Here is a 144179-nt window from a genome sequence, read left to right on the forward strand (position 1 = left end):
CAACCCTAAACCCTAAACTCTAAACCCTAAATCCTAATACAAATCAAACCCTAAACCCTAAATTAAACCCTAAACCCTAACGAACCCTAAAACTCTAATACAAATCAAACCCTAAACTCTAAAACTCTAAACCCTAAACATTAAAACTAAATATATAGTTTATCATTATTTTCTAATATAATATTTTTTAATTTCAAATATAAGATTTTGTTGCATAACCATCATGTGAGACATGGGTGTGGGATTTAGGTGTTACATGAACATGCATATTGTCAATGGACCGCATGATATCGAGTACAAACTATGCTCACATGTCTTCAAATAAATGTTGCTCGTGAGATCCAATTCGACTCACTTAAAGACTATTTACGTCAAGCATTATCTATAAATGGAGATTAGAGGTCATATTTAGATACGGTAATATTGATATGACAGGATCAACTTTGTACGTTCCTATCCCACTACGAGGCGAGCATGAGTTTAGATTTATGATGACCATTGCTCTATCCCTGCCAAATACTCTAGCATTTTTATTACTCAACCTTACATTGATAATTCCTCTCCAATTAGAGAAGTAGATAATTCTCCTCAAATTGCGCATTGCAATGTAGAAGTAGATGGTGAAGAACCAATGTCAGAGTTGCCCAACGATAATCTTGATGATCAAACTATCGCCACAAATGATGAAGAAGTAAAATATGTAGGACAAACGGCAGAGTTGCCCCACGATGATCTTGATGATCAACCTATCGCCACAAATGTTGATGATATTTCAACTGATGAGGATGAAGATTGCTTAGAGCAGTCAGGTGACGTGTATCATGAATACGAAGTTCCTGAAATGTTCATTGATTTAGATATGGATGCTATGAGTTTTATGCCTGAGGTGGATTTGGTGGAGGAAACTCGTTGGTTCTGACAACTTGCATGTAGGAATGGTTTTTAAATCAAAGTCTGATGTAAAAAACGCTGTCAAAAGCTATTCTGTTCTTCGTCATCAACATTTTGATGTTGTTGAGTCCAACACCAAAACTTGGGCGGTTAAATGCAAAAGATACGGCAATGGTCGCATGTGGCGGCTACGTGCGAGCTATTTGAAAAAGCATAGGAGGTTTCAGATCACGCAATATATTGGCCCACACACTTGTGTTTATGCAAGATTGAGTCAAGATCATAAACCGTTGGACTCTAATCTTATTGCAGCAGAGGTCCATAGCGTTGTGAAATCTAACCCAGCCATCAAGGTTGCAACACTGCCTAGGAAATATTAAAGAAAAAATAATGGCTATTCCGTGGGGTATTCAAGAGTATGAGATGGAAAAAGAAAAGCCATTATAAATGTATTTGGTAATTGGGAAGAATCGTACCAAATGTTACCTGAGTGGATGAATGTACTACAGATAACTAATCCTGGTACTGTAGTTGACTGGTTGTTGATGGGGGTAGAAGATATTGGTGAAGCTGTATTTCAATGCGTTTTCTGGGCGTTCGGGCCTGTCATAGAAGGTTTCAAGCATTGCAGACCATTGCTTCAAATTGATGGAACACATTTATATGGGAAGTATAAGAGGAAATTGTTAATAGCAATGTCCGTCGATGCTAATAGTCACATTTACCCTGTTGCATATGTCATTGTATCAGAAAAAAAGTGCTAATACATGAGGATGGTTTCTATCTAACATAAGGCATAAGGTGGTAGGGAATAGGAATGATATATGCTTGATTTCTGATAGACACAAGGGCATCATATCTGCCATAAGGAACCCTGCAAGTGGATGGACAGATACACATCATAGGTTTTGTTTGCGACATCTCGCAAGTAATTTTAATGAGCGATATAAGGACAACACATTGAAAAGTTTGGTATATCGTGTGGGATTGCAGTTTCAAGTTCCAAAATTCAAAGAATGTATGGATCAGCTTGAAATAACAAATGAAGAATGCATGAGATTCTTCAGTTCATTAGATCCAAAACAATGGACACGGGCATACGATGGCGGGCACCGATATGGGTGGTGTACCACAAATATTGCTGAATGTATTAATAGTGTATTAAAAAGTGCTCGAAAGTTACCTATAACTGCATTGGTCCAGGTAACATTCTATCGAACTGTACATTATTTTGATAAACGAAGAGTTGAAATACAAGCTGCCATTGCAAATGTGGAACGCTTCACAAGGTGAATTTTTATTAATACATTTTCTATGAATGATAATGATATGATCATTTAATAAATTTTAATATAATTGTTAGGTATGCCATTGGAATATTAACTCATTGGGAAGCACGTGCCACTACACACAGTGTGCGTAGGTTTGATATGAATAGTGGAACATTTGATGTTACCACTGCAATTCATCCACGAACGTTTAGAGGTGGAGCCACACATCGCGTGAACTGTAGGGAGCGATCATGCCAATGTAATAAGTGGCAGTGCTACGAGATTCCTTGTTCCCATGCCATTGCAGCTTGTGCAAGCGTCGGCACAGATTATTTGTTGTACATAGACAAGCATTATAATCTGGAGACATATATGTCTTGATATTCACCCCTATTTGAACCTCTCCCGGATAAAAGAAGCTGGCTCACCTCTAACTTCATCAAAATTCATCATGATAAAAATTTAGCGAGAGGTATTGGCAGACCATCTACATCTCGCAAGCATAATGAGATGGATTGGAGGGAGTCAGCAATAAAAATACATTGTGGAATTTATAGGCAAGAAGGGCATAATCGACGAAATTGCCCTAGTCGAGGTCATAATCCCACTTCCTGATGTTTGATGTAACATTTTCTATGTAATTTTTATTGCCCTAGCATTTTCCATTTTAAATTTTCCATTGTGGCATTTTTCATGTAATTGTACTGGAATTATTAATGAATGTAATGTTATACTTTATTTTTTAACTTAATTCACAGTGAAAACAAATAAATTTTGTACTAAATTGATGAATATATGATTTATTAATCTACTACACTATCAGAATATGGAGGATAATAATAGCACAGGACCGTATGATTCATCTGTTTTACATCTTCAAGCTAGCCATCGATCTGAGTTGGTCTGGTAAACTGGATACACCGACCCCTTACATTGCAGACGTCGAGAGGCTACTATTAGAAGGGTGACACGTCCAGACCCTCGTATAGATCCATATCTATGACAAGTAGAATTTTATGGTGTGTCACGTTTGAATTTTGTACAGTTAGACTAACATTTGATCACAACTTTGGTGGAGCACTGACGACAAGAGACGCACACATTTCACTTGCCGCATGGAGAGTGTACCATCATATTACAGGATATCGCCATCCAATTTAGACTACTTATAGACGGGAAAGCTCTTATTGGATCGTTTCAGCACACTTGGCGGGATGTGTGTACTGAATTACTAGGAGTTACACTAGAAGAAAGAGATTTAGTTGGTGGTCATCTTAGCTTACCATGGTTGGCAAACCAGTTTGATGATTTTGCCCATCTACCAGATGATGTTGATGATGTAGCTCTACAACATTATGCTAGGGCATACATTCTTACCCTTATTGGAGGTGATAAGTTGAATAGTAGAGTCCACTTGATGTACCTACCTCTACTAGTAGATTTTGGTATAGCTGGACAGTACAATTGGGGAGCAGGTTGCCTTGCCTGGCTTTATAGACAGTTATGCAAAGCTGTAGCTATAGATGCACAAGATATATCAGGACCAGTTATATTACTACAAATTTGGGCATGGGATCGCTTCCCTTTACTAGCACCCCGCAGACTCCATATACACGAGAATAACTTAGGAGATAGACCATTGACGGTACGGTACATAATTTTATTTTTTAGTTCAAGTGATTCACACGTATGTTTCTTCAATAAAAACTAACATCCAACTTCTTGTAAATGTAGATGGAACGATAATTTTAGAATTACTGAATCCCCAACTCACGTACTTATCCAATACCGATTCATGTTGGATCAACTCATGCCGGATCAGGTATTATTAATTTTATTTATGTATGATTGTTTATTAACGTTGGATTTATTTTTTGGGCTTATCTTACAAAATTAATGCATATTATTTGGGAGCCATATAGGCTACCCTAGTATTGCCTTATTGGTCAGCATATATGGACGACTAGGAGTTTCTCATATGTTTTTATGCGGTAGTTCCCGACCTTGTTATGCATCAATTTGGGTGGGTGCAATATATTCATGTACCTTGCAACACAGATATACGTCTTCACACATGACCTACGCGGGCGTCATTAACAAAATTGGGAACGAACTTTGGCTCCCCAGAGTGGGAAAACTGCCAAAATAATACTATTAATGGTCTCTCTATAAATGAGGGTGCAGACGTTGATCATAATTATAATACTTGGTTCAATCGCATTAGTAGGAGATTTCTCACCAGGGCAGGAGCATCATATAATTATTTGGTAATTAACATCATAACTAAATTTTTATACCACCTTATTTATCAGTATTAAACTTGTTTTCATCTTTTTTTCCAAAATGTCATGCCCAATATGACTGATAGCAGTAGAATACATTTATCTAATATTACCGAAATATATCGATTGATGCAATTTGAAGGAGTGATACCATATCGTAGGAGAAGACGACAACGAAGAGGAGCTAATATCCTTGATGATGATCCAAATGACAAAGAATAGGAATTATGTTAAGTCTTAATTTATTTTTAAGAATTTTGAGGTTTGTTTTATTGTAATGAATGAAATTTCAAGACATGCTATTTCAATTTTAACTAGGTATTTATTTTTATGAATTTTGATGTTTGTATTTATGAAGTATATTTAATCGAAAATTTAAAAAGTTAGATAAGTTATGAAGTTTGAGTTTATATTTTATTATAAAAAATTTTAATTATTAAGTTAATAAAAATATGAAATACATATGTTAATATAAAAGAATAAAATATTTATTTAAAAAAGAAAATATTTTTAAAAAAAGTAGTCATTAGATTTTGAATATTTATTAATATAAAGTAATAAACTCTTGACCTAAAATACTCACAAAATAATATAAATGGATAAAACAATTAATTCAAAAGAAAAAAAAACGTAGTGATGTCCATTCAACGAACACTGGCGACATATGTATCCCTCTAAAATGAGATGCGCGTGAAGTTGTTTAATACGAATATTGTAATTATCGTGTTTAATAAAAATTCGGATGAGATATGAAGGGAAGTAAAAACAAAATTAAAAAAAAAAAAAGCTAGATGCGTCTCTCTAGTCCCAACGGACCCATTACGCCGTATGTCGTCCGGCCGTCAAGGCCCGTTATACCGTCTGAAGGTCTGTAACGGAACGCTGAATGCGTCTCTTCTCTTCATATAAAAAAGTCAAATGCGTATACTTCAAAACTCACCCGGTTTTTTCAATTTACTTTGAAAATACCTTCAGTTTTTCAAAATCCCCGGTTTTAGGGACATCCAATATTTGTATTGTTGGTTTTCACTGCTAATTTTGTAGGAACAATACTTTGATGCTGGTTGGTCAACACTTATATTTTATTGAGCACTATTAAAGTTTTGAGAGGTTTGAGAGAGAAATGGAAAAAGAGATAATTTTTCTAATTTTTTATAAATTAAAGATCGTCAATGTCAAAGTGAGCATAGTTCAACGGTAATTAACCTATATCTCTTACTAATAGGTTGTGAGTTCGATCCCCGTCCACACATGTTTATTAAAAAAAACACATCAAATTTCTAATGATAGTTAAAAGCAAGATATGGTTATTAGGTAACTCTCCATGTCAGACCACTAATTGTCCGAATGTCAACCGTCGGATCTGCATATCCCCAAATCTGGGTAATTTTGTCTGATAGGTGGGGAACATGGACGGCTATGATTTATCTTCCACTTAGCCGATATAAAATTAGCCTTGTTCATTTGGTAATTTTATTCAACCAAGCTATATTTTCAAGTCTATTACCATTTACAATATTAATTTATTTTCCTTTTTCCAAACTAATTACACTTTTATAGATATTGCTATTAGTATGAATATGACTCTGAATGCTCACATGAATAAGTGAAAACGAGAGTGATATCCGTACAACTTATAACATTTGGTAATATCCGTAACGAGAGTGATTACAAACTTACGCGCACCTCGATTAATCTCACGGGGTAGTTGCTTGACCTTATTGTTGGATTTGTAAAGAGCGCAAACAAAGTCCCACATTGGTTAGAGAAATGGGTGATCCATTGGTATGAGGCCTTTTGGCTAAAACAAAAAGCAAAGCCGTGAGGGCTATGCCAAAGCGGACGAGCAAGACATGTGCCCTATCAAGTCGGGGTAGATTGATTGGTAGTGTGGTCCGTGTAGCAAGTGTTCTATCTGGACGCTCGATAGAAGGGGGCTCCACACGGTACCCCTTTGTCCTTAGTGATGAACCAATATAATTTGCTGTGTCGTATTCTTGTTCACATATAAGACTTAATTCTTACAGATAGGTAGCCATCATGAAGTTTGAGTCAATTTCCTTAAAATTTATCCTATCATTTTAGACTAAGGAACCATCTATGATAGTTATTTAGCGCCTTGCCTATAATTTTCAACCAACGCCTACGATTTTCATACTCAAATTTTGGATTCTCCGATTATATTATAATATATATATTTTCTTTTGTAATTCGTATGATTTTAAGAGAGAGTATATACAAAAGAGAAAAACTTCACACGAATCAGATGTAACGAAAAGCTGATAATTGCAAGAAGAAAAGAACTTTGATTCTGAAGGAAAGGAGAAAAAAAAACGAACACAGAGTTGGAATATTATGGTCCGATAACGATTTTGTTTTTAATTTTATGTTTTAAAAAGTTATGCTTATTTTTCACATTTTTTTAATATATTTTTCCTTTTATTCAGAATACATCTAAATTCTTAGTCAAATTTTAGCAAAAAAACAAGTTTTGGAAAATTATTTTGTCTTTTAATTTTTTTGAATTTTGGCTTAAATTTTGTGAACATTTTTAAAAAATTGATAACAAAATAAAGGAATATATGGATGAAAGTAGTGATGGTAAATTTTTAATTAAAAGAATAAAAAATAAAAAATAAAAAATGTTATGAAACGAGATCTCAATAATCGAAATGAACCCTTTATTTTGGATTATCTGAATTTTGCATCGTCCTAGTGAAAATTTTAATTGCACACTCTTAACATATTTTCTTCTTCCAGAACTTTGGGTCACTCTCTTACGTAGAGACATTTTTCAATGGATTGATATTTGTGTAGAGAAATTAAACAAAAATGAGTGAAAAATAAAGAGAAACTTGGATTAGGTCGATGACATGGATCCCCACAAAACGGTACACATAAGATGTGGAGAACATTAAAGCTTCACCACGTAGGACAATACTATGACACAAAACACACCACATAAAACTTCAAAGGTCTCTCTCTTTGCTTCCCTCTCCCCGTCAGCTAATCTCTTTACTATTTTCTCTCTCACCCTTAAGAAATTACTCGAGGAAAAAGCTAAAATAGTGTAAAGCTAAAATAGTGTGACTGACAATTTTACACTGTTGGATATTGTCAAAGGTAAAATTGACACTGACACGTGTATTCATTTACTCAGTTCGGGATAAACAGAGGTGGAAATCCCCAACAATCGGCCTGAGGGCCCGACAGTCATAACCATCGACTGGTTGGAGCGGTTCCAACGACCTTGTCCCTCCACCTACCTATTAAAAGGATACTCCACTTCATAACGCATGTGCGCAATTCTGCTCCGAAAACGATTTACTACATCTCGTGTGTGTACTGTAACTTGAGCATTAGAGTGTTTGTTCTTTTTCATGTCCCTTTTGCCTTAAGGTTGCACCTCGGCAGCTCGTCCTTGATAGACACATGGCCAAAGGTAGCTTGGCAGAATCTTGCATCAACATATATAAGAGACAGAGATGAGTTGAAAACTGTATTCCAAATCTATATTGAACGACGGTAGATAGATTTCGAACCTATATCTAATAATACTCGTCTCTCTCCTACACGCATGGATTCCTTTGTATTTGTGGTGATGCCTTCTCAAGTATAATACAAATTGTAAATAAGACAAGGACAACTTGGCCATTAGAATCACAGAGATTGAGAATAAAATTGAAAGCATTGGCTTTGATTTATATATTGTGCATGTGGTGGGATTTTGCTATTAGTTTGATGGGAAGGGGTAAGGGAAGCCATAAGATCTCATGTGTGTAGAAACTCAACAAAAGTTGGCTTTCTGCCTCCATTTTTAATTCTTATCTTCTCACGTTTTTGTTTTATTTCTCGGGCGGACTCGTCTGATATCGACTTGCCATGTTATGTCAAAGCAGTCAATATTTTTGATTCATTGTATACGCTCCACATAATAATTTAACTATTTACGTTAAGAACAACCTAGAATCATTATACAAATCTAGAATAAACGTAGTCAAAACTTCTAATTAATATTGTTTGAGATGTATATAGACACAATCGTAATAGTTCAACAAATTACAGGAACTACCCCTTTTTTTCTTCTGATTCGAGAGGAATTATGGTCGAGTTCTTATGCTTTTCATGTCTACAAATCAAATTATTATATATATTTTCTTCTAAAACTTTTTAAACCAAAAATTTAGTTTATAGGAAAACTAACCTCTTTAGTTGTCATGATTTGACTAAGATTTTAAATATATATTATACAAACATTAAGATTTTTTTTTCTTATAAAAAATAAATAAGAACGAAGGTTTTGGATAATACACAAAGGACATATCTATAGAATTATAAACCAATAATGAGATGAGTATGGAAAATGTAGGTCAAAATCCAAAGAATATATATGAAAATGATAATCCAATTGCAATTAAAAAATTTTGTCCAAGTGTTGCCAATGGTCAAAACCATTTAAGAGGTGTCCCAAACTATTGCCACACAAACTAAAGGCCATATTGTAAAGCTAAAAGCTTTGGCCAAATAATCCAAAGGGGAATCTTGTACTATATAAGAATCACAACTTTCCAAAAAGAGTGGCTTCAATAATAATATACACCTTTCCTTAACCTAAATCAATCTATAAATGTGTAGAAAACGAGTTATTAAAAAATGGGTAATCTTGTCTCCTAATATTTGTGACGTTCTTTCCTTTTTGGTCTCCTAATTTTTTTTAAAAGTTTCAATTTCGTCATTCTTTTGTATGGAATGTTTTGCAATCAAGCGAGAAAAAAAGTTAGAGAAAAGCTAGCTAGGGAAAATTTTCGACGATAGATATAAAGCATGTGTTTAGAGATAATTAGTAAGAAAAGGATATGTATAGAGAGATAAATATAGTGAGAAAGCATGTTTATGAAGAAAGATTAATAAAAAAAAAGTGTATGAAGATAGATTAGTTAGACGGTGCTAGCTAGTAAAAGAGGTATAAAAATAAGTTAGAGAGAGAAAAGGTTTATTAGCTTTGGATAATAGTTAAAAAATGGAGATTCATCCGGTTGATACCAAATTCCGACCGGTCAGACCTATGAGGGAGTGTGCCCAAACTATGATGGAAGGAGGTGTGCGAAGAAACACACTGCACAAAAAGAGCAGACACTCCAACGCTCAAGTCAGTCTCAATATTCGAGGTATTGCTCTCGAGATGAGCTAGTCAGAATTGCATGCTTGCATAATAAGTGAATCTTTGTATTATAGTCGCTTAGGAGCAAGTCCCACTTAATCAACCACTTAGCACGATGCGTAAATCACAGAGTGAATTCAACGATAGTGATGAGTTGGGAGTTGAATAGAAGTTACGGGTGGTGATGCGGTATAGCTCGGATCAGATTAGAAGAGATGACCGAGCTATATCTTTGGTGGAACTATAAATTAATACTGAGGTATTAATTAAGATGGGTTAGCTAACTCTCTTCTTATAGGTCCACGTGTCACGTCATTTTTCATCACCAAACACATGATCTTTTCATTTGAGGACCAAACAAATATGTGTACACGTGCATATTTAATATTATGAAGTTCAGCCTTGACCAGTGACATCCTCAAACTTAATCAAGCTCATATGTCTAAGTTTATGAAGAAACAAGCACCTAGAGAATGTATGGAAAGTTTTTACTCTACATGCCTTAACTCTAAAGAAACAACCACTAAGGAAATGAACAAGAGATCTTAAACATATGAAATGGTAATGAAGCCAGAAGCAAGGATTTAATCATGATTTGTTCTTCAATCATTGTCATGAGCTTAATTAATTAAGAAATACTAATTCTCATGGACCTTTTGCTTAAGATCTTATATTTACATCTACCCGTAATTTCAAGAAACACTCCCAAATAGTCTTTAATTGGCTTCTCCAATTTCCAAAAGGGAGCGATCTTATTATTCTCTTAAGGTACTTGGGATTATAGTTATTCAATTTCATAACAAATTTTGCCTCCAAGGTGTAGCCACATTAACAAGGGCATGAGACCGACCTCGTGGTATCACCTACCACGAGGTCTTGTATTCGCTCCCACTATAAGGATAAAAAGTTAAAGAACTGTACCGATGACAGGTCATTAAAAAAAATTTCATTACATATTCACACTTCAATTCAAAACCTCAAACCACATATAATTCACTTGTGCATAGTACATTGCCAAACAAGAACTTTATGTGACATGTAAAGATTTTTGCTTAATGGGATGAGGATTTGGTGAGATAAAATGGGTCCTCTCTCTCGCACGAAGAAACATATATATAGATATGAAATGAAGTTAATTCTTGAAGCACATGATGTGAGGGACACAATGATGCAACATATATATGCTTTAGTTGACATCTTCTCCCCCTTTCCCTATCCAAGAAACCACTCCCCAAAAAAGTTATACCCTTCGCTCTATGGGCACCTCCATGATTGGACAACCCTCTCTTCCCCCATCCTATACCCCTCCAAAGAATGTTACCCACCTTAACCAACCACATAATTCTTTCCCAATCATTCTCATGGAAAGGGAAAAAAACCCTAATCCTATGTCAAATTTGATCTCGTTATGGACTCACTCGAACACGTCTCGTTTGAACCCAAGATCTCATGGTAGGGTGATACCACAATTCTCAAGGCTCTTGCCACTGCACTATCTCGAGAATTAATTTACCATTTAAAGTTTGTTTCATGGATCCCCTTCTTTATTACTTTTTTCAATAGTGATGACGTAATCTAGTATATGTTTCATGAATTCATTATTAAATATTAAAAATCTCTCTTCGGTTTGAGTCGAGATAGATTAACAAAAACAAACTTTTAACTCGATCTAAATTTTTGTTTCGCAAAGATTACTTAGTTTTTTTAGAAACCCTTCTCTGTCCGAGTTGAGAAGATCAACCTCGTATGAAAAACAATGGAGTTCTTCAATTCGATTTTGATGGTAAAGAGAGAATGGGGGTCCTATTAGGTGATATCATGTAAGGACTTAGAAACCCTAAAGCACAGAGATCATAGATCACTCAGTCCCAATTTGGTCTCTCTCAATAGGGTCCTACACCCATATGAAATTTAGCAGGGCATGTACTCTCTATGTCCTCTCTTTTTAGTCCTTTAGTTCCTCACAACTTGGCCCTTCCACCCCACTTTATTTCCTTCAACATTCCAATCAAGGATCCAATATTGTGATCCTTTTTCAAAATTTTTAGTTGAGAGTTTTAGGACAAGGGTAACATGCCACCACTTGACATATAGTACATGAGACAACACCCTCAACGTACGTGTATGTAAGTTAGAGTGAGATTGATCTTACTCCTTTCCTTTATCGGGGGCTCTCATGTCTATAAATATTATAGACATAGTTACTGATATATTAATATGAATGATATAATATAATGAATTAACTTTAAGGTTTCGTCCTCAATCTTGTGTCTGGTATATTAATATAATGAATTCTACAATCGATGTCGAATAAAGACACATAAAATTGAAAATTCAAAAATTTGTTAGATACAAATATGAAGTTTAAAAGACCTATTAGACACTTTTATATCATATGCACAAGCAGCTATAGTGAGGAGCAAACCTGGAAGGGTCCAAATTCAATATTCCAAGACTTATTTACTTTTATGATGAAATAAATTACAAATGGGAGGCTATAAATCAATTCGTCTTTATTAATTGAGTTATCTTTGTCAACATATATAATTAAACCACAAAATATTTGAAATTCTTCTTTATGGTTTTGGTAACTCTACTATAATTTAGCTAAGTCTTAATGTTTGAGGAAACATTTCCATCTAAAAATATATTTTAAATAAACGTTTATAATCATATATAATAAAAAAAATAAAGATACAAAAGCCAGGATGATTATAATGATAATCTTAATCTTTTCTATGCTAGTATAAGTATAATTAAAACGATAAAGAATATAACTTCTTTCGATAAGGTCAAAGATTCAAATCTACACCCGTGAAATGTTCAAATCTACATTCATATTTTCGAAGTAATTTTTCAAATTGATTTTCATAACTTCCAAATAGTAGTACAATGGCAACAACCTTTTTTAAAAGTTGTTGGAGAGAAAGAGAGTAACTATAATAACTACCATTAACATATTGCAAAATCAAACGTACAAGTCATAGAAATCCCAAAAGAGAAAAGAAAAAGTAGTACTAAAGTATCATAGCCAATATAGATGATAGAGAAGATAGAGAAAAAAAAAGCTTCAAGTGGACACCAAAAATGGCTTCCAATTGAGCAACTCCTTCCTCCCTCCCCCTCCTTCCTTGCACTTGCACCTCGTACCCCTCCCAAGCTTCCCTATATTCTTCTCCTCCTTCTCTTCCTCCTCTTCCTCGACGATACGATGCTCGTTCGCCAACCTTAGCCTCAACCTCCCGTTGCCCCGCTCCACCACAAAACATGGCTTCACCGATGGCAACGACTCTGCTTTCAGCACCAACCGCCCTTCTTCCCTATAAGGCTTCACCTTCACACCCATTGGCCCGTTCATTGATGTCAGTGGCGGAGGATAGCTGCTCGTTAAGAATGTGAATATATGATTAAACAAACATAATCACATAGGTATGAGGGTAGGAAGTGCACATTTTTTGATTTCTGATTAATGTTGATTGTCACTTGTTGGATCTTTTGTGTTATTTTTTAAGCTCACACCCTCGAGAGAGTGTGAAAAGGATAAATAAATAAAGAAATATGTCGTAATCCATCTATTTATGTTTCGTTTGATAATGATTTTTTTTAGTTCTCAATTTTAAAAAAATTGTGCTTGTTTTTCTCCCAATTTCTTACCTTTTAAAATACATCTAAATTCTTAACCACATTTTAAAATCAAAAATAAGATTTTGAAACTATTTTATTATCTATCTTTTTTTAAGTGATAACAAAATAAATGAATAGATAAGTAATAGCCGTGATAAGTTTAATTTCATAAAAGAAAAAGAAAAAAGAAAATAGTTATCAAACATGATTAAATTAAACTTTTGAATTCGGGGTGGCTTACCTCAGCTTGGCAAGTTTCTTTGCCGCTCTCAATTTCGAAAGCCTCGAAAACCGGGGCTGCGGCTTTTTGTCGGAAGCAGTCGGTGACACCTCTGTTACGTCCAACAGAAACAGAGACGTTCTGTCGTCGCCGCCGGTCTCGCTTCCGTCACTGCCGGTCTCGCTCCCCAAGCTCTCGGTGCACATTTCAAGGCTCCTCCGGCTGAGCGTTGTCGGAGAATACTGCTTCTTCGGAGGGTCAACATACACACCGGACAGAGCTTGGAGACAGCTCCACCCACCACCACCATTCCCGCCGCCCTCCAAGGCGGTCATGTCGGCCACCAGAGCAGCGCTGGCGGCGCTATTTTCCCCCATTTCGAGATGGGTTTCAATTTGTGCATCAAAATGAGCGGCAGAGAGCTCAGAATCTTCTCCCTCCGTCGCTGCCGCCGGCCGGGAAGAATTGGATTTTGAGGGAGTCAATTTGAGCCTTAGAACATGTGGTTCCGTCAGACATGATTGCAACCCTTGATAGATACTCGACGACATTTCGATTTGGTGTATCCAAAACAAGAGGGAAAAACAGAGCAAAAGAAAAAAAAAAACAGAGAGAGAGAGAGGAAAAAAGTGAGATTTGGGTTTGAACAATTGGGTAAAAAGATTGAAACTTTGAAGTTTATATGAGCTGAGAACAGAAAAAAAGAGATGGGATTTTGTTGAAATTGAAGATATGTGGCTTGTGAAGGAGGGGAGGGGAATAGAAGGGAGGTTGAAGATGAAGAAAGAAGTGGGTGAGTAGAGAATTTATAGGTGAAAATGTGAAGTGGGATTGTGAAGAAATGAAAGAGTTTTTTACTCTCTCTCTCTCTCCTACATGTTCAAAAAGTGAACAACAAACAACTAAACAAGGAAAAAGGTAAGAGAGAGAAAATATAGGCAACATGATGATTTTATTGCATGGTGGTAACGAGGACACTGGCAAGTTGTTGTAGGGATCTTTATTTCTCAAGTTGAGTTGGGTTGAAGTATTTTTTCTAATCAAATTTGATTGGTGGAACTCATTTGATTGACAATCTAAATGGCTTCAGTGAACATGTATTTGACAGATTTATTTTTTAAAACGATTTTCGAATTGTGGGATTAAAATGGTAGAAATTCAAGTCTCTAAAGAATAATTTGGATAATTCGGGATTACAAGAAATATTCTTGAGATCTTGTGTTCAAGTCACATAAAACGCAATTTCTACCCAACAATGACCTCAGGTGTCTCGATTTACTTTTTAGAACTACAAGAGGTTTCAAATATATTTACGAATTTTGAATTATCTTGATTTCTGACCTAACATCATTTTTGAAATGGTGACATGACATGACTATTTGATTATAAGTTTGGTTTATAAGTTTGGTTCCTAAATTTTGTATGTTGTATCTTATAAGTATACTTAATTAAATTTTTTAATTTTCGATGTGTCAAATAAGTTAATGACTTTGAATTTTGTATCTAGCACGTTCATGAACTTTTCAATAGTGTTGTTGGAGGCCAATTATGGCCTGCCACGTGTCAAATGCTTAAGGAGACTTGATGTCTAAGATAATAGAAAAATTCAACCAGGACTTTTAGATAAACACAAGTGTTGATAGCTCTGTGCATTATCGCTGAGCCGATCACCATTTTGCCTTTTGGTCAACCTAATAGAGGTATGAGCTAACTTCGAAGAACACTGGCAAGCATGAAAACAACGAAGATGTTCCCCGACAACATGTCGCGTTTCCACGAATGGCGGAGAGCTGTTAAAAGTGCGAAGGTCTGTCGGAGTTCATCTTTATATGCAAAACTATTCTCACTTTGAGCTATAGATCAGATTAAGTACTAACTTGCTCGTTGGAGTGCTAAACCTGTCTTGCAAATACTTTGGACTTCGACATTCTTATTCGAGCTTCGCAGATTTCGAACTTGATCATTTTCATGATCAAACAGGTGTGTCTAATAGGTTCATGAACTTTTAACTTTAAGTCTAATAAATTCGTGAGACTTATTAGATATTTATAAAGTTAAAAAATTCATTGGACACACAATTGAAAGTTCAAAAACTTAAAAGACGTTTTTTAATTTAGAAATTTTATGTGATATTTTGAAAAGTCCATAGACTTATTTGAAAATCTGTAAAAAAATTTAAGAATTAAAATTGTAATGTCGTCATAAATTTTCTAATTTTAACCTGACATAATAAATAGAGGATTTATATGTTGGGTTTGTAAGGGAAATGCAAACAAAGTCAGGGGAGAGATTGATTTTGAGACACAATTATCTCTATTGGTATGAGACCTTTTAGATGAATCCATAAGCAAAAGCGTGAAGGTAAACAATATCATACTATTGCACGGGGTAAAGTCCATACAGTTTACAAATAATTAAATTTCTAGGACCTATTTGATAATTTTTTTTTCTTGTTTCCACTTTTTTTAATAACTAAAAATAAAGTAGCATTTGATATGCGTGTTTATTGTTTTTAGTTTTTATTGAAAAAAACGAACAGAAACAATATGTTTGGTAACTATTTATTGTTTCTCATTTTCTAAAATTTTAAATTAAAAGATCTAAATTTTGTATATGAAATTTTATTTTTTAAAATTAAATAATCAAAATTTTAATGTTATATTAATTTTTTAAATATTTATTATACATTTTATAATTATAAGTCAATAATGATAAAAATAACGCTCTTATTTATATTTTAGAAAGAAACTGGAAACTGAAAGTTGGAACAAGAAGCGAGAAACTTGATTTTGTTGTTTTCAAAGTTTCTACACGATTTTAAGAACGTTTCTTAAAAATGAGAAATAAAAAACAAAAATCGTTAAAAAACTTTTAAATTTCTGAAAAACTAAAAACAAAACATCAAGAAACAAAAATCTTACCAAACGAGTTCAAATTGACGAAAATAAAATCCCTTTCTTGGCCTTTGTGAATTAGTTGTCTAAGTGTGTCACTAATGTACACAGCTTATTTGACCTAAAAAATGTCAATATAGAGGGCATTTGAAGGAGTCATGCATGCCCACATTTCTACTTGTTTCCTTTCCTACTAAAAACTTCAAAGTTTATTGCTCTTCCTTTAATGCCCTTCAAATGCCCTCTCTCTCAGACAACACAAAAATCAAACAACAATCACATTAGTGTTTTGCCAAAACTAAAGATCATTTATATCCTCTAAGAGGTAAGAAAGAGATAAACGCTCAACTTTTTAAGCAGTGCAAAGTCAATGCCAAAAATAGTCGAACAATGAAACATACTCACAAATCACACCTAAATTGTTCTTAAAAAGAGAGAACACGACACTACATTCACTAAGCTCCCAAATTTTCCAACATTTCAAATCCTTCCCTTTTTCATCTCTATTGTTTTGTCCAACAAATGGCCAAGTGTCTCTCTCTTATTGCATTTTGCAAATAAGGCCATATTTGAATCCAAGAGCATTTTTTTTTTTTGGGTACTATTTGGTGATTATACATATCCCAATGCTATAAAATCCAAGCAAAATGAGTAAATTTAGGGTTGTTGTGGTGCTGTCTCCTAAAAGGGGAATTCACCCTCAATTTCTCATCAAAATTTCTTCCAAAATCAATCTTTTAATATAAGTTGTTCCCTCTCCTAGATTCACTATATAACAACATCAACTAAGGAGGCTCCCTTTTCACAAACATTTGTGTGTGTTTTGTTCACAATGTGAGGAACACTATGAATTAAAATTTGTCGTGTTCGAAGAAAGAACTATAGATAAATGTTAAGAGGCTAAAAATAATTATAGGCGTGACATACAGGTGCAACTGATAAGTTATTCATCGACAAATCCCTACATGTCGTAAATACTCTCAGTAACAAAAAATGGTTTTCAGCGACAATAATTTTTTGATGTCTCTTAAAATATATGTTCTTGTACTGTTTATGCTTATTGAAGGACAATATATACTTGACAAAGTTACAGTCGTGAATACTGATTACCGATATTTTATTGGAATTGAAGAGCTAAGTTCATAAAACTCCTGAGACAATTTTTTTTTTTTTTTTGAGATACATAAAACTACTAAGACCTATAATCATACTAATTATAACCTCATTGGACATACTCTTTTCCATGTGAGACACAAGTGAACTTATAGTTTCAGAGTAACTAAAATCTAGATAATGAATTTGGACCATAGACCACTCAAGAGCCTAATGTTGGGCCTGAAAGCCCAATGAATATATGATAGTAGTGCTAGTGTTGGGCAATAAATCCAAACCTCTTATTGGGCTTATGTCTTCTCTTTCAACATTGGATTTGGGCTTCTTCTTCTTCTTCTTTTTTTTGGTTAAGTACATCAGTACCCCATTTGGAGATTTTAATTGCAAAAATGGGTTAACTATTGAAACTTTACACTTAATTTGTCTAAAACTAGCCCATTTAGGATGAAATCTATAATAAATTATCAAGTTGCCCATTGAAGTGTATATTTCTCATAAAAAGATAATGTCTTCGGAGGGCTATTTTAGAAACTTATTTACACAAATGTCTAAATTTTTTTTAATTTTACACTTTTAGATTTCTGTATGTACAATTTTATTTTAATTTCAATTTTACCCTTATTTATTGCATTTATCATTTATTATAGTTATTCGTTTTTTAAATATAAAAAGATTTAATTCCATAAAATATTATCATAATCTTTTAATTAATGTGGGTCCCATACTAAGATTGATTTCTTGATTTAAGGGACATGGTAGGTTGAAAATTATGTCGAGAACTTTGTGAGTTTTTTCCATATAAACCTCATAAAATCACTATTAGCAACTCACTCTCCAACTATAACCCTCGGATATATCTGATATAAACTAAACTCCATATAAACTTCCCAAAATCACTGTTAGAATATTAACAGGGGAATGAATCGTACTCTTGTTTTTCTTTTTAACATTTATGACAGGGTGTTTAATTTTCATCATATTAACAAAGGATTGAATCAAATTGTACTCGACTTTTCCTTTGGTTGGTTTCATTTGACTTTCATATTCATCTGATGCTAGTGTGGTAGATCTTATTCTCTCTCTCTCTGTTTTTTTTCTTATTATTATTTTGCCATTAATGCATTATTGCTGTCTCTGTTTATGGTATATTAACAGAGGAATGAAGCATATCATAGTTTTCTCTTTAATGTTCATACTTCCCTTTTTCTTTTAATGCCTCTCTTTGAGTTCCTCATTATTGTTTTTTGTAATTATCCTTTTTTTCCCTTGCTACCAAAACCTGGGGATCTTTTCTATAATTTTACTTTTGTAGTCACTGAGTTGGTTGGGCCTTGTCGATGTGGAATCCGTTTATGTTCTTTTGTTGATTAAAATTTCGTTCTTTTTTTTTTTTAAGTTCAATGAGTTCATATTTTTTTAATTGGTTAGAAGTAGTAGACTGAATTGTAAGTTTAGAATCCATCTCTCCTCCTTCGGTGCTGCAAAATCAAAGACCAAAAATATCACTCGTTTTTGCAGAGCACGGAAGCAGCACATGAAACCACAATGACAGCCTCTGAAAAACCAGAAGGTAGCAATCCATCCTTGAAGAAGGTACAATCATCATTAGCTAGTAGAAGTTCTTCCAAATGGAAAGTGAATAAGTTTTCTGTCCGTCGATCTGAATGTATTCAAAATTCAACACCTCGATGCCTCAATATACAACAGAGCGTCGTTGAAGAGATAACTCTTAGTGATGGAGAAGATGAGTTGCCCACCTCTTGACCAAGAGAATGGCTTGCCTGAGTACATGTTCGGGGACAAAAACTTGGAAGGGAAAATCGACTACATTGTGAAACTACTCGAAGCACATGGCCATTCCTTAAACTCAATAAAGGCTGAGGTACAAGTGCCTATCATTTTTTTCTGTTACATTATTAGGTTGGGTGATTTTGCTCATTAATTGGTGAAAAACAGGTTATTAAGAAATCCTCCTCGATGGAAACAGTACCGACACCTGATATGAAGTACAAGAGCATGTATATAGCATCCCAGAAGAAGGTTATGTTTAGTCATTTCCATCCTCTGATTCTTTTTTTCAACTCTTCTTCAGGCCAACTTGAGTTCATTAAGAAACCGTGTTCATTTTTGCGGTTATTTTCTTATGTGCAGATTGAAGAACTAGCTGAAGAAATCCAAGTGCTAACTCAAAAATTGGAATCCACTCGAGACCAATTTGAAGCAGTATGTATTATCAAATTCCATCTCTACTATCTTAGTTATGAAACTAGGAATGGACAACTTTTTTTATTCTTGAAAGGAACAAAAGACACCTTTTATTGATAGAATTAAAAGATTAAAAGAATATATCCCAAAAGAAAACTAGAACTTATAAAAAGAGCACCCTAGCTCATTGGAATTAGAAATGCACGTTGACTTGAGACTTTAGCCTAAAACCAAGTTGGTAAGCGTTTCCTTTAGAACAACAATCCTAGTAATCAAAAAGCCGAAGTTATATTTACTCCAAGAACACTCGAGAAGTGTTCAACTTCCAGCATAAGGACTAAAGAGTCGCTTCCAGATTGGTACTTCTCGTGTCAGATCGAAAACAAAACTTTCAGCCCTCACACCCCCTCAGGAAAAAGTGACTTAGAATACAAAATTTTGTATACAGGATGTCTATTGATCTGATCTCTATATGTGGACAAAGTATCAAAAGCAGTGGATCCTCAAGTGATTCAAAGATATTAGCTAACCAAGTTTTTTTTTTTTTTTACATTTTTCTTATAATTTTATGTGTCAATTATGTTACGATTTTAAGAAGTTTAAAATGCCATTAAACTTTAGATGGTATAATGCATGTATTTTTTAGCTCAACAAGTGTTGAGCTGGAGGATTGAACTTGAAACTTTAAAAAGGTAATAGGTAATTATCCACCGAACTATGCTCAAACTAACTGATCCGATCCTAGTAAGGAAGCTAATTAATACCAAAAATGAGTTAAATCCTATATTCAATCAAGTAATTGAGAGCAAAATACGACATTTAGGGAGAGCTTTGGAAATAATTTAATCTGTAGTACTCATCAATGTATGTCAAATACTTCTTACCGTGGCTAGCAGCATCATCCACACGTAGCTTGTGAATTTGGCTGGGCTGATTGTAAATTCATGATTCATTTGAGAAGACAGCTAAAACACCACATCAAACTGATATTGCACCAGAAAAAACTCTCAAGATTCTGCAACCTGCTGAGAAAATTCCCGAAACTCAATAGTATCAATGAGCGGGTCAGTTCGGGTCGGTTCATGTCATATATTTTGCCAACACCAACATCAAACTGACATATAGGCCAAATATTCCATAAGAAATCTAACCTAACTCAGACAGACTAAAATATACTTCAAACCAATTGAATTCAATTAGTTCAGTCAGTTTGGTCGGTCTTTCGGGTTTCATAGTAAAAAGTGCTCGAAACTTCACTCACACACATCTTGCTGGTCAGTTTTATAAGCTCACGGGTCTCTTCATCCAACTTAACATCATCTTTTTCCATTCTTTCAGCAACTATGAGTGGCATTTTACCAGCTTTTGCATAAGTGCGCAAAAGAGAATTGTAAATCTCAGTATTCACATGACCTGCATTCCTAAGAACAATCAATAACTTTTCTGCCCCTTCAATGTTACCCTCCTCCTCAAGTTTCTTACACACTTGTTTAACCAATCTCTCATCAGCATTCCATTTCTTCACACTGCCAACAGCATTCTTGAAGAAATGTAACACTTTCTCCATCTGATTCTCCTTCAAATAACCCCACGTGAGGAGCTCCCAAGTTGTGTAAGATGGAACAATTCCTTTTAGCGACATCCGATTGTAGAAACTCTCGGCTTGTTCCATTTGATTATTGTTGATATATGCCGCGAGAAGTATGTTTGGAACCCGAGTATCGCCTGTCCCAGACACCGACTCCCATTCAGTATAGAGTTTCTCGGCCTCCTCGAGCTCGTGGAGTTTCACAACAGAAGATATCATGCAAGTATACTCACTATCACTCATCTTTCGGAACGACGTCTTCATCTTTTTCCATATCCTCCAAGCTCCATCCTTATCCCCCAAATTGGTGTATAGGCTAAGAAGAGAGGAAAATGTGATTCTATTTCTTTTAGATGCCATTTTCTCCATCTCCTTCAAAGTAGATGCTGCTTTTTCAGTAAGTTGCTTTTTGGAATACAGATTAGTTAATGTGCTTAATGTTACCCAGTCTCGTTCGATTTTCATCTTCTTCATCTCGAGGAGAATGTTTTCAGCAGCTTCAACATCATTTTGCAAAGTACAAACATTCAACAAAAGATTGTATGTTACCACATCTGGTTTAGTGTTCTTCTGTAAATCTTGAATCAGAGCGGGAACCTTGTCTAGTTGCTTGTTTGAGATGTGAAGGGATAGCATGTGGTTGAAAGAAAGAGGACTTTTTAAGAAACCACATTCAGACATTTTCTCCATTAAAGCCTCAGCTTTGTCTGATAGATTGTTTTGCACATACACATGAAGAAGAGCTGTACAGGCAGATTGGCCTCTCATTTTATCAGGGAGATCCTCGAAAAACTTCTCTGCGCTATTCAGGCCACGGATTTTTGCAATCAAATCCAGGTGAACTGCATAATCACCTGGTAGCAACTTCATATCTTTCTGTGATGTCGTCCATTCACATATCTGCAGGGCGAAGTGTTCAAGATTATTCAAGACCACTTTCAGATCATATAAGTTACATGGTGCATGGTGATTCTGAGGTTATAAACAAGAAGTAAAATGGGGGCAGGTCAGAGATGTTTTCTTATAGGAAATAATGTAAAGTATTCACTAGAAAGGAGACATATATTAACTGAATTCCTTTTTAAAAAATTATGAACATGAACTCATGTCAAGACCAGCCCTTCTTTCCTTCTAGCGAGGGTGCTAGCTGTCCCATGCACCTATGTACTTATTATTTTGTTTCATATCCGCAAATGTTTAAGCATGCTTGTATGCACCTCGACTAATTTCATCAAACTTACATACTTATTACGTTGTAGTTTTCTCGAAGTAGGATCATTATGAGGTCGTGCCACAAGGTAATCCTGCGATATATTACACTCATGAAACTCCTCTAACAACAGAGAGCTCTTAAAAGATAAACTAAAGGCATGGATAAACTAAAGGCATGTTAGCCCTCCCTCTGCCAATAATTAATGTGGACCATATTAACATCCATAAAATCACTTCTAATAATTACAACCACAATATATGAGACCTACTTTCCTGTTGTCCCTCGCTCAATGAAAAATGAGTAAGTCAATTTATTTAATTCGACACTTCTTATTCCTTTTCTATACATGCTCACGTAGATGTTAATAACCAGTAAATCTCTTATATAAAAAATAATAATAATATTAACCAGTAAGTTTTTTTTCTTTTTGGTAAGAAACAATAATAATAACCGGTAAGTCAACCTGAATTCTTTCTAATATAGGGAACTTCTCAACTGAGGTAACACAATCCAAAAACTAAACCTTCTATGGAATCCAACTCAGCGCCTAACATAAAAGCTAATCTCGACTCTTGATAAGGCTCGCATTTTAGTTGACTAGAATTTTCTCCTTGGCACACTGCAATAAAGGAGAGGGAGTGGTTTCACTGCAACTAGTTGAAGTTTAATGTTAAAAGACAATAGTAACCCAGGTACCTCAAGTATCTCTATGATATTGTTCGCTTTGAGCATAGCCCTCACGGCGTTACTTTTGGTTTCACCTAAAATGTCTCATAAATTGTCCTCTCTTATATACCATGAATCACTTCCTTCTCTAACCAAGGTTGGACTTTGTTTGCATTCCCCCAGCAACATTTAACAAATTGGCATGATTCTTAAAATCAAAAATCACTATCAAATGGCTCTAATTCTTACATAATAACTCATAATAAATCCCTATTATAAATGATTAAGCTAAACTTGTCCACTTGCTCGAGATTTAAACCAAGTAAAACATAAGCTAGATTTGATGAACTATTCAAAAACATAAACTGATACTGAATTGACTCCAACTCATTCAGGTGGATATTAAACTCACTCACAGCTCAAGTAGAAGACGAGCTCCTCCAGCTCAAAAAATCAGTATAACACGCTATCTCCCACATTCATTACAATACATGAATTCAACAAAATAAGGAAAGATTGAAATCGAATACCTCGAGTGCGTGCTTGTAGCGCTTGAGCTTGCGGAGTTCCCGGACGATGCGATTGAGCTCGTATTTGCGGACAGTGTGGCCTTCTTCTTGCCATTTGCGAATGGCAATCACGGCGCTACGCTTGGGGAAAGCGAGGCTCATGAGTCTTCGCCCGAGCGTGTCTCGACCGCCGCCTCCACCGGAGCTGCCGGAGCCGCCTTCTATTGCCGTGTTCTCGACCGCCGCCATGAAGGCTTCCCCGGAAAATCGGCGGGCGGCCGTAGCCAGAGATGTCCGCAGGGAGCGGAGCATCGTGGATTCGTGGTTACCAATTTCTGAAATGACTCGCAGCGGCGAGTATAAATTAATATGTATTTTGGTTCTTTTTTTTTCAAATTAATTCTTCTTTTTTAAATTTCCAATTTAGTCCAATTTTTCAATTTAATCCCCTACGATAAACTTACACCACTGTGAATTGAAATATAAACTTAAATGTAAATTCAGAAAAAAGTAGTGAATTTTATAATTCCTCCTCCGAATTTTTTTAAAATTTGTATAAATTTGGAGTTTTATTCTCTTAAATAACTATTTTTTCTTTAAAATAAGTAAATAGATAAAAAGATCCATATAAGCATAACTCCACTCATTAATAAAAATTTTTAGAAGAAAAAATTTGTGGTTCAAATCTCCCCTCTCATTGTCGTACCAAAAAGGATAACAAAATAAATACATTTTTTATCTACTAAATTTTTGTCATTATGCTATGTAAATTTATCACAGACTAATTTTAACATTTAACCTATAATTGACTAAATTAAGAAAAAAATGTCAAACATATAACAGACTAAATTGATTTTTTTAAAACTGTAGGGATCTTCCTTGCCATGGATGCTAATTAAGTTTGAAAAAGTGATCAACAGAGCAGCACAAACACAACACACATAATGGCTGTAATTAATTTAAGTTGATTTTATTTATATCATATGAATATAAAGAAATCAAAAAGGGGAAAATAGGGGGACTAACCAGCTCTCACGTAATACCAATCAGGATCATAAGGGGCAAGCTCTTTGAATCTCGCAGTCTTCACTATATCTGTCCATGGTGGGAGTTCGACCTGCTTGGCAATGGTTTACGCAAAGAATAGCAAGTTATAACCACAATATGAACATGTCTTTAAATATAATAGACCCAAAAAAACACTCCGGAGCAAGTAGGGGTGTTCACGGGTTGAGTTGGATCGGGTTAGGAGAGTTTTTGGACCAACCCAAATTTTCGAGTTGGGTAGATCAAGAAGGTCAACCCAACCTTTAAATTTTTGGGTTGGGTCGGGTTGGATCGTCGGGTTGAGACGAGATAAATAAAGCAGTCAAACCAAAGAGGATTCAGTTGAAATCTGTAGAAATCGATGGTTCATTGTAGAGAAAACTATTCACTGTTTACTATCCCAACCGCCATCATCAGAAGAGGATGAAAATGAGAAAGAGTACACAGGATGAGGGGAGGAGAAAGGAGGGGAAACTAGAGAAGAGATCAATGGAAGAAGAAGAGGGGAGGGAAAGACCAACGAGAACGATAGGGAGATGAAAGGAATGGGATGGAGGGAGGAAAACAGAGGGGGAGATGAGAGGAGTGGGGGAGAAGAGAGAGAAAGTGGGAGGGGGGAGGAAGGGAGAGAAACGGGGGGAGGGAGGTGGCACGTTAGGTTTTGGTTAGATTTAATATATATATATATATATAATTTATATATATATTATATATATTAAAAAAATAAAAATAAAGTATTATTGGGTCGGGTCAACCCGGAAATTTTAAGGTTTAACCCTAGAACGACCCAACCCAAGGTTTATTCCAATCCAACCGGGTTGGGTGCTTCATCGTCGGGTATTTTGAACTCCTAGGAGCAAGTATAAGGACAATAAAGTAAAATATTTCACATGAGGTGAAAAAAGACCAGAAAAAAAAAAAGAAAATAGTACCACGCCCACAAATTTAATCAATCGAACAGGAAAATTAAAAACATGAACGGACAATCTAAGAAGCAGATCGATCGAAATGTCTATGCCCTAAAACCTTCAAACTATTTGTTTTATTAGGAAGGATGAAAAAAACTAAGAACAATGGAGGCCGGGAGAAGACAATAAAGAGGGCAAACAACACAGAAACAAGCACACCCCACAACAGAAGATGAAACTCAAATTTAGCGTAAACTCCATTTCCGAAACTAACATCCCAGCATACTCTTTTCAATCGACAATCGAGCTTTCTCATCCATAGTAAAATTAAAAAAAAAACTGATACCTTTCTGGATCGCTTGTTATTGTTATTGTTCATTTTTTTTTTCAAAAACCTTAATAAAAACATTGTTTTATCACTTGTTTTTTTTAGTATAATATGTGAGTGGATTTGAATTCAGTGTCTTATGATGTCTTAACCAATCGAGGCTCAGGACTTATCGCTTGTTACTGGCAAATTTTAGAGAGGAAATAATATGAACATAATAATTAATAACAAAATATAATTTTATTGAATTGGATTCCCTATCATCCTATTTGTAATAATACAATCTTAATAAGACATCTAAGTCAAATAATATCTAAACTAAATACATTCCAATTATAATACGAAACTTAAATCATATCAAATTATATTAATTACTTATATAATAAGTAATAAATATTAAAAATCCAATATAACGTATATTTTTTTAATAATCGAGTTAAAAGTGAATTAGTTATATAAACAAAAATTACTTTTTTTTTCTTTTTTGGTTAAAAAAATCCATAAATAAAAAACAATTACTTAACACATATATATTTTTATACGTTAAAATATATAAACGATAAACAATAAATAAAAATGTCACCAAACGGACCCTGAAATTTGAGGTGAGAATTTGAATTAAAAAACGTAAGAGAAAGCATCTTCATACATTACAAACTCATACCTAAACTTTAGTAATGGGGTCAAGTGCTCCAATATTAGTTAGGACATAAATGTATTATGAAGCTTGTAATACATCATCACTATAATATGAATATGGAATATTTATTTAACATGATGTGAAGCACGAACATTAATATAAACATAAATAACATGTCGTCAAGCATGACTTTTATTTGATAGTATATATTAGTTGAACTTATAAATTAAAGTTAGAATTACAACTTGTTAACTTTTATTAATAGGAGTTGAATCTTGAATAGTTTTGTTTTTTTTATTCGTTTTATTTAAAAGAATAAAAAACAATTGTTTATTATTATCATTAGTTTAGAACATTTTGTATAACCATTTATTGTTTCTGGTTTTCTAAAGATCTAAATAACAATTTTATGAGAAAAATTAAATGAAATATTTAAATTTTATGTCATGATATTTTTTTATATGTTTTATAAGTGAAGAATAGTAAAATAATGTTTTAATCCATGTTTAACCGCAAAAAAAAAAAGTTTTAACTTTGGTGTTTCTAAAATTTATACAGGATTTTAAAAAACAATAAACAATAAAAATAACCTAACAATTATATATTTCAAAAAACCTATAGACAATAAACAATGCATAAGAAAGAATAAAATAACATTAATATCTCCGATCATCTCAATAGGCATACATAATTCACTACTCATTTTAAACTTTGACACTTTTCTTATGCTAAAAAAATAATAAAGAAAAGCATTAGTCCCTCACTATCATCACCATTTACCAGAGCCACTGGTGTCAAAAATATATATACGTTTTTACCATCAACTTTTAATTTTATTACCGTCAACGTCATCTATTTTCGTTAGTTCATCGAATTAAGGTACGAGAAATTCAACTATTGATTTTGAAGAAGATATTGAGGTTGTTTGATCACGAAAACGATCAAGTTTGATCGTAAAGCTTGAATTAGGTACACTGACGTACAACAAAATAGAATTAGCCTTTCGACGCTCAAATTAGTACACATTTTAATATACACTCGATAGATAATATAGTTTCGCGTACCTTATGTGAGAGATGTGATCTCCATTTATAAAGGTGAACTCTCGACAAGACTTCTGACAGTGCTCCAATAACTCTCAACAGCTCCAGAACTGTGACACCTTGTTGGAGAACGTGTCTGTTGACTTTGCGCTTGTAGATACTCTTCAAGGTCAGATCATACTTGACAAAGGTCGGTGAGAAGGTGAAATGTGTAGTTATCGACTCGACTTCCACAAGCGAGTGGCTTATCAAAATGAAAAGATTCATTTGGTTCTTCTAATCATCATAGTGATTGATGATCTATAATGTCGACACGTGACAAGTGATAATTCACCTCCAACAAAGGTCTTATTAGATATTCTCCAATTAATTATCCTAACCTTAGACTTATAAACTTTTCGGTTCCCATTAATTAAAAATAAAAATCAAGTTTTGCCTAAAATTAAATTTGATAGATGTCAGCGTCATTGAATAAATCAATTAAATCGATTAAAACTCACAATTTCTCGCATGATTCTCCAAACAAAATCGCATCAAAAGGTAAAAATTGCTGTCATTCAAGTTTTAGTTAAAATTTACAACGTATCAAAGTTTAAATTCAATTCCACGATATTGAAAATTTAGAGTAAAAATTATCTGGCGGTAAAAATTGTTAATTTAATTTATTTTTTTTGCTTTTTAAAATTATTAGCATTAAGGAACTTAATTAGAGTGAAATTTAAAATGCCAATTATAATGCCTGCTACACACAGCTCATTTGCGAATTTTCGCGCAATAAAATTCCTCTCTCTCTCTCTCTGTTTTTCGCTGTTCCAATGACGACCGGCGTCCGCACTAGCGTTCGAATCGTGGTCGCCGGCGATCGAGGCACCGGAAAATCCAGTTTGATAGCTGCCGCCGCCACCGAATCATTCCCTGACAACGTTCCCTCCGTGCTTCCTCCGACTCATCTTCCCGCCGATTTCTACCCCGACGGCGTCCCACTCACCATCATAGATTCCTCTTCCAGGTAGGACACTGTTAGTATTCGTGTTCCTGTGATTTCTGAGTGATTCGAATGTTATATTTGATAAGGATTCGTTTGTGTTCTTCAGTTTTAGGAAGTTTTTGTGTTCATTTATTTTTCCTAAATTTTTTCATTCAATGGTTCAATGAAAAGTATTTGTGTAAATGTGATTTCTGAGTGATGCTGTCATTCGATATGGATTTGTTTATAGTTTAAGTTTTAGGAAGTGTTAGTGTTTAACGTGACTTAATTTTTTCTTTCCTTAAAATTTTCATCCAACGGTTCAATGGAAAAAGATTATTGCATCTGTGATTTCCGAGTGATTCGAATGTCGTATTTGATATGGATTATTGACGTTTTTCAGTTATAGGAAGTGCTAGTGACTAGTGTTTATCCTATTTTATTCTCCTGCACGTAGCGACTCCTCTTTTTACTGCGATTTCATTTTGTATCCATTACTTATAATCTGTCTATAATTAGCACGGATAACAAATCTAAGCTCAATGAGGAATTGAAGCGTGCGGATGCAGTGTTATTGACGTATGCATGTGATCAACCGATGACACTTAGCCGTCTGACCACATACTGGCTCAATGAACTGCGTCGGTTGGAGGTATGCGGTATAAATAGCTTATGGACTCTCCTTTAATGCTGTTTTTTCTTTGTCACCATCTAATACGTCTATCTCTTTGATTGCGGCATTGGAGTGGATAGGTGAAGGCACCGGTTATTCTGGTTGGCTGCAAGCTAGATTTGCGAGACGAACATCGGCCAATGAGCATGGAGGATATCGTTGCACCGATTATGAAACAGTTCAGGGAGATTGAAACTTGCATAGAGTGCTCTGCAGCTACGCTACTTCAGGTATTTGATATGCCTTTCTTTTGTATAGTTTACTTGTTCATTATGCTTCGACCTTTCTTCTTTTGTTTACTTGACTCATTTAGTGTTTAGTTGAGAAGTGAGCTTCAGTAACTTACACACTCTTCAGTAACTTACACACTCATCTGTAGTTTTTATTGTAGTTATTAGATTTAACCACCATGAATTCTTTTGTAGCAGTAAGTTGCACCTTAATGCTATCGCTGTGTAGTGAAGTTGATGGAATGTGTTCTTCTATTATTCCATTTATAGCTGGAACACAATTTGATATACTGGTCATGTCACATGTCCAACTTTATGGAATATAGTTCAAATATAAAAAATTCAAAGAATTTTTTTAATGAAAGAAAAGCAAAGGATCTTACCAATCACACTTCTCATGGTTTCCAGTGTTATCCTTATCTACTTTATCACGAGTTAAAACGATTGAAGAGTTTTGAGTTGAGTTATCAATAAAAGATTTGTGTCTGGTTGAGATAATGGATGGGTAGTGTACTTGCAGTCCATTTGTTTGAGTCATCAATAAGGTTGGTATCATGGTACGAATGAGAAGGTTTTGGTTGGGAAATTTAATGTTTCTCTTTGCCTTTAGAGCACTTTTCGGTTTAGAAAGCTTTCATTTGACAGTTTCTTTCAATAAGAGTGCTCTTGCATATTGAAGTTGGGCATTTTCTATGATTTTTTTCTATTTTCATCAAAGGTTTCTAGATCTTATTTTCTTCCAGGCAATAGCCTGTTGCAGCTTGGTGGGAGTGGTTTTGGTTGCTTTGGCTCGTTGGCTCGTCCAGATCTTCTTAGGCTCCTTCAACGTTTTCTTTTTAGCTCGTCACTTTATTTGGTTGTTTGGTTTTCTTTTTAATTACCATTGGGAGTTGTATCCTTCAATATTTTTCTATCGATGAAAAGTTTGTTTCTTTTTTATTTTTATTTTAAATGTCATAGTGCCACTTAACTTTCTCTGTCAATTAAAAGCCATACTGTGCATCTCAGGTTTGATCCTGGTGAATTTGAATCTTAAAACTCTAAACTAATTGTCCACAGGTGCCTGAAGTTTTTTATTATGCTCAAAGGGCAGTGCTTCATCCAACAGCACCATTGTTTGATCTAGAAAGACAGAGCTTGAAACCTCGATGTAAAAATGCTTTGAGAAGGATATTTACTCTTTGTGATCGTGACATGGATGGTGCCCTCAGTGATTCAGAGCTGAATGAATTTCAGGTCACATTCTCTTCTCTCTCTCCCTCCCCCCAGAGGAAAAAGTCCGATACTTTGCACTTTCTCCCTCTTCCTTTGAGCCTAACATCTTTCGACTATTAAACAGGTTAAGTGATTCAATGCTCCATTGCAGTCTGCTGAAATAGTGGGCGTCAAAAGAATTGTTCGAGAGAATTTACCAAGTGGAGTCAATGACCTTGCTCTTACGCTTACTAGGTTCCTATTTCTTCATGCTTTATTCATAGAAAAAGGCCGCCTTGAGACTACTTGGGCAGTGTTAAGGAAATTTGGATATGATGATGATTTAAATTTGAGTGGAGATTATCTTCCAGTTCCATCTAAGCAAAGCTCCTTATCAGGTAGTTTCCATTTTCTTCGACCCATCACCCTTTTTAAAGATGAAAATTGGTTTATTATTCTAGATGAAAGGCCAAATCTCCAGCACTTGGTGGCGGATGGATTCATTTGCATACCATTTGATTGACCATGTTCGTCTTCTTAATAAGTTCAAGCCCACTATCACTATCTTTATGCTACTATGGTTTCTTTCTAGTACCGGTTGCATGCCAAGGAAGTGTTTTTTTGGTAACTTGCTTTTGGTTTGGTCTCTCCTCCTCCATCTTTTATAATTTTATGAATCAATTTGGTTTATTCTCCCATAAAAAATAAAAAAAACTCTGATCCTTACTAAATTTCTTTTTATGTTCTCCAAAAGTCTTGTTGCGTTCCAACTGAATGCTCTGAAGAGCGGCCAATACATGAAACCACAGAGTTGGCTACATCTCAACAAAGGGATTTTTAGATGTAAATTTCTTGGGGAGTGGGGAGGTGTGGGTTGTAATACATCTTTGGGGTCCCTCTCCTTAGAATTTATAGATTTTCATTTTTTCTTTTTGACAATTTATGGTAATGTGGGGTAGTTGTATCTTGATCCTTTGGCTGTAGGCCTCCCAGTTGTGCCTTTTGGGTGGGTCTTTTAGAGGCGAACTTTTCCATTTTCCTTTTTGAGAGGTTGTTTCTCTCCTCAAGCAGCCCCATTTCTGCCTTTATGTCTCTTAATAAAGCCTCTAGTTGGAGTGCCGTATGTGAGGATTTTTGTAATTACTCTACGTTCATCACTAACATGGACTGGGGTTGCTTCTTGTTTGCCTTTTTGCTTTTATCTCTAAGTTCTGCTCAATATTTTCAACGAAGTGGTAGTTTCTTTTTAAAAAGTGTTGTTTTCAATTAAAACAAACAAATAAATGAACAACGACTAATGTTAAGTAGGTTATAATTAGAAAAACAGGATCCATCAATAGGATTGCTTTTCACGTTTGAATTTTCCAGTTGTATCTACCGTGAATAATGATTTTTTCCTCCGCTACAATCTATTCAACAGATGTTTGTGTATTAAAATACTTACTGGATGTTATTGTTAGAGCATGGAGCTGTCAAATGAAGCTTTGGATTTCTTGCGTAGTGTATTCCAATTGCTTGACACAGATAACGTGAGTATTCGCCTACCCTGAGATATTCTTGCATCATGAATTTGTTTCTACTGTAGTGGTATATGATAGTTAAGGCTGTTTAACAGTGTTAACCTACTTTATCTGAATCTCAAAATGCATTTGCTTGGGATTTCTATGATGGAGCTCTGCGTCCAATAGAGCTTGAGGAACTATTCAGTACTGCTCCAGAAAGGTAAAATTTGTTACTTTAGAAACCTTTTCTTATGTTACATATCATCCATTTCAACGTTACGCATTCTATTAATAGTCTATTAAGTAATTGACATGTCCTCCATTCAACTTCAATTTTGTGCAGACAGATTCAACATGGTCAGACTCATAGTATGCGATTGAATCATAATTTTAAATTAAAAAAAATTCGTTCTATCTTGGAATTAAACAGCTCTATATATTTTTTTTAACGTTATCACAACTATAGTCAAACTAATTAATTATTATTGATTCGACTTTGTTGCTTATGAATCTTCTGGGTATAATTCCATTTAAAAAAGTTATTTCACTAATTTGTGTAGATATTAGTAATATTTAACTGCTCATACTAATATTTTCACATTCCAATTTTTTTACGTTTGCTTTGCTTGTTTAAATCAGTCCTTGGGATGAGCCTCCTTACAAGGATTCTGCAGAGAGAACTGCTCTTGGGAATTTAACTCTCGATGGGTTTCTATCGCAGGTATGTTACTGGAAGCTATTTTTGCTACATTAACCGTTCCTATATGTTATGTGAATATGAGTTCTGTCGGTATGTAAACGCTGGTAAGAGTGTTGCAACTTTGGAAACCTGGAGGTATGTTTGTAAGTTTGATGCAAACTATAATGTTAAGGTTGGATTTTTTTTCTTTCCATTTTCTCTCTAAATTTTGAGGAATGCTTTAATATTGTCCTGGATAATATGGTATGCTATAGGTTACCAATTACCATCAAAGTTATTAGGGGAATACATATGCAAGTATGAATATATGAATCATTGAAGATTGTATTGTTTCGACGTTGCCTCTTTGGAAATTTAAGTTCCTATCCTCCCCACAATGTTCCTTACACAAGTTCCATGTCATTCTCATCGTCAATTCCATGCTTCTAAACGTTTTTCAACCGTGGCCAAACTGGTAAACATCCCCATTCAAATTTTGGATTAAATGGAACTAGGTTTAATTGAATTCAAGCTTTTCCTGTCTTTAAGTAATTGATGTGTTATATTCTACGGTCTTTTTGGGTTGTGATAATTTCGGTTAGAAATATGATAGATTATTGGTTACCATCAAAGTGATTACAGGAGAAATGATATATATAATGTAATATAATATATATTATGTGATAAATATATATATATATAGAGAGAGAGAGAGAGGGTTGTTATCATTTGGGTTAGAAATGTTGGATCATGCCATTCTTACACTGTAACCTAAAAAGTTTTATTTTTGTTTTCAAAATTGGGGTAAAATTCAAATATGTTTTTAAAGAAAGTGAGTAAAAAATTACGAGGAATAAGGCATAATTTTATTTAAAAACGTAAAGAAAAAAGAAATGATTATTAAATGGGCTTTATTATTATTACAATCGAGCCCTCTAGATTCTCCACTTTGCTCTGATAAAAAGTAATGAAATCTGAAAATTTTTCAACTCTAAGATCTGCAATACCTTTTGAATCCAGAAAACAGACTGCAAAATCTAGCAAAAGCACGCACAGCATGCACTTGCTTTTGCTTCTGTGTCTGAGTGTCCTTTTCTGACCCAATCATCCATGCTAATTAATTATCTTACACAGAGTTAAAAACAAAATGAAGATGAAAATTTGAACGAATAGCTTTATTTTTTAAAAATATTTATATAAGTTTTCTGGTGATTATTATCGTTACAACTATTGGTGATCGGTAACAAGTAAATGTGACAAGTTATTCTTGGATATGATAATGTGTTTTACGATGGGATTGTTGATTTTAATGAAGTAAGAGTTAGTTGATAGGTTTGTGTTTTTTTTAGTACAACAAATATGGAGTAAGTGTTGTTATTGGAGGAGTTATTGTCTATCATTGGACTTTGTGGCAGATGATGCAGTCGTTCAAATATACTTAACCGAGACTTATAATACAAGTGAGCGAACAAAACACAAAACTTGGCTTGCATGAGATGTGTAAAGCCCCAAATCCAAGGCATTGAAAATGGCGCAATGATTGGTGTTTTGGATTGTTGTGTTGCAAATGAAACCCACTTGCCAAATGCCATAAAAAAAGAATTCCAAATTGTTGGATTCTGCTTGTGGGGAATCTATCTTGGCCTCCACACTCAAAACACTCGCACCAAAGATCTCCTAACAATTCATCCATCTCCATCATCTCTCTCTCAGAGTAGTTCTGAAATATTTGAGACAGTAAAATGGCCATTTCTGTGTTGCTTTTTAGATGGATTTGCGCATCTAAATGCCTTCCAAACAGTTCGATTGCACGGCCCAACATGCATCTTCTTACGCATCACAGAAATAAAAGCTTTCAAGTAACAAACAAACATAGCTATGCTATACCTATAGGCCTTTTGTCAACCACAACACCAGAACCCTATTACTTCCAATCTCGATGTAGGTGCTCCACTACCGACTTTAGCTTTTTCTTTGGTGACTCTCAACGAGATTGGTCGACCTAAGAGGGAGATGCGGATGAGTATTGTCACGACAACTCAATTTGTCCGACAAACTACCGCTTTCGGAATCGAACCAATGAGCACTGCATTACAAATGCAATGCTCTAATCTCTGAGCTAAGCGGGCTCACATATAATAAAAATATTACTAAATTATTGGGATCTTAGCTATTCTTAATTTATATGAATATAGAATTTAATTTCAAATATTTAAATATTGAATATTGGAGGTCAAAGACAGAGACAAGATGTAATTTGTTCCTAATATGCTTCTCTTTCTTAACAAGATTTATAAATATACATGAGCTACTTCTATCATAGTCAATTAATTTTGAGATGAAATCTTATGAGCATTCAAGCTAGATTGGTGAGTCCAAAAGAGTCACCATTGAAGGAGACATGTAAAGATGTTGCACTGAAAATATCAAAGAACTTAACAAAGTTTATAAATACATAGGGTGTTCATCTCATTGTTAATTGGTTTTGAGATAAAACCTATGAATAGTAAGATCCCTTTGATTGGTTAAGATCCATATACATATTTTTCTTTCAAATATTGTACAAAATTAAGACATTTATAGTGAGTTTAGGATGACTTTTGAGAATAGTATTTTTTAGTGTCTTGAGATAAGTGATTCTATGAAAATTTCGAAAAGTATTTTTGAGTTAGATACATGTTCTTTTCATTTATCCAAAAGTCATGTCAAACTTACGCTACTGATCAAACATGTTCTTCTTCTTCTTCAATTAACATATTTATGTTTTGGAATAAATTGGAAAAGAAACAGGAAACAAGAAACTTAGGGCCTGTTTGGTAACGTTTCTGTTTCTTTATTTTTAATGAAGAAAAAAATATAGTATGGTTCCAACCTCTAAGAATTCAAGTATGATAAAACAATCTTTTTATTTATGTTTTGGAACAAATTGAAAATGAGAACCAAAAAAGAGAAACAACTAATTTTGGTTGTTTCCAAAATTTCTATACAATTGTGAGAATGTTCCCAAAAAAAGAGAAACAACAAACAAAGTTTTGTTAGTTGAAAAATACTTAGATTTCTTAAGAAAATTGGAAACGAGAAACAAGAAACGAGAATGTTACCAAACAAGTATTTACTTTTGTTGTTTCCACGGGAATGTGTTCATTTTATTGTTTCCAAAATCTCTATAAAATTTCGGGAAAGTTTCCAAATATTTAAGTTTCTTAATAAATTTGAAAATAAGAAACAAGAAACGAGAATGTTACCATACAAGTATTTACTTTTATTGTTTCCAAAATTTATGTACAACTTTGAGAACGAGAAACGACACATTTACCAAACAGGCTTTTATGTTCCTTGAGAAATAAGAAACAGAAATATTATTATCAAACCATCTTTAGTTGCCTCTCTAATCATTCTAATTGACACTTCCTTCCATTTTCTTATTTTCTCGTGAATAGAGTAAGATACAAAATTAGTTAGTTTGTTGTACTAAAAGAAAACTTATTTATCGGCACTTAATTTTAATATCTCGATGATAACTAAAACATAATTTAGTGGTTAAGTCAACCTAATCTATACACTATATCTTAGTGGGAGGGTTCAAATTCCTACCTCCACATTGTTGAACCAAAAAAGCATAAATTCGATCATTTGGTACACGTGCTTTTTGGTGAAGTTGTTAGCCAATCTGTGTGTGTATATATATAGATACATACATACATATCACAGACATGCATATCCGTTCTTCATCGCTTTAAGTACTTTTTATTTTAGGTAGCTATTTGCAATATAACATGGAAAGATCTTTTTATCTATATCGAATCCAAACAAAATGAGATTCTTAATTATGGGATCAAGAATTTTTTTTTCTTTTTGACATGTATCTTTTTTCTTATTGTTTCCCTTATTTCCTTCCTATAGTCTACTACCATTAAAAGTTGAAATGAAAAAAGTTTAGCGTATGTGGTTTTAGGAACATTCGATATTCGTATCATGGCTTTTCACCAATTTTGTGGGAACAATAATTCGATGCGATTGGTCAACACTTATATCTTGCTAATCACTATTAAAGTTTTGACATGTACGATGGAGAAATGCAGAAAAAGAGAAATTTTCTAGTCTTTTATAAATGGAAATGATTTTTAATGGTAGTCAGAAGCAAGATATGGAACATACTAGTTATTAGTAACCTTCCATGTCAGACCACTAATTGTTGTCCGAATGTCAGCCGTCAGATCTGCATATCCCCAAATCTTGGTAATTTTGTCTGATAGGTGGGGAACATGGACGACTACGATTTATCTTCCACTTAGCCGATATAAAATTACCCTTGTTCATTTGGTAATTTTATTCAACCAAGCTATATTTTCTAGTCTATTTCCATTTACAATATAACCTTATTTTCTTTTTCCAAACTAATTAATTATTCGTAATAGTATTGATGAGACCCTCCTTTATAGATATTGCTATTAGTATCACGTGAAAATGAGAGTTTTTTGATATCGATTATGACAGTTATCCAATCTTACAATATTTAATGTTGAGAAATATATATAAATTAATTCTTAAAGTAGGTGTTTATCATAGGGTTTGAATCCGTTATCTTTCAATTTAACCTACCCTTTAGACCAAAGAGTCACCCATAACCGTTACTTAATGTCACTCAATTCTCAATCAACGCCTACAATTTTCATACTGAAAATTTGGATTCTCTGATTATATATAATATATATTTTTTTCTTTTGTAATTCGTGTGATTTTAAAATAAAAAGAGAAAGTATCCATAAAAGAAAAAAAAACCGCACGAATAAGAAGATGTGATGAAAAGCTGATAATGGCAAGAAGACAAGAACTCGGATTCTGAAAAAAAAATAAAAACAAAGCAGAGTTTGAATATTAAGGCCCGTTTGATAACGATTTTGTTTTTAATTTTATGTTTTAAAAAATTAGGCTTATTTTACACAATTTCTTTAATATATTTTTTACCTTTATTCAGAATACATTTGAATTCTTAGCCAAATTTAAAAACTAATACAAATTTCTAGAAATTACTTCTTTTAAATTTTAAAATTTGGCTTAAACTTTATAAACATCTTTGAAAATATTGATAACAAAATAAAGGAATATATAGATGGAAGTAGTGGTAGTAAGTTTTTAATTAAAATAAAAAATAAAAAATAAAAAATAAAATACTTATCAAACAAGATCTAAGTAATTGAAACCAGCCTTTTATCTTTGATTATCTGAACCTTTGCATCATTGCAATGAAAAAATTTAATCGTACTCTTAACATATTTTCTTTTCCAGTTGATGTAGAACTCGAGTCGCTCTCTTACGTAGTGACATTTTAAAATGGATTCATATTTGTGTGAGAAAAACAAAAATGAGTGAAAAGTAGAGAGAAACTTGGATTAGGTCGATGACATGGATCCCCACAAAACGGTACACATAAGATGTGGAGAACATTAAAGCTTCACCACGTAGGACAATACTATGACACAAAACACACCACATAAAACTTCAAAGGTCTCTCTCTTTGCTTCCCTCCCCCCGTCAGCTAATCTCTTTACTATTTTCTCTCTCACTCTCAAGAAATTACTCGAGGAAAAAGCTAAAATAGTGTAAAGCTAAAATAGTGTGACTGACAATTTTACACCGTTGGATATTGTCAGAGGTAAAATTGACACTGACACGTGTACTCATTTACTCGGTTCGGGATAAACAGAGGTGGAAATCCCCAACAATCGACCTGAGGGCCCGACAGTCATAACCATCGGCTGGTTGGAGTGGTTCCAACGACCTTGTCCCTCCACCTACCTATAAAAAGAACACTCCACCTCATAATGCAGGTACGCAATTCTGCTCCGAAAATGACTTACTACAGCTTGTGTTCACTGTAACTTGAGCGTCACATTGTTTGTTCTTTTTGCATGTCCCTCTTGTCTTGAGGTCACACCTCGGTAGCTCGCCCCCGATTGACACATGGCCGATTTGTGGTAACTCGGCGAAACCCTGCATCAATAGATATAAGAGACAAAGATGAATTGAAAACTGTATTTCAAATCTATATTGAACGACTACCAATGGTAGATAGATTTCGAACCTATATCTAATAATACTCGTCTCTCTCCTACCCATGGATTCCTTTGTATTTGTGGTGTAGGCTTTTCAAGTATAATACAAATTGTAAATAAGACAAGGACAACTTGGCCATTAGAATCACAGAGATTGAGAATAAAATTGAAAGCATTGGCTTTGATTTATATATTGTGCATGTGGTGGGATTTTGCTATTAGTTTGATGGGAAGGGGTAAGGGAAGCCATGAGATCTCATGTGTGTAGAAACTCAACAAAAGTTGGCTTTCTGCCTCCATTTTTAATTCTTATCTTCTCACGTTTTTGTTTTATTTCTCGGGCGGACTCGTCTGATATCGACTTGCCATGTTATGTCAAAGCAGTCAATATTTTTGATTCATTGTATACGCTCCACATAATAATTTAACTATTTACGTTAAGAACAACCTAGAATCATTATACAAATCTAGAATAAACGTAGTCGAAACTTCTAATTAATATTGTTTGAGATGTATATAGACACAATCGTAATAGTTCAACAAATTACAGGAACTACCCCTTTTTTTCTTCTGATTCGAGAGGAATTATGGTCGAGTTCTTATGCTTTTCATGTCTACAAATCAAATTATTATATATATTTTCTTCTAAAACTTTTTAAACCAAAAATTTAGTTTATAGGAAAACTAACCTCTTTAGTTGTCATGATTTGACTAAGATTTTAAATATATATTATACAAACATTAAGATTTTTTTTTCTTATAAAAAATAAATAAGAACGAAGGTTTTGGATAATACACAAAGGACATATCTATAGAATTATAAACCAATAATGAGATGAGTATGGAAAATGTAGGTCAAAATCCAAAGAATATATATGAAAATGATAATCCAATTGCAATTAAAAAATTTTGTCCAAGTGTTGCCAATGGTCAAAACCATTTAAGAGGTGTCCCAAACTATTGCCACACAAACTAAAGGCCATATTGTAAAGCTAAAAGCTTTGGCCAAATAATCCAAAGGGGAATCTTGTACTATATAAGAATCACAACTTTCCAAAAAGAGTGGCTTCAATAATAATATACACCTTTCCTTAACCTAAATCAATCTATAAATGTGTAGAAAACGAGTTATTAAAACACAAAGTATATAGACATTTTTTAATGGGTAATTTTGTCTCTAATATTTGTGACGTTGTTTAATTTTGTTCTCCTAGTTTTTTAGAAGTTTCAATTTCATCCTTTTTTGTACGGAATGTTTTGCAATCAAGAAAAGAGAAAAGTTAGAGAAAAACTAACTAAAGAGAATTTGTGAGGAGATATAGAGATAATTAGTAAGAAAAGGTATATATATAGAGAGAGAGAAAGCATGTTTGTGAAGAAAGATTAATATAATAAAAGAGAAATGGTATATAAAGAGAGACTAGTTAGAGGGTGTGTATAAAAAGAGATCTGAGAAAAAATAAGCTAGTAAAAGAAAAGAGGTAGACAAATAAGTTAGTGAGAAAATTAGTTAGACAGACAAGGGTTTATTAGCTTTGGATAATAGTTAAAAAATGGAAATTCATCTATGAGAGAGCATGATTGATCTATGAGGGAGTATGGCCGAACTATAATGGAAGGAGGTGTGCGGGTGTGCGAAGGAAGGCACTGGGCAGAAAGAGCAGACACTTCGACGCTAAAGTCAATCTCAATATTCGAGGTATATATATTGCTCTCAAGATGAGCTAATCAGAATTGTATATACCTGCATAAGGAGTGAATCCTCATATTATAGTCGCTTAGAAGCGAGTCCTACTTAGTCAGCCACTTAGCATGATGCATAAATCACGGAGTGAATTCAACGATAGTGGCGAGTTGAGAGTTGAATAGCAGTTAAAGAGCTGTTACACGTGGTGATATGGTATAGCTCGGATCAGATCAAAAGATATGACCGAGCCATATCTTTGGCGGAGCTATAAACTAATACTGAGTATTAATTACTCTTAAGAAAATGGGTTGGTTAACCGATCTCTCTTCTTATTGGTCCACGTGCCACATCATTTTTCATCATCTAATACATCGTCTTTTCATTTGAGGACCAAACAAATACATGTGCATGTTTAATATTCTGAAGTTCAACCTGACATCCTCAAACTTAATCAAGCTCATATGTCTAAGTTTATGAAGAAACAAGCACCTAGAGAATGTATGGAAAGTTTTTACTCTACATGCCTTAACTCTAAAGAAACAACCACTAAGGAAATGCACTAGAGATCTTAAACATATAAAATGGTAATGAAGCCAGAAGCAAGGATTTAATCATGATTTATTCTTCAATCATTGTCTCTCAAAAGTGAAAGGAGAAATACTAATTCTCATCGGCTTTTTGCTCAAGATCTTATATTTACATCCACCCGTAATTTCAAGAAACGCTTCCAAATAGTCTTTAATTAGTTTCTCTCATTTCCAAAAAGAAAGACGACTTTGCAACTCCACCAAACAATGACCCCTTGCATATGTATGGGTATGGAGATAGTGTGCATATTCTCAAGTATAGGGGTATAAAGACCAAAGGGCCACCGACTCCTGGGTAAAAAAAAAAAAAAAAAAAGAGCAACCTTATTATTCTCTCAATATACCTAGAATTATAGTTATTCAATTTCATAACAAATTTTGCCTCCAAAGTGTAGTCACGTTAACAAGAGCATGAGACCGGCCTCGTGGTATCACCTGCCATGAGGTCTTGTATTCACCCCACTATAGGGATAAAAAGTTAATTAACTATATCGATGGCAGGTCATAAAAAAAAATTCATTACATATTCACACTTTAATTCAAAACCTAAACTACATATAATTCACTTGTACATAGTACATTGCCAAACAAGAACTTTATGTGACATTTAAATATTTTTGCTTAATGGGGTGAGGATTTGGTGAGATAAAATGGGTCCTTTCTCACACAAAAAAGAAACATATATATAGATATGAAATGAAGTTAATTCTTGAAGCACATGATGTGAGGGACACAATGATGCAACATATATATGCTTTAGTTGACATCTTCTTCCCCTTTCCCTATCCAAGAAACCACTCCCCAAAAAAGTTGTACCCTTCACTCTATGGGCACCTCCATGATTGGACAACCCTCTCTTCCCACATCCTATGCCCTTCCAAAAAATGTTACCCACCCTAACCAACCACATTATTCTTTCCCAATCTTTCCCATGGAAAGGGAAAAAAAAAACTCTAATCCTATGTCAATTTGATCTCATTATGAACTCACTCGAACACGTTTCGTTTGAAGTTTGTTGCATGGCCCGATCCCTTATTTTAACCCCTATAAATTTTTCCCATGGAAAGGAAAAAAAAAACTCTAATCCTATGTCAAATTTGATCTCATTATGGACTCACTCGAACACGTTTCGTTTGAAGTTTGTTGCATGGCTCGATCCCTTATTTTAACCCCTATATGTAAGTGTGGTTTATGCTCTAATGGCCTGTGTTAAGATTATGAGTTGATATTTTGAGCAAGTGGCAAATCTAAAGGGTTGCACATTCAAGGGTCGTCAACCCTTTATTAAAAAAAATCTCTTCATTTTGAGTGAATTATATTGTAGTGGATTCCTATAACTGGGGCTCATTGCCTAGGCTGACGAACATAGAGAATTAATTTACTGTTTTCTTTATTACTTTTTTCAAAAGTGATGACGTAATCTAGTATTTGTTTCATGAATTCATTGCTTCAGTTTGAGTCGAGATACATCAACAAAAACAAACTTTTAACTCGGTCTAAATTTTTGTTTCGCAAAGATTACTTAGCCTTTTTAGAAAAGTCCCTTCTCTGTTCCGAGTTGAGACGATCAACCTCGTATGGAAAACAACGGAGTTTTTCAATTCGATTTTGATGGTGAAGAGAGAATGTGGATCCTATTAGGTGATATCATGTAAGGACTTAGAAACCCTAAAGCACATAGATGATGATAGGGGAGATCAGAGATCACTCAGTCCCAATTTGGTCTCTCTCAATAGGGTCCTACACCCATATGAAATTTAGCAGGGCATGCACTCTCTATGTCCTCTCTCTTTAGTCCTTTTAGTTCCTCACAACTTGGCCCTTCCACTTCACTTTATTTCCTTCAACATTCCAATCAAGGATCCAATATTGTGAACCTTTTTCAAAATTTTTAGTTTATAGAGAGTTTTAGGACAAGGGCAACATGCCACCATTTGACATATAGTTCATGTGTTTAAGGTAATTTTCTTGGTATGAAACTGTCATCTTTGTCGTTGTCTCTCAATCAACTAACTAAGTCGACTAATTCAAAGATCCTAATTTTCATGAGACAACACCCTCAACATAAGTGTATGTAAGTTAAAGTAAGATTGATCTTAATCCTTTTCTTTATCGAGGCTCTTGTATCTATAAATATTATATAATCATAGTTACTGATTTAAATACGTTTCTAGCTAAATTACAAGTTTATTTCCTTAATTTTTAGTGTTGTGTCTAATAAGGTTCCACACTCAGTCTTGTGTCTGGTATATAAATATAATGAATTCTATAATCAATGTTGAATAAAGACACATAAAATTGAAAATTCAGATATTTGTTAGATATAAATATGAAGTTTAAAGGACCTATCGGGCACTTTTATATTCCAAGACTTATTTATTTTTATGACGAAGTAAATTACAAATGGGAGACACATTATAAATCAATTCGTCTTTATTAATTGAGTTATCTTTGTCAACATATATGGTTAAGCCACAAAATATTTCAAACTCTTTGAAAAATTTCCATCTATATAGTTTAAATAAACGCACGATTATAATCATATATAATCTAAATAAAAAAAACGAAAGTCGTAATGATTACAATGATAATCTTAATCTTTTCTATGCTAGTATAAGTATAATTCAACAGTAAATAATAATAATTTCTTGTAAGATCAGAGGTTCAAATCTCCACACCCCCTATTTTTGGAAGCAATTTTTCAAATTGATTTCATAACTTCCAAATAGTAGTACAATGGCAACAACCTTTTTTAAAAGTTGTTTGAGAGAAAGAGTAACTATAATAACTACCATTAACATATTGCAAAATCAAACGTACAAGTCATAGAAATCCCAAAAGAGAGAAGAAAAAGTAGTAATAAAATATCATAGCCAATATGATAGAGAAGATAGAGACAGAAAAGCTTCAAGTGGACACCAAAAATGGCTTCCAATTGAGCAACCCCTTCCTCCCTCCCTCTCCTTCCTTGCACTTGCACCTCCTACCCATCCCAAGCTTCCCTATATTATTCTCCTCCTTCCCTTCCTCCTCTTCCTCGACGATACAATGATCGTTCGCCAATCGTAGCCTCAACCTCCCGTCACCTCGCTCCACCAACAAACATGGCTTCACCGATGGCAACGACTCTGCTTTCAGCACCAGCCGTCCTTCTTCCCTGTAAGGCTTCACCTTCACACCCATTGGCCCACTCATTGATGACAGCAGCGGAGGATAGCTGCTCGTTAAGAATATGAATACATGATTAAACGAACATAATCACATAGATATGAGAATAGAAAGTGCACATTTCTTGATCTCTTATTAACGTTGATTGTCAATTGTTGGGTTTTTTGTGTTGTTTTATAAGCTCACACCCCTCAGGAGAGTTTGAAAAAAGTAAATAAATAAAGAAATATGTCGTAATCTATCTATTTATATTTCGTTTGATAATGATTTCTTTTTAATTTTCAATTTTAAAAAATTGTGCTTGGTTTCTCACCATTTCTATCTTTGAATTCTTAACCCCATCTTAAAAACAAAAATAAGATTTTGAAAACTATTTTGATCTAATTTTTTTAAGCCATAACAAAATAAATGAATACATAAATAAGAGTAGGTATAAGTTTAATTTTAGAAATAAAAAAATAAAAAATAAAATAGTTATCAAACGTGTTTAAATTAAAGTTATGAATTTAGCGGCGGTTTACTTCGGCCTGGCAAGTTTCTTTGTCGCTCTCAATTTCGAATGTCTCGAAAACCGAGGCTGCGGCGTTTCGTCGGAAGCCATTGGAGATACCTCTGTTTCGTCCAACAGAAGCAGAGACATTCTCTCGTCGCCGCTGGTCTCGCTGCCGTCGCTGCCGGTCTCGCTCCCCAAGCTCTCGGTGCACATTTCAAGGCTCCTCCGGCTGAGCGTCGTCGGAGAATTCTGCTTAGTCGGAGGGTCAACATACACACCGGACAGAGCTTGGAGACAGCTCCACCCACCACCACCATTTCCGCCGCCCTCCGCGGCGGTCATGTCGGCCGCCGGAGCAGAGCTGGCGGCGCTATTTTCCCCCATTTCGAGATGGGTTTCAATTTGTGCATCACAATGAGCGGCAGAGAGCTCAGAATCTTCATCCTCCGCCGCCGCCGCCGCCGGCCGGGAAGAATTGGATTTTGAGGGAGTCAATTTGAGCCTTAGAACATGTGGTTCCGTCAGACATGATTGCAACCCTTGATAGATACTCGACGACATTTCGATTTGGTGTATCCAAAACAAGAGGGAAAAACAGAGCAAAAGAAAAAAAAAACAGAGAGAGAGAGAGGAAAAAAGTGAGATTTGGGTTTGAACAATTGGGTAAAAAGATTGAAACTTTGAAGTTTATATGAGCTGAGAACAGAAAAAAAGAGATGGGATTTTGTTGAAATTGAAGATATGTGGCTTGTGGAGGATGGGAGGGGAATAGAAGGGAGGTTGAAGATGAAGAAAGAAGTGGGTGAGTAGAGAATTTATAGGTGAAAATGTGAAGTGGGATTGTGAAGAGATGAAAGAGTTAATTGGAAGTTTTTTACTCTCTCTCTCTCTCTCCTACATGTTCAAAAAAGGAACAACAAACAAGGGAAAAGGTAAGAGAGATAAAATATAGGCAACATCATGAATTTGTTGCATGGTGGTAATGAGGACATGGGCAAGTGGGCGTAGGGATCTTTATTTCTGGGATTGGGTTGGATTGAAGTTGTTTTTCTAATCAAATTTGATTTGTGTAATCCGTTTGGTTGACCATATATGTATTTTGCAGGTTTGATTTTTAAAATTGATTTTGGATGATGTGATCCGAAGAGTAGAAATTTAGTATTTTCGAGTTTTGAATTTGAGAGTCTAAAATGCATCATTATATTAAAAAACATGAAAAGTTTTGATAAATATATTATTTCATATTATAAAATCATTTCGTTTTTGTTAAAATTAAAACAGGTAAAAAATAATATATGAAAAATTATATAATATTGTAAAATAATAATTATACAAAATTTATAACAAAATTATTAATAATTTAATTATATTATTTAGTTTGAATTAAATATTTAATCGGTAACTTTTACAAATTTATTATTAAACACCCAATGAACAATTTTTTAAATTATATTCAATTTCCAAATCTACTATCTAACACATATCTGAAAATATTGAAAATAAAGAATACAACTCTATTTTTCATTGAATCTTTAGTTTTAAGTTTTTGTGTTCAAATCACCAACCAAGCACACACTCTGTTACTCGTTCAAAATATTGTATAACAAACAAGGATAAAGGTTAATAGCTTAAACATTTATTTTGTTTATTCACATATTTTCTACGTTTCTAACATTGAATAAAAATTTGTAAGTTTAATGTTTATTTATAGGGTGAAAATTATACTCCAAAGACTTAAAAAAAATTGTTGGAGAATAAATAATCATTAAATAAAATTAGAATAAATATATCCCTATACAATTTTATGGTAAATAAAAAAAGTTTCGAAATTAATAATAAAGTTCAGATTGATCCGATTCAATCTAAATTAAGTTTAGGTAAATCTTTGCGAACTTGAACTTAGTTTAGCAGATTAAGGTACCTCGCTCCGACTAGAAAGTCGTAAGTTCGAATCTCCATCTCCACATATTGTATTAAAAAATCAAATTCATAAAATTTTCAATTATTTGAATCAAAACTCAATCTAAATTAATTTATATTTCAACTAAAACTGTATAAATTGGATTGAGTTGATCAGATTTTTCGATTCATATGGTGGTAATGAGCACATAAGCAAATGGATGGATTTGAAGTTCAACTTTTCTCTTATGACGAGGTGAAAAAGTTATAACCTTTAACAAAGAGTAGCTATCTTAATCTAACTCTCTATTTAGTTTTCTAATGAGATTTAAATTAATACGTTGAATTATAAATCTAATTGCAATTACTTTTTGAGGTGTTTGGTTCACTGTTTTGTCTGTATTTGATTGATGCAAGAAATAGATTTATTAAATCTAGATTTGTTAACTTTGTGTTTGGTTTTGGTTAAGTCTTTGTTTTGTATTTTGTTAAACTAATTTTATTAAACTTGTTTTCGGTTGGTTAAGTTTTAATTTTCTTTAAAAAAATATAATTTATAAACTAAATATTTAATTAAAATAATTTTAAATTACGTTTAAATTATTTCACAAAAGTCAATTTTCTTATGAAATTATGAAATATTGTTTCAAGATATATAAAATATTTTAAATATATTTGTCCATCAAATTTTTTTTCCAATGATTAATTTCTAAAATAAATATTCAATTATCTAAGAAAATACTTTTAAAACATTTATCAATTTAAACAAGAGTATACAAATTCATTCGACATAAATTTTACCATAACAATTTATTTAATTTTTCAGTATTTACTATCTTAAGTAAATTTGATTACTTAATTATTCTAAAAAAATTATTACTTAATTATCATTGACAAAGTTTTAAAATAATCTAATTTTAAAAATAAATTACAAAAATAATGTTATTTTAAAATAACCGCAAAATAAATGTAATTTAAATAAATAAATTCAATGGTAAGTTAGGTTTTCAAATCTATTGACATCAAAACTCGCGTACTGATGCCTACAATTTTCGTGCAAACGTGGCAAGTGACTAGGCGGAAAGTCGCGTACATCACCTTTTTTTTGGGTGTCGCGTAAATTGTACACGACTTCAACCTTTTATTTATTAATATTGTGAAATTTAATTAGATGTGATTAAATTTTTTATTTTTTGTTATTATATTTTAAATTTTGATTAATATGTCATTTAAAATCTGAAAGTTTAAAATTAGATTAAAACCAATTCGATGATTAAAATGTCATTTAGCTTCTTGCTTTATCTCTATAAACTAACGTTTAATTTTAATATAAACTAAATCGATAAAAAATTATTAAATTAATAAAAACATAAAAGTCAAAGTATAAAGAGGCCGTTTCTGAATGTGAGGTATGGATAATTAGAATTTTGTTTGTTTTATAATTATTTTGTTTTAAATTATTGCATTACACAAAGATGTCCATCACTATGTAGGTAATGCATGACCTATTTTTCAAATATGGAGAAAATTAAGATTGTACAATTGAGTTCTTTTCTTAAATTCTACTTTTTTAAAATAAAATAAAATAAGAAAAAGGACAAAGTGTGGCTGCGACTTCTAAGTCCCAAATAATAATAATAATAATAATAAAGAAAAGAATAAAGGGAATGGACTGCGAGTTCCAAATTCAACATAATAAAAAATAAAATAAAAAAGAACAAAGAGCCCGTCAACAAAGACGGGGAGAAGTCGCAGACAATGGCTGCGACTTTAGTGAAATTGCAGTCAATGATCGCGATTTCGACCTTAGTCGCAGGCAATGGCTGCGATTTACGATGAAATCGTTGCCCACGCCTGCAACTTTGATCAAATCGCAGACATCCTACGATTTATCCACCCTATTTTTATAATTACTTTGAAACCTACACTATTTTTGTCATTTGTTTTTTTTAAATAATTAGTTAAAAAAATCCACATTACTATTAAATTTCACTTATTTTTATTTGACAATTACATTTTATTTTTGGAAAAAAAAAATCTAGATAAAAAAGTATCAATATATGAATTAATTATTTATTACATGTAATTTTAATTAAATTGATTTACATAATTATAATTATAATTAATTAATTTCCTTATTTATTTAATATAGTTAATTAAAAAAATAAATTAATTTTAATTAGGAGATAGAATAAAGACAAAATATACACTGTATCAGTAGCTTGGAGAGTAAGGATAAAGTAGTGCAGCAATTTGGAGAGTGGAATAATGCTTCCTTTTACAATCTGAAGTGGAATAATATTTATTTACTGTAGCAAATTTAGGTTTATAAAACTGTGAAACAAACGACCTATCCGCCGTTTTGAAAACGAGAACCAAACACCCTCTTAAAGTTTTAATTGGGTGTCCGATTTACTATATAAAACTACGAGAAGTTTCAAATATATTTATAAGCTTTGAATTATCCAAATACATAATTTGTGACATTAACATTATGTTTGAAATTATGATGTGACATGTCTATTAAATTGTAAGTTTTGTTTCTAATCTTTTTGTATGTTGTATTTGAATTTTCAAGGTTGTGTTTAATAATTTAATAAATAATTTTGAATCTTGTATGGTTCATGAATTTTTAAATTTTAACTTTAAGTCTAATATATATATATATATATTTTGATATTTGTGTAGACTAATTGTTCAACCTTACTATTTGTTGTTAAGAAAATACATAGAAAATTAATTTTTAAATAGGTGACCATGAAGTATATAATTATAAAGTTAAAAAATCTATCGAACAAGTTCAAAAACTTATTAGACACCTTTTAGAATTCAAGACTTTATATGATCTTTTAAAAATCTAGAACTTAATAGGACAAAATTGATAAAATTTAAGAACTAAAATTATAATTTAATCATAAATTTACTAATTTAACATGACATAATAAATAGAGGACTGATATATGGATAGTTGTAAATGGATAGCATGTATAGTTCTAATTAAATTTTCAAAGATTTGTTGGATAACGTTTCTATTTCTTATTTTTTTGTTTTGTTTCTTATTTTCTTTTTTTTATAACAAAAAATAGAGCTACATTTGATATAACCGTTTCTTTTTTTTTATTGAAAAAAAAACTGAAATATGTTTGGTAACTATTTATTGTTTATCATTCTCTAAAATTTTAAATTAAATAATCAAACTTTTAATGTTATATTAAAATTTTAAAATATTTATTATGCATTTTATAATTATAAGTCAAGAGTGATAAAAATAATACTTTTATTTATATTTTGGAAAGAACTAGAAACTGAAAGTTGGAACAACGGGCGGGAAACTTGAACTTCTACATGATTTTAAAAATGTTTCTTAAAAATGAAGAATAAGAAACAAAAATTGTTACAATAAATCTTTCAATTTCTAAAAAGCTAAAAACAAAAACAAGAAACAGAAATCTCATGACTCGTTTGGTAACTTTTTGTTTTTTATTTCTTGTTTCCAAATTTTATTAAGAAGTCTAACCATATGAAAATTATTTATGTTTCTTGTTTCTCATTTTTTAGAAACATTTTAAAAATTATATAGAAATTTTGGAAACGATAAGAAGAAGAATTTTGTTTCTTATTCCCATTTACAATTTGTTATTATAAATATTGTTCTATCATTCTTAAATCTATAGGATGTTGAGGCCATATGTCCTAATTAACGTGATCAAATGAACCCTTCCCAAACGAGCTCAAATGGAAGGAATTAAAACCCCGAATTAGTGGTCTAAGTGTTTCACTAATATACACAACTTATTTGACTTAAAAAAATAAAGCCAATAAAGGACATTTGAAGGAGTCCATGCATGCCCACATTTTTCTACTTGTTTTCTTTCCTACTAATTAAAATCTTCAAAGTTTCTTGCTCTTCCTTTAATGCCCTTCAAATGCTCTCTCTCTCTCTCAAACAACACAAAAATCAAACAACAAGCATACTAGGGATTGTTTCTTTTATAGGAATCTCATATTTTCCTGGGATGTTCATCCAGATGTCCGTATTTGTTTGATAGGAATGTTGGATTCTCGAACACTCTTAGGTGTCTAGGCATTCTAGGATGCTTATTAGGGAGGCATCTGAGCAATTTTAGATGCCATCCTGGGTTTCTAAGATTCTCGTGTTGAGGACATCTTCTTTTGACAATTTTTTCCTTTATCGTTTTTGTTCTATAATATTTTTTCATCAATAGTATTTATTTCTCATTTATTTTATCTTATTTTAAAAGTAAATGTATGCACTAATTCATTGGTAAATGTCTAAATATAAATTTATTTATATGTTACATTTAGATATAAACATTAGTCAATGGTATAATATCTTAAGTTGTTTTAATTCAAATGTAGGATGCAATCTTTGGTTTATTTTACTGTCCTAATAGTCACCAAACATAAACTAAATTTGACATAAAAATATAATATTAAATTAATAAAAGTAAAATTTTTTTATGAATTCAAATAATATTAAATTTAACATATAAATTATATGACGACTGCTAAGGGCATTTTTGGAACATTACATAAATTTACAATATTCTCATGAATAAATCATGTAAAACAAACGTGGTTATCAAAAATATTCCCAGATATCCTTATAAATTTTCCTACAAAACAAACGTGGTTATTTGAAATTCCGGACATCTAAAATTCCGACCATATGAGATTCCAGACATCTACATTCCCAAAAAAACAAACGACCTGTTAGTGTTTTGCCAAAACTAACATCAATTATATCAAAAAATAGTCGAACAATGGAACGTACTCGCAAGTCACACCTAAATCGTTCTTAAAAAGAGAGAACATGACACTACATTCACTGAGCTCCCAAATTTCCCAACATTTCAAATCCTTCCCTTTTTTCATCTTTATTGTTTTGTCTAACAAATGACCAAGTGTCTCATTCTTATTGCATTTTGCAAATAAGGCAATATTTGAATCTAAGAAGTTTTAACTTTTTTTTTTTTTTACTATTTAGTGATTATACACATCCCAGTGCTATAAAATCCAAGCAAAATGAATAAATTTAGGGTTGCTGTGATGCTGTCTCCTAAAAGGGGAATTCACCCTCAATTTCTCATCAAATTTTTCTTCCAAAATCAATCTTTTAATATAAGTTGTTCCCTCTCCTAGATTCACTATATAACAACATCAACTAAGAAAATACTCCCTTTCACAAACATTGGTGTGTGTTTTGTACGCAATGTGAGAAACAATATGAATTAATTGGCACTACGATAAAATTTGTCGTGTTCAAAGAAAGAATTATAGATAAATGTTAAAGAGACTAAAAATAATTATCAGTAACATGCTGCTGCTGGTAAGTTATTCAGCGACAGATGCGCGTCGCTGATAACTGTTTTCAGTGACATGTCACATTTGTCGTTAATACCTGCGACGACGTGTAATTAATGACTGCAACGACAAATCCCTACCTGTCGCTAATACTCCCAGTGATGAAAAATGGTTTTCAGCAACAATAACTTTTTAATGTCTCTGAAGATATATCTTCTTGTAGTGTTTATGCTCATTGAAGAACAATATATATTTGACAAAGTGACACTCGTGAATAATGATGACCGGTATTTTATTGGCATGGAAGAGTTAATTACTTATTATTTGACCTAAAAATGTATCACTATATTTGTTAATTTTAACTCATTATAAATGTTTCAAACTTTTATAGGACATGATGAAGCTTCTTAATTAAGAGTTACTCAACTCGAACATATAGGAAATGACGTATGAAAAATATTGTATGCTTGTTTACCCGACTCATATACGATATTAATAGTTAGACTTTAGATTCACAACATTAATTTGTACAAAGGAGTAATATTTTTTAAAAGATCGGACGATTCTCATGTTTTTATTGGAGACAACCGTGGAAGGTTTGTTCATATTAAAATAACTTTCAAAAACTTTAAATCAATCAACATGTATAATATAGAAGGAAATTTACTTTTATTTCATAGTTATCTTAATCAATAGTACATTCTTTCAAACACCAACTACAACAAAATAGCAAGAAAGCATGGAGGTTTTTTTCTTTTTTTTTTCCAACTAATGGGAGCTAAATTCACAAAACTCCTAAGACTTATAATCATACTAATTATAACCCCATTGGACATACTCTTTTCCATGTGAGACACAAGTGAACTTAGAATTTCAGAGTAACCTAAAATCTAGATAATGAATTTGGGCCATAGACCACTCAAGAGCCTAATGTTGGGCCTGGAAGCCCAATAAATATATGAGGGTAGTGCTAGTGTTGGGCAATAAATCCAGACCTCTTATTGGGCTTATGTCTTCTCTTTCAATATTGGATTTGGGCTTCTTCTTCTTCTTCTTCTGGTTAGTACATTAGTAGCCCATTTGGAGATTTTAATTGCAAAAATGGGTTAACTAATGAAACTTTACACTTTTGTCTAAACTTTTGTCTAAAATTGACCCATTTTAGTGGTGAGATAGATGGTTTCTAAAATCTATGAGAGAAAATATAGCAAAGAGATATAATATAGCAAGAAACAGATTTGACAATATGAGATAGGGTATTATTTTGATTTTGAAAATAATAACTAAATAGGAAGGATAAGATGGTCAAAATCAAATAGTTGGAAAAATCGGAATGGACATTTTTTATTAACAAAAACTATCTGGTCATCTTTCAAAACCAAGTGATAAATAGAGACACCTGTGAATTCTATTAAATAAATAGCTAAAAAATTGAAATCTCATGATTTTAGCAACCCAAAATCCGCATATTTGAAGGAAAAAAATAAAAATAAATTTTGGGCAATTCCTTTTTGAAATCCCATGATTTTAGAAATCCGAAAGCCACAAAAGCCCTCTTCTTTTCCTATACCATCAACAGCCGCCCCATATTTCGAATAGGGCTTTTTCGTTTTCTAGCTTGATTCAATGATTAGTGTATGGCCCGGAGGTTTTGTCTATCGCTGGTGGAATCGAAACTCTCGAAGTCAGATCTTCGCTCGAGGTTTTAATTTTTTCACAGTAGTACTTTAAAAATAACAGTGGTTATAAAATTTGGTGGTTTTTTCGGTTGCTTTTTGGCAATTTTTTTTCCAGTCGTTGCTTGTTGCTGGAGAAGGCAACCGAGGGAGGGGAGTGGTGTGAAGAAGAAGACAGCGAAAGGGATACCAATGATTTATATATTATATAACACGTCGGGGTATATTATTATCCTATTGTAAGTTCGATAAAAAAAATATATATAACGAAAAATGAAGGAGTATATGTGTTCGACGAGAAATTCAATAAGCAAAACTCGAATTAATGAACTTGTATTTGTATTTATGTATGTGGGTGTTACAATCTCTAATGTATAATCCTCTGATTAATTCTCTCAAATGTAAACTTTAATTCAATGGCTCGTGAGCTTGTTATTGAATGGTTGATGCCTTCAGCTTCTCGCTTGATGAAGGATCTTCGAAGTCTTCAGCTTTGAGTTTGTTTGAAGACTTTGACTTGTTGATGAAGTTCTTTGGCTTGTAGCTTGATGAAGACTTTGTACAGTCTTCGGCTTTGCGCTGGTGAAGTTCTTTGACTTTGCAGCTTGTGAAGTGTTTCGACTTTGCAGCTTGTGAAGTGTTTCGACTTTGCAGCTTGTTGAAGTTCTTCGGCTTTGTAGCTTGTGAAGTTCTTCGGCTTTGCAGAGTGTGAAGTGCTTCGGCTTTGCGCTGCTTGTTGAAGTTCTTTGGCTTGTAGCTTGATGAAGACTTTGTACAGTCTTCGGCTTTGCGCTGGTGAAGTTCTTTGACTTTGCAGCTTGTGAAGTGTTTCGACTTTGCAGCTTGTGAAGTGCTTCGACTTTGCAGCTTGTTGAAGTTCTTCGGCTTTGTAGCTTGTGAAGTTCTTCGGCTTTGCAGACTGTGAAGTGCTTCGGCTTTGCGCTGCTTGTTGAAGTTCTTCAGTCAGTTTTGATGAAGACTTTGCAGTTTGATGGAGTCTTCAAGTATTGTTGCTTGGGAGAGAATATTCAATGTTCTTGAAGTCTCGTACTCTTCAAGTCTCTAATTCTTCCAATCTTGTTGGCTTTGGATGCTTCACTTGACTCTGAAGGATGCTTTGGATGCTTCACTTGACTCCGAAGGATTGTAGACGATTATGAGTGCTCTTAATCTCCAATTCTTCTAGACCTCTTCCAATTCTTCTTCCTCTTGGCTTCTTCCCCCTTTCTTCTGGCTCTTCTGCTCTTCTTCTTTCTTCTTGCTCCCCCCGAATGAGGGTGATCCCCTCTATTTATAGAGTTTTGGTGGGTCTTATATGGGCCATGGGCTTAATGGGCCATAGGCTTGGGCCCAGTCTCTTTATGGATTTGATCCAATTAGTTGATTTCATCGGACGGCTATAAAAGAGACACATGGCATAGTTTGATTCACCAATTTTAAATTAATTTAGGGCACATGTAAATTTGTGATTTGTCCTTAAATTGTGACGTGGCATTTAGTAATTGGCCGAAATTTCTGTTTCAACAATATGTTTATTATTCTATATATTAGAAGATTAAAGTGAAAAATATATTATATAAGAGCCATTGTTATATAATCTAATATATATATTGTATAACATTTTGGATAAATATATGTTTATCAAAATAATGAGGGGAAGAATATAATTAAAATATGGAAAAAATATTTTGGAGGAGTATATATTTATCATACTATTAAAAAAAAGCCGTTGGAAAAAGAAAATAGGCTAGAAAAAATTCATCCGAAAAAGAAATGTAACGGCGGTTTCTGGCCAGAAGAAAAATAGAGAATGAGAGAATTTTTCCACCCAAATATGGTAAGATTTGAATCACATCAAATATAATTATTCAAATACAAAATAGATCACATTAAATTAATTTGTATTAATTAAGAGCAATTTGAAAACAAAATATTACAATTCAAATATGAAAATATTTGTAAATATTTAAAATAATATTCATTTATGAAATATTGACTATAATTTGACTTATTATAGACAAAAACAAAAAAAATCTTCTTTTTGTGGATTCAAATATCCAATTTTTTGATTGAAGATATATGTCACTAATAGAATTATTTTGTGTATGGATCGTACAATGATATGTGTTTATTTTTAGATGATGAGATGAAATTTCTCAAACAAACTACGCTTTAATCTTTGAGTTTTCGAATCTATTTGTTTTAAAAAAAATTAAAATGTATTATTTCTTTTTTGCTTTCTTCTTTTTTGACAATAAAAAAACATTATTTTAGTATTACGAAATAGCTTCATTTAGTCCACGTAATTACTTTATTCTAAAAGCTCCAATAGCATAATGTTTTTATAATCGATATTGACATAACAATTTATTTTTATTTTAGCAAGTTACCAACTTGGAAATTTTGTTTTATTAATATTTTCTCTTTGTGCATAAATTACGACTTTACATGTCAATGTGTTTTGTGTTTTATATATGGTAGTTTGTCAAAATTGGTTACCTTTTCAAATTCGTCACAAAAAAGTAATTTACAAATATGATAATTTTTCTCCACTATATTATTAATATACTATTTTTAATTTTTGATAAAGTATATCACTGATATACTATTTATGTATTGAAGTAAATTATTGATAATTTTTTTTAGTATAATATATAGAGGAGGGAGATCGAACTCACAACCTCCTAGTTTTAGATATATGTCCATTATCGACGAACAATGTTCGCTTTGGCTATCATTAATAAGTCTATCACCGATATACCAATACAAAAGTATATCACCAATACATCATTTTTATATCATTGATAAAACATGTCTCTATATATATGCCTAATATGAACTCTTACATTTTTGCCTTTCTTACAAATATTTTATCATGGGATAAAAATGACCAAATATACCATTATCACCAAAATCTAACAATGTTAGATTTTGTAAAAATGTTAAAAATGTTAGCCACCACTCAAACCAAAAGTTTAAGCCAATGAATTAAGTAAATTTAAGTAATATATAGATATCTCAACATGTTTTAACTTTTTATATATAATCTTTTCATTGCGAAAATTTATACCTAACAAATTAGAAAGAATATTTTAAAATCTAAATTATATATAGTTAAATTTTTTATATAAGTTTTTAACCTAAATGCTCCACCCATATTCTTTGTAAAGCCGCTTGTAGCTGCACATAAGAATTAAAAATAAATATATAATTCAAAATCAATTGTACTATTAATTCGAGCATAACTCACTGTCTATTATCATCTCAAATGTGGATGATTCCTATTCCATTTCACAATCCAATTGTTAAACTCATTCTTTCTCAGCTAAAGTAATAATAATAATTATTATTGTTCAACTCATTAAAACCAAAAAAAAAAAACAAGAAAACAAAAGTGTATTAATTTGTCTTATTAAAAAAATCTGTATTAATTTGAGTGCAAAAATTTAGTACAAAAATTGATTTGGAAAGCGATTTCCTCGCCAGCTTGTAATGTACTACGACACAGACAGATCAAAGGAAAAAACCGTTTGTTTAGGCCTCAATGACGGCGACCGATACCGCCGCCTCTTTGGACCAAATTGACGGCGGCGATTCATCGACGGCCGCCGTTTCCGCCCATTTTCAAATCAGCGGCCCTCCCTTCTCCGGCCGTGACACTTCCCAAAATTAAGTATCATTTGTCACAAAAGCAGAAGCAGAAGCAGAAGCAGCTAATACTATTCAATTTCCTCACATTCTCCAACCAAATACTGTAAATGCTGAACGCCGTAGAAGCCACGTAGCTCCTCGGTAATCGATTCCTCTTTCCCTTTTTTGTTTCGATCCTCGGAAAGCGCGTGAAACCGAACCCTGATGATTTATTAAGCGTCTGAAGTCGGGATTCTCATTTCTCTCGAGACCCATTTTGAATTGAATTTCGTTTCGCCTTTTAATCTTTTGGAATTGGGAATTTTTGGATGGCTTATTGAGGAAGTAAGCGTTTTCTGGTGGGTTTTTTTTCTTTCTTTCTAGAGTTGTGTTCATGGGTCTCTCTAGTTCTTGTGGAATTTGATTGAGATTTTCTTTTTTGCCTTCTTGCATGAACTAGATCAGTGGCTTCAATCTGGTTGTTTCGATATAATCTCTGTTTTGTTGCTTGTTTTTTGTGGTTCTGCAGTTGTTGTTACTTGTCATGTGTTTGGAATTTTGGATTTCTACCTGCTTGCTTATAGAATGCTTTGCCCAAATTCAAAAATGGTAGAAACCAAATCAGCCTATCAGCACTTTTGAGATCTTATTGATTGAAATTGTACTTGCATTTTTTTTTCTTTTAGTTGACTTCATTCAACTTAGAAATTCATCTGATGCTGGTGTGATGGATCTTATAAATCTAGCTGATCTACAGTCTCTGTTTTACTTTGATGGTGATGGATCTTATTGTGCTGAAATGAAATATTAATACTGATTTTAGTGCAACTGCATGATGGTTTTAGAATTCCGAAATCTCTCTATCTCTTCTCTCTCACTTTACTTTTTTTTTTCTTTTTTTTTTCTTTTCCAATGTCTTTGTTCTTGGAATATTAACAGGGGAATAAATCATATTCTTGTTTTTCTTTTCAACATTTATGACAGGAGGTTTAATTTTCACCATATTAACAAAAGATTGTATCAAATTGTACTCGACTTTTCTTTTAGTTGGTTTCATTTGACTTTCATATTCATCTGATGCTAGTGTGGTAGATCTTATTCTCTCTCTCTCTGTTTTTTATTATTATTATTTTTGCCATTAATGCATTATTGCTGTCTTTATTTATGGTATATTAACAGAGGAATGAACCATAAATAACAGAGGAATGAACCATATCATAGTTTTTCTCTTTAATATTTATGACAGGGTGTTTAAGTTTCATCATTTTAACAGAGGAATGAATCATATTATACTTGCCTTTTCTTTTATTTGGTTTCATTTTACTTTGATGATAATAGATTTTAGGTTAAATTACAAGTTTAGTCTCTAAACTTTTAAAGTTGCTTCAAATAAGTTCATGAACTTGATAAAGTGTCTAATATACCATAAACTTTCAATTTTGTGTTTATAGGTTCTTGAAGTTTAAAAAATATTGAATAGGTTAGGAATCTAGTAGACTCAAAATTAAAAATTCAGGGATCTATTTAATACTTTTAAAGTTCAAGGATCTATTAGACACAATCTTGAAAGTTGAGAGGCTAAACTTAGGAGTAGATTATATTGTGATTAAATGAAACATGACTATTGCTATTAGTGCATGATGGTGTTAGAATTCCAAACTCTCTATCTCTCTACTTTTTTTTCTTCCCTTTAATGCATCCATTTCTGTCTTTGTTCTTCATATATTAACAGAGGAATGAATCATGTTATAGTTTTTCCGTTCTATATTCATGACAGGGTGTTTCCCATCCTAGCCTGGAGACTGTTGATTATGATCATTTGTAGTCATCAAAGGATCAATCGAGTTGTTTATCAATATGGGTCATGAACTCTTTTCGATATCTCGAATCGGTACAAAAAGAGTGCTATGGATGATGGGGCTGATGTTTGCTATGATTTTGGCTCTTCAATACTTTGAACTTCCATATGGGTTTTCCCTATCTTCTTTGCTTTCTGCTGGTAAGGTTTCGGTCATCGAAGAGGGCGATTCTCATTCCCCTGCCCACAATCCACTATCGAAGACCGAGCTTGTTGCTGATCCCCCACTTTCAGATAGTATAAACTCGACTTCATCTCATGATAGTTATGGGATGGCAAATTACACTGAGGTTTTTGAAGAACAGAGAGATGATGAATTTATACCAGAAGAAGATCACACCCTGAAAGAGGCATTAGAATTAGACTTGGATGCCAATGCTACTAAGTCTTCCTCAACTGAGGATTCGATAGAGCCCGTTGAGAACTCGACCGTTGATGATGAATCTATTAACAATGATTTGCAAAGAAATAATCAAAGCTTTGATCGAAAAGATGACTCTTTACGTAATGATTCGATAGGAATAAATGGGACAAAAAGCTCTATTTCAACATTAGGATATAGCAATCACTCGGGTGACAACTTTGCAGCCCCGCCAGCAGTTCCACCCATAAGTTCATCTTCTATGATGTTTGGGAATACAAGTAATATTTCTCAGAATTCATCAAGCCACGACGTGTCTGTTGGATCCAATGCTCCCGCTCCCAATAGTTCTGAAAAATTGAATGCATATGTGAAGGAGAAAGTTGAAGTAAATACGTCCAATAAGAGTGAGAAAACTGAGCAATTGCACAGTGAGCGAGATATAGTGAAAAACAAGTCGGTCTCTGAGGAGAAGAAAGTGCCTAGACTCCCCTTTTCCGGAGTATATACACTCTCTGAGATGGACAGTTTGTTGCTTGAAAGTCGCGCATCCTACAGTCCGATTGTAAGCTCCAAAATTTCGTGTCTTTCTCATAATGGATGGTCTCTCTAAACTAATAATAACTGGAAAACTATGCATTCTCTGTGTGCCTACCAAATTATTTGTAGGTACCAAGTTGGTCTTCAGCTGTAGACCAAGAGCTGCAACAAGCAAAATTAAAGATCGAGAACGCACCTGTGATAGATAACGACCCGAGTCTCCATGCTCCTTTGTTTCGAAATGTTTCCATTTTCAAAAGGTGTGATTATTATATTTCTACCATTGTCTTGATTTCCCGGATAGCTTGATCTCATTTTTGTTAATTCATGTAGCATCCTATTATGCAGGAGCTATGAACTTATGGAGAGTATTCTCAAAGTGTACATCTACAGAGAAGGAGAAAGACCGATCTTTCACCAGGGTCCGCTCCAGAGTATCTATGCTTCTGAGGGGTGGTTCATGAAGATACTAGAATCAAACAAGAGATTCGTCACTAAGGACCCGAAAAAAGCTCACCTCTTTTACTTGCCTTTCAGCTCTCGACAGTTGGAAGAGGTCTTATACGTGCGCGACTCACACAGTCATAAGAACCTCATACAACACCTCAAGAACTACTTGGACTTTATTGCTGCAAGACATCCTTACTGGAACAGAACTGGAGGAGCCGATCATTTTCTCGCTGCTTGTCACGATTGGGTATGTCTTTCTCACTTCACTGCCTGAACTAATAAAAGGGCATTCAGTATCTTTTTTGGAACTCAAATGACATTCCATGGTATGCATTTTAGAACCAATTTCTAGTTCCTTTTCACAATTTGCATATGCTAGGAGAAGAGATGGCTGCTATGAAATGATTTGTAAAATGGGGTCCGAGCCTCTTGATCACCATATGAACTGTCTAATTAACCTTGCATTAGAATACCATTATCTCGAGTTGCTAATTATATAAGCGATGACTGCAGGCGCCTGCAGAAACGAGGAAATATATGGCAAGGTGCATAAGAGCTCTATGCAACTCGGACGTCAGAGAAGGTTTTGTTTTTGGTAGGGATGTATCCCTTCCCGAAACATTTGTACGCTTTGCTCGGAATCCTCTAAGAGACATTGGTGGCAATCCTCCATCCAAGAGGCCAATCCTTGCTTTCTTTGCAGGCAGCATGCACGGCTACCTACGTTCGATGCTCCTGGAGTATTGGGAGCGCAAAGACCCTGACATGAAAATCTCCAGTAAGTTGCCAAAGTCCAAAGGATCAAAGAACTACCTCTGGCACATGAAGAACAGCAAATACTGCATCTGTGCAAAAGGCTATGAAGTCAACAGCCCCCGAGTCGTGGAATCCATCTTGTACGAATGCGTTCCTGTGATCATATCGGACAACTTTGTGCCTCCACTGTTTGAGGTTTTAAAGTGGGAGTCGTTTGCGGTTTTCGTAGCAGAGAAAGACATTCCAGACCTGAAGAACATTCTCCTTTCCATACCCGAGAAGCGGTATAGAGAGATGCAGATGAGGGTGAAGAAGTTGCAGCCACATTTCCTATGGCATGCAAGGCCTCAAAAGTATGATTTGTTTCATATGATTCTACACTCCATTTGGTACAATAGACTTTACCAAATAAGACCAAAATAGATTGAAAAACATAACAGATTTGTTCATACTTGTCTTGTTGGAATAAGGTGGGAAACTTAGGTCTCTAAATTCATTTGTTTTTTTTTTCTTTTGGTTATAGTCAGCAAAAGTTCTCTGTAATTATATTTTTGTCTCTGTTTTCTCTTTGTATTGATTATTAATTTATAGGAGTTTTTTAGTTTGGACATGTCTTATTCTTGTATTCTTTATGTATTTGTTTAGATCTAAATCTTTTTTGTTTCTCTAGACTTTTGTGCTAATCCAAAATTATGTTAGTCGTTATCATTAATTTTTTAAAAATTAATTATATGACAAAAAATTAGAATAGGGGTGTTTTTTTATTTTTTATTTTTCATTTGGCCAATGAATATATGTCTACATGTACAAGTATTAAAGTCGAGAAAAAAATTTTGCTTAAAAAAAAAAGATCCAGAAAAAATTCACTTGTTTGAATGGTACACAAATTATAAGAAAAGTAAACTTGGTTTGGTTCGTGATTTTAAAATAGAAATATGAAAAACAAGAGAGATTCGATTACTTGAGATTGTGTTTCAAATTTAGAAATTTGATTTCAATTTAAGAAATTCTTTGAGATGCGTTTATCAACTAAATATTTAGTTTATTGTAAAATATTATTAATAAATTTATTAACATATATATGTAATAAATTTTGAATCATTATTATTTTATAATATTATATAATTTATAACATGAAATAGTAAATTTATCAAAAATTTGTATATTATTAAATATAATTATACATTTTAAAGTTTTTCAATTTAAAATCTAAAAATATTGAAAAAAAAAATGTTGTTTCCATAATTTTCACTATTTAGAGTACAGAATCCAAAAATAGTTTTTAAAAAGACTAAATTCGTTTGATTCAGTGAATCTAAAAATAAGAAATAAAAATTGAAATTTATACCAAAACTTAACTCCCAAATATTTAATATTCATGTCAAAGGAAACATAGCTCAGCGTTGACATATATCTCAGGTTGTGAATTCGATCCTCCACCCCCACATCTAAAAAAATATATTTAATATTCATACCCATTCAATAATGTCCAAACTCAATTAAAATAAATATCAGGTTATGAATTCCTTAAAAAAAAATCTATGAGGTCAGGAGTTCAAATCTTCCTATTGGAATTGTTACATTAAAAACAAACTTGCATTACAAACAAACTTAGTAAAAAAATCTAAAAGAACAATTAAAACCTAACTAAATAACTAGGAATAGAAGATGGACTTTCCCTCAAAATATATGCAAATAAACAAATTTTTCGAAAATTGAAAATGAAAAAAAAAACAAAATCTTTTAAGAGAGTCGATACCTAATCTACTACATATTTTCAATGGATAGTGCATCAAATAAATGACTTATTAAAAAATAAAAAATAAAAAACTTAACCACAAGTAATGTTTTTTTAATGTAAAAATGAAGGATTAAGACAAAATATTTAAAAATTTTATGAGTCTAGATTTAGTCCTATTAATTTCAATAAGAGAAAAAAAGTGTCATAAAGCTCTTAAATAGGATAAATTATATGAGGGACATCTAGAAATAAAAATACCCATTTTTATTTCTAGCTAATTATAAACAATTAATTTTTTTCTAATTACAATAATAAACTATATAATTGATTGTAAATATTTTTATTATAACAATTTATTTAATATTAATAAATAATGAATAATTAAAATAAAATTATATCAACTAAAATACTTTTTAAATTAGAACAACCCTCATTTAATATAAAATATTTTTAAATTAATTATTTTAATATTTAACGATAATGGTTCTATTATAAAAAATCCATTGATAATAACAAAGTAAAATTAAAAAAATAAATATAAAATTGTAATATTTTATAATAAAGTCACCTCAACTAATAAAAATGGTATAAATTTTTATGAGAAGAAAAATGATTAGCAGTATAAATAAAAAAGAAATTGTAAAAATATAAAACAATTAACTAAAAAAGTTATCGGTCAAGGTAATTATAATAAATATGCGGGGCTCACAAAATAAGTAATTTGATGAGAGTGTAGAGAGGAATGAGATTGCTTATTTTTAGAGAATGAGATTACAGAGTCTGAGGTCGGTCCATAATTTCATTTGTACAATTTGGTAAACATCCCGGGAATGAAAAAATTGATTTACATTCAAATTTTCTTGAATAAACATGGCCTAAATTGGAAATTTAAAAAAATATAGACTAAATTTAAACCAGCATTAGAGATTCATATATCTAGCCAAATAATTATTAGTGATGGTGTCGAATCCAACAAATAATAATTCTTACTTCAAAAATAAATTTAGAGTGTGGTAATAGCAAGTAGGGTCGAATCCACATATATTTATAATTTATTTATTTATCAAAATAGAAAAATAAAATTATACTAAATAGTATAAAATAAAATAAAAAAGTGATTTTTTATCGGTCTCATGTATAAGTTTGTATTTTATGTTATTTTTTAAAATTTAAAATATATAAATACATATTCTTTTTGTGCCATTTTTATTAATTCCTTCAATAGAAAAGTGGGGAGAAATGATTGAAAAATAAGATTAAATAAGAAATACCACTTGACTTTAGATTATAACAATAGCAAGCAAGGTCGAGTCCACAAAAATTATTAATTGATTTATTTATCAAAATAGAGGATTGGGAGTTTTGAGAAATTATTGAAAAATAAGAGTAAATCATAAATAAGAGATAAAAGAGATAATGTATAAAGTAAAAATAGTGATTCATGGAATCTGATCACAGAATATTAAATTATAACTAAATTTAAATACTTAAACATTTTTATTGATAAAATATAAAATATAAGTATATTTTGCATCTCATCAAATTTTTTAATACAATGTTTAGAACAATTTTCTTGCACGTTGAGGTGAATCTTATCAATTAGATAGCATACAAATTTGTTACATTGAATATATATATATATATATATTTTATCTTGAATAGAACCTAAAACTCGATATTTCACGTAATAACTAATTTTTTTTTTCAAATTGTATTTTGAAAATATTTTTAAAAGTTAGGATAGTTTTTATCGTATTATAGAAATTGTCCATCCACATACTAAAACCATGTCTTCAACACAAAACTTTCAATCTTCGTACCAAACTAAAATTATGTATTCAACACAATTTTTCAATCCACGCACCAAAATCATGTCTTCAACTTTAACACTAGATTTTGTCGTTGAACTAAAAAAAATAGAGATTTTAAAGTTTGTTCTTTTTTAAAAAATATCATCATATCTCTTCTAAAATCATGAAATTACATTTTAAACTCTTAAACACTATATTCTCGAAACTATATTAAATTTAAAATAATACAATATTAAATTTAAAAAGAAAAAGAAAAAGAAAAAAAACCCCCCTAAAACCCACCCAAAATCCTGAATGGAATATCTTATTCGAGGGCCATAATCGTGGACTTCCAAATACTCAGACCTTCTGAGTTTTGAAGTTTCCATTGATAGAAGGGATTCGTAAAGACACATCTTTTTCTATAATAAATGGGCGTGTAATGGGATTGTAGCTCTCTTTCTTCTTCCCCCAACTTCTCAAATGGGCCGTCTTCATTCGATTGGAACGTGAAGCTTGGTGGGAAAAATTTTTTCGATGGTTTGATTTTTGATTTTCGACTTTTGATTTAAAGGGGTTCTTGTTTAGGGCCAGAAAATGGTGAAAAAATCTCAGGCTGGCAAAATTGGGGCGAATGGGGACTTGGTATGTGACCCAACTTTTACTCTTATTTGTTGTTGTTTTTCTTTTTTTGTTCATCCAGTTTTGTTTCTAACTCTAGAGCTATTTGTGTTTGAGAAATAGTTTTAAACCTTGCTTACTTGCTCTTTAAGAAAATGCCTGATAGTGTGTTTTAGTCTTTCTTTGTGAAAATGTCAACATGGATTATAGAATGAAAAGATGATCAAATGCTAATGCACTATTTTTTTGGTGTTCACTTGATTGCTTCGTAGTTCTTTGTTCTTTTTATTTATTGCTTTGAGTTGAGTTGTGTTTACTGTTTGGTTCTGTTTAGTCAATCACTTTTTTAATTAGTGTTACTTCTATAACCGGTTTTCGGGATCAAGGGCTCCACTCCTTGTATTATGCTCATGTTCGTCAAGAGTTTTAAGTTGTTAAGTTTTCGATTCGAGAGCTTGAACCTTTGCCATTAATGTGAACTGAAGTATCTTTGTGAAATGTGTTCGCTTTCACTTCCATTGAGTCTAGAAGGGTTAAACGTTATGTATAATGAGTTGATAAATTGTATGTTGAAAACCAAAATTAGCTAACCAAGTTCATCTTTTTTTTTTAATGTTTTTTCCTTCTTAAAATACATGGTTAATATTGATTTACAAGTTATCAGCTGGGTTTACAAGCCAGGAACAATTTTGTATTCTTACAAATCACAATGCCCATGGCAAGCACCTTCAAAGAATCGCCACTGTTTTTTCTCTTCTCATTCTATTAAAATATCCTCTTTCATTTATTATCTCTTTGAGGTAAGTGGATAACATAGTAATTGATTATGAACATACTTATATGTCTAAATCATCCTATTTTGTATTATGTTGTCGCAAAATCATAACTAGTTATGTTCTGATATGTGTTACAAATTTTCTGTTTATAATATATTGTTTTTTATACCTAAGGAAGGCTCCTCAGTTCACTTTGGGGATTTGTTTTCTACATCTCTTTTCTGGACAAAGAAAAAGCTTGCTCCTTTGAAGTGTGAAAAAAATTCCATTTGATGGCTCTACTTTGGGCCTAGCTCTCTATGCTGCATCTGGGGTGGGTTTTTAGCCTTTCTTTGTTCAAGAATGTGGTACCGGTAACCTTTTTATGAGATCTTTATTTGTTAGTTGTGCTTGGGAAGGGTCAACATTTAAGAATTTGTTCAAAGTCTCAACTTCCGTCCTTGGCCCCAATTAGTGTAATTTGTGTATGCATGATTATGAGGATTTGAACCGAACCACCTGTTGTGCCTATGCTACTCTGCTTCTAAGCTGCAGTGTTGCTTTTGTATGCTTTAGTGCTCGAGTTTGTGGGCAATGCTGGAGGAAGTTGTGTTGGGTTTTCCTTTTCGGGATAAAGATTGTTTACTTTGGCAATTTGGTTACTTTACTATTGCACGGAATATTTTGTTGGAAAGAAACAGGAGAATTTATTGGCCATCGATAGTTTGAGGGGGGAAGGTCTGATGTTAGATGTATTTTAATGCCTCTCTTTGAGTTCCTCATTATTGTTTTTTGTAATTATCCTTTTTTTTCCTTGCTACCAAAACCTGGGGATCTTTTCTATAATTTTATTTTTGTAGTCGCTGAGTTGGTCAGGCCTTGTCGATGTGGAATCCTTTTATGTTCTTTTGTTGATTAAAATTTCGTTCTTTCATTTTTTTATTAAAGTTCAATGAGTTCATGTTTTTTTAATTGGTTAGAAGTAGTAGACTGAATTATAAGTTTAGAATCCATCTCCTCCTTCAGTGCTGCAAAATCAAAGACTGAAAATATCATTCGTTTTTGCAGAGCACGGAAGTAGCACATGAAAGCACAGTGACTGCCTCTGAAAAACCAGAAGGTAGCAATCCACCCTTGAAGAAGGTACAATCACCATTAGCTAGTAGAAGCTCTTCCAAATGGAAAGTGAATAAGTTTTCTGTCCGTCGATCTGAACGTATTCAAAATTCAACACCTCGACGCCTCAACATACAACAGAACGTCGTTGAAGAGATAACTCTTAGTGATGGAGAAGATGAGTTGCCTATTGACAAGGAGAAAAGTTTGCCACCTCTTGACCAAGAAAATGGCTGGCCTGAGTACATGTTTGAGGACAAAAACTTGGAAGGGAAAATAGACTACATTGTGAAACTACTCGAAGCACATGGCCATTCCTTAAACTCAATAAAGGCTGAGGTACAAGTGTCAATCATTTTTTTCTGTTACATTATTAGGTTGGGTGATTTTGCTCATTAATTGGTGAATAACAGGTTATTAAGAAATCCTCCTCGATGGAAACAGTACCGACACCTGATATGAAGTATAAGAGCATGTATATAGCATCCCAGAAGAAGGTTATATTTAGTCATTTCCATCCTCTGATTCTTTTCTTCAATTCTTCTTCAGGCCAACTTGAGTTCATTAAGAAACCGTGTTCATTTTTGCGGCTATTTTCTTATGTGCAGATTGAAGAACTAGCTGAAGAAATCCAAGAACTAACTCAAAAATTGGAATCCACTCGAGACCAATTTGAAGCAGTATGTATTATCAAATTCCATCTCTACTATCATAGTTATGAAACTAGGAAGCATGGACAACTTTTTTTTTATTCTTTAAAGGAACCAAAGACACCTTTTATTGATAGAATTAAAAGATTAAAAGAATATATCCCAAAAGAAAACTAGAACTTATAAAAAGAGCACCCTAGCTCATTGGAATTAGAAATGCACGTTGACTTGAGACTTTAGCCTAAAACCAAGTCGGTAAGCTTTTCCTTTAGAACAACAATCCTAGTAATCAAAAAGCCGAAGTTATATTTACTCCAAGAACACTCGAGAAGTGTTCAACTTCCAGCATAAGGACTAAAGAGTCACTTCCAGATTGGAACTTCTCGTGTCAGATCGAAAACAAAACTTTCAGCCCTCACACCCCCTCAGGAAAAAGTAACTTAGAATACAAAATTTTGTATGGCGGATGTCTATTGATCTGATCTCTATTTGTGGATAAAGCATCAAAAGCAGTGGATCCTCAAGTGATTCAAAGAAATTATTGACAGCCCTCTAAATCATAAAGACTAAAAAATCGAGTTTTCTAATTTGGTTAGAAAACCCCTTCAACAAAAGGGGACCTTTATCAAAATCCTGAAGTTAAGAAAGGGGAATAAAAGAGAGCTTGATAATCACAGTTGGAGAAAGAAAAAAAAATGACTGTAGGAGTTCTTGAAACTATTGACGTCTCTCTTCCAGAACGAATAGTTATAGGGAATGGAAAACTTGTTCATCATTGTAGGCCTAGGAGGTGGTTGGATGGTTAGTAGAGTTCTATATGAATGACTAGAGCTCTCTTTGGGTGTAAAAGTGATGAAGAACATCTATTTATTTATTGTATTTATGATGGTTCAAACCAGCTTATATGCAACTCGACTAGGGATAGTGTATTTTGAGTCAATTTTCACTAAACCTTGATGGGGGATGTGTTAAAATATGTTTGTATTAGATGTGAAGGTTACATTGATTGCAGCAAGAACACAACTATTTTCTAGGATTATATGGATGCCATTAATAAGTCCAAAGGAATTATTGGGTTGGATGGTTAGCAGAGTTGTATTATGAGTGTCCATACTAACTTACATGCACCTCGACTAAGAATGATGTATTTTGGGTCAATTCTCACTAAACCGTGATGAGGGCTGTGTTGGAATATGTCATCATCAGAGAAATCTCCCTTTGAACCTCTCGAGTGAGAAAAGCATAAAAATTTGATTGTATCAGATGTGAAGGCTACATTTATTTTCAGCAAGAACCGACTACTTTCTAAGGATTATATGGGTACCATTAATAAGTTTGAAGGAATTACTGTGGTTTCTTGATGGCAAAAGGTTCTGTTTCTAATACGGACGATGCCATATGTGAGGAAACGAAATAGTGATTAACAAAATATTCTTTAAGAATATAATCTTATTGAACACTTTATTTGTTAATGTCCATGCATCATCTTTTGAAAATGATATTAATTGCCTATGTTGTCGTGTCCATGTCTACATTATGTCATGTCATTGACTTTTTTAGTTTTGACTTTGATATTTTTAAGCAAAATGATGCGTAATGGCTATAAAAAAAATTGTAATAGTCAAAAGCCAGTTTTAAAATAGTTTTCTTTGTCTTCAAAATTGTTGTCTAAAACCATTATCAGATGATTTGTAGAAGGTTAATATTTTTGTGCATATGGAAATCACTAGTTTTAAACCTGTGAATATTTGGCTCATTGTTTAAATATGTTTGGGTCTATATCTGCATTCGGATTATGCAAAGGAATGAGTTTATTAGGGACTTGTTTAGTAACGTTCTTGTTTCTTGTTTTTTGTTTTTCGTTTCATGTTTCTCGTTTCCTCTTTTTCAGTCAAGAAAAACAGAATTGCGTTTGGTAACTGTTTCTTGTTTCTTGTTTCTTTATTATGTATTGGAAAAAAAAAACATAAACATGTTTTGTAACTATTTATTATGGTAAAAAACGATAAAATAACACATTTATCTATGTTTTGGAAAAAACTAGAAACATGAACATGGAACAGGAAATATGGTTTTGTTATTTCCAAAATTTCTACATAATTTTGGAAACATTTCTTAAAACTTAAAAACAAGAAACCTGATCGATACCAAATGCTTATCTATCTCAAAAAAATAGAGATGAGAAATGAGAAATAAGAAGTGGATGTTACCTAACGGTAATATATTCTGATAGCAGAGGCTCTTTCATTTTCTTGGTGTGATATGCTAAATTTGTTTCTTATCTATATTATCTTTTACCTTTTATTATGAAAACTTAAACTTGTTCTAGTGGTTTTTTTTTCTCCATGCCTCGAACCTCTCTTTAAGGTTTGAAGATGAATTTGATTAAGAGATGATGAAGATGGTCATTATTCTGTTATAGACTTAGTCACTGTTTCATTTGAAATCTCATAAAAAGTTTTGGAATCACAACGGGATGTTTGGCTCATAGTTTAACCGACCTGAATAACTCTTACAGACTCGAGTCACTGGATTTATATAATATGTATTTAGATTTTACCAAGAAATGAGTTATTGAAATATGGATTTATGTACCATGTGTTTGATCTGTAGGTTTATAAACTTTGTAAAAGTTGGCGGTAAGTAGTATTTAACATTGGTTTTATAAGGCTAAGCTGCTTATACAACATTTATAGAATCCGTGGGATTGGCGAACCTATAACTTCGAGATAAGCAAACCACATACCAGATATAGACGTAGAGATACTTATTTTGCTCTAAAATTGTGCAGTACAAAATGGGGGCTCGCGATGTTAATGAAGCATTGGAGAAGATGAAGGACGTCATCCTGATCTCGAACAGTTCGAGAGTTTCCGAAGGAATTCAAGCTACGTCTCAAGCAGGGCTCGACAAGGTTACATCTCCCGATACGGGCGATGTTCCTCCTTCAAGCAAGAGAAAGAAGGCGACCAAACAAAATTGAACTTGAAGATTGGTTTCCTCTTGATGGTCATCACTCTTTTCTTGCTTTACACTTTAGTTAATACTTAGTTTTGTCAACTTAAAGTTTATATGTAGCTTTTTTGTTTTTGTTAGAAGACCACAACTATACAATGCCTCTTTCATTGGCCATGAAAAGTATTAGAAAGACATTATATCTGAAAATGGGAAAAGTTTGTCAAATATATTAGTTCTGATAACAATTTGAAAGTAGTTTTTTTGTTTTCTAACTGTTTCCTTATTAGGAAAAATTATATGCTGAAATAAATTTTAAAAATAGGCTGATTTTATTAGCCATGAATTTGTAAAAGATACATCTATAAACTTTAAAAATATTTTTATTGAGTTCTTTTTATTAACATTATTAACAAATTGTTAATATTATTATGTCAAATTTAATTTGTCTAACTATCTATTTATGGTGATCATCGATATACTACGTTACGTTAAATTTCTCAATATTTTCACTTATTTGCGTAACCTACCTTTATTCTCATTCTCATTTTAGGGCTTTTTCCAAATACTTGATAAGCGAATAGAGATTGAAAATGTATTTGGATTCAACTAGTACTAGCTATATACCATGGAAATCATTAATTAAAGTACAAAAAGATCAAATTACAAATTCAGCCTTTGAAACTTTGAAAATCTTATCCATTTGATCCTCAATTTTAAAAAGTTTTAGTTTTGTTCCTGAATTTTCGAATTTGATCTTAATAAATCACTCTAGTTTATATGTTATTTAAATGTTGACGTGATATGTTGATTGAACTATCAAGTGATAATTTGGTACAAGAGATTTGTTTATCCTATCGTTTCTATTTTTTCTTTTATCATATTTCCTCTTATTATATTTTACTAGTCTACACCTCTATGTCACTCGTAGACTCATTCATTCAATCAATAACATTGACTTATTATCGAAATTAAAAGGTAAAAAATTTTATTAAAAATTATCTTGACTAGATGAATTATAGGTATAATTCGGACTAAATTTATAATTTAACCAAATAATAAACTATGGGAACAAAATTGAAATTTTATAAAATATAAAATTAACACAATACATGAGTGAGGTTTTTGGCTTAGTTCGGAGATGTCGGTGCCGACAATTGCCAGCTGTCAATGTGATGTGGATTTATATTATAACAATGGCTGCTTCATCCACCGTCGGCTGCTGCACTTTTTTTTCCTTCTCATTTTTAAATATCATTTTCGTCCTAAATTTTAGCTTTTCTTTTCTTTTTTCTTTTTTTTTTTATTTTAACAATGGCAGAGATTCGACCATCAACCTTGAGAAGGGTACCATTGAAAAAATTATTGTACAAAAATGCATTTTTTTTTAATTTATAATTTGACACATTATTAAATAATAAATTGTTTTATTATTTTATTTTATGGACTCCACACCATTTTTAAATGGTGATGGTCTGGCACCAGACAATATTATAATTTTCGATTTGTTCTATGGTTCATGAAATTTAAAAATGTCTATTTTAGTCTATGCGTACACAATACATATTTTAGTCGGCATGTGACTTGAATGCAAGGACGGGTTCCTTAACATGCCCCTCAAGTGGTGGCTCTGATTGGATCCTCCTTCCTCATTTTGTTTCCTCAATCAGATGCTCGTTTGAGCTTGTTATGATTATTTTATACCATCTTAATAGTCATAGGGTTCCATTTAAAAATCAATTGAGCGTAAGTGGAGTAACTCATATATATCTTATAAGTCTTGATCATAAGTCTCTGGATCTTTTCGATGTGAAATTCTAATAGATATGTCCAAAGTATATTATCTATTCGTTAAATAATTGATGGTAAAATAGTATTGAGGACCAAAATATTTATTCTTTGAAAATTTGATTAAATAAAGACTAAGCACGTTTTTTTTTCTCTTAACGTGACCACAACTCGATCAACTGGTCAAGGCGTTAGTGAACTAAAAAAACATAATTTAAGTTGATGTTTTAAATTTTCCACTTTGAATTTAAGTAAAAAGAAAGACACTTAAAAAAATTAGGACCAACATCAAAATTAAATTTAAACATTTTTTTAATAAAAATAATCTTCTCATTTGATTTGAGTCATTATAGGTCTCAATTAATTAAGGAGGTCTTTTTTAAATTATAATTTTTCTTAAAAGATGTTAAAGTTCTTCACCAAATTGCTTGGATGACTCATAGAATAGAATAATAATTAGTGGGTGCTGCAATAATTGCAGTCTTTGATTGCAAACAATTATTCTATCACATTATTATTATTATTATTATTATTTTAATAATTACAAGTTGGAAACAAATTCAATTTTTACTATGAACTTTTATATCAAAATTTTATTCTAAATTTTCAATTTCATCCAAACAACTGGTGCATTTTTTATCTTAAATTATTAAAGTATATATTTTGGTCATATCCTTGACTGAATTTTTTTTCCTCCAACATTAGAATTTAGTAAATAATAAAAGTATTTTTTTATCTTAAATTATAAAAGTGCAAATTCTTATTCAAGGTTTAACTTTATTAATTTTTTATTTTTTATTTTCTTTGTAAAAAATTACTGGGAGAATCACCTTCTAAATGATAGATTGAAAATTACTTAAATCAATAATCACTTTTGAATCATTGTCGACGTTATATTTTAAAATAGAATTGATTTTTGAACATTACTTGACCATGCCAACATCATTCCACCTAAATGCTATTTTGACCTACTATGAAAAAAAGTCCATTTTTTAAAGTCCATTTCATCTTTATATTTTTATTTTTTTTTTATTTTAGCCAATTTATTTTCTAAACCTTTGTTTTGTTCTATTTACTTTTAAAAAAGTAAACATTTAGGTCATTTAATTTATTTGGATCATGACAATTCCCTCGTTGAATTTATTGAAATGCAGTTATAATTTGTATTAAAGAGCTTCCATTGTGTATAAAATTTGTGTTAAAATTTTGTAAATATTGATAAAAAAATATCACTTTTTTAAGAGTACAAAAACCAAAACTGACTTTGTGGTGAACAAAAAAGTTAAAAGTATATGGACTAAAATGTCTATTTTAAAAATACAAGAACCAAAATTAAACCGAGTGAAAAATTAAAATAGTATTTAAACCTTTATTTTTATAATGTTAAGAAAAAGCTTTAATATTTTATTTATAAAAGTTTTAATATTTTTAGTTATTAATAAGTAGGATTTTTTTTAGTACAACAAATTATGAGTATGAGTTTAAACCTTCGAGCTCAATAGGAGAAGTAGATGCTAATTACTGCTGAGCTATGCTTAAAAATTGATATGTAACTCTAAGGAATGAGCTCTATTTTGGTCCCTAAATCTATTTTGGTTCTTGTCTCTCTAATTTCTTAAAATGTCTTTTTTAATTTTTGAACTTTCAGATTTGTTTTATTTTAGTCTTTAAACTTTCAAAATATCTATTTTCGTATCTAATTTTTTTAAATAAGTCAGTCCATAATTTGACTTTAATTGTAACAAATTAACAACGTGATTTTGAGTATGTATGCTAACGTGTTATTATGAGAATGTATTCGAACTACGTAAATTGAAATTAAAATTAAGTATGAAGTAAATATTTTGGTAAAAAATAATCTAAAAATAAAAAAAATAATTTTTTTAATCTTGGGATTAAAACATGTATCGGAATTGTGAAAGTTTCGCGTCTAAAAGGGTTACTTTTTAAAGTTTAGGATTAAAATAGAATTTAGACCCAATTTTAATGATGTGCAAAAAGAAAATGAAGTATTTTTTATTAAATAAAAGTAAAAGTAGAAATGGAGACATTGACTTGAATTTTTTTTTGACTAAGAGATTTAGATTTGTGTGGTTTAAGTTAGCAAAATTTTATAAATTTAGTTCATTTATTAATTATTAATGTGAGAAGTTGACCACTATTTCTTTGGCCAATGAGAACTATTTTAAAGTGAAAGTTTGCACTTGAAAATTAGACGGACTATCAGGTGAGAACATGACACTACCTTCGACAGTATTTTTTTTTAGTACAATATGTGGGGTGGAGATCGAACTCACAACCTCATAGTTGGGAGTATATGTCAATTACTGCTGATCTATGCTCGCTTGGGCAAATATCTTAGCATATTGATCTTTCATAACTCTTCACATGGTAAGTCTATTTTTACCCTCCAAAAAAATTGTAAAATTAACGTCTCTTCAAATCTAAATTAAATCACACAAAATTCAACCAACAAAATATTTTAAATTCATTAACACGAGCTTAGTTTAACTGAGTATAACTTACCTCCTTTGAGGTCGGAGGTTCGAATATCCAACTTCTCATAGAACAATAAGAAAAAAAGGGAGTAATGATTTGCCCAAACCAACTACCATGCTAAAATACCTAAGCTTAAATCATAGGGACTAAATACTATTTTGATAAAAAAAAAATTGATTGTGTCTAGATATTTTAAAAAAATTATAAAATCCAAGAAATTCATTAAAAAAATCATTAAAAACATTTTCACCTTGCAATTAAAAATTATTATTAATAGGTCTAAATACTATTTTGATTTCTTTTATCTTTTTACTTCAGTTCATTTTGATTCATGTACTCTCAGAATGTACATTTTAATCTCTATACTTTCAACTTTTGTTTATTTTAGTCTCTGTACTTACAAAATGTCTGTCCATTATTTTGGTCCTATATTTTAAAAGCTACCATTTTAACTTTATTTGCAAAATTTAAACATAAATTTTATATACAATAAAAACTTTTTAATACAATTTTATGGCTACATTTCAAGAAATTTTATTAGCAAAGTGCCATGATAATATTGTGATTGAAAGACATGAGATAAAAATGAAAATGAATAATCAAAATGGTCGTTTTTTTAAAAATAGAAGAATTACTGTACCATAAACGTTTTGGAAGTACAAGGCTCAAAATGAAGGTTGTTTATATGAAATAATAATAAATTTTATTTTATATTATTGATGCTAAATATTTTTATTATAACAATTTATTTAATATTAATAATTAAAATAAAATTACATCATTAAAAATATTTTTTTATTAAAACAACCATCCTCAAATTTATTAAATTTGATTATTCTAATATTTAATAAATGAATTATATTTTAAAAAATTTATTGATATGAATTAATAATAACAAAGTAAAATATAAAATCTAAATATTTTATAATAAAATCACATCAATTACGGTATAAATTTTTATTTGAAGAAAAATTATTAATAGTATAAAGAAAAAAAATACTAAAAGTATAAAATAATTAATTAAAAAAGTTATGAGTAATTAATATACAAGAAAGATGTTGTAAAAGTAGAAAAGTAATTACAATAAATATATTGGGTCCATGTAATAAGTAATGAAATGAGAATGAAAGAAATTGATAAAAGGATAGGTGAAAAATGAGATTGCTAGTGATTACCAAATTTGAGGTGGGTAACACCATTTAATTCCATTTCTACAATTTGTCAACACGTAATAAAGATTCATTTCTATTATGTGATTCTCATCCCTCAAAGATAAACATGTCATTATTAGTGATATTTATCTATAAAAATATAAATTCATCGAAATATATAATTATCATTTTCATAACAAATATGACATATATCTATATCTAAAAAGTGGCAAGTTCCATCTTCCGTCTCGGGTCAACAAGGAAAAAACAAATTTTAAGAAAAGAAGGTGGAAAAAGTTGTCAGTGGGGTCTTTCTCCCACAAGACGAATTGAAACTTGAAATATAAAAATTGTAGGGAAAAAAAAGGAAGAAACTTTGGCCTTTAGCCCCTTGGGAGAGGCCACCCCTTTGTTAAATAGCGGCAATGTTTGGTTGAATGCGACCACCACACCACACCAACTGCCGCAACTTATTACATTTTTTTTCTCTTTCTTTCTTCATTCCTTCTCAATTCTACAGAGAAAAGGAAATTAAAAAAAAAAAAAAAAAGTTCCTCTTGTTGGCTTGTGTGTAGAATTCTCAACTTTCCATGTGAAGAGAGAGGGAGAATCCGAAGAATCCAATTTCAATCCCTCTCTAAAAGCAAAAGTTGAGCAGAAAATCAAGGGGGGAAGAAGCCAGAAGGAAGATGAGAGAGAGAGGAGAATCAAAGCTTCATAACAAAAAATTAATCCCTCCTTCTCTTTTGCCTTGTGGGTTCATTTAGCTGATAGAAGAAGAAGGAGGAGAAGAGGCCATTGGCATCACCCAGTTTTGGACCTCTTCCAAGAAACCTCTGCTGTAAGTTTGTTCTTTCTCTGAATCTTTTGATGGGTTTCTTTTAATGTTGCTTGTTTTGTTCTTATTTGTTGATTTGCTCTTCTGGGTCTCTCTGTTTTCCCCATTTTTTGGGGTTCTGATGGAAGTATTGGATGGATTGAGGTTTCTGTTTATGAGATCTGGACTTGAATTGAATTCGTTTTTTGACCTTTTTGAGAACTAAGCCTGTGAAAGTAGGATTTTGTCTTGGATTTGGGTTGTTTTGCTTGAGTTGTAAGATGGTTCTTGTTAACTTCATAAAATTGAGCTGATTCAACATTGAGGAGGAAAGAACACTGGAGATAATCTTGTTTCCTGGGCCTTTTTCTTCTTGAAGATGGAATTTTAGATTGGATCTACCCAAAGGTGTCCTGGATTAGAGCTTGGGATACTTGGAGATACCGAGTACTTCCAAGTTGGGAAACTTAGGACCCGTTTAGTAACTTACCGTTTATTATTTTTTGTTTCCAGTTTGTTAGAAACATAAATAGAAAATGATTATCAAACATATTGCTAAAAAAGAAAGAACAAGAGGCAAGGAACAGTTACTTAACATACATATTTCTCTTTCTTTTTCAATAAAAAATAAAGAACGAGAAACATGTAACAAGAGTTGCTAAATGAAGTTCTATAGTTACTAAAAAAGAAGAAACGGAAAATGAGAAATGAAAATGTTTCCAAACGGGCCCCTAACCACGTAAAGTTCTTGTTATCCTGGGAGCTAGTTTGGAGTTGACGAAGCCTCCAGGTCGAGAACTTAATGACTTAAAACTTTAGTTCTATCGAGAAGTTGGTTTGGAGTGGACGAAGTCTCGGGGTTGAAAGCATAACAACTTAAAATCTTTGTTGTTTCTTGGAGGTGTGAGTTGGATTTGAGAAGGAAAAGATCCTCTTGAAATTAGTAGGGTGCCGAGGAGTGAGTTTCCAACACTCTTGCAAAATAAGAAAGGTTATAATTTACTACTTTCTATCTTCTTTTCATTCTATTTTGATGAACAGAGAAGTTCATCCACTTAAATCCCTCAATCTGCAGGGTTCTCCTGTGATTCCTGAAAACTTGTTCTTACTTTTACTTCACCTAACACCGAGTTAATTCCGATCTTTGACTAATTTTCGGTCATTCTCCAGTTGGGAATTCATAGAAACTTATACCAATGTTGAAGAAGATTTGGCAAAATGTTTCAGGCAGCTCCTGATATGAGGGGGTCACTACAGACATTTAGACAAAAACTTTAAGCAGTCTGTCACGACCCAGTTGTTTCATTTTACTAATGTAGTGAAAATTGAAGAATAGGAATGTCGAACGCCCCGCTCTTAACTTTTGAACATGTTTTCGAACTCAGATTTTTGTCTTTGGCTCACTTCCATCACTGAATTTAGCTAAGTTTTATCCTTCTCTTACATTTTAATATATTACTATGATGCAGCTTGGAGATGGCAGCTTCAGAACTTGAAACCGAAGACGTTTGCTCGGATATTTACGTTAATCTGGGGCTTAAGTCATTGCGGAAAGGAATTCGGAGAAATCCTCGTGTTCTCTTGCTTCTTTCTTCTCTCTTAGAAAGATCTGTTCAAAGAAATGAGTTGCTAATGGAGGCCACACAAGTAAAAGATGCTCGTACAATGTTTCATGGTTTACAAGCTCCCACCTTGAGTATTCGTTGTTATATCGACCGCATCTTCAAGTACTTCGGCTGCAGCCCATCATGCTTTGTCGTTGCTAATATCTATGTCGATCGATTCCTCAAGTGCATGGAGATCCAATTGACTTCCCTCAACGTCCATCGGCTGCTGATAACAAGTATAATGCTGGCTGCAAAGTTCATCGATGATGCGTAAGCACTGATCCATTGCATCAATTCGTTTTCGTGAAACTTCTCGAGTGCTAACATTTGTGCAACTTGGCTTTGCAGATTCTTCAACAATGCCTACTATGCAAGAGTAGGGGGAGTGAGCACGGCGGAGTTAAACCGACTCGAGATGAAGTTTTTGTTCAGTATAGACTTCAGACTTCAGGTAAGTATACAGACATTCGGGCGATACTGTTATCAACTGGAAAAAGAAGGAATGGAAACACGGCAGATCGAACGCCCGATTCGAGCTTGCGGGATTAAGGAGAGCTGGTCGAGTAAAGACGAGAACTCACGTGCTTCAACAACAGCCAGATGATTCTTTTACCCCAAAAACTTTGTATGTAAAATCAAATTACAACCGTTTCTACATAGCCTAAAATTTGATTCATTTAGAAATTTGCATTGCTGAGAAGATGCAAATCATTTCCAATGGATTTTATATTCTTGTGAATTCTTTTTCTTATTTTTAAGTGAGGCTGAGACTCCTACTAGAGAAATATATATCTATATCGTTATAAATTGAATGGTAGTTTTTGTGAGTAATAGTGGGTTTTTTCTCAAACTATTATATTAAAAAGTAAGAAAAGAAGATTTCAACTATAAGATGTCTTAATCATTTGAACTATGTTTTGATAACCGTTTTTTTTTAAATGAAAGAAATGCTGCATTAAAAAGAAATAAAACTATACCACTGTGAGAATCAATGAACGAAATAAGGGGTTTTTTTTAATCTCACTATTTTGGTTTTTTTTTCTCTTTATAAGGTTTTGCTACACTTAAAGATTAAAGGGTGCAAATCAAACCAATTGGTTTGGTAAATGACATTAACTAAACTAAAAAGCTTTTAATCTTTATTTATTGGTTAAATTACAAGTTTAGTTTTTAACCTTTTAGATTTATGTCTGATGGGTCTATTAAATATTTGATATTTTAAAGATTAATGAATCTATTAGAAAAAATTTAAAGTTTGTAAAAGTTTAAAAACTTATTTTAGGTTAGGGGTTTATTAATACAAAATTAAAAGTGTATGACCTATCAAAAATATAATTAAATGTTTAAGAATTTATTAAACACACTAAATTATAATGAAGAGACTTATTAAGCACTTCTTAAAATTTAGACACTATCGACACAAATCTTTAAGTTTATGGACTAAATTTGTAATTTAACTTGTTTAATTATTTGTAATTTTAACTGAATTTCTTACCGCCCAAGTTTAATTGATTAATGTAATATATTTCCGACTTTGTTACGAGAATAACAAATAATCATGATAAAAATTGGAAATTGATCGGAGGGAAGTTAATAGGAATGAAAATGAAATATGGAAAACGAATAAAATTGATTAAGTTTTTACAAGGAAATGACATTCTCCAATTATATAAAGGAATAATTTCCAATTTTAAAGTGGATGCTTCGTTATCGTTTCTTTTTAATTTCAATTGACAAGCTCAGCAATAGTAATTGAGAAGGAGAAAAAAAAGAAAAGAAAAATCATTCTCATTTGAGTGATTTTCAATTTTCTAAAAAATGAACCCTAGCTATTATATTTTTATAGAAAAATCTATATACTTTTTTTAAAGTGAAATTAAATGTTTCGGTTCTAAATTTTAAAAAGTGTCTAATACTCAACATATCTATAATTTTTAAATATTATGTCCCGTGGATTCTTAAATTTTCAATTTTATATCTAACATAGGTTATGAATTTTATCATAATAATAATATTATTATTATTATTATTTCGTTTAATAGATCAATATGAGACATTTTTAAATTAGGGACTTGTTAGATGCTTTTCTTAATTTAGGGACCGGAAAGTTTAGAGATCTGTTAACATCTTTCTAAATTAAAAAATGTATAAGCAAAGTTGTAATTTAACCTTTTTTTTTTATAATAAAATTTTTGAAGTTTGCTCAGGAAATTTGAAAACTTTATTAGCTGGGTAAATTATTTTGATTTTAAAATTACAAGGTTACAACATCGACCAAATTAAAATAGTTATTTTGACTAGTTAAAAAAAATCCGAAAATAAAGCGGAGGGGAAAATAGAATTTAATAATAAATAAAATCATAAGCAAATAAAATCTAGGATTTGTGATTTGAAAATTTAGAAACCATATATTTGGGGAGGAGTGATCGGTCTAAATTTGTATTTGAATTTAAAGCAGGATGAATCTACGATTGTGATTATTCTGAAAAACCCATATGCTTGGAAGAATTCAACGTGTTAGGGTGAGATTACCAATCAAATTTTCATGAACTGAAATTAATAAAATAATATGGGCCGAGTTGTTCAGGTCAAACCATCTGGGTCAAATCATCCAACTAGACTAAATTTGGGTCGATCCAAATTTGAACCAGTTGATCCACCCGAATTAACCTAAAGAGAGAGCTTGGCATAAGGTACAATCTCACAACTCATACCAGTGCTAGTTTTCTATAAGCTATTTTGGAACTTTAGTCATTGAAACATGGCCATTCTATGGATTAAGAAATATTTTAGCCATTTTTCATAACAGATGTGTAAATATAGAACTCAAAACCTCATCATCGGCTTGAAGCACAAAAGTCAGCTCAAACTTTATCCAAACTCGATCCAAGGTCAATGTTTGACTAGCCTAACCCATCTATAAATTAGATTGGATATGGATTTAGATCGTATTTGAATCGACCCATTAAATTGAGCCAAAGACCAAATATAATCTAACATTATTATTATTATTATTGAGATATATATTTTTTATTATCATTCTCATTTATCTAATTTTTTAAAGGTTAATATAGTAATACAATTTATTCCTTTAAGAATAAAATAAATTAAGTTGTATAAAAATAATATAATAAAATTCACGGATAACTTTCTGAAAATAAAAAATAAAAATTGTACCAAATAAATGAAACAAAAAAAAAATTCAATTAAGATCTTCATTTAAAAAATAATTTTTAATAATTAAAAAATAATTTATTATATGAATTAATTTAAGATCGATCAAAAAGAGTCAATTATAGTCTGATCTAATTTTGACCTATTGAGTTAACTCAATAGATTGAATCATGATATTAGGTTTTTAGTAATAGGAACGGTGAGGTCCACTGGGCTTTTAGTTGAAAAGTTTGGGCCCATTTAAGTTTGGGCTGTAGCCCTAGTACAGCATCTCTTTGGTGTCCTTTCCCTCAGATATTTTTCATATTTAAAAAAAAAAAAGTTCCAAATATAGATTTTAAATTTCATTTTCTGTAATGTACTTTTTTTTAGTCCTAAAAAATGTTGCTTTTTAGAACAAAAATTATGTAATACATATTTGAATGATCTTTTGTTCTTTTTTTTTTTAGTATTTTTCTTTGAATGAATTTGTGAAATTTTATTAAAATAATTATAATGGAATTTTAGAAAGTAAGATTAGTTTTGATACAAAATCAGAATGAAATTTATTTATGAAATAGGATTCAAATTTTATTTTGGTACTATTTATATCTTTAAAACTTTAAAATATTTTGCTTCTATCCCTAAAACTTTACCTTATGAAAATCACTATCACGTTTGTATGATTTTTTTACATTATTTAATGGCAACCTAATATAGAAGTATATTTTATTCATATATTTAATGAATAAATATCTAATAGTAGATTAGGTATAAAATTTTAAAAAATAAACTTAGATTTATATTAAATATTGAATAATATAAAAAGTAACAACAATCACTAAAACAAAAATTTGTGCCGAATTTAAAGACTAAAAACAAAACATCTAATAGTTGAGAGACTAAAACATGACATTTAAAAATTGAGCGATCAAAATAGGGAAAAAAAGCATATTATTAAACCATCAATTAATTTTTTAAATGTTGAATGATATTGATATGTTTCATTGGTATATTTGTCAATACGTTTAAGGGGAATATAACACATCTAAATAATTAACTTTTTTATGTTCAATAATTGGTTGAAGGGATTTTTTTATTTTTATTTCTAAATTATTGAGGATAGAAAGGATGTTGTCTTATATTGGCAATGCTTTTGTTTTTGTACTTTATTTTATTGGTTGTTTTCTTGTGTTTCAATGGCTAAAGCTCCCAAACCCCATTTCTCATAAAATACCAAAAGAAAAATGTCTTATTTGATTATTGAGAAAGTACCCAAAATGTAAAGAATCCAAGGTTCATTTTGATTGTCATTTCTTTTTCACATATAAATTTACAAATTTTCTTGTAAGAAAATTAGAATCTACTACAAACTAGACAAAATATGTTATAAAATTTTGTCAAAACTGAAAATATTATATATATATATAAGTTATAATGTTCAAATGTGTTATTGCTTGTGAAAACTTCTGGCTCTACCAGTCTAATAAGAAGGTAAAATTTCGCTATTTTGTTTGAGGACTTGCAACACAAAAGAAAAGAAAGATGATAAGGTTTTGTTAGTAAGAATCGTCACCTTCATATCCCTATAATGCTATGATATTATCTATGATATTATCTATTTGATGCATGCTTAAGTTCATAGCAATAATAAAGATGTATTATCATTCACTTTATATACTCATGATCTTTCCTTTATCTAGTCCAACGTGGGACTTTGACTACATTTCTAAATAGGTCTAGTAATTAATGCGATGTCGATCAAATAAGTCTGATATGCTCATGTTAAAAATTTTGAAGATAAATGAGATTAAAAATATACTCAAAATATGTGAGAGTTTTGAGAGTTCATGTTTGAGGCTTTAGAAGTGATATTAAATTTATAGAACAAAAGTTGTTAACAATTATAGAAGTTGCTAGGCATAAGGAGAGATGATACGAAATGGGTCAAAAGCCAATATATTCTAGAAGGTCTTGTTATGGAAGACTTTGATCTCACTCGAGTCGAGATAGAGGGATGAAACATGGCTTAACAATAGAGCACATACTTTAATTTGCGCATATACATCATAATATTGAGAAGCATTCCTTCACAGTTACGTAATTACCGATATATACTCTTAGTTAATTTTGATTCGATCACATGCTGTCTCGATTATCGAATGAAATCATCATAATCAATGACTGTCATCTCTTCAGAACGTAAAATGCATTCCTTCACTCAAATCGAATTTAATTGAATCAAGTATAGAAACATAGTATCTTTTTCCAAGATTGATATTGCTATTTAAATAACAATTATTCAAGGGTCAGTAACATTTTCCTCTCTTCTAGACAACCTTCTAAATTTAAATATATGTATAACAAATTTCGAATTAATGAAAGCAAATATAATGAAGCTTCATGTTAAGTAAGAACAAGTTAGTCAACGAAATCCAATTTGTTTAATTAAAAGAGTTTAATGTTAATAAATTAAGCAGAAACAGACAAAAGTTTCATGAGATCAGATGATAATTAATTTAGAAAATTTTGATATTAAATTAGTTTTCCACCTCAGAGGATTTGGCGTTAAGTGGCCACGTGATGAACTGCGTCCTTACTGTGGACCTGCCACCACCAGATTACTGCTCTTTCCGACCAACTACCAGTACGGTACCACTGTTGTTCCCCCTTGCCTGCTCGTGCTAATATTTCTTCCTAATTATAAAATTGACCCTAAATTTATACAATTTTATCCCATAAGTCATTCGATTAAAAAATACTTGTAGTCTCTGTACTTTCATTGAAATAACCATTTAGTCTTTAGATTTTATTTTATATTATTTAATCCATATAATTTTAAATTGGTAGAAAAAATAGATATATCGAAGACATGTTTCTAAATATTCAAGATTCATGTCACATTGGTGTTGGCTCGAATCAATCAGTTCCATATCTTTATCTTAACAATCTTCTCGACTGTTGTATAAGTTCAAATCTCTTGATTTTAGAAATCAAAATAAGACGATCAAATCATTTTTTCTTGTCCGGTCATTTTTCAAATTTTGTAAATATTGGATTGATGGTAATTTTATTATAGTAGTATGATTCAAAGTATTATTCCTTATTTGATCAACGACCTTCCATTTCGCTCGGTGGACAGTTACTCCAATTTCTATATTTTCTTATAAATAACAATTGTTCTTCATTAGTTGCAAACGTTCTTACAAGCACTTCAAGAATATATAATACATATAATATACATTTAACATATAACTATTATGGGTGACCCATTCATTCAAAGGAATCCGGATAAAGTAAGAAGAAATGAGTTCAAATTCTATAATGGCTACTCAATTTAGAAATTAATTTCTATGTGTTTTATTACACCAAATGTTGTAAAGTCATGTCGTTGCTGGATTTGATTAGTTGAGGTATACAACTTTCTCAAATTAAAATTGTCGATTTCATTAATTTTTTTTCCTTTGAACTTTTTTTTACGTTGACTTAGGCACACATAAAGCAAATAAATGCCCATGTTTTAACATAATCTTTATTTTTTTAATGAATTTAAGTAACATTTAAGTAAAAGAAAAAAGAAAATAGAAGCATGATTTTGTTGGGAATCTTAGTGTTATTAATGAATGCTAATTAATTAGATTTATAGGGAAATGAAATAAAGTGGAGACTTTTTATTTTTAATTTAACTTTACAATTCTCTAGATTCTCGCAAGCGCGTTTGACCCAATGCCAGTTGTCTCATTTTGTTGGAGAAAAAACAAAAACGAATCTCAGCCGTCGGATCCCATTAATAAAAACGTGCACACGTGGGGCGCATCTGCCGCTTCCTGCATGGACGCCACGTGTGCGACCCTTGGACTTTGGAAACGACGCCGTCTTTATTAAATTGTCGTACCATTTTCATTTATTTATTTGCTACGCGTTTTTTTTTCTCTTCTCGAGTTTGGGGAAGTAAAAAGAGTAAATAGAAAAGCAAAAAAAATAGTTCCCATTTGTTAGTTTTATACTTTAATTAATTATTTAAGAGTACTTGGAGATTTTAACGTTTTTGCATGCCAAAGTTAATATGGTCGGCTCAATTGTACAATCCGTAAGCAAAATAAAATTTTAAAAAAATCACTAAAATGTTATTAAATTATAAAGTTTAGAATGATCTTAGTCCTAAAGCAACAAATCTTAAGGAACTATATTAAATAATAACACACTCTTAATTTAAAATCTAATGAAATATTCTTAGTAACTAAAAACTCGTTTGAGAATATTTTTTAAATAATTTTTTAAAGTAAAATTATTTATCACTCTAGTAAATAAATACTAAGTAACAAATGATTCTGATGTTTGGATCTGTAATCTTAAAAATGCTTTGAAATCAATATTTCTTGGTCAAACACACTTTTAAGTCAAATCACTTTATAAGTGCTATACTTTCTTATAAAGCATTTGAGGGTGGTTTTGACTTTTTCTTCTTCATCAAACACTTGGGTCAAAGCACTTTTGTAATTTTTTTAAAAAATATTTTGAATAACACTTTATCACTTGATCCATCAATAGAGATATCTCTCTACCAGCATCTAAAAAATCTCCTATGATTGTAATAGTTAGTAGACGATAAATATTATTCAAACAATATCTTTTTGATAGTGGTCATTGAAAATTTGATCGCTATTTATCTTTTCAAGAACATGATAATTTTTTTTTCTTTATTCTATTGATATCTATAAGGTTCAATCTCAAAATCAATTGGAGTAACTCATCTATATTATAAACTCTTGTTAGGTCATCTATCTTTTCAAGATGAGATTCTTAACATGCTCTCATAGACGTGTGCCTCTCTTGGGTTCACAAATCTTGAGTCGAATCCATTTTTGGATAGGATGGTCGTTTGAGCTTGTTAAGCTCTGATACTGTATCATCAATATTCATGGATGAACCAATTAACAATGAGAGTAGTAGTTCACTTATGTTATAAACCTTTGTTAAGTCATTCCTTATATTTTTGGACTAGATGCTCGTATGAGATTTTGAGCTCTGATATCATATTAATATTCATGGGGGCAGGAGGAGTAGTCCACCTATATTATAACCTCTGGTTAAGTTTAATAGTAGATAATTATTTTAACGTGCTGTTTTACCCTTTTTTCCCCTTGGCTAAAGTATTGTCACGTTACTCCCCAAACACGAAGATTTTGACCTATTTCAGCTTAAAAGGTGTTCGTATTTTTTTTTTTTAAGGAAAATACAAAAGGGAGAAGAGAGGAACAAAGAGACGTGGGTTTGTGTTCCTCTTTTTCACTGTGGAATCCCGTGATAACTGTGAGTGTCGCACTGACAGTTCCTTATCAGCCCCCCACCATGCAAATGCCAACATTCTCAAGCCTAGGAAGAGAGAGACGAGATGAGCTCCACAATCTTCTCCTCTCTTGCTTGCACGTGACTTCTCACGTGTGTGCCCGCACCATGCGTGTTACGAATACGTTGAAAAGATGGTTTCGATCTTATCTTGGTCTCTGAACTTTTCAAAAAGTAACCATGTTATTTGAGCTTTCAAGAAATAATCACTTTGTGATATTTAATCTTTACTGATTCCGAGAATAGGTGTATTAATGTGCTGATATGGGCGTATACTGAATCCACGTGGGTTGACTAAAACAAGTATGTTAAGTTCATTAATTACAACATGTACGTCGACTAAAACACGTAGGTGAGAACATAACAACAATGACTAAAATAATTATCTTTTAAAAGTTAAGAAATCGAAAGATATGTCTTTTTAAAGTTAGAGGCTAGAATTAAATTTTAAACATGAAAATTAGATTTATTATTGAGTCTCGTTTTAGTATTTCAACTCACACGTGTGGAGGAAAATTATTAGGTACATTTGGTTAGCAATATCCTATAAATAATTAAATTTTCTCTAACTCATCGACTTAAACTTTTAATTTTATTGGTGATTTAGTTATGCTTAAAATGGTATTAGAATAGAAGGTGCTCTCTATTTGAATCAACCTAAACAAAATTAAATTGATTAAGACATATTATCTTTAATCTAAAAATCGGAACTAGGTTGAAATCTATACCCCATATATTTATTTAATAAGAAAGGGTCCAATTTATTTGAAGTGGAAAATGAATTTATTATTTAAGTCCTTATATAAAGCTTACTCACGAGCACGTGAGTGTGTATATAAAATGATTTTGTTAGTAAAAGAAGAGAGAGAAGAGACACAGGAAAATACAAAACCAGACAGGATCTTAACATAATCTTTTTTTTTTTATATATATATATATATATATACATAGTGTTATACACTAAGAGAGAGAGAGAGAGGGCAACACGTGTGTATGACTATGAGAGAGAGAGAGAGCCACACGTGTGTGTATGACTGATATCAGCTTTTCTTAAAGTGGTTTAAATTACCATTTTAATCTTTTTCCAATAATGTTTTATAATCATTTCACTTGTGCTATTTAGTAACATTTGACTAATATATATTTATTTGTTGGATTTAAATTTTTATTGAAGATGACATTGAGATAGGTCAAAGTCTCTACTCTCTATCTTCGCTCTCTGATTTCAAATAATCATAATAAGTTAAAGTTTTAAAAATTCATTTGTAACATGGGAAAAGAAGAGAGAAAGACGACTATTCATGCAAAGAAAGAAAATAAAGATAATGACTATTTATGAAGGGGTGGCTCTTCATGAAAATATGACGACTATATAGATAAAAGAAATAAAAAATATCATTCACAAAAAATTATCATATCCTTCCTAAACCAATATAACTATTCATAAAAACCTATCCCGTTAGTGAAGTAAAAATTCTCTCTCGTTTGCTGGATGAAAGTGAATTGGGGGAGAGGGAGTGGCTAGTGGCCTGACCTCCTCTTCTCCTTTCATCTCCGTGAAAGGTGTACATTTTTTTGCTCTTAATCTTTCGAGTGAGTTTTTCAGAGTATATTCCTCTTTGTTTTGTTCCAGTTCTGCTGTGGTTTTTTTTTTCCGAGTAAGTTGCATGTTTCGATATATTATTAAGATCTCTCTTGCTGTTTTGGAGCAGATTTTCAGGGAGGATCCTTCTTCCCTATTGATTTATATGGTGGCGGACGGTGGCTAGGTTTTAGAAAACTTCATGTCGAATGTTGGCGATGCTGATAAAATCAAAAGAAACAATGTTATGTATAATCAGTAGCTTCATTATCAGGATGTTTCGAAGAGTCTATTCAGGCATCAAACTGGAAATAGCACTCGTATGCGATCTCTTGAGATGATTCTTCATCTTCTTTGAATCCTGGTTCAAAAGACTTCCATGGTCGAGGTAAGGATGATATGGAGCAAAAGGTGGGCAATGATGGAGGTGCAGCGAAGATCGACTCGAACACAGTTTTGGAATTTGGGGAGGTTTCTAATCTTAATTGTATTGAGATTCGTGACCAACTTGATTTTGGAAATTTGCCTAATGTGTAGTCTTTATGGCTTTTCCTTCCTTTCCTGTCATGATAAAGAATAAGATAACTTTGGAGGAAATCATTTTCTTTCCAATAATGGATAATAGTGCCATAAAAGACAAGATTTTTCTATTAATCGAGGAGTCTCCTCTATAGCATTGAATCAGGTTGAGTATGTTGAGATTTTGGACAAGGTGTTTAGTGGTCGAAATTTTGTTTCTATTTCTCGTTCTTTGAACAGGCAAGCTGTTTAATTGGCAAAGTATGTCATTTCTGATCATTTATATTTCCCTTCGTGGATTCTGAATGTAGTCCGTAATCACCACTACTCTCATGTAATTCTCAGTGGTTTTGTTTTTTTTATTAATACAGTATTTCTTTGATTTCAAAAAGAAAAAAAAAATATAACTATTCATAAAATACACACCATCTTTTAAGTCAGAGAAATATCTTTTTTTTTTCATTTTAAAAAACACCATCTTTTAGTCAAATTAAATCTTTCATGCATCTAAAGGTCAAAATAATTATAAACATTAGCCACCATGAGATGACTAATAATGCTGATTACAACTCTTATATATATGTATAAAAGTTTCTTAAAGCATATTTTATTATTATTATTATTATTATTTATTTAGACATACCAAGTGAACACAATTACAATAATAATAGTACAAATCATTCCCAACAAGAAGACCGTAGCTCAAAAAAAAAAAATCATAAAAATATTAATTAATTATGAAATGCAAACTTGAAACAACAAATATATGGAGATACTTTTTTTTCCCAACATCTTGGAAATGTCAATCTAGGTCCTCTTTTTCTTCAAAATAAATATCATATTAAAAAAAAAATCAGGGGTTTTCTATTTAAATCTATAATATTACATTTAAAAAAAATAAATTTGTTTCATACAAATAATTTACACTTCTTTTTGTAAAAACTAATCTTAATGCATGATGACCACCTAATTTAGGAATTAGTAGTGGTTCCTATGTGTTTCTCAATACCAATTATTGTAGGGACAAGCGATTGTCTTATAAGATTAGTCGTCGAAGTACGCGTAAGCTGGTTCGAACAATCACAGATATATATATAAAAAAAATCCTAATGTTAATAAGAAAAAAAAAATCCAAAAGAGACTTATTTGGTTTTCTATATCTAGCTAAAATTTTTTAAATGGTTACAAGCAAAGCATAAAGAAGTTATTGAAATGATTATTAAATATGTCTATTGATAGTTATTTATAGTTACTTTTTAAGCTAAAGACAAAATGAAAAGGAGGAAGAAAGACCTTAAGCCTAAGCTATCAAAACTTTGATCTCAAAGTATCATCATATATTTAGCAAATTAGAGGTATAATTTTTTTTTTTACCTTTAAATATTTTGTTTGAGTCTTGAAATTAAAGAAAAAAAAAGAATTATAATTGTTTTTTTTAATTGTTCTTAAAAACAGGTTCATAATTGTATTACATAATTAATGGAAATTTAAAAGTAAAAGATAAAATAACTTTTCTAACCAAAGTTAAAAGGATTAAAAGCAAAATATTTTTTTGAAAGTTAGATAGATAAAAACATAATATTTGAAAGTTTAAGAGACTAAAACGGAATAAGATCAAAGTTCAGCGAGTTAAAACAAGATTTAACCCAATATCAAACTTCAACGATCCAAAATTTTAAAACATCGATTCATTTAATTAAGAGAAGGTTCTTGCATTTGAGCATACTCAAAGGTATTAACTTTGAACCATATACATATAAAAATTCCATCATAATTATACTCTAAAGTTATCTTTAATTTGTTAGGTCAATTTAATCATTGATTTTTTTTCCTTCAAGTAAGGGATCAATAAATTGAAATGTAATGATCCCTAATGCAATGCTTGTTTTGGAGAAAAAGCATAACACTTTTGGATCATAAAAACTCATATTTGGCTTTTTTTTTTCCCTCAATTATTCTTGCTTCTAATGTTTTCATGAGAATCTTGAGTTTTTATTTATATAAATTTCATGCTTTTCTAGGCTAACATACGTTAATTAAACATCTTTTCATTAAATAGAATAAAGCAACGTATCACGATTCAAATAAGATTTATCTCTTTCTTTTGTACAACTAAGTGATTATGCAAATGATAATTGTCCGAATATAAACTAATATAATATTTAGCTCGTATCAAGCAATGTTTTTAAATGTAGGGCTAGCTTCTTCTAAAAGTATTTAGAGGTGCTTCTATATATCCGAGTTAGCATACATATACATACATACACATACACGAAATTTTTCTCTTAATTATTTTAATTTTCTTGAGTACAACCTGTAGGGTGGGGGATCGAACCTCACAACTTCTTGGTTGAAGACATGTGTCAATTACCCTGAACTATGTTCGCTTTGGTTAATTATTTGAATTTTATTTAATAGAATTTTCATTTAACTAGAAATATTTAGCTCTAATGAAATCACGAGAGGCACCTTTAAAATTATTAAAAACTAATGAAATAACAGAGATTTATTACCCACTTGTGATCTTTAATCTTTTGGTAATTTTTTATTTGGTCCTTTTAACTTAATAAAATTTCCAATTTTATCCCCAATGTATTAAAAATTTTCAATTAAATTATTTCGTGAAAATTTTGTGAAATTTTATTAAATAATTTTTTTTTCTCTCTTCCCATACTTCACAAGTAGCAGCTAGTTCAGAACTCCACTTGCTAGCTTCACGCATGATTTCATTATCCTTATATGCAATCACGTCCCTCGTTACGAGGTTGTACCCTTTCTCATTCTGAAAAAGTAAAGTCACTTTACCTCACTGAACTGATAACCATCTTTCGACTTATCTAACCTCCTCTGTCCTTCTAAACCAACAAGAGGGAAAGATCATTGAATTGTGTAGGGGCCAAATATGTCAAACAATTTAATTTCTACTTCCTCTTTTCTCTCTGTCTTTCTTTGTACTAATTTATATTACTAAATTTGAGATATGGCTTATTGACCCTGCTGCCATTAATGAACTATTATTTTAAATAGGCAAAAAAAGGCCTATCATAAGCTCTATTAATTTACAAAATTAAACTTTGGAGCTTCTCTACCACAGAATCTAGCTTTTTAATTGCATATTCGGAAATACTTTTGCCCAATTAAGAAAATTTTAGAAGTTGTTTAATAATAATCATGTTTAAGTCACTTTAATAGTTTATGTAGATAAAAACTTACTAAATATGTAATTTTATCGTTAATATCTCTAATTTGTCTTTTTATCTTTAAGAGTTTCAATTAAATTCTTTTAAGTATTAATTTTTTTTTAAATATAAGTCTTTCAAAGTAAATGTTAAGAGAATTATGATGTGAAAATTTTAAAATAATCTTTTTCTTTTTAATAATGGAAGTGGAAGTTGTTAGCAAGAATGGTATTTTGAAGGAAAATTTTGCAGATTTAATTTTAACCTTAGATTTTCAAGCTCATTTAAGTTTTGAACTTTAATATAATATATAATATAACATAACTAGCTTTCGTTATCATAAGAGACCATACAAAAGTGGCAAGGAGCTGAGATATCCCCTCAAACACCGATTCTGGAGCCAGCGGATTCTAGATGACCTCCCTCTTATGGTTAAAAAAGTGATTAATCATGAGATTATATCTCTTTAAAACTAAGTTAGAAAAATCCTCATGAATCGAGCATTAAAACGAGCATAGTTTAGCGATAGTTGGCATATATCTCCAACCAAGAGGTTGTGAAGTTCGATCCCCACCCCACGTGTTGGATTAAAAGGAGAAATTAGAAATATTAATAACAAAATTATATTTAATCATAAAAATCACAAAAATAGAATAATAGAAATGGTATATGTTACAAAATGTTGTATTCAAAATTTAAATTTTTAAACATACCAAAATTCAAATTGAATAATAAGTCAAAAAATCTCAAATCTCAATTGTGTCATTCATGGAAAAAAAGACAATGTGGCTATATTTTGTAAGGATATAAAAGTACTTATTTATATTTATATGGAAAATACATTATATTATTCCTTTTCAATCCCATGTTCTCTTTTCAAGTAAAATGCATGCATGTGACCTAGTAAACATATTTATGCCAAGAAATAATAATAATAATAATAACGAAACAAAGCTGTAGAAGCCTACACGATAGTCGTTATCCTATAGTTCTCATCTCGTCAATATCATTTTCAAAATAAATTTAACAGTAAAAATATAAATAAACAACCCAACATCTATATAGATTGATAAATATTTTCTGTAATCGTTTTACAAAAGGATAAGAATTAAATAAAAGTTAATCCAAAATTTTATCAACATATTAAAATATCAACTTGAACTAGTAGAACGAGTTAAAACATATCACCCAATAATTAAGATTGTAAGTTCAAATCTCTATCCGATTCTTACCCATCGTACTAAAATAAATAGATATAACACTCGAAATATCAAAGATTGTCAGTTGTGACGAATAAAATTATTTTTTTTTCAAAGAATAAAACATATAGGTTCATAGGATTCTTGTCATAAGGGATTTTGCAAAAGGGTGTCAACATCAACCAGGTTGGATAATTAAATTAAGGTCAGTGATGGAGACTCACATGAAAGATACATTTAATTTGTTAATGTTTAATTAAAAATCTTGTCTTTACCCAAAAATTAATGAAATATTCTTTTTTTCAATAAATTTAAGATAAGTTCATATGGCTGCATCTCTCAACTATGTATGTTTTGAAATTTGAATCTATCCAACTTGTTCCAATGCATCCAAATCTCTTTAATTAAAATTTTAAAAATAGGAGGGAAAAACAAATCAAGAGAGACTAGTGGCAAAATAGTGTAAATAATTCAATATTATTTAAGGTCACACGAAATTATTTTCATGTATTTGTCCATTTTGATTCAAAACTTTAATTTTTGCTTAATTCCACGGTCTTTGATAAAAATATTATTGGCTAAATCGGTGCCATGTCAATCTAAATTAGTCTCTCGTTGATTTTCTGCTATGTTTAATACCATTCATTTAGTAGGGACCATTCAAATTAATAAATAGGATATGTGAAGGAAATTATAATTTTATAAAAGTGATGAAATAATATAAGGAGAGCTGTAAAATTGTTTTTTTTGGAATGAAAGTTATAAATAATGTTGGAATAGATCTAAAATTAATATCAATGATATTGTTTAAAAGATATAAAAGGCAATATTAAATTGACAAGAGAGAGAATAACGGCCATGATTGAATTGAAAATCAAATCTTGCTTCCTCTCTCTCCTTCTTATTCCTTTTTTTTTTTCCATAATTTTCACAAAAATGGAACTATTAATTTTTTTTAATTGTATGATATTATTGATATGTCTCTAAGTGAGACCCTTAATTATGGGAATATGGATTATCTTACCTTAATTTTATATGTTTTTTTTTTTGTCTAAATTTTGTTTATTTATCTAATTTTGTAAAATCTGAAATTTGATTTGGATTGCAAATAAATAAAAGAAATTAAATCTATTTGGTATTGATTACGAACTTTTAATTGAGTAAAAGCACTAATCTCTAGCTTAGTTAAATTTTCTTTGTTATTGAAAGAAAAACTAATGTTTTTAAGAAGACTAATGAAACAAATTATTTTAAAAAAAATTGAGTAATTTCAAATTTTATTTTCCAAAATTGCCTTTAATTAATATTTAACATATATTCGTTATATTTCTCAATCAAGTGTTTCTTTTTCAAGTCCAAAACAAGAGGGTGCCGGCTCCAACTTACGATTAAAAGGAAAATTATCTATTAAAACATGAGGTTTTTTTTTTAACTAAATTATATAAAAATATATTTTAATATACGTAATTATTTCATTAAAGAATTTAAATATTAAATTACAATAAAAAATTATCAAAGCCAACATGCTCAATTATCAAAACTTTTAAAATAAAATTTATTTTTTGCTGTGTTAATATTTATGACTATATTATTAATAATTCTAATATTTCTTTTGCAATATTTTCGATTCATTGATACTTCTACGATTATTTATTAATATATGCAAATTTTAAAATGGCAACATGTACAATGAGAGATATTTTCAGATCTCAGTTTATGATAACATCAAATCAACTAATATTCTTTTAAAACATTGTAATTTTGCAAGGATCTCATAATTATTAGACTCTACATTCGAATATATGATGTATTTATCAGCATTTTAAAATTTTATCAACATTTCACCATAGATAATAAGAAAAATAAAATCCATAGGTTGCATCGAGCTATTTGAATAGTGAAAATGAGATATGAACTAGGGCTGATCATCGGTCGGTGTGATCGATTTTCGGCCGATCTCGACATCGAAATACATCGAAATCGACGATTTTTCTACTACTACTATAACTACAATGGAGGGGGCGATTGGGCAACGACGGCAAGGAAGAGGGAGAACAGAGGGGGGCGGTGGGTGACGCCGCGATAATGGAGAACGGAGAATAAGGGAGTTGGTGGACTGGGCGGTGACAGCGGTAGGGAGAGACTGAGAGTGACTGAGTGAGAGAAGAGAACACGGTGTCGGCACTGGCAAAGAACAAAGAAAGAACCCTGGGAATTAGGATGTTTAATTTTTCTTAATAACTACATATATATATTATATAGTCGGTCGGTTGATCAGTATTGATTGGTCTAAGGCTACCGACCGACCTTAGACTTATCAACCTCTTTGTCGGTTATGAGATCGCAGAATCGACGTCGAATCGCCAACAGGTAAAACCGACCGATCAACCTCTTTTCAATCGGTTTCAGTCGATTTACTCGATTTTTCAGGTTCGCATGCTCACTCCTAATATCAACATGTGAATAATATTAATTTTGTTTCATGAATTCAAAATTTACCCATATTAAATAGAATAAATACTATTTTGGTCCTCTATTTTGACTTTCGTTTATTTTATTATCTATACTTTCAATTTTATTCATTTTAATTATTGTGTTTTTACAATTTCTATTCTAGTCTTAATATTGCTAAAAGTTGATCAATTTCTTCTATTTGTTAAAGCGAACAACTCAACGGTAATTAACATATATAAATTATGAGTTCAATTCCCCACCCCACATGTTTTACAAATTTTATACATAATAGATTTTTTTATATATAAAATTTATGACTACAATCTAAAAAAACTAATGAATAAAGTATTATATTAAACTTACGATCTAAATAAGATGAAAATGAAAGAGACTAAAACAGCCGTTTTTTACATGAACTAAGATAAGCTAACGTAATAAATCAAATACAAAAATACAGTGAAAAATGTAGTAGTTTAAACCCAAAAGAAATTATACTTAAAAAATAAAAATAAATGAAGAGAGAGAAAATGGGGGAGAGAGGGGAGTGGGATTTCCTTCAGATATCCCACTTCTCCCGCAAATCAAACTGTCGAGTCCAATCCCAATTCCCACCGACATTTTTTTTTTTAATTTACGTTCTCTTTTCTTTTTTCTTACTCCCTTTTTCTTTTTTCTAACCTTCTAAAATTTAAATCACATATTCCCCAAATAGGAAATCAAGTTTTTGCATATAAATATTCTCGAGTGAGTTTAATGAATTGAAAGGATACAACTTTGGTACGAAATTGATGGAGTTTCAAAGAAAGCCAATTTTGTAATTAAATTTGGGAGTTTTAAGAGACCTATTTCTATCGTGAAAATTGTACCTCGCTCTAACTTAATTTTGAACTTTTGATATTCCAGAAAAATTACTAAATTTTGAATTCAATGATGGCGGGGTGGAATTCTAATAGACAATTTTTGCATGGATCAAAATTGCAATATTTGAAGTTTAAACCTCAATTCGGTGATTTTTACCTTATGGGAATCGGGAGTAAAAATTGAAAATTTCTTTTAACTAATTAGAAAATTAATGAACAATTTAACACAGACAGTAACTTCAATTAGCTGCTACTAACTCAAAAGAAGACGGGTTAAAATGTGAACCTGAGATTGGTTACACGTTAAAATTAAAAGATCAAATAAAATAATAACAACAATAACTTTTTCCTCCCAACAAAAAAAAAAAGAAAAAAATATATTTATAAAATTAGAACCTAACGGGCTGCGAGTGGGCTGACGGCGGCCGGGTTTTTGCATGGACTCGGCGGCAGACTGCTCCGCCCTGACGCCACCAGCCGTTGCACGAAGCTCTCGATTCTCTGTCCGTTACTCTCCGTTAGTAACCGCTTCCCGCCAAACGGCAGCGTTTCCACTGCCCTCTCCTTTAACACCTCCCCTTCTTCCACCAAGCCGTTTGCCTGCACGTTAATTTTAACGCCCTTAAAAAACGGCATTCTAATTTAGGCATAATCTCATTTTAATCCCATTTTGTTATTTTAAAAAATGCAGGGACTAAATTGAAATTTTTTAATTTGGGAAATCAAAGGAAGAAAGCAAAAGTTGGGGGGTCAAAAAAGTGAATTCCGTTCCTTCGTCTGGGGTCTATTTTCTTGGATTTTCTCAGCAACCAAACAAACAAAATCTTTGCGTGTCGGAGAAAGCAGAGAAAACCGGAGAATTTCAATTTTACCTGAATTCTCACGTAGTCCGTTCGATTCCAGCAAAAAGCGTTCCCCAGCATCTGGTCCACCGTGTCGGAGACACCGTCCAGGACAATGCCGACCACGGCGGAGGTCGAACACTCGCCGCTGCGGCGGGCCTTGCCGTTGCCGGCGCCGCCGCACGATCCATTGCCTAACGACAGCACCAGCAAATCCTCGACGCCGTTGACGGACGGGAAATCGCGCTTGTTGTGGAGCACGTGCGTGACGGCGGCGGCGGTTGGATTGTTCATCACCAGGCCGCCGTCTACGGCGGAGCAGGAGGTCTTTCCGTCGACGGAAGCGAGATGGAACGGCTTGAAAAAACTCGGCGTCGCCGCCGTGGCACGGCAGACTTTCCAGAGCTCGAAGTTGAAACTCGGCGATTCGGAGGCGTCGGCGCGGGAGAAGACGAACGGCGCCGAACTTTTCAGATCAAAGCACGGAACCAGAAGAGGCCGACACGTATCCTTCAGAGTCAAATCCTTTCCATTCTCGCCTCTGAACAGTTCCTTCAACACTCCGTCCATAGAGCTGCCGGAGAACCGCCGCCGCCGGCGAAATCCTCCGCCGAACAACTTCGCCCTAAACATCTCGGAATTCCTAATCGCAATCGCATCGACAGCGTCCCTAGCGGAGAACAGAGGACGTCCAGAGCCGTCGTCCGCCACAATCAACGATGCGAGGATCGCTCCGACGCCGGTACCAGCAATGAGGTCGAAGAAATCGGCAATACGAGCGTGAGGATCGCCGGTCCTGAAGCGGATCTGGTCTTCGAGGTGGACCAGCGAGGCACCGGCGACGGCAGCTGTGGTTCCGCCGCCGTCGATGCTGAGGACGCGAATCTTCTTGGCGGCGTCGCAATGGGAGAGCCATTGGTGCTCGAGCTTGGTGAAGATCTCCAAGGTGACCTTGCTGAGCTCCATAATCTCGGGCAGGGGAAAGGGAAGAAGGGAAGTGTGAGTGAGAAATACGAATGGGAAGTGAAAGGAATGAGGGGGAATTAGTTAGAGCAAAAATGGAGGAATTGAGGTTCACGAATTGTAGGTGGCAGCCATTAATGGCGGAAGAAGAAAAGTTTGTTGCAGAGTTTGAGAGAGAAAGCCCTAATGGGTACTGAGAGAGTACAGAGTTTAGTAGTTGAAAGTTAAGAGAGACGGACGGGATATTCTTCCTTTTCTTTCCTATTTATATATATAATTTTTTATTTTTATATTATTTCTCTAAAAAAAATTTATTAAAATTTGTTAACTTATAGTTGCATGTCGTTACATTATTGTATTATTAACTTTCGACATGTGAGTTTTTTTTCGAAGTTAGTTATGTTTAAGTTGGCATATGTCAAACGAGTCTAGTTCAGCGGTAATTGGTATATACCTCAAACACAAAGTTATGAGTTCAAACCCTCTCCCCAACATGTTGTATTAAAAAAAAAATCATGAAATTCAAATTATTGACTAATAAAAATATAGAATATATTTCTTTTCTTAGCTAAAAAAAGAGTATTATCTATATACGAAATTTTCTATATGTACCTAAATATGTTTATAAAATAATAATTGAATGAGAAATTAACTTTTAATTAATAAATTTTAATTTGATCGTCTAAGGAAAGAATTTAATTGAGAATTTTTGGAAAAGAATTAAAACATCAGATTTAGATACAATTTGATAAATTTAGTAGTTTTTTAAATGTTATGGGTTAATTTTTTAAGGGGAAAAAAAAGGAAAATGAAAATATGGGAGAGTGGCTTGAAACGTGCTGTTTGGCGCGTGTCTCTCATTGAGCTAACAGGGCGCGAATCTCGGCTTTTTAGCCGGCTCGGCTCACGCTTCTTGGCTTTCTTTCTTTTTATTTATTTATTTTAGTTATATCACTTTTTTTTTTCTTTAACTGAAAAATGGAATGGAAACAACACAGAAACAACCAAACAGCCCATTCGAGGGCTTAGTGTTTGTAATGTGTAAGACATCTTTGTTCTTTTGTTAAAAAAAAAAAAAGAAAAAGAGTCTTTAAAATTCAATTTATGTCCAATTGGTCAGTAAATTTTTAAAAAATTTGAAATATCAATGACCTGTTAGACATAAAATTCTGCCCAGAATTGAAAATTTAAGGATCCATTGGACGTTTTTTAAAGTTCAATTATCTATTTAACACAACCTTCAAAATTTAGGGACAAAACTCGGTAACTTAACAAAAATAAATAAATAAATATCATTTTTTATATTTTAAGATAATCAATGAAATTAACATTCAAACCTAGTTTTAGGCCTTACCGTCCAAAAGCCTAAATAGGCCCATTATTATCTTGTTAATTACTTATAGCCTCTCTAAGCTTTATTATGTTATAGAGTCAATTTCTAAGCTAACTTTTAGAATTGCTTCAACTAACACACATTACATTGGTGTACTCTAACTTCACAATCAAATAGATATATCAGGATGATTGACTTTCAACCATATCTACGTATTATTGATTAAATGACGACACATGACATGTCATTAGATAAATGATGACTTTTTATTTTATATCCGTAGATATTCAAGTCAGCTTGTGCATATCTCGACTAATTTCAAAATACTATGTCCTAGGTAAATGGTTACCATGTTTTGAACTCACTCACCCTAAACCCTTTTATTATTTACATTAGCTTTATTGACCATTGGGCCAAACTATTCCCACTCGTAGGAACATAAATTATGGCTAATTTAGCACCTATAATAAACCAACGAGAAAATAAAGTAGACAATTGTATAAAATAAAATATAACACGATTTGTGAAAATTATAGTTTGATATATTGTTTCGAAATAAGGGTATGTTGCATATATCACTTTATTTCGTCTTTTTAATTAGCTTTGAGAAAAATGATATTTTGTTGTTTTGAAATGTAATTTGAGTAAATACTATAGTTAATTGGATAAATATTAAAAATGGAAAGAGAATGTTTCCCAAAAAAAAATGGAAAGAAAATAAGTATATGGTTGAAAATTCTAAAATTTGGAATTAGAGGAAGTTAGAAGCCATGAAAAGCATGATGCATTAGATATTTATTAATTTCTGGTGTCAAATTATTTTTGAAAAGAAAAGAGAGAAAAATATTGAAATGGGCATTAATGTCATTGACCCATTGTATTTAATTAAAAGGAACAATGATAGTTGTAAAACCAGCCTTAAATTTAAAGGTTTCCACAGTGGAAAGGACAAAAATACCATCACAATAAAGATGGAGGCCATTATAATCAATTAATGACTACACTCGAAGGAGTGAGTAAATAATTGCAAAGACAACGGAATGTCATAATTATTTTTCAATGGTAAAAAGAAAGATAAATAAATAAATAAAAATAAATACTATTTTTCGTAATTTTGGTTCATGTATTTTAAAAAACGTCTATTTTAATCTTTGTATTTCTAATATTTGTTCATTTTAGTTTATTTAGTATGTTCATTTGGTCCTTGTATTTTCTAAAAATAACTATTTTACTCTATTTTCATTTTTATTTCATCTCTTTCGATAATAATTTTACTATAAAATTTCACTCACTAAATTTTTTGAAATATAGTAATAAATTTGTATTCTATAATTTTCCTATAAAATTTGTGTTAAAATGAACAAAGAATCGAACTCACAATTTGTTGGGTTGAGATATATCTCAATTACCGTTGAACTGTATTTGATTTGACTATCTATACCATCTGTGGTAAGATTTCCATAATAATTGTTTAACCACCAAAGTCTCAATTTCATATTAAACTTTTTTCAATATATCTCATGTTTCCATTTAACAAATTTGACATAGCAATAAAATAGAAAAACCATTAATTTCGCTTGGCTAGATTGAAAAACCATTCATTTCACTCGACTCGACTTAAAAAGGAACACTATATAAAATATAAACAACTAAAAAAGTATTTTGTCACAAATTTCAATATAACCTAAATGGTTAAGACATTAGTAACATTCTTTAAAGGGTGGAGGTGCGAAGCCCCACCTCACATTTGTAATGCTCCTTCAAGTGACTCGTAGAGATGGAGATTTGAACTTCCGACCTTTAAAGAAAAATTATTGATATTTTTTATTTTTTGAAAAAACCCCTATGACACACCACTTTCCATCCTTTTCTTGGTTGCCAAACACCAATTAAGCAATGAATTTCCTTGGGGGATATTTTTTTTTCTTCCTCAAAGGAAAACACACCCCATTAAATTTTCCTTGCTCTTAAATAATACTTTCCTTTCCTTGAGCTGCCATAGCTTTAAACAGCTATAGCAGCAACTTGAATGTGGGTGTCCTTTTTTAAAATTAAAATATAAATATATAAATATATATATATATATATATATTTATATTATTTTATATTACTCTTCACATAGAGCATTGAACAATTTTGACTGTTTTATTTGCCCAATATAGACCAAGAGCATCTAGCTAGGATCATAGGGTAAAATTAAAACATAAAAACTATACTTTATCTCTAATATTTTTATCATAGCCTCCCTCTAGCCTTTTTTGGGTATTCTTCTAAAGTTTTTTTTTCTCTTCTAATTATAAAAAAATGTTCGAAATCAAATCTCTGAGATTTGTGAGATTAGATTAGTGTCGGTGAGAAAGAGAAGACCTTCGTCGAAAAATAATCAAACAAATTCAACATTTCATGAAAATTCTCAAAAGAGAAATTTCATTTTGTTATTTAGTTGTAAAATGTCAGAAAAAAATAATTTATAGATTAGTTTTATTTTTTTTCTTTTCCTTTTTAACAAAATTATTACAAAACATGGCTCATTTTATTAATCTTATAAGGTAAATACTAATTTCAAAGACTATAGTCTAAAATGAATATGATCAAAACTTTTGGTTAAACTAGATTATAATAATTGGATAAACACCAAAAAAAAAATTGATGTGAGAGAGAAAAACCATTTAGAGAGAGAGAGAGAGAGAGAGAGAGAGAATCTCATATGGGTATTAATTTGAAGATAAGCAATGTGGGTGAATAATGATGAAATAATTGCAACTTTAAAGAGTGATTATTCTCATTTGTTTGGGCTCATAAATATAATTCACCAAACCAAACAAAGCCCATTAAGAGGCCCACTAAGCTATTGTCCCTAAAATCCAAACCCTATGAATATATCTAACCTTCTCAATTTAATCAACTTCCCTTTTAATTTTTCTTTTCTTTTAAATTCTCTTTTTGAATTTCTTCCCACAAACTTAATTTCTCAACTACCCATCTAATAATTTAAGAAGCGTAAAATTATTTTGGCACATTACTTTTTGCATTTAAAATGCTAATTTAGAGAAGCCAACCTAAAAGATCCTTTTAAAGTGTATTTTGTCCCCTCTTTGTATGAATTTTTTTTTAGCTTGCTGACTCTTAGTTTATTAGCAAATTTACTTTCTCAGGCCTCCGATTTTCAAATCGTGTTGGTTTGAGACTCTCTCGTTGTATCACAATTATGGCTATCTGATATTATGAGGAATTGCAGCAATGGTTACTTGAACTCTTTCTACCATATATTTTTATCATGCCCTAAAGAAGAACTATTATCGCACTCTTCTCTCTTAACAGGAAGGAGAGCCTCATTTAAATATAGGAAACGGCCGAGCTTTGCCGGCTACCAAACTATGGTCATGGCCGTATAAGTGGGCTGATAGCACTCCAAATTCAGAGGATGCTTCAAGTCGTATCTCCACCGTGTTGTCATCTCGTCCTCTTGGTTTAATCAGGTGTTGCAACGTTCCTTCACTCCTTTTCTCAATTTCTTCAATACAGACTTCGAAATGACTTTCTGACAAGTCTTCTTCATGATTTAGGATCCACACAAAACTCAACAATGTCAAATCTTTAGTCGTTTGAAATGTATTTCACCATTCTGACTTAGAAATTTTTTGGCTCACACACTCTTATTTATCTTGCTAGCCTACTCTATTATATGTTGACATGTCATGTTAAATTATCACTTGTTACCCTAATTAGTCTACTAAATCGATATTTAAGTGACAGTTTTAATGACAGAAAAATTCAACGACTTTATTGAAACGTTTAAATATAATGGACCAAATAGACTCAACCATCCAAATTTAGAAACTAAATTTATAATTGAATGTAATATGAATAGAATGGTACCAAAATATTCCATATTATCCATGGAATAACATTTTTATCGATACGTCGAGTTTTCATCGATATATTTTTTTTAAATTAAGATCTCGATATTTTCTTTTACATATTTGATTTCTTGATGGGTATAGTACGTCGTACAAAGGAGTTTAGACAATTGATGCTTACTTTATAAAAGTAATTTGAAAAAGGACCAAACATACCTTAAAATAACAGAATCTGATTTTGTTCCTTACAAAAAGTTTGAGAAAATAATAATTTATTTTTTTATAATTTTGTCCCCTAATATTTATATCAGTTCAAATTTATACTCTTTAATTTTCTTCTTTCTTCTATTATTTACTCAAACAAAAGAGTTTTCTTTCTCAATCAAACCCTTGCTAAATGTTAAAATAAGGATGACATGACTTCTCAATATAAATATATCTAATTATTTATATGAAAACGTGAAGTACTTTTAAATTTGTATTTAATGTATTATAGAGAAAAAAAATTGATATATTTAGCCAAAATATGGAGGTCCAAAAGATCAAAATTTTAGGAAGTCTATAATTTTTTATAATATAATGAACAAGTAATCATTAAAACCAAATTTCTAAAATAAAATTAAAAATAACATTCTTTTTCAAAATTAAAAATAACTATCATTAGGTAACCTTGATAGTGATTGAATAGACCATGATGGGCTGGGCTTGGATAGGGAGTTGGGCTTATACATTAGTGGGCCTTGACTTTATTTTTTTTTTAAAAAAAGGAAGATAAATTTAGTGGCATTTGAACAAATTTATTAATAAAATAGTAATAGAGTACTTAAAATTTTGAGTTATTAATAGTGAGCAAAATTTCGGCTAGCTAAATATATGTAGTTAAAGGAAAATTTTGTTAAATAAATATATTCTTGTCTTATCTTTTATTTGTTAAAAATACTTTTTAAAATAGAGGCAATTACATAAATGGTAAAATAAAAGTGTTTAATTTTAGAATTAGCAACAAGTTAAAGTTTTACACAAATAGCATCATTTGATTTGAATCCAACTAAAAAAATATCACATGAGAAGAAAATAAGTCAATGATATTTTTTGAAAAGTGACATTTTCTAAAATATATATAATATTTTTACTATCCAATGTAATTTTGTCTTTACAGGGAAAATATATATATATATATATATATATATATATATATATATTTTGAAATTTGAGTTAGGTTTTTTTTATTATTTTTTTAAGTAGACTAACGAAATTGTTAGTAAACAAATTCTAGTTTTTGAAATTTGAAAACTAAAATTCAAAGGGTTATACATTAATTATTTTAATTCGGAAAATGTTTCAAAAATATTTTACAAACTAATTACAAGCAAAAGGATATATCATTAATATAAGTAAGATTTTTAAATAGATAGAAAATTGAGAAGAAAAAAAAAAGAATAAAATTGTACTTGGGCTGGGCCTGGAGTTGGACTTGGGCTTGTTAATCTTTCATGTCTAATTTAGATTCTAGACTACCAGAAAGAACTAAATTGTTGTAATATATATATGAATTGAAACTTATTTTCACAAATATCCAATATTTACAAATTTTACAGTTTTAGATGAGTAGATTTAAAATTTTTTTCATGAAAAATTTATCCGTATTTATTGCATTTATATTTATTATAATTCGTCTTTTATTTAAATGCAAAAGATTAATATTCCAAATTTGATTTCGTAAATATTAAATTATTGTGGGACCTAAATCAATGATTTTTATAATCCCCTAATTTACTCTTTAATATATTCTACTACTGATGAATGAAATTTATTATAAAATATTCAATTATTATTATCATAATCCACGAATTTACTCATTAATATATTCTACTAAATAATAAAATTTATTACAAATATTTTTTCATTTTATTACAATTTTTTTTATCAAATTTCAATAATATAGCTATTATAACATAAACTTATATGGATATATATATATATATATATATATATATATATATATATATATATATATATATATATATATATATATAAACTATATCTGGCTACCTTTTCAATTATATGGAAATATAAACTATATCCGAATATAAACTTAAGCAACATACACTTAACAATGGTGATATAAACTATAGCCATTATAACATACCTTTATATGGATATATAACCTATATCTGGCTATAAAGTATATACGACTATATCCCTTTACAATTAACAAACAAAGCAAATAACCTACAAAGTCGACGACTAGACAATGGTCGGGATAAACGGATGGCTCGAATAACCTACAAAGCTTTGAAAACTATTTTTTTTTCAAAGCTTGACTTACATTTTGAAAGCAAGTAAATAGCCAAATAAAGGAATGCATAGATGAAAATAGGTGATAATTATTCTCTTAATTATCTATTTTTTACATTTTGAAGGAAAAAAAAAACCACCCAACCAAAAAGATCCTTCGTCTTTTCTCTCTTTTTTTAATGATTTTATTTTTTTGACTGATAGTGCTTGATAATTTCTTTTATTTATTTTTTTATAGTCTCTCTCAAATTTTGCTTGTTTATTTTTTATTTTTTATTTATTTTTTATTTTTTATTTTTTTCATAAATAAGTTATATATATATATATATATATATATATATATATATATATATAAGTACTCATCCTTTAGTCAATTAAATAGCGAAATTGTTTCGATTATCCATTAATTTTAGATTTGACTAAATCTTCTAAAGTAATTGTAATTATCTCTCTCTTCCTAAAATTTCAACACTAAATTGAACTTTCACAGTGAAAGAATTCATGTTTTCTAATTTACAAAAGATAATTAATCTTTATGAGTGTAATTATTGAAAATTGAAAACCCAATTGGTTTAGGAGAGAATTTTTCAATTTATCCCAATTAAGAAAAAGGAAATACAAACATTGGTTAATATTTTTTTAGTTGGATTGAATCCGAAATCTTCCCGTAACTCGAGGAGAGTCTGAATTCGAAATAAACCTATTGAGTACAGAAACTTGCAAGAAGAAGAGACTGAACACTCTGATGCTCAAGTTAGTAACTAGTCGAATTTAAACTGCTTGTGATTAGAGAGTCGTCTAATGGAATTCAAACTGCTTGTGATTGAACTTACTCTTTTTGACAGTGCCCTCCCTTGAGCACGTATGATTACCCGTTTGTTGAGGGCGACTTGGTTGCACGTTTAGCGGCTTCTATCGTCACGCGTGGCAAGATTTTCCCCCAACAACAAGTTGAATTGTCAAGTCATATAGTTTGGATATAGTTCTTATTTGATCCTTATGGTATTTAGTTTCAATTCAGTACCCTGAGAAATTTGAATTTCAATTTAGTCCGTAATGTATTAAGTTGCAATTTGGTCTTTATTGTGTAAAAAATGGTTTATTTGACTTTAGTTAAATTTCACAGATTGTCTATAGATTGTATTTTACTTATTTCTCGCCTCCTCCTACTCAACCCTAAATTCCAATACAACCCTCTAACATAGTTAGTAAAAAAAAAATCATCGTTATGTAATTAGAAAATGTATCACGGTAGGATAGGATAAGGAAAAAATAAAATTAATTAGATTTGACAAAACCATAAGAACTAAATTGAAATTTTTAAAACCATTAGAATCATGTTGAAACTAAGTTCAAATTAGAGGAATCAAATTGATACTTTATCCCAAATTTTCTTCAATCATACCGTTTTCTTGAACGTTATAATGATAGAATAGTACTAAATAGGATTATTCCTCTTTTTTTTTCTTTAATAAAGATAATTGGAGGCGTGCAACTTTGAACTCGAGATGAGTACTTTAAACCAGATCTGGATAATGTTAACAATGTCCCCTAGTTGCTTGAAAATGAGAAGATCCATTGTATATTTGTAAATATAATATCTTCAACATAGGTAAAAGATATTTTGGGTGAAACCAAAAATAAATTTATGTCGTCTTAGGTTCAAAAAGCTTCTTTTTTTTTAATTTAATTAAAAAAATCTCAAATTCACAATTTTTTCACAATAATCTTTTTAATTAAAAGATGCTTAAAAAAGTTGAAAATAGAATGATTAAGAAGATATTGCATGGATTTTCAACTTTGGAGGGGAATATTAAATATACATAATGGGGAAAACTTTCTTTCTTTCAAAATGTTTAGATTCCATTGGCTATAAGTCCTCCACTTCTTTCATGGTATTCATTATTCCAAACAAGGTTAAGTTATGATTCCATTAACACACAAAACTAAAAAAAATAAAAAATAAAAATAAAATAAAAAAGCCTTGTTAAAAAGAAAACGTTTAAATACTATTTTTGGTCATGTATCTTCTCTATTCATTTTGGTTCTTTTACTTTCAAAACGTCTATTTTTGTCTCTATATTTTAAACTTCTTTCAGGTATTTTCAAAACATGCATTTGGTCCATCTAATTTTAAAAAGTGACTATTTGGATCCTCCATTTCATTTTTATCTAATTTATTTTGATAAAAGTTTTAATATGATACTTCACCTACTAAATGTAGCAATAAGTTTATATTAAAGGTTTTCCATTTTTCAAATAGAATTAAATCACTAATGAACTCAAAAACTTAATTGATTTGTTATAATAAATTAAATAATTTTAGGATATCTAACACTCTCTTCACTCGTGCGCTTGAAAATTTGTACAAAACCCTACAAGTGAATATTAATATTAAAAATGGAGAAAATGACAATACATGGTTGAAAGATGGAGACTCCTACTTTGATACCATTTTAAATATGATTAAATGAGAAAGAATCCAAACTTATTAATCTTACTTATAACGAGACATTTCTCTGTACTAAACTTACTAAGCTTATTTATATGATTTGATGTGACTTTTATTTACTCTTACAACTTATTACCATCACGTATAAAATTTATGTTGAAAATTTTACGAATAAGAATAAAATTAGTCACTTTTAAAAACATATAGACTAAAAGAGACATATAAAGAGTAAAAAATTAAATGAACGAAATTGATATTTTAGAAATACAGAAACCAAAACGAATTAAAATAGAATAGTATTTTGAAAAAACGAAACTGGTGTCTCGTTTAGATTTTCCGAACCTCCAAAATAGAAAATTGATCCTTATGACAGAGAGATTCTAAATCCATCTAATCCTTTGAATTTACATGTTTTTTATTTTGGCCTTTTTGAGTTTCATTGGAGGGTTGGAAAGCAATGGACATTGTCATTTCCCCTATTTTCTCTATTTATTGGAATTATTTTTCCTCTTCCTACAAAATATATATATATATATATATATATATATATATTTGTCTCATTTTTCGTATCTAATATTTTAAAAGTTTCGATTTAATGTCTCGAATTATATTTTATTAATTAATTAAGTCGAAAATATTTTATATATTTATTTGATAAAATGGACTTGCACTTAAAAATTTATTGTTTCATATGATCTAACACCAACTACAGTTAAGTTTTTTAGAATAAAAAGGAAGATAAAATGAGAGATATTTTCTTTTCGATTTTCTAAAAAAATAAATAGCTACTTTTTTAAAAAAAAATAGGTCATATTTTAAATGATGGATAGATTCTTGTTGACAATAACTAAATATTATTTTATAAAAATTTCACCCACATTTACGATAAATTGCCAGCCTCATAGGAAAGAAATATATATCATTTTAAACTCAAATATCGTTTTTCTTTAAATATTTAATAACAATAAATATTTAATTAAAAAGTTTATATGAATTTAACTTAATCATTATTGACACATAATAACACGCTACTAAGAATATACTTTATTGAAAATTAAATTAATTTATAAACAGTGAAATTAAAAATTTTAAGGGATTAACAACCCAATTAAAAATTATACAAACATTAGAGGCTAAATATATATTTAGTCTTTAATTTTCAAGGATTTTGTTTAAGATATAATAGGTTTATATACTATTTTTATATCTGCACTTTTGACTTTGATTCATTTTAGTCAATGTATTTTTAATTTTTGTTTTTTCTATTCCATGTAATTCGAAAAGTCTATTTTGATCTTAGTATTTTTAAAAAGTAACCATTTTCGTCCCTATTTGTAAAATGACAACACAGATTTACACAATGAAATCATTTAATGCACATTTATGACTACATTACAAGAAATTTATTGACTCATCAAGTGTTATGCTAAAATTGTGTTCAAAATAAATGATATGAAGGTGAAAATGGATGTTCTGAAGATTCAATGACTAAAATTACCATAAAAAAGGTAAAAGTGCAGGAAATCAAAATAGACGTTTTGAAAGTGTAGATACTAAGGTGCACGTAAGCTGGCCCCGTGAGATTAGTCGAGGTTTGCGTAACCTGATCCAGACACTCACAGATATAAAAAAAAATGTAGATACCAAACTAAATCAGAACAAAAAATATATATATATAGATCTAAAGTAGTATTTAAACCAATATCATATTAAAAATGTGAAAACGAAATTCAAACATATGAGTCATATTGATCTACACTATTTTATGGTCCACATTCAATTATCTGTATATTAAACGTGTTACATGACCAAATAATAATCTATAATCACAGAGATCAAAATAGTATTTAAATCAATATAATATTAAAAATGTGGAAAGATAATTTAAACATATGAGTCATGAATATCTTACCACTTGATCTAGGCTATTCTAGGGTCACATTGAATTATTTTTATGTTAAATGTGCCACGTTATTGATCAATTAGATGTCATTTTCGATCTAGGATAAATATTGACCCTATTTTTGTTACTTTTTCTTCTAAAGATTTTAGCCTAAGTTAGATAAGAGTGTAATCTCATCTACATGTATATTTTTTAAATGTAATTTGGAAGTTTAATATTTTCTTTAACTTCTAGTTCTAAAATAAAATGTCAATATGAGTTTAACTCGGTATATGTCTCTTGTTTGAGACCGAAATTGCTGAGCTCAGATGTAACGTAGATCGGAACGTTCAGGATGAACTATGGCCAACGGTCCAACACGGGGATTCTGACACACCCTAAAATTGCGGCGTGTTGTCGGGTATGGAAGAGACATTGTTACGGACTTTGTACTAGGTCGGCTCGGCAATGCAGGTCCTACCCTGACTGCCGACCTGAATATTTTGGAATCAATTTCTACACTCCCCCGCGTGTTCAATCAATCTCACCTTTTCGGTCATGACACGTGGCAGGTCGGGATTCGCATCCAACATCTCTCATATTAAATATTTGTGTGTCATTTTTGTACGCTGATTCTCAATGGTATTTTTTTCAGAACAACATGTGGTGGTTGATCTATATATGTTAATTAAAAAAATTATTAGAAGATAAAATAATAATAATAATAATAATGAAAAAACAATCGAAAGGATGGTTTTTGAAATTGGATTGGAGTTTCAAGGAAGCTCCCATTAATAAAATGATGGTATATTATTTATTGATGACCAAAAAGTGGAGAGTTGCTTCAATTCTAATTAAAGCTATTTTGAATCAATGGACTTCTTAAAAGTTAAAAAGCCCTTTTAATAAATTAATTGGATCTCTCTCTCTAAGAAAATTTATTATGGGGTCCAATTAGATTTTTGTAATTATATTAGGCAAACATTTAATTAAATAAAGTTTGTGAAAAATGAGGGTGACAAAATTTGTTTGATTACGTTTTTGTTCCTTATTTTTTAGAAACACAAGTGTCTGATAAAATTAGTTCTGATTCTTATTTTCAACTTTTCTAAAACATAGATAAAAACATAATTTTATCAAATTTTCTTGCAAAATTTATAATAGATATCAAAAAGTAAATATAATATAAAAGTTTGGAATATTTAGTTTGAATAATTAATTTTGTAAAACTTCTACTCTTTTAACTTTAAATTGTACTGAAAAAGAAAGGATTATGAAATAGGTTTATGTTTATTCTTTCAATAAAAAACAAGAAACAGTTATCCGATGTAATTATATTTTTTTAATGAAAAAGATAAAAAAAAACTAAAAATTAAAAACAAGAAACAAGAAACAACATTATGAACATTACCAAATGAGTCTTGAGATAACCAAATTAAAATAAAATTATTGAATTTCATCCTCCACGGTTCAACGGATAAAGTTTAGTTATAAATTGAATCCCTTTTCAGATATTTTTTTTAAGGAAAAAAGTTTGAAAAAAAATGGATTATCAAATATGTTTATGTTTATTTTTTCAACAAAAAACAAGAAACGATTACCAGATGTAATTATATTCTTTTAATAAAAAAATAAAAATAAAAAACGAGAAACAAGAATATGGTCAGTAACAAATGAGTAACAAATGAGTCTTGAGCTAACCAAATTAAGATAAAATTATTGAATTTTATCCTCCACAATTCAACAAGTTGAATCCAACTTTTTTTAAGGAAAATTTTTTGAAAATTATAACTTTTGAAAGTTTGGTTTTGGTCTTTTAAAATTTTAAAATATCAATATAATCATTACTCTAATTTTCATTAAATTCCACATTCAATCCCTATGATGAAAATTTTTGTGCTTAATTTATTGAAAGTGAGTCCAACCCTATAATTAGTTAAAAAAAAAAAGGTTCACAAGAATTCAAATGCCAAATTAAATTAGAGCTAAATAGAATTAGAAGATATTTTTTATTAGTTAAGTACAAATTATTTATAAATATAAAGCAATCATGGGCCACTAGGGTAATAGAAAATTGTAGTCTTAAAATATATATGGTAACTGAATTCTTTTGTTAATTATTGAATGATCAATATTCTAAGAGAATACTATTTGAATAATATGGTCTTTAATATACTAATAATAATAATAATAATATGAGGGGAGGCCAAGATCACCAATCTATTTTTTTTTTTAATTTAATTTTTAAATGGATTTTTTTTAATGCCTACTTGACCCACCACCCTTTTTTTGTGCCTTTAGATAATCATTTTTATTAGAATATTAATATATTGAGAATATAAAGTAAAATATTACCAATAAAATATGCTACCCATTTGAATATGTAAAATAGCCCATATCCCAAGTCATTGCATACCAAAATAATAATATTAAATTGACCGATATTCAATAATTTATTGTTTGAGAAAACTTTGGCAAAGTTTTATTTTTTTAAATTAAATGTTCTTGGAATTTATAAATTGTTGAAAAAGATTGACGTGTTTAAGATTTATGGTTTAGTTAATTATCGTATCACTATTATAATATTCGTGTTTTTTTCATTTTTTAATTCTATTTTAATCCATCGTCGTTTGGGTTTAATGAACAAATTAAATAATAAACATATATATAGATATTTTTTAAAATAAAATGTTATTCATGGTTAATTCACTCATTTTAATATTCGTAATTGCCTCTTCCATGAGCTTGCTCGACTACTTATACTAGATGTTCAAATTGTGTGTGGTTGGGAAGACTGACCTCGAAAATGTTCGAGTTATAATTGTTCTGCTTTATTTTCTTAATAAAAAACAAAAACAAAAATTTCTGATTGTACACAATTCATTAATGATATTGATAACTACTGAAATCTAATGAAAAAAATATTTTATCAAAATTTCATTTTTGTAGCAATATAATCATGGAATAATTATACATAACATCGTCCTTTCTTTTAACTAAGATTAAATATTAAGTTTTAAAGTCATTATCTTAACTTTAAAACTTTTCATTATCGGTTAATTTTAGATTATGTTTTTTTGCTATATTTTTTTCGTAGAAATTCGAACTTCCAATCTTTTGATCACTGATATATAGCTTAACGAATTGAACAAATGTAAGTTAGTTAAGTTAGACTAACGACATAAGACATCAACATTTTTCTAATAGATGGGAAGTTTTTGAAAATTTACTAAATATAACCCTAAATTAAATTGAGCAATCTAGCTAGAAATTCAATTGAATAAATAAAAAACCTTTAAACTTATTATAATAAAATTTTAACTTGCTCCCAAAGGGCCCTTGTATAGTACTTCCATGGATGTGTGCAACAAACAACACAACTTGCCAAAAAAACAAACCTATGGTCCAATTAATAATATATTATAACCATTTAAATAAGCTATTCTATTGTCTCAATTATTTTAATATATTTTTAACGAATATTATATGATAATGGTGAATTTGTCTCCATCCACTAATATATAAACATATTATAAATATTTAAACTCCCTTCTAGTCCTATGCATGTATTAAAATAATATGCCAAACCAAACTTAGGTCAAAATAAAATAATTGAAATGATTACATTATTTAAATAAAGAATAAAAAAATGAAAAAAAGCAATGGCATTTGTAAATAATCACGTTTAGATGAGTTGAAATCAACTATAAAAATATTAAATCTGATCAAGATGCGCGTAAGCTCTTTTATTACTTTAATAAGGGATAATATAATACTAAAATATTAATTTAAATCTCTTTAAACTTTTGTATTTACTTTGATTTATTTTAGCCGCTCTCAACTTTTTTGTTTTAATCTTTCGACATGAAAACTATTTCAATTCTTATCATTCCTTTTTAATTGTTTAATTTAATGAGAATTTTTAAATATATAAAATTCTGATGCATAACTTATTACGTGTGGTTTTTAAAGTATGTGTCACGTAGATAATAAATAAATGAATAAAAGATGTCTAGATGTGAAGTTTATGTCCAATCATTTATGTTAAGTTACTAATTTTGGCCATAGAGTTTGATCTTAATTTCAATTTAACCTATAGCTCAGTTAAATATCACAAATTGTTCCTCGTAGTCCTAAGCTTATTTTTTACCCATCCATCTTAAATTTTTTTTAATTATATTGTATTTAATCTTAAACACTAATACAATCAACTAATACAGGTAGCCAAATAGAATGCATGAACTATTTTCCACAGTTGTATTCAATTTCCTCGCCATGTGGCAAATGATAGGACCAACAAAGGTTGATGAAGCGAAACCACATGGAGGCACTATGAACGAGATTGAGAATGTCGCATCAATGTGGGGAGCACCCCAACTTGGCCATAGCGTGACTCATGCCCCACCTCTGCTCGTGCTAGTGTACGGATCACTGCGATCTACAAGTCACATACCTAAGATTATCTACGAATAGCAAAATCACCTTCACGAGCAAGTACATGACATCATCTTTGCTGAGCTTGACACCACTTCGGTTTAAATACTAATTTAACCCTCTGAATGTGTTTGGCATAACACCTGTGTGAGTTATCTATGCAGAACCACTTCGGTTGAGTCATGACCCTCTCGAATCCGACGTCGGTAAAATTTGTCTATATCAAAATTACCTATCATTGAAGATGATTTGTGAAATTTAACCAAACCATAGGAATAGGATTGGAATAGGATTGAAACGTTTATGACTATTGAGATCAAAATTAAGACTAAATTCAAACTATACCTACTAAATTAGTAATTTTTAATCTAAAGTCTAACAATTAATACATATTATTTAAAAGGGTAGATACCAAAATATAATAGATATGATAGTTCCTAAAATCGAAATAGAATTTAAATGTTTATTGAAATAATAAAGGATAATTACATTAAAGTATGTCTGAAAATTGGACAAGTGGGAGAGGGGATGGATTCTTTTGCTTAGTGTCTTGTTACATGATATTAAAAAAATAACCAAAAAGCCTAATGGGATGTTGTTTTCTTTTCATTTTTTAATTGAAAAAAAAAAGACATTATTTTTCTTAGTGAGAGGAAAGGAAACATGGTAGAAGAAAAGATAATGTTTGTACTTTTAATATTAATTCATGAATAAAATAATGATTTTTTTAATAATAAAATTAAAATAATGTCTCTTTGGTCACCCTTTTTTATTGCCCAAAAGACAAAGGAAAAAATAATATTATTTTAAGAGTAAACAATTTGTCAAAGCTAATATTATTAAGTCATTAGGAATTTAATATTCTACAAATAAGCTTTTTGATTTTTATTATATTTTTCTTTGTAACTATGACTTTGCTTTCTCCGAGGCATATTTTGAGGCTAGCAACTTCCTTTTTTTATTTTATTTATTTTCTTTTTCGATTTTTAGGTAATCATTTTTGACTGATTCGAAAATCTCTAACCAATTATTTATTATTTCTTGCCATTACTTTTTTTTCTTGGTTTAAATAATAAGAAAAAGAATGAAAAATAGTTAAATCTTATTCTATTCTATTCAATCACTTTTAAATTGATTTTTTTTCTAAATAATTAAATAATAGAAGATGAAGATGATACGGTAACGTAAACGAGGAGTTTTGCGTATAAATAAATATAGTACTATTTATATATTCATAATTATTATTAAATAACTTGAATTTTTATGTTTATGTGCATAAAATTAATATAACCTTATCCTATCCATCAAATTAGCGTGTAACAAAGTGGGATAAATCTTTTATCTCTTTTGGAGTAATGTAATTAAATATATATTTTATTTATTAGAATGGATGGATAAATTTATTTATCATGAAATGTGAAACATATTTGGAATAAAAATTTTAGGGAAAAATACCTTTTTTGTACCCGTTTAATTTCCATTTGGTCTTGTATGCAATACCCTTTTTACCGCTGTTCTTTTTTTAACTTAGTTAATTTCGTTTGGTTACTAAATATTGAGTTTAGTTTCCGATGTCTTATTTCAAAATGTTAACACTTTTGAATATTTCAATAGTCTTGATCAATATTGAAATATTTTAAAACAAATATTTTTGTCAAATAAGCATATAAATATTATAAATAAATATTAAATTGACATGTCAACATTTTGTTAATGGTTCATTATACGAGGGATCAAAAGTGAGCATCGATGAAGATTAAGAGTAAATCTGTTAGAGATCAAATTAAAACTAAACTCAAAATTCAAAAGTAAAAATATAATATGATGAACATATCGATCAAATAGAAACTAAACTCAAAACTTATGGCATGTTGGATAACCATTTTTTTTCCTTTCTTAGTAAATAAAAATATAATTACATTTGGTAACTATTTATTGTAATCTTTTTTCTGAAAAAAGGAGAAAAGCTTTTTATCCAAAACAGAACAACAAACAAGGTTTTTTTTCCTCAAGATTTTCAATATAATTTTGAAAAATTAAACGAAACAGAAAAATTTCTCTACCAAATTAGAAACAATTAACAAAAAATGAAAACCTTACCAATGAAATTAATATTTTAGGATCTAATTGAGGAGAAAATATAGGATGTGAGATGCGACTCAAGTTCTTCGAATTCAAATTTATATTTACTATTAAATTTCCGAAAGAACAATTATGATTTTGAAATACTGACGTGGCGAGCGCTGTTTGGTTAATTTCGATTAGTGAAATAAGACAAAAGGAAGGGAGGCGGTTGAGTTAAATGAATGTGAAGTTTCAATAAAAAGTGGTTTGAAAAATAAATAAATAAATAAATAAAGTGGGGGCGTGGGTGTCGATAGAAGATAATAATAATAATATAATAACAATAAAAAAAAAAATTGTCTTTCTACACACACTCGATCATTCAACAACCTTCCATGCTGTCAAAGCGACACGTCGCGATTGACGCCACAGTTCCCGTCGCTTCTTCCACGTGGCAACATCTGCCAGACCGTGACGTCACTCCACTTTCTACCGTCCGATCGGGATTGACATTCCTAAAAGTCAACGTACGCCCACGGCGCTAAAATGGTTCCGCCCGCACCGTGGAAAAACTTCCCCCACTCGCCCACGTCAGCATTCCGAGGCGCGTGAGGACAGAGGGGAGACGGCTGGGTAGGCGACCAACCGGGCCCACAATTTTTAATTTGATTCACTGAGGAGGCAGGTGGTTGTGGCTGCCAGTTCAGAGACCCCCTTTTTAAAATAATATTATTTCAGATATCGCCACGTCAGATTCCGATCGTACCGTGGCGAAGTGCTTCCCGTCGAAGCAGGCGATCCGGTCCGTCAGTTTAGTGGTTAATCGGTGGTCCCGCGTGCATGCAATTAAGACTTGTCGAGTGGGCCCGTGGGGGATTCTGAGAACGGAATTGACCGGGTGGATCGGTCAGATGGGCCCACGTGGTTGTCTCGCATGTCTTTACGGGGGCCGTGAAAAGTTCGGACTTTACTGCGCAGGGCCGCTGGGTACCGGCTACGCCGGTTCCGGATGTGGAGATATTTGTTTGATAGGTACGTGAGGGGAGCTGTTGCTGTGGATTTTCACGCCACGAATGTGAAAAAATTTTAGATATCATTTTCACGGCAATCCGATTTTTCTGTTTTTTTCTTCTTTTCGAAATATTGTAATTGAGCGTTGGAATATTCTTGCGACGAGGTTGTTTTTTATGTATATATTCTATGAATCTATTCTCAAAATAAACATAGCTCAGTGATAATTGGTATATATGTTCGAGGCAGTGAGTTGGATTCCACATCCCATATTATAGGTATATGAAATGTTGTTGTAATGTCTACATTTTAGGATTTTATTGATAATTTGAATGGTCAATTTTAGACTTTATCTCCGATAACACTCCTAATTATGTATTTGAATTGGATAATGAAATTGAAAATTATGATTTGTACAATTGCAGGGGTGGAATTGACCATTAACTTTTAGATGGTAATAAGTATCTCATTCATTGTTCTATGTTCGAAATGTAGTGAGTTTCAATAAGCTTGAGTAAATGTATACGTCTATTACAAAGTTAACAAATTCGTACCTTGAGATAATCAAACTCGAGCATTAAATATATGCTTGACTTTTTAACTTTAGGTTACACATAGACCTAACACGTGTGAGTCAATCATCATTTTAAAAATTAAATACTGACTGTTTTGTTTTACGTAAATTATTGTATGAACTTTTTGCTTTGTTATTCGACATGATCATTCATAGTTAGACCGACTGTTTTAAAGCAATCAGGTAGCTATCATATGACATGCAAATCAGATATCTATTGACTAAACTATCCAGGTGTCGTTTACTTTGATTCAGACAGAGCGACGTGCCTATATTACCTCATAACATTTAGATTCTAACGTAGTATAGTAGATTTTGAACCTTACTATGATATCAATTGTTGAAAAATGCGTGAATTATACTCTGCCTCGTAAATGGAAAAAACATTAAATGAAAAAATGGGTTGGATGTTTATGGGAATCTATCTCAATATAGACACAACATCTTGTATCTTTGCAGCTTTTTATGCTCAACTATGAAGAATATATACGTTGATTACTAAAGAGGAATATACAACATTTCTTAATAGATCCGTCCTTGTATACTTTCTCTTAATATAAGCTACGGGATTATACAATTTGTCACACAATGTTTTTTAGCTTGCTATACCATATTTCAGTTGAAATCTTATGTTATAAAATTTAGTTGAAGCTATAAATTAAGTTGCTTCTTGTTTAAACAAAAAGCTTAAGAAAAAAAAAAGAACAAAATAGAATCGAGATCATAAGTATCTCTAAACATGAGTTAAGGTTTCTTGAAGAGCTCTAAAATAAATAATTATCGTTGCTCGTATAAAATAAGTTAAAGTAACAACTACATATCTTTCATTAAGTATATGTATTTGAAACACTGCAAATCATAGTTATTTTAATTTTAAAGTAGACATGAATACTTTATCTCCGTAATTTATCAACATTTATTAGAGCCTAACAAAAAAAAATCAACAAGATCATTGGAAGTCTATAAAAACACTATATCAAATCTATCATAACGTTATTTCTTTTGTTAGCTATTGTATGTTGTAATCAATTTTAGTAAATTATGTTTTTGATTGGTTGGTTTTTTAAAATTTAAGTCTTCCTCTCTTTATTGGCTCACAAAAACCATAAACTAAAAAATTGACTTTAAAGTACTATTTATAATCATTTTTTTAAATAATAATGTTTAACCTATTTGGAATAAAAAATGAAATCATATCTCAAAATGCATATTTTTTGAATAATTTAAATGTAGATTAGGCACAATGAGTGCTTCATGTGGTGCCAAAAATAATTTCCTAATTCCTATATATTCCAATAGGATTACCCACTAAGGATTATTTAATTATTAGGTGAGATTTATTTAAATAGATAATTCATTCATTTTAAAAAGATGATTGGAAGACATTTAACCTCCCATAATGATAAAATTACCCCTTTACACGTAATTAAAAAAAACTTAAATATGTTTTTAAAATAATGTTTGAAGGGTACTTAAAAAAAAAGAGTTTGAAGGAGAGAAATTTAGAGGCATAAACTAATTAAATAATAATTAAGAATAAAAAATAGAATTATCAAGTTAATTATTAAATTATGTAGTTTTGTTTTGAATTTTAATTTATCGGATCTCTTTTTTAGTCTTATATATTTAATATATTTTAGAAAAATAGTAGATTCTAAAAATAATTTAAAAAATAGGGTAGTTTTGGTGATGCAGCAAATCAATCAATGATTTTAATTAATTTTAACTGACTCCCAGATCAAGACTACTCTAGAAGATCAATAATTGGAAACGTTGCTTTTCTTCTATGTTCAGAAGACTTTCTGGTTGCTACACTTTATAGCAGACTTTGTGACAACTAGTTAGTTGATCACAATTTTTATCTAATAAAAAATCACTAAGGTTAGGTTTTTAAAAATAATTTAGGATAAATTTTTTAAATCATAAATTTAATCTCTAAATTTTAATCTTAAGATCTATTTAATCTTTAAATTGAAAAAAAAAACTTTAAATTAGTATCCATCCTTAAATTGAATATTAATTAAATAAAGTGAAGAATATGACGAACAAAAATACATTTATGGTAAAATTTTGGGATTTTTTTATTAATCAATAAAATATAAAAATATATATTTATATTAAATTTTTTTTTTGAGAAAATGATAGATTCTAAAAGTAATTTGAAAAATCAGTCATCAATTTTAACTACTTTGGAAGATAAGCACTCAGGCTTCCCTGTTTTAAAGATTTTTTTACTGGTAGACTTTATAGCAGACTTGTCTGACAAATAGTTGGTTGATGATACTATTTTATCTGAAAAAAAAAGAAAAATACTAATTTTGAGTTTTTAAAAATAATTTAAGATAAATTTTTGAATTATAAATTTAATCTCTACATTTTAATCTTTAAAGTAGTACCTACATCGTTAAATTGAATATTAATTAGGTAAATAAAGTAAATAATGGGCAAAAAATAATATATGTTAAAATTTTGGTATTTCTTCATTGATGTTTTATATTTTAATTATATATTTAAAAATATTTTTCGAAAAAAATTTAGATTCTATAAGTAATTTGAAAATAGGATAGTTTTGATGATTGAGCAGAACAATCACATATTTTAACTAATTTTCACCGACTCTAAGGATTAGCAGACACGACCAGTTGCTTCCTTTTGATGTTTTGAAGACTTTCTAATTGGTTGACTTTGTGGGAGACATGTTTAACAAATAGTTTGTTGACGATGTTATTACATTTACTAATGTTAGGTTTTTAAAAAATAATTTAATATAAGTTTTATAAATTATAAATTTAATTTTAAATAAAAAACTTTAAATCAGTATCTATATTTTTAAATTTAATACTAATTAGATAAAAATAAATAAAGTAAAGAATGGGACCAAAAAGTAAATTTTTGGGACTTGTTTATTAATCTTATATATTTAAAATGATTTTAGAAAAAAATGGGAGATTCTAAAAGTAATTTTAATAATATGGTAGTTCTCATGATGCAACATATCAATCACACGTTTTATTTGATTTTCAGTGACTCGATCGCGAGGAATATTCCAGAGGATGAGCAGTTATGAATTTTGATGAGTTTTTTTTCTCCTGATTTTTTAGAACTCTCTAACTAGTTGGTTTTATAAAAGCATACCTAATAAATAGTCTATTTACGTGTAAAATTACCCTTCACACATAAATAGAAAATTTTTATATATTTTTTAAAATAGTGTTTAAAGGAGATAAATTTAAACCAATAAACCTAATTAAATAATAACAATATCTAAGAATAAAAAAAAAAGGATTGTCCCATAACAAGAGTTTTATATTTGAATATTAGAACGTGATATTTTCCGTAATTTAATTATTAAATTATATGTTTTGTTTTAAAATTTTAAATTTTAGGATTTCTTATTAATCTTATATATTTTCATTATACTTAAAAATATTTAAATAATGGTAGATTCTAAAAGTAATTTGAAAAATATTATAGTTTTACGATGCATACTGATTTTTGTCTGACCCCAGGATTAGAATTACTAAGAAGATTAGCCATCCGGACCAATTGCTTTCCTTCCAATTTTGTAGGACTTTCTAGCCCATAGACATTATAGGAGAGCTTCCTAAATAATCCATTTACCAGTAAATTTATCCTTTACACGTAAATAAAAAAACTTGAAATGTTTTAAAAAATAGTGTTCGAGAGAGAGGAATTTAAAAGAATAAACCTAATACAATAATAATATTTAAGAACCAATAATAAAATTATCCCAAGTGTTAGAGTTTGATATTTACTTCAATTTAGTTATTAAATTCAATGTTTTGGTTTAAAATTTAAATTATGGGATTTCTTTATTAATCTCATTTATTTAAAAATATTTTAAGAAAATGGAAGAAAATAGAGTAGTTTGGATGATGCAGCAAATCAATAATTGATTTTAACTGATTTTCACGGATTCCCAGAGTAAGCCTACTCCAGAAAATCAGTACTTGAGGCCACTTATCTTCCTCCCAAATTTGAAGAATTTCTGACCAGTAGACTTTATTGATTCACAGATTAGGATTACTCCAAAAGATCAACAGTTGAAGCCACTTGTTTTTCTCCCAGATTTGAAGAGACTTTTTAGCCAGTTAAATTTACTAATTTCCAGACTATGACTACTTCCCACAAGATCAGCAGTTGAGACCAATTGTCTTCCTCCTAGTTTTGAAGATTTTCTGGCCAATAAACTTATAACAGACCTGCATGACAAATTGTTTGATGATAACATGATCTTATCTAATAAAAAGCTACTAATAACACGTTTTGTTAAAAAATAATTCAAGATAATTGGTTTTAAAATATAAAGTTAATCCGTAAATTGTAGTCTTCAAGTATATTTAATCTTTGAATGAAAAAAACTGTTCTTCCTTAATTATAAAAGTAAATGAATTAAAGTAATTTTAGTTTAAAATAACATTTTGGTCGGGCTTTGGTGATGCAACAAATCATTTAGTGATTTTAACTGATTTTGACATACTAGAACTACTTTTAGTCATTTGGACCAATTTCTTCCCTCTTAATTTTCTAGGACTCTTTACTAGTAGGATGTATAGCAGACCTACTTTTTACAAGTAATTAAAAATTTAAATACATTTTTAAAAATAGTATTTGAAGGAGATAAATTCAGACCAATAAACCTAACTAAATAATAATAATAATTAAAAATGAAAAAAAATACAATTTTTTAGTACAAGAGGTTTAAATTTGAGCATCATAACTTTGATATTTACTACAACTTAATTGTTAAATTATATGTTTTGTTTTAAAATTTAAATTTTGAGATTTATTTATTAATCTTATATGTTTTAATTATATATATTAAAAAAATTTAAAAAGGAGTAGATTCTAAAAATAATTTGAAAAATAGGACAGTTTTGGTGATGCAACAAATCAATCACTGATTTTCACCGACTAGATCGTAATCGGACCAATTGCTTTCCTCCCAATTTTTTATGACTTTGTAGTTAATGGGCTTTATAGGAGACTTATGTGACAAATAGTCGTGAAAAATTACCAATAAATTTATATGAATAAACTTAAACAATAATAATATTTAAGAATAAAAAAGAATTATCAAGTAACAAGGGGTTTAAATTTAGTATTAGAACTTTTGCTATTTACTTCCATTTAATTATTAAATTATATAGTTTTTTGTTTTAAAATTTGAACTTTAGAATTTGTTTATTAATTTTATACTTAATTATATATTAACAAATATTTCGAAAAAAAAATGGTAGATTCTAAAAATAGTTTGAAAATAGGTATTTTTGGTGATACAACCAATCAATCATTGATTTGACCTGATTTTCCCTGACTTCCAAATTAGGACTACTCCAGAAGATCAATAAACATGTAGAATCAATTGTACTTTACTCCCAGTTTGTTAGGATAAGCTTTATAGCAGACCTACCTGACAAATAATTTATTTACGTGTAAAATTACTCTTTATTCATAAATAAAGAAATTAAATATGGTGTTAAACATCGTGTTTGATGGAAATAATTTTAGACAAATAAACCTAATTAAATAATAATAACATTTACGAATAAAAATAGAAAGGTCAAGTATTAGAACTTTGATGTTTACTTTAATTTAATTATTAAATTATATAGTTTTGTTTATTAATCATATATATTTAAAAATATTTTATATAAAATTGCAGATTCTAAAAGTAATTTGAAAAATAAAGTAGTTTTGCTGATCCAACAAATTAATCACCAATTTTATCTTATTTTCGATGGCTCCCTGACTAGGACGACTTCAAGAGACCCAGTTGGGATCAATTGCTTTCCTCCTAATTTGTTAAGAAATTTCTAGCCTCCTAATTTTTTAGGAATTTCTAGCCTATAGAAAACGAAATATAGTAGTTTTGGTAATGCACAATTACTCACAGGTCTAAGACTATCCCAAAAGATTAGTCATCCGTTTTAAATTGTACTCAAAATTATCGAGTAACAACGAGTTTAAATTGTACTAAAAAAAACAAGCAGTTTAAATTTGAGTATTACAGCTCATGTATTTACTTCAATTTAATTATTAAATTATATATTTTGTTTTAAAATTTGAATTTTGGGATTTCTTTTAATTATATAAGTAAAAATATTTTAGAAAAAATGGTAGATTGTAGAAGTAATTTGAAAAATAGGATAATTTTGGTGATGCAGCAAATCAACCACTAGACCTGTCTAACAAACCTGTTTAAGTGTTAAATTACCCTTTACGGGTAAATTAAAATTTTAAAAGTAGTATTTGAAGGAGATAAATTTAGATGAATAAATCATTTTAAATAGTAATAATAATTAAAAATAAAAATAGAATTATCTAGTAACAAGAAAGGTTTAAATTTGATATTTACCTCAATTTAATTATTAAATTATATAGTTCTATTTTAAAATTTTCAAAAAAATTGACAGATTCTAAAAATAGTTTGAAAAGTAGGACAGCTTTGGTGATGCAACAAATCAATCATTGATTTGACCTTTACTAACTTCTAGTCTAGGACTATCCCAGAGGATCAGTAGTTCCGACTAATTGCTTTCTTCCCAGTTTTATAGGACTTTCTAACCAATAGACTTTATAACAGTCTGTTTCAGTGTAAAATTACTCTTTACATGTAAATAAAAAACTTAAATATGTTTTTAAAAATAGTATTTGATGGAGAGAAATTTAGACAAATAAACCTAATTAAATAATAATACTATTAACTATATGAGAATGAAAATAGAATTATCATATAATAAGAGGTTTAAATTTGAGTACTAGAAGTTTGATTTTTTCTTCAATTTAATTATAAAATAAAATGTTATGTTTTAAATTTTAAATTTTGGGATTTCTTATTAAGATCATATATTTTAAAGTATTTTATAGAACCGTGTAGATTCTTAAAGTAATTTGAAAAATATGGTAGTTTTGGTGATACATAATTGATTTTCACTTCCTCCGAGACCTAGATCTACTCTAGAAGATCAGTCATTTGGAGCAATTACTTTCCTCCTAATTTTTTATGTCTTTCTAGCCAATATATTTTATAGCATACCTACTTGAATAGTCTGTTTACGTGTAAAATTACCCTTTACACCTGAATAAAAAAACTTTAACATGTTTTGGAAAATAGTCTTGGAAGGACAGAAATTTAGATGAATAAACCTAATTAAGTAATAATAATATTTAAGAAAAAAATTAAATTATTTAGTAAAAAAGATGTTTAGGTTTGATTATTAAAGCCAACATGAGCTTAGCTCGACCATAATAAGCACTTGTTTCTAACTAAGAGGTTATGAGTTTGAATCTCCCACCCATACTAAAAAAATGGAGTGTTAGAATTTTATATTTACTTCAATTTATTTATCAAGTTTTCTCAAATTTAAGTTTTTGGATCTGTTTATTAATCTTATATATTTTAATTATATATCTAAAAGTATTTTAGAAAAAAATGGTAGATCCTAAAAGTAATTTGAAAGATAGGGTAGTTTTGGTGATGCATCAAATCATTCACTGATACAACTGATTTTCACCGACTCTAAATTAGGACTATCCCAGAAGATCAACCAGTTGGATCAATGGCTTTCCTCCCAATTTTTTAGGATTTTATAGCTAGTAGGATTTATAGTAGACCTACCTGATAAATAGTCTGAGTAAAATTACATTAACACATAAATAAAAAAACTTAAATATATTTTTAAAAAAAATGTTGTAAGGATATAAATTTAGATGGATAAACCTAACTAAATAATAATAATATTGGAATAAAAAATAGAATTATTCAGAACAAGTAGTTTAAATTTTAAGTACTAGAATCGTGATATTTACTCCAATTTAATTATTAAACTATATCTTTTGTTTTAAAATTTAAATTTTGAGATTTATTTATTAATCTTATATATTTAAAAATATCTAGAAAAAATTTCGATTCTAAAAATAATTTGAAAAATAGAATAGCTTTAGTGATGTAGCAAATCATTCACTAATTTTAACTGATTTTGACATACTAAAACTACTTCAAAAGATTAGTCATTCAGATCAATTGCTTTCTTCTGAATTTTTTACGATTCTCTAGCCGGTGGGACTTATAGTAAACCTACATTTTATACATAAATAAAAAATTTTAATATATTTTTAAAAATAGTGTTTGAAAGAGATAAAGTTAGACTAATAAACCTAACTAAATAATAATAATATTTAAAAATAAAAGATACAATATTTTTAGAACAGGAGGTTTAAACTTTGAATATCATAACTTGATTTTTACTACAACAATTTAATTATTAATTTATATGTTTTGTTTTAAAATTAAAATTTTGGAATTTATTTATTAATCTTATATGTTTTAATTATATATTTAAAAAAATAGTAGATTCTAAAAGTAATTTGAAAAATATGGTAATTTTAGTAATCCACCAAATCAATCACTGATTTTAATTATATATTTGAAAATATTTTAGGAGAAATGGTAGATTCTTAAATAATTTGAAAAATGGGGAAGTTTTGGTGATGCAACAAATCAACCATTTATTTTAATTAATTTTCAACCGGTTAGGACTACTTTAGAAAATCAGTAGTTTGGATTAATTGCTTCCCTTCGAGTAGGTTTTATAAATGCCTAACAAATAGTTTGTTAGGTGTAAAATTACCCTTTATACATTATTAAAAAAATTAAATATGTTTTAAAAATAGGGGCGAAGGAGAGAAATTTTTATGAATAGACTTACTTAAATAATAATAATAATAATATTTAAAAACCAATAATAGAATTATCTAGTAACTAAGAGTTTTAAACTTTTGAGTGTTAGATCTTTGATATTTACTTCCATTTAGTTATTAAATTCTATGTCTTGGTTTAAAATTTAAGTTATGGAATTCTTTATTAATCTTATTTATTTTAATTATTTATTTAAAAATATTTCGAGAAAATGGTAGAAAATACAGTAGGTTGGATGTTGGAACAAATCAATCATTGATTTTAACTGATTTTCACTTATTATTAAGATTACTCCATAAAATCATCAGTTTAGGCCACTTGTTTTCTCTCAGATTTCAAGATTTTTTGGTCAGTAAACTTTATTGATTCCAAGACTAGGGTTATTGCAGAAGATCAGCAGTTGAGGACACTTGTTTTCCTCCCATATTTGAAGACTGGCCAGTAAACTTAACCGTTTCCCATACTATGACTACTCCAAAAGATCAGCATTGAGCAGTTGAGACCAATTGTCTTCCTCCCTACTATACTCTTATATATAAGTTTTTAATTTCTGACAGACTAAAAAGTTGAAAGGATTGTTCATGGAACTACTATACTCTTGTTTAAAAGTTTTTAACTTCTTACAGACTAAAAAGTTGAAAGGATTGTTCATGGAACTACTATACTCTTGCATACAAGTTTTTAACTTCTGACAGACTAAAAAGTTGAAAGGATTGTTCATGGAACTACTATATTCTTGTTTAAAAGTTTTTAACTTCTGACAGACTAAAAAGTTGAAAGGATTGTTCATGGTACTACTATACTCTTGTTTAAAAGTTTTTAACTTCTGACAGACTAAAAAGTTGAAAGGATTGTTCATGAAACTACTATACTCTTGTATACAAGTTTTTAACTTCTGACAGGCTAAAAAGTTGAAAGGATTGTTCATGGAACTACTATACTCTTGTTTAAAAGTTTTTAACTTCTGACAGATTAAAAAGTTGAAAGGATTGTTCACACAGGCAGTGTGATGTGATTCTGAGGGAACTTCACAAGGTAGTTAGTTTGTTCATTAAACAGTATAGTCTTCATTCACAGAAAAGTAGTGCAGAGAACTAGTAAGAATTGTGCCTATCATCCAATTCGTGCCGCATGGCGGGATTACTCTACTTCTACTCTATAAATGGGGGCTCAAAAAATGTCTTCTTCACCAAATTCAAATCTTTGAAATTGAGTACTAGCACGTATGGCTATGGATGCTGCAAGCTTTGTTAAGTTTGAACATTTTATGGCCAGTAAACTTTATAATAGGCCTGCATGATAAATTGTTTGATGACAACACGATCTTATCTAATAAAAAGCTACCATGACGTGTTTTTTTTTAAATAATTCAAGATAATTAGTTTTAAACTATAAATTTAATCTCTAAATTGTAGTCTTCAAGTATATTTAATCTTTGAATGAAAAAAAAAAGCTTTCAATTAGTATCTACATCATTGATTGAATTATTTATTTAAAAATATTTTGAGAAAATGGTAGATGATACGAAAGTTTGAATGATGCAGCAAATCAATCATCATCCCACGATAAGATTATTCCAGAAAATCAGCAGTTCGAGCCACTTGTTTTCCTCCCAGATTTAAAGACGACAGTTGAGACCAATTGTTTTCCTCCTAGTTTTGAAGATTTTATGGCCAGTAAACTTTATAACAGGCCTGCATGATAATTTTTTTTAATAATTAACGATAATTACTTTTGAGAAATTGTAGTCTTCAAATATATTTAATCTTTAAATGAAAAAAAAAACCGTAAAATATGGTAGTCTGGATAATGTAGCAAATCAATAATTGATTTTCACTGATTTCTAGACTAAGATTAATCCAGAAAATTAGCAGTTAAGGCCACTTGTTTGCTTCCCAGATTTGAAGACTTTCTGGCCAGTAAACTTTACTGATTCCAGACTAGGACTACTCCAGAAGATCAGCTGTGAGACACTTGTTTTCCTCCCATATTTGAAGACTTTATGACCAATAAACTTTACTGATTCCCAGACCAACCTTTTACACGTAAATAAAAATTTAAATATATTTTTAAAAATAGTGTTTGAAGGAGATAAGCTTATACTAATAAACCTAACTAAATAATAACAATATTTAAAAATAAAAAATACAATTTCTTAGAACGAGAGGTTTAAATTTGAGTATCATAAATTTGATATTTACTACAATTTAATTGTTAAATTATAAGTTTTGTTTTAAAATTTAATTTTTGGATTTATTTATTAAACTTATATGTTTTAATAATATATAACAAAAATATATTTTATAAAAAATATTAGATTTTAAAAGTAATTTAAAAAATAGAGTAGCTTTGGTGATGCAGCAAATAAATCACTGATTTTCAGTGACTCTTGGACTAGGACTACTCTAATAGATCATAATCAATTTTTGAAGACTTTCTAGCTAGTAGGCTTTATAGCAGACTTATGTGAAAAATCATCAATAAATTTATACGAATAAACTTAATTAAACAATAATAATATTTAAAAATAAAAAATAGAATTATCTTGTAACGGTTAAAAATTTGATATTTTTTGGTACAATTAAAATTTCATTATTTATAACTTTAATATTTACTCCAATTTAATTATTAAATTAGGTAGTTTTGTTTTGAATTTTAAAAGTTGAAATTTCTTTATTAATCTCATATATTTTAATCATATATTTAAAAATATTTTAGGAAAATGGTAGCTTCTAAAAGTAATTTGAAAATAGGGAAATTTTTGGTGATGGAACAAATCAATCACTTATTTTAACTAATTTTTAGTGACTTGGAGTTTTAAGACTATTCCAGAAAATCAGTAATTTGGATGGCTTCCCATCCAAAATTTGGAACCATTTTAGCCGGTATCCATTTTTGCCGGTAAATCTTATAGAAGACCTGTCTAGAAAATAGTTTGTTATGCATCAAATTACCCTTTACACATGATTAAAAAAAAATAATATGTTTTAGAAATAGTGCCGAAGGAGAGAATTTTTGACGAATAGACAAATAATAATAATATTTAAGAACCAATAATAGAATTATCCAGTGACTAGTGTTTTAAATTTGGAGGGTTAGAACTTTGATATTTACTTCAATTTAGTTATTAAAATTCTTAAATTATGAGATTTCTTTATTAATCTTATTTATTTTAATTATTTATTTGAAAATATTTTGAGAAAATTGTAAAAATATGGTAGTTTGGATGATGCAGCAAATCAATCATTGGTTTTAACTAATTTCCAGATTAAAACTACTCCAGGAAATCAGCAGTTGAGGCCACTTGTTTTCTCCCAGATTTAAAGACTTTCTAGCTAATAAATTTTACTGATTCCCAGATTGTGACTACTCAGAAGATCAACAGTTGAAGCCACTTGTTTTCCTCCCAGAATTGAAGATTTTCTGTCCAGTAAACTTGATTTCCAGACTAGGACTACTCCAGAATATCAGTAATTGAGACCAATTGTTTTCCTCCTAGTTTTGAAGATTTTCTGGCCAGTAAGCTCTATAACAGGTTTGCATGACAAATTGTTTGATGACACAGCACAATGTTATCTAATGAAAAGTTACTAATGACACATTTTTTTTAATAATTCAAGATAATTAGTTCTAAATTATAAATTTAAACTTATATTTAATCTTTGAATGAAAAAAGGGCTTTTAATTAGTTATCTACCTCCTTAATTGAATATTAATTAAATAAAGATAAATAAAATAAAGTAATTTCAGTTTAAAATATCATTTTCGTCCGGCTTCGATTTATTTTGGTTATTATATTTTCAACGTTTCTTTTAGTTCATATACTTTTAACTTTGTTCATTTTAGTCTATATAATTTTAGAGGGTTTATTTTTGACTAATTTATTTCAAAATGTTATCATATAATTTCACTCGATAAAATTTTTAGAAAGTAGTTATTGATTTTGTAAATAAGAATTAAAAATGTCTCATTTTAAAATTACCATGATTAAATGAAATATATGGAGCAAAGGGGAGAGTAGAGAGCCGAAAATAGTATTTAAATATACAATCTTATAAGTTTGACGAAAATAGAAAATAAAAGCTCAGAAATAAAAAAGGAAACAGAAATTTAGATTCAATTAATTATTAAAAGAAATTGGGTAGTCTGGTCTCAACTCAACTGAGGTCCACGTCACCAACTGTGGAACCGTCCTCTGATCAAATTCGAAAGAGAGATTAGCCCTCACGCATTTAAAGCGCGTGGCGCGTGTGGCGAAAACAATTTTCTTTTCTTTTTTATTATTATTTTTTTAAATTTCGATCGGATAACTAAAAAATTCAATAAATAAATAAAATAAAAAGTTACACGTGGCTTATGTGTGCGAAGTGGCAATATTCCATCGAAAAACGACCCTGCTGCCCTTTGCCTTGCTGGCGTCGACCAATCACAGCCGTCCGATTCGCTTCCCATTCCAATTATTTAACGGAGTTAGGCAGCGGCCCCCTGCAATCTCAGCCGTCCATTTCCCCTCCCAAGCAGGTTTTGCGTGAAAGTGTCAAATTCCCCCATTTTTCTTTTTTTTTTTTTATCTCTCTCATTTTTTTCTTTTTTAAAATTAAAAAGAAAAAAAAAGTAAAAGAAAGAGATTAGATTAAAAGCACATAAAAGCACACAAAATAGACACCAAGAAAAGAGAGAGAGGACTTTGCTGTGGAGTTTCATCGGAAGTTCGCCGGCGTTTAGGTCGGTTTCCGGCGGAGGGTGGATTCGACTGAGGAGGTGGTGAGGAATCACGATTTGTTCCGGTAAGTTCGAGAGAGAGAGAGTTTGATTTCATGATTGAGACGCATGATCATGGAGAAAACCAGAGAAGCGAGGAGTTCGTCGAGTACAGTCGCCGCAAATGGATCCTCACGGCGACGTAGTAGAGCTACGGTCTTTCGAGATTTACCTGGTATGAACTTCGATTTTCGTTTATTTGTGTTTTGTTGTGTGATTCTTGATGATTCTTTTCGGTTTAGGTTCATGCGGATGCTTGTTTAACTTGTTGCAGAGGAAGGTCAGGTGGAGTTGCAGGAGACGGTGCGGTTAAGGGATAAAGGTGCAGGGAAGAGGGATCGGGATCGAGAGTTTGCGAGTCGGAGCAAGCGGAGGAGGGGAGGGGCTAATAGAGAAGAAGAAGTGGAGGAAGATGAAGGTGGCGATACGAGTGCTGAAGATGTGGTTGTTGATGGAGGAGATAGTGATGAGGTTGAAGACGGTGGCGGTGTTTCGAGGATTCTTTCTTCTGCTACCGCTTCTTCAGCTTCGAATCAGAACCTGAGGATGAACTCTCTTCCGCCAAGAGTTGCGAAGCAACAATGGAAGGTTGTTGACGACGCGATGATTGGTGTTCCAGTTCCGAGAAAGGCTCGCACAGGTATAAAGCGAGGAAAGTAAAAGAATAAAACGATTGGTTTCTTATATGTTGTTTATGGAATCATGCTCTGTTTCACGAGTGATGGTGAAGTTGTTCTTAATTTCTCTCTACAGCTTCTGTCAAAAGATCACATGATTGCACGGTTTCAGGAAATAGTGGTGTTGGTGGAGCAGGCGAAGACATTGCAGACGACCCGAGCCATCGGAACCCGTCCGATTCTCCGGCGAGGTCATCTGCTGAGGTTGTTTCGCCTTCAATTTTTGCTAAGAAGAAGATGGTTAGCTCCTCACTTTTATTTTTATCTTGATATTCTCGCATGTAATCATTGTTCAATACATCTATATTTTTTTTAACATCGGTGTGATTTCTTCCTCTCTTTTGAATTTTCAGAAACCAACTGGACCAAAGACTCGAACAATGAAAGCGTCTAAAGATTCTTCTCCATCTACCGAGGGGGATATTGAGATTGAGATCGCTGAGGTTCTGTTCGGGCTAAAGAAACAACCCCAGTGCTCCAGAAAACAAGAAATTACTGCGAAGCCATCATCGAACCAAGAAACAGAGAACTCCAGTGCTCTTCGTGAGGGTACCAAATCTCCAGTTACATCTACAACGGCAAACTCTGCCCAAACTTCCTTCCAAAAATCTGTTTCACTTCAGAAGAATGGTGCTATCTCTGATTTGTTACTTAATGTTGGTGGGTATTTTAAAAATACATGAGCTAAAGCAAATATTTCCGAATAGAACTTTTATAGCCTTCTCTTCTCCGGTTATCCCTTACTGATAATGTCCATTTTTCGTTCTATTTGCCATTTCCAGCTGTGGAGAAGAATAAATCGGAGCATGATAGTTCGTCTCCTCTGGCACGGAGCGATTCGATGGCTGGTGCGGCTAAAGGCGAATCCGAGCAACATGCAGGGATTGAAGGAGCATCTGATTTTGGTATGAATCTAGGTTCCCATGGATGTCAAACTGTGGTAACTAAGCCGGAGGAAAGTAAACTTACAAAGGAATTTTTCACTGGTGGAGATGAAAATCCGGGGAGCAAGAAAACTGTGTCGACACAAGACGATTTACCTTCATGCATTAAAGGGGATGTTGGCCCTGAAGATTCACCACCATCTAAATCGTAAGCAACGATATAAGATTTTCATTTTCATCCATCGTTCCTGAAATAACTAATGTCAATATAATTTTGTGTGCGTTCGCAGGATTCCAGAGGCTGAGACCCAGAAAGAAGAGAAATTCAAATTTGATTTGATGGTCAGGGTTTGCAAATTTTTTTAATTTCAATTTTGAATTCACCTGATTTTTTAGTATGAAGTTTCTAAAAAGTGCATTTGTTGAACAGGCTCCTCCGACATCTCCAGAAAGGGATGGTTTGACAGACATGGTATTGGATATTAAACCTTTGAGTCTGGGACTAGAAATGGTTCGTAAGATTTTTGCTGCATGCTTGGTTTTATTCTTTTAGAAGTTTTGATTAATGGGTTTCTTTTTCTTGCCTTTCTTTTGGAAATCTGGTGCAGGGGAAAGGGACTTCACATAAGGTTGAAAATGAAGTAGAAGGATTTAAGGAAAAAGAAAAAGTGATCGATGAAGTTAGAGATAAGGTGGTGTCAAGTGGGAAAAAATTTGATTTCTTCAAGCTAGATTTGGAGAGACCACAATTAGACAGCAATAGCCTCACAATGCAAGAACAGAGTCAAAAGCAGCAGCATAAAGGAGCCGCCGGCACAGTTGAAAAAAATGGTATTCATCATTTCATTTTGAAACTGTGTTCAAATTTGTTGATTAAAATACAATTCTATGCCGAACTGTCATCTCAACTGTCATGATAATTGTTTTTTCCCCCAGAACCATCCACTTCAGTGCGCTTGCCCATTACTTTGGGTGGCTGGCCAACTGCTGAAATTCCTCCTGTCGGGTAAGAAACCATTTCTTTAGAACTATATGCTTGAGCAAATTACTTGGTTATGTGTATTTTGTTGAAAGAAATTTTCCTGTTCACACTAAAGTTTGACGTGTTCCTTTTTCCTCCTTGCAATACAGGTACATGCCACCCTTTCGGACAATGCTATCCGTGGACAGCGGTGACAAATCATCCAGCAAACTACAGGTACTTTTTCTGGGTTTTCTAACTCTGAATTCCACCTGTGGATTTAATCAACAACTGAATTTGCTGTTGTGTGTTCAAAAATCTTGCAGCATCCGAATTTCATTCTCTCGCACCCTCGGTCAAAGAGATGCTTGACCCATTACGACATTGCTCGAAACATTTACTTACACCAGCAATTCACAAAGACGAACTATTTCCACCCAGCAGCTGATGCTTCTACATCTCTTGCAGAGGCTAAGCTTAAAAACTTGTCCTCAAAAGAAGGCATAAGTTTGGGTAATCCATTGCACAGACATCTTTTGGATATGAACCTAAATACTGCGCAAGCTGAAGGCGACTTTCCGGGCAATGTGGTAAATGATAAAAGCCCCGAGGCTGCGAATTTTGCCGATATGGCTAAAAGTAAGCAGCTTGTATTTCAGCAGAGGCCCGGACCATCTTTTGGCAACTCAATGGTATGATTTTCTTGACTACTTTTCTGCATAGAATTTCTGTATTTTGTATATCTTCCGGTTGATCGGATAATATTGTTCTCAAACTGCCGAATCAGTTGATAACAGCAAAAAATTTATTCTCTCTCTCTTTCCTTTCCACTGCAGCCTGGTTCTGGATTCATATTCCCTATCAGTCAGCATCAAGCATCGATAGCAGCCACAGCAAATCAATCTGGGACCACCAAATCTTCTAATCAATCAACATCACTGTTCAGTAATCCAGAAGCTGGAACACTTGTGAGCTTTCCAGCATTACCTGCAGTATCTAGTAACATGAGCTACAGTCATCCGAATATGGTTTCGATTGAAGCTCCATATTTGGCAAAACTTCAGAACAACGGCTATCCATTCACCTTCTCTACTCCTGCTGGAACAAGCACAACATATAGAGCAAACAGTGCACAACCCTTGCCTCTTTTCAATGGATCCTTCTATCCATCTCAGCTGTTCCATCCATCCCAGATTCAGCCAGCACAAACTCAATCGCATCACCAATCAAGTAGCTCCCATAAACAACCACAAGCCCAGCAGCAGCAATGGAGTGTGCATGTGCCTGGGAACAATCTAGTGCCATCAAATGCTATGCAAGTAAAACAGTCGACCGAACAGCATTTGCCACTGTCTAATCAATCCCGGAAGCATGATGGTGAGACTGGTGGAGAAGACACTGCTGCCCTTTCCGACAAACGGGTAGCTCCAGTTCAGAAAAATACTTATGGTCAAAACTTCATTTTACCTGTTCAGGCACTGGGTTTCACCTTGATGCCATCTGCAACAATGAACAATGCCAATGGTGGAAATAACGGTGAGAAGAAACAGTCTCATCCACAGAATTTGAAGAACACAGTTGCCCTAGTTCCTTCTCAGGGACTCACAATGTCCTTTGCTTCATATAATGGAAACGGTACCCCATCGAACCTGAACTTCACGCCAATCGCACAAAATGCGACGGTCTATCAGAATCTTCCTGATATGCAGAGGGCAGGATTTCAGGTAGCACCTGCACCCCAAGCTACAAAACAGAAGAGTCACCAGAGTTCAGAAGGACGGAATGGAGTTGTTCTGTCCGGTTCCAACGATAGGAACAATGGAAATTCTGCAAAGCCTTCTTCAACTTCAGGGCAGACCCTAGTTTTCAGTAATTCTGGAAGGACTCTCAACTTCATGACATCTTCTGCCCCTGTAAACTGGCCTTCCCCCTCCACCAAATCTGCTGCCTTAACAACAAACCGATCTGCTGCTAGTTCGTCGGGTAACCAACAACAGCAACCACTGCTCCAGCTTCCACAGCAGCACATATTGCAACAGCAACAGGCAACCATGATGTCTCGAACTAAAGTACCAGCTAATAATAGCTTGCCCTCATCGGTCGGGCCCAAGTTTCCTTATAATGCCCCTCCTGGCTTCTCGCAACCATTGATGCATTGCGATGATTCTGCGCAGAAGAACTCGGGAAGAATGGTGGCTTCCGTCGTCCCTATGACGTCTCTCCATCTTGCTTCCTCCCCTGCCGTCTCTAAGAACTCTCCCCAGCAAAAAGGAAGCACTCCTCAAGGCCAGACCCAGATATCGTTTGGGGGAGATTTCAAGCCAGCTTTTACACAGATGCAACACATTCCAACTAGCAGTCACTCTCCATCCAGCAGTGGAAAATTAAGAAACACAGGCAGTAAAACCAGTTCATCGGTTGCTCCCCCGCAACCAAAGCAGGATGAAAGCTCATCGACTGGAGGTGGCCAGAAGTCATCTCCCGTCTGTGGTCGAAATGTGCCTTCAATCTTGAACACATGCCCTAGTCATCTCTCAGAACTAAAATACTAGACCCGTTTTTGTTCCAGCAGCTTAGAAAGACTAACATGAAGTTCAATTAATTCCAGCTCCTCCCCATTTAGATGTTTTGATGGATGATCCCAATTCCCAACTCTATAAGTGGCCTTCTCAATACCACTATCTGATACACTAATGGAAGAAGATGAATCAGATACGGGAAGCAAACTTATGGATTTCCAAGGAGCTCAAACCACAATGCTTTCGTCTTTTGACTTGCCAAAAGACAACAAAGAATCATCGGAGTCCTTCATCCCGGGAATCGAAGGCTTGAATTCGCCAAAACCATGTCGAGGATCATAATGACAAATGGGCATGGATTTTTGTTGATCAGTCATAAAATTTCAAGCTTTAACTTTAGTGACTATAATTTGGTTGGTAGGTTATGTATATTGTAAGTCATTGCATATTAGTAGGGCCAATTTTTTGGTTTATATATTTAGTGCTAGACAGACTTGTGAATATGATGATATTATACTTGGAAAAAACACTGTATTCATTCTTTTTATTTCTCCATTCTAAGTTCTTGTACGCAACAGGGAAGAGAAGATAGATATCTGAAGGGAGAGAAGAAAAAACAAAGACGAAGAAGAATCGTGGTGAGCAAACTTTTGAACTTGATGCTATTTTTTTTTTTTTTTGGTGTCAGTTTCAGTTGTGAAAATAATACAGTTTGATGCACTAAGAAAAGGAGGAAAATTATTAGACAAAGCACATGGAAGAAAGGAGATTGCAGAGTTTCAAAATTTCATTTCCTGTAGGAAAGGTTACAACTTTCTGTCTACTTTTATTTGGTAATCAGATGGGTGATCTAATAATTTGATGCCAGAATTAATAGCTCAACTCTTAAATATCAATTCAAGTTGATTGAAAAAAGGTATCTATTTTAGATTTGAGTTCTCACTCCAATAGCTTTCAGATTTGAAATTGAAACTATCAATTTTAGGCTCCTAGTCCTTAACTAGAATTAATGCTACTTTTAATCTTTTCTAAAAACCATAATGTTATTTTAAAGTGCAATAAATAGTGTCCATTCAGACTTTTTGGGCATATTCATGCTTGTAAGTCGTGAATAACTTGCTAACCACCAAGTCTCGCGTTGAACTTCAACTACTCTTTAGACTCAATTTCCACCAAGTCTCGCGTTGAACTTCAACTACTCTTTAGACTCAATTTAATTGTTCGGATTGTAAATTTATTCAACCAAAATAGCTTTTGTTAAATAATAAACTCAACGTAATCTAACCATGTACTCTAAAACATATATTGTCTAATATTGAATCAAGATTTGTTGGTGTTTATTTATATGGTGAAAAAATAATACTCTTACCTTGGCCAAAAAAAAAAACACCCCAAAAACTTAAAAAAAAATTGTTTTTAAAAGTCGTGGTTGAATAAATAATTATAATAATCCATAAAGAATGATTGAATCAAATAAAATTAAGGTAAATTTAACTATATATAATTTTTCTAGTGAATGAAAGAAATAATTTTAATATTAATAATAAGTTCGAGTTAGTTCGGTTCAACCCAAACATATGCTAGGTAAACTCTTGAACCAACCCAACTAAGAAGGTTGAACCGAACTAATTAAGAATTTTCATTTATTGAACTCAACTTTGGGTCAATCGATTTTTTTCATGTCATCGAATTTTTTTCACTCCTAATAAGGTCAAATTTGAGATTGACTATTTACCCATGAAGTGACCTTGGCATTGGACTAAATTGAAAATGGTTCGGAGTATTTTGGACCAAAATGTAAAATTAACCAAAAAGAAGAATATTCAACAATAAAAAGGATAAAATTGTATTCCAGTTTAAACATCATTAATTTCAAAACAAAAAGGAAAAACCAATCTCCTTCTTCTCTCCCTTTGGCTATTTTCTACTTGTGAAGAATGGAAGTTAAAGCTTGTCTAATGTCTTCTTTGGCTTGTCTATCAAATGGATCTTCACCAATATAGAGATCTAGAATGGCTCTACACAGTAGTTGGCTTTGGATGCTTCCCACTTCCTTCCCGTCAACTGCAAAAAAAAAAAAAAAAAATTAGTATTAAAGTCAAAACAAACCAAATTTCATTCCATATTAAGATGGTTGGTTGGCCAATGCATGGAGCTGATGAGTGAATCCTCTCTCTCATCTTCTCTACTGCCTTTTCTTTCTCCAGAAATAATGTATAGGATCATTCATTGGACTAAAAAGGAATCGGGATCTCACTGATTGTGCGGAGGACGTGGCCTCGTTCTTTTGAGAGATCGATCACGGATCCTCGAGGTATTTTATACTCATCTTTGAATTGGGAAGTGAATCTGCAAAGAAACAAGCTATAAGGATTCAAGAGGAGTAGGGTATAGAGTGTGTGACTTTTCCATGACATGGAGACGAGGCAAATAATAACTTCTTTAAGTCATGAAATGACTCACTTGTGTAGCAATTCTTTGTTGTCTGGACCCCCGAACTTTTGGAGTCGGTTTCCTACCGACTCTTCGAAAGCGCTACGAACAGATCGGATGCTCAGCTTGCCGTAGACTATCTGAAGTCTAACAGTCATGCAGATATCGCCTTCCATGACATCTTTGTCAAAGTCCTTTTCTTGAAGTTCAGATGCAGGGAGATTTCCATACTTCTCACCCAGTGATTCGTTTACGTCGTCATTGTCGGCGTAGACACCTACAGGAATAGACAGACATTCATTTGAATAACTTAACTTGGAAAATATTTCAACATCTCAAAAACAGAAAATCATATTGACCATTCCATAATGGATTTCAAAATAACAAAGATTGTAACTCGTGAATCACGGCAAATCTCGACCACCCCCTACTTCCTTCATCTTCTACTCAATTTAAGTTCGTTCCATTGTTGTTCCAGATGTCATAAAACGTTCGAATTCCTATAGACACTTTAGTAGATGACAATTCACTAAAGAAACTTGATAGTTGTTCATACAGAGCTAGAACTATTAGATGTTGAGAATGGTATCATTCATTAAAAGTGAAGTTTTCACAAATTTGAATTCTATGCTCAGTTCATTTCTGGCTTATATTGAAGCCCAAATGACTTCCTATAGAGTTAGAGAGATAGTCAAGCTACAGCTTATTATCTTAGTCATCAAGAAGATGTTCTGATTGACAAACTAGAATTTTCCCCATTAGCCATGAACTTCAGCTGAAGTGTATCAAAGTACTCTCACTTTTGTAAAGAAATGTTATCCGATAAAATACTACAGTAGAATTAGTTTGTCTTCGAGATGGCCGTGAATACCGAGTGAATTGGAATCAAGAACTCTTTGAATATATGAACCCCTAATTCACAAATACTTAAACTCTCAAATAGATTTGATTTCAACTCTAACGTCTAGGTTAGACATGCAAAACTCTTGACACAAGAACATGTTCCTTACCCAAAGTTGAACACTCCACAAGATAGGAGGATCATTGGTACTTGAATGTTCTTGCACGCAACTCAAAGAAACGTGGAATTACAAAGGTTCAAGAAGAAGCTCAAGGCTAAAATTAACTCATCGAGATTGATGTGTCCAAAACAACTTGATGGCAAAGCTTTAGATAGCTTTGCAACTAAACTCTAAATGCCTGAGATACCCCTACTCAAAATGCTCTAAAAGGACAAAAAATTAGGAAGCAATAAAATTTCATCAGAACTATATATGATTTGAAGTCCTATCGCGGTTCATATTATATAGATTGTTTTCAAAACAATCTTCTGTTTTTTGAAAACAAAAACTCAGTGAAAGCATATTTGAATACTTGTTCTGTAGAAGTTATTTTCTTTGGTTTTCTTCAGTTTGTTTGATCTGTTCTTGAGAATTGAAGATGTTACACACCTTTCAAACTCAAATCATACTTTCAAGTGGAAAATGACACAAAACTTTACTGATTGCTATTTGTATTTGGGAGGGGAAAAGAAACTTTCTAGAAACATTGTCCGAAAGCCCTAGAACGATTAGATTACTGATTGTTACTATTTTCAACAGTAGTGAGAATCTTCCTAATCTGAAAATCCAAACAACGAATTATCGAATGCACAAATTCAACATTCAATCAGAGAGAAAAAATAACAGAGCGAAATTGGAAGTAGAAAGGTCCCCTGAAAGTTTGATTGTGGATACGATACCAAATGCATAGACATTGATGTTCTTGAGTCCCAAAATGGCCTTTCTCCGCAACCCAATTCCGAGAAGCTGCTGGGAATCGCCGATGACAGACGGAAATGACAATCCGGTCTTCGAGTCGACGACGGAAGAGGCGGCCGAATTATCCGCCACAGAGAGAGAAGCCCACGGCGGCGACGAATGGTTTGGGAACAGCAGATTCAATGCGGTTTCGAGAAGCGGAGGTTGTGGACTCGTCGAGTTTCTAGTAGCAGCAGCGAATCCGGCTACCGCCGCAGCTCCGGCGGCGGCGGCGGCGGCGTAGGAGGAGCGGCGGAAGCTATGACGGGGAGGCTTCGGTGGCTGAGGAAACGAGAATGGGAAGCGGAGAGAGACCATTTTTTCTTCTATTTATTTTTGGCGGTTTGACACGTAATACTAAATGGTGTCTTTTTTGGCGAAGAAAGAAACCAAACAAATTATAAAAGTTATATATATATATATATATATATATATATATATATATATATATATATGTTGAATTGGGTGATTATTCCAGATGGCTGCGTTCTACGTTCCGATAGAATTGAGGCTCGGGATCATCTTTTCTTTGAATGTATGTTTATCAAATTTGTCTATGATGGTATGAAATGAATGCATTGGCAAGTTCCTCGCATTGTATTCTCCTATAAGATACAAAGCTAGTGTGGTTATGGTATATTAGAAAAAGTCGTTGACCTAGACTTGGAGTAGGAAGAATTGTTTAGGCCGCCTCTATATCTTGTTTTTAGAGAGAACGTAATTCCAAAATTCATAGAAGTGTCTCTCATTCAAGTCTAATTATTTTATATCTTGTTCAAATGAATATTTATACTCGTTCTACCACTTGGCTAGATAGCGTTCATTATATCCCAATTATTAATACGATGGACTTGAAATTTATTTTTATAATTAGGTTGATTTTTTTTCTCTATTATGCTATATGTCATGTTTACGTTGTTTGTCTGCTTTGGTTACATAGTGGCGTCTTTCTGCTTTTTTATCAACCGTCGGATCATTTTTCCTTGTAATATTCACACAAAAAAAAGAACAAATTAATTAATGGTAGAAGAAACCAGAATGGTGTCTACGTGGTATGCACGTGCGTTGAGTTGAGAAAAATGGGCTTACCATAGGCCCAAAGTCTAATAGCCCAGGACCAAAGTCAACAGGACTGGCCCATTTAAAAGAAAAATTGCCATGAAGGAGCTTTCGATGAAAAATAAGTAACACATAAAGCTAAATTTTTGGGATTTAAGCATAACTAACCTAGTGTCTAAAAATATTTACAAAAAAAAAAAAAAAAAAACACAAAATACATACACAACAAATCTAAATTCTAACGTCTCACATTCTTATCTTCACTCTCTTTTTTTTACTCTCTTTTTTTCATTTTTTTATCAATAATGACATGATATGGAATTTTTTATTTACAAAAAATTAGAGGTATAAGAGTTTTGAACCTCTATCATCGAGAGAATGAATAGATGTCAACCATAGTTTGGCACGAATCTTATTTTATTTAAAAAGAAACCATAGTTGAATTGATTTTGATTTAGAATTGAAAGAAAACCTAAAATTGAGGGGCTTAAAAGGACTATATTTAAGTTTTTGTAATACCATTGCTAATGTAGTAATTGGTGATGCATTTAAGAAAGTTCTTCCAAACTCCAACTTAAAGCTTTGATTCTCAATCCACAATGAACATGTGGCTTACCGTTTCCATCCCATCGTGCCCTTCAAACCTTGGGTCAGGGCAATGTAAGTTATAAATGTTGACAGTCAAATCAACTTTCAACGTTTACTACAATTCCGTTATGTACATAACAAGAGCTGTAAATTGTGGGGATGCTGAAATTCTTGTGTCTTGTGAAGAATTCTACACCGTAAAAACAAATGTCCAGAGAAGGATAAAAAAAAAGGTGTTTCCAACAACATTTTCTAGTTTTTACATTACAATAGGTGACAAAGATTCATTTTATCAGATATATATAAGTTGAGAATCAGATGACGATAACCTCTCTATCCCCAAGTTTTAGCACTTGATAATTCCTCTTCATCAACCTCCATTTCTCTTGAGCTAATCATACTCTAGTTCGTCTGGAGTCACTGGCCTTTTAAGCGGGATGATCGACTTCTTCTCAACGTCCCGGGATAATGCTTTCCTCATATCTGAGTACAAACCAGAATAAAGTTAATTAAGAGCAGAGCAAAGAGCGTGTAAAGAAGACATCACCCTCTTGGGTAAGGTAGACTCACCTAATCCATCTTCTTCCCCTGAATAATAACGTAGAACGCGCCGATAGATAACATAGTCAAGCTGGTCGAGGGAAGGGAGCAAAAAAAAGACAAAAAAGTCCAAGATAAGTATATTACTTTGCTCCAAATGAAGATAGAAAAGTGATTTCAACAGGGGAACTAAAACACAACTGAACATCAAAAATTCAAAATAAAAGGTTTGCATAAGCAGTATGGGTTTGATGAGAAGAAAGACGACCAGAAACCTAACTGGAATCTCGGTGCCATAGATAACACTAAACCACTCAGGGACATTCCTCACATCTTTCTCTACTTTTCTACTGAATAGTTGTCTTCAAACCAGCATTCACAGAATAAAATTCTAGATGGTAACT

The 144179-nt window shown here is 31.4% G+C and overlaps 11 protein-coding genes and 1 pseudogene across 22 annotated transcripts in view; 6 read left to right on the forward strand and 6 right to left on the reverse strand.

Annotated features, from left to right (window-relative positions):
* Positions 1–12446: 12446 nt before the first annotated feature.
* On the reverse strand, positions 12447–14438 carry LOC111018475 (protein FANTASTIC FOUR 3-like). The gene is made up of 2 exons (XM_022294578.2): positions 13471–14438; positions 12447–12985 (listed from the first exon to the last, which is right to left on the reverse strand). Exons 1-2 carry the CDS (start codon positions 13998–14000, stop codon positions 12676–12678), a joined length of 840 nt encoding a protein of 279 aa, XP_022150270.1. The 5' UTR covers positions 14001–14438; the 3' UTR covers positions 12447–12675.
* Positions 14439–15211: 773 nt separating this feature from the next.
* On the forward strand, positions 15212–20275 carry LOC148208888 (uncharacterized; annotated as a pseudogene). Its single transcript, XR_015787086.1, has 4 exons — positions 15212–15256; positions 18912–19338; positions 19413–19496; positions 19608–20275. The product of XR_015787086.1 is annotated as an uncharacterized LOC148208888 (transcript).
* Positions 20276–20687: 412 nt separating this feature from the next.
* Positions 20688–25307, reverse strand: LOC111018472 (Pentatricopeptide repeat (PPR) superfamily protein). 3 transcript variants are annotated; one of them, XM_022294573.2, is made up of 4 exons: positions 24664–25307; positions 23659–23972; positions 22491–22553; positions 20688–22149 (listed from the first exon to the last, which is right to left on the reverse strand). In XM_022294573.2, exons 2-4 carry the CDS (start codon positions 23947–23949, stop codon positions 20863–20865), a joined length of 1641 nt encoding a protein of 546 aa, XP_022150265.1. In that variant the 5' UTR covers positions 23950–23972; positions 24664–25307; the 3' UTR covers positions 20688–20862. The 3 variants fall into 3 exon arrangements, with proteins under 3 accessions (XP_022150265.1, XP_087974134.1, XP_022150266.1); XM_088118008.1 differs by lacking the exon at positions 22491–22553 and having other exon boundaries at positions 20688–22221; XM_022294574.2 differs by lacking the exon at positions 22491–22553 and having other exon boundaries at positions 24664–25305.
* A 3035-nt stretch (positions 25308–28342) lies between these two features.
* On the forward strand, positions 28343–33062 carry LOC148208889 (mitochondrial Rho GTPase 2-like). Of its 2 annotated transcripts, XM_088128366.1 has the most exons (7): positions 28346–28612; positions 29090–29222; positions 29324–29473; positions 30533–30709; positions 30813–31065; positions 32128–32389; positions 32809–33062. In XM_088128366.1, the coding sequence occupies exons 1-5, from the start codon at positions 28419–28421 to the stop codon at positions 30819–30821; spliced, it is 663 nt and encodes a 220-aa protein (XP_087984492.1). In that variant the 5' UTR covers positions 28346–28418; the 3' UTR covers positions 30822–31065; positions 32128–32389; positions 32809–33062. The 2 variants fall into 2 exon arrangements, with proteins under 2 accessions (XP_087984491.1, XP_087984492.1); XM_088128365.1 differs by having other exon boundaries at positions 28343–28612; positions 30840–32389.
* A 10785-nt stretch (positions 33063–43847) lies between these two features.
* On the reverse strand, positions 43848–45705 carry LOC111018476 (protein FANTASTIC FOUR 3-like). Its single transcript, XM_022294579.2, has 2 exons — positions 44868–45705; positions 43848–44395 (listed from the first exon to the last, which is right to left on the reverse strand). The coding sequence occupies exons 1-2, from the start codon at positions 45398–45400 to the stop codon at positions 44086–44088; spliced, it is 843 nt and encodes a 280-aa protein (XP_022150271.1). The 5' UTR covers positions 45401–45705; the 3' UTR covers positions 43848–44085.
* An 11538-nt stretch (positions 45706–57243) lies between these two features.
* LOC111018445 (putative glycosyltransferase At5g03795) lies at positions 57244–61944 on the forward strand. Of its 6 annotated transcripts, none has more exons than XM_022294534.2 (5): positions 57244–57531; positions 59122–60153; positions 60258–60388; positions 60462–60825; positions 61092–61944. In XM_022294534.2, exons 2-5 carry the CDS (start codon positions 59227–59229, stop codon positions 61755–61757), a joined length of 2088 nt encoding a protein of 695 aa, XP_022150226.1. In that variant the 5' UTR covers positions 57244–57531; positions 59122–59226; the 3' UTR covers positions 61758–61944. The 6 variants fall into 6 exon arrangements, with proteins under 6 accessions (XP_022150226.1, XP_022150227.1, XP_022150224.1 ...); XM_022294535.2 differs by having other exon boundaries at positions 59147–60153; XM_022294532.2 differs by lacking the exon at positions 57244–57531 and adding an exon at positions 57556–57728.
* A 3240-nt stretch (positions 61945–65184) lies between these two features.
* Positions 65185–71190, forward strand: LOC111018403 (uncharacterized). 2 transcript variants are annotated; one of them, XM_022294461.2, is made up of 6 exons: positions 65185–65384; positions 65454–65510; positions 67310–67696; positions 67771–67854; positions 67966–68037; positions 70799–71190. In XM_022294461.2, exons 2-6 carry the CDS (start codon positions 65463–65465, stop codon positions 70988–70990), a joined length of 783 nt encoding a protein of 260 aa, XP_022150153.1. In that variant the 5' UTR covers positions 65185–65384; positions 65454–65462; the 3' UTR covers positions 70991–71190. The 2 variants fall into 2 exon arrangements, with proteins under 2 accessions (XP_022150153.1, XP_022150152.1); XM_022294460.2 differs by having other exon boundaries at positions 65185–65510.
* A 5642-nt stretch (positions 71191–76832) lies between these two features.
* CYCP1;1 (cyclin p1;1) lies at positions 76833–79655 on the forward strand. The gene is made up of 3 exons (XM_022294597.2): positions 76833–77241; positions 78687–79094; positions 79173–79655. Exons 2-3 carry the CDS (start codon positions 78694–78696, stop codon positions 79426–79428), a joined length of 657 nt encoding a protein of 218 aa, XP_022150289.1. The 5' UTR covers positions 76833–77241; positions 78687–78693; the 3' UTR covers positions 79429–79655.
* Positions 79656–97392: 17737 nt separating this feature from the next.
* On the reverse strand, positions 97393–99182 carry PLP9 (PATATIN-like protein 9). Its single transcript, XM_022294562.2, has 2 exons — positions 97992–99182; positions 97393–97719 (listed from the first exon to the last, which is right to left on the reverse strand). The coding sequence occupies exons 1-2, from the start codon at positions 98925–98927 to the stop codon at positions 97516–97518; spliced, it is 1140 nt and encodes a 379-aa protein (XP_022150254.2). The 5' UTR covers positions 98928–99182; the 3' UTR covers positions 97393–97515.
* A 33021-nt stretch (positions 99183–132203) lies between these two features.
* Positions 132204–137903, forward strand: LOC111018485 (protein TIME FOR COFFEE). Of its 2 annotated transcripts, none has more exons than XM_022294590.2 (12): positions 132204–132490; positions 132590–132955; positions 133105–133232; positions 133346–133652; positions 133775–134084; positions 134167–134218; positions 134307–134387; positions 134485–134707; positions 134813–134882; positions 135008–135074; positions 135164–135529; positions 135674–137903. In XM_022294590.2, exons 1-12 carry the CDS (start codon positions 132385–132387, stop codon positions 137387–137389), a joined length of 3792 nt encoding a protein of 1263 aa, XP_022150282.1. In that variant the 5' UTR covers positions 132204–132384; the 3' UTR covers positions 137390–137903. The 2 variants fall into 2 exon arrangements, with proteins under 2 accessions (XP_022150282.1, XP_022150281.1); XM_022294589.2 differs by having other exon boundaries at positions 132205–132490; positions 133069–133232.
* Positions 137904–139120: 1217 nt separating this feature from the next.
* FAP1 (Chalcone-flavanone isomerase family protein) lies at positions 139121–141977 on the reverse strand. The gene is made up of 4 exons (XM_022294450.2): positions 141531–141977; positions 139820–140066; positions 139614–139705; positions 139121–139420 (listed from the first exon to the last, which is right to left on the reverse strand). Exons 1-4 carry the CDS (start codon positions 141904–141906, stop codon positions 139281–139283), a joined length of 855 nt encoding a protein of 284 aa, XP_022150142.2. The 5' UTR covers positions 141907–141977; the 3' UTR covers positions 139121–139280.
* A 1344-nt stretch (positions 141978–143321) lies between these two features.
* LOC111018408 (Acyl-CoA N-acyltransferases (NAT) superfamily protein) overlaps positions 143322–144179 on the reverse strand; it is a 3979-nt gene continuing 3121 nt past the window's right edge. Inside the window, exons 5-6 of the mRNA XM_088128384.1 lie at positions 143806–143866; positions 143322–143718 (exon numbers count right to left, since the gene is read on the reverse strand). Of these exons, the coding sequence (XP_087984510.1) occupies positions 143627–143718; positions 143806–143866 (153 nt within the window). The 3' untranslated portion in view covers positions 143322–143626. The remainder of the gene's footprint in view (positions 143719–143805; positions 143867–144179) is intronic.

The sequence above is a fragment of the Momordica charantia genome, assembly GCF_013281855.1.
Source record: "Momordica charantia cultivar OHB3-1 chromosome 9 unlocalized genomic scaffold, Mcharantia_2.0 BLBB01000009.1, whole genome shotgun sequence".
NCBI lineage: Eukaryota > Viridiplantae > Streptophyta > Magnoliopsida > Cucurbitales > Cucurbitaceae > Momordica > Momordica charantia.

What these genes read in the sequence shown, in the direction of transcription:
- LOC111018475 (XM_022294578.2), bottom strand. Translation starts at nt 14,000, where the DNA reads ATGTCGTCGAGTATCTATCAAGGGTTGCAATCATGTCTGACGGAACCA. An exon ending in AAGAAACTTGCCAAGCTGAG is followed by an intron (nt 12,986 to 13,470) that starts GTAAGCCACCCC and finishes CTTAACGAGCAG; the next exon opens with CTATCCTCCGCCACTGACAT.
- LOC111018472 (XM_088118008.1), bottom strand. Translation starts at nt 23,949, where the DNA reads ATGCTCCGCTCCCTGCGGACATCTCTGGCTACGGCCGCCCGCCGATTT. An exon ending in GCTACAAGCACGCACTCGAG is followed by an intron (nt 22,222 to 23,658) that starts GTATTCGATTTC and finishes TTATAACCTCAG; the next exon opens with AATCACCATGCACCATGTAA.
- LOC148208889 (XM_088128365.1), top strand. Translation starts at nt 28,419, where the DNA reads ATGACGACCGGCGTCCGCACTAGCGTTCGAATCGTGGTCGCCGGCGAT. An exon ending in ATCATAGATTCCTCTTCCAG is followed by an intron (nt 28,613 to 29,089) that starts GTAGGACACTGT and finishes GTCTATAATTAG; the next exon opens with CACGGATAACAAATCTAAGC. An exon ending in CAGAGCTGAATGAATTTCAG is followed by an intron (nt 30,710 to 30,839) that starts GTCACATTCTCT and finishes GCTCCATTGCAG; the next exon opens with TCTGCTGAAATAGTGGGCGT.
- LOC111018476 (XM_022294579.2), bottom strand. Translation starts at nt 45,400, where the DNA reads ATGTCGTCGAGTATCTATCAAGGGTTGCAATCATGTCTGACGGAACCA. An exon ending in AAGAAACTTGCCAGGCCGAA is followed by an intron (nt 44,396 to 44,867) that starts GTAAACCGCCGC and finishes CTTAACGAGCAG; the next exon opens with CTATCCTCCGCTGCTGTCAT.
- LOC111018445 (XM_022294534.2), top strand. Translation starts at nt 59,227, where the DNA reads ATGGGTCATGAACTCTTTTCGATATCTCGAATCGGTACAAAAAGAGTG. An exon ending in GCGCATCCTACAGTCCGATT is followed by an intron (nt 60,154 to 60,257) that starts GTAAGCTCCAAA and finishes AATTATTTGTAG; the next exon opens with GTACCAAGTTGGTCTTCAGC. An exon ending in AATGTTTCCATTTTCAAAAG is followed by an intron (nt 60,389 to 60,461) that starts GTGTGATTATTA and finishes TAATTCATGTAG; the next exon opens with CATCCTATTATGCAGGAGCT.
- LOC111018403 (XM_022294460.2), top strand. Translation starts at nt 65,463, where the DNA reads ATGGTGAAAAAATCTCAGGCTGGCAAAATTGGGGCGAATGGGGACTTG. An exon ending in TAAACTCAATAAAGGCTGAG is followed by an intron (nt 67,697 to 67,770) that starts GTACAAGTGTCA and finishes GGTGAATAACAG; the next exon opens with GTTATTAAGAAATCCTCCTC. An exon ending in CTCGAGACCAATTTGAAGCA is followed by an intron (nt 68,038 to 70,798) that starts GTATGTATTATC and finishes AAAATTGTGCAG; the next exon opens with TACAAAATGGGGGCTCGCGA.
- PLP9 (XM_022294562.2), bottom strand. Translation starts at nt 98,927, where the DNA reads ATGGAGCTCAGCAAGGTCACCTTGGAGATCTTCACCAAGCTCGAGCAC. An exon ending in CGGACTACGTGAGAATTCAG is followed by an intron (nt 97,720 to 97,991) that starts GTAAAATTGAAA and finishes ATTAACGTGCAG; the next exon opens with GCAAACGGCTTGGTGGAAGA.
- LOC111018485 (XM_022294589.2), top strand. Translation starts at nt 132,385, where the DNA reads ATGATCATGGAGAAAACCAGAGAAGCGAGGAGTTCGTCGAGTACAGTC. An exon ending in TGATTTGTTACTTAATGTTG is followed by an intron (nt 133,653 to 133,774) that starts GTGGGTATTTTA and finishes TGCCATTTCCAG; the next exon opens with CTGTGGAGAAGAATAAATCG. An exon ending in GCTGAAATTCCTCCTGTCGG is followed by an intron (nt 134,883 to 135,007) that starts GTAAGAAACCAT and finishes CTTGCAATACAG; the next exon opens with GTACATGCCACCCTTTCGGA.
- FAP1 (XM_022294450.2), bottom strand. Translation starts at nt 141,906, where the DNA reads ATGGTCTCTCTCCGCTTCCCATTCTCGTTTCCTCAGCCACCGAAGCCT. An exon ending in CATCAATGTCTATGCATTTG is followed by an intron (nt 140,067 to 141,530) that starts GTATCGTATCCA and finishes CTATTCCTGTAG; the next exon opens with GTGTCTACGCCGACAATGAC. An exon ending in AACAAAGAATTGCTACACAA is followed by an intron (nt 139,706 to 139,819) that starts GTGAGTCATTTC and finishes GTTTCTTTGCAG; the next exon opens with ATTCACTTCCCAATTCAAAG.